The sequence below is a fragment of the Candoia aspera genome, chromosome 1 (genome assembly GCF_035149785.1).
Source record: "Candoia aspera isolate rCanAsp1 chromosome 1, rCanAsp1.hap2, whole genome shotgun sequence".
NCBI classification, from domain to species: Eukaryota; Metazoa; Chordata; class Lepidosauria; order Squamata; family Boidae; genus Candoia; species Candoia aspera.
The window spans coordinates 31,450,824-31,573,966 of NC_086153.1; the positions used below are offsets into that span (position 1 = coordinate 31,450,824).

General features: G+C 38.5%; 2 protein-coding genes across 4 annotated transcripts; one reads left to right on the top strand and one right to left on the bottom strand.

The window, feature by feature from the left end:
• Positions 1-9,625: 9,625 nt before the first annotated feature.
• CCDC88A (coiled-coil domain containing 88A) lies at positions 9,626-109,633 on the top strand. Of its 3 annotated transcripts, XM_063301292.1 has the most exons (33): positions 9,626-10,259; positions 10,357-10,457; positions 27,245-27,353; positions 30,548-30,617; positions 35,348-35,406; positions 36,290-36,373; positions 38,536-38,676; positions 38,825-38,994; positions 46,188-46,269; positions 47,221-47,379; positions 48,222-48,368; positions 50,132-50,276; positions 54,030-54,214; positions 55,179-55,316; positions 56,628-57,698; positions 59,402-59,529; positions 67,395-67,536; positions 69,520-69,696; positions 71,128-71,289; positions 73,541-73,818; positions 73,986-74,129; positions 74,670-74,856; positions 80,162-80,307; positions 81,457-81,549; positions 82,359-82,573; positions 89,532-89,615; positions 91,062-91,265; positions 91,518-91,589; positions 93,995-94,075; positions 95,735-96,003; positions 99,511-99,982; positions 107,761-107,862; positions 108,918-109,633. In XM_063301292.1, the coding sequence occupies exons 1-32, from the start codon at positions 10,197-10,199 to the stop codon at positions 107,823-107,825; spliced, it is 5,643 nt and encodes a 1,880-aa protein (XP_063157362.1). In that variant the 5' UTR covers positions 9,626-10,196; the 3' UTR covers positions 107,826-107,862; positions 108,918-109,633. The 3 variants fall into 3 exon arrangements, with proteins under 3 accessions (XP_063157362.1, XP_063157346.1, XP_063157353.1); XM_063301276.1 differs by lacking the exons at positions 107,761-107,862; positions 108,918-109,633 and having other exon boundaries at positions 9,627-10,259; positions 99,511-101,529; XM_063301283.1 differs by lacking the exons at positions 107,761-107,862; positions 108,918-109,633 and having other exon boundaries at positions 9,627-10,259; positions 95,738-96,003; positions 99,511-101,529.
• A 6,686-nt stretch (positions 109,634-116,319) lies between these two features.
• LOC134487517 (prolyl-tRNA synthetase associated domain-containing protein 1-like) lies at positions 116,320-118,026 on the bottom strand. Its single transcript, XM_063289360.1, has 2 exons — positions 117,864-118,026; positions 116,320-116,766 (listed from the first exon to the last, which is right to left on the bottom strand). Exons 1-2 carry the CDS (start codon positions 117,960-117,962, stop codon positions 116,341-116,343), a joined length of 525 nt encoding a protein of 174 aa, XP_063145430.1. The 5' UTR covers positions 117,963-118,026; the 3' UTR covers positions 116,320-116,340.
• Between the last annotated feature and the right edge of the window lie 5,117 nt (positions 118,027-123,143).

The window sequence follows — 123,143 nt, forward strand, 5'->3', positions numbered from 1 at the left end:
CAGCCAATTCATTGTTTATTCGTTCAGTCGCTTCTGACTCTTCGTGACTTCATGGACCAGCTCACGCCAGAGCTTCCTGTCGGTCGTCAACACCCCCAGCTCCCCAAGGGACGAGTCCGTCACCTCTAGAATATCATCTATCCATTTTGCCCTTGGTTGGCCCCTCTTCCTTTTGCCTTCCTGTCTCCCTAGAATCATCATCTTCGCCAGGGTGTCCTGTCTTCTCATTATGTGGCCAAAGTATTTCAGTTTTGCCTTTAATATCATTCCCTCAAGTGAGCAGTCTGGCTTTATTTCCTGGAGTATGGACTGGTTTGATCTTCTTGCAGTCCAAGGCACTCTCAGGATTTTCCTCCAGCACCACAGTTCCAAAGCATCTATCTTCCTTCTCTCAGCCTTCCTTATGGCCCAGCTCTCGCAGCCATATATTACTACTGGGAATACCATTGCTTTAACTATGCGGACCTTTGTTGTCAGTGTGATGTCTCTGCTCTTAACTATTTTATTGAGATTCATCATTGCTCTTCTCCCAAGGATTAAACATCTTCTGATTTCCTGACTGCAGTCAGCATTTGCAGTCATCTTCGCACCTAGAAAACCTTTCACTGCTTCTACATTTTCTTCCTCTATTTGCCAGTTATCAATCAAGCTGGTTGCCATAATCTTGGTTTTTTTGAGGTTTAGCTGCAAGCCAGCTTTTGCACTTTCTTCTTTCCCCTTCATCATAAGGCTCCTCAGTTCCTCTTCGCTTTCAGCCATCAAAGTGGTATCATCTGCATATCTGAGATTGTTAATGTTTCTTCCAGCAATTTTAACTCCAGCCTTGGATTCCTCAAGCCCAGCACATCGCATGATGTGTTCTGCATACAAGTTGAATAGGTAGGGTGAGAGTATACAACCCTGCTGTACTCCTTTCCCAATCTTAAACCAGTCCGTTGTTCCGTGGTCTGTTCTTACCGTTGCTACTTGGTCGTTATACAGATTCCTCAGGAGGCATACAAGATGACTTGGTATCCCCATACCGCTAAGAATTTGCCACAATTTGTTATGGTTCACACAGTCAAAGGCTTTAGAATAGTCAATAAAACAGAAATAGATGTTATTCTGAAACTCCCTGGCCTTTTCCATTAACCAGCAGATATTGGCAATTTGGTCCCTAGTTCCTCTGCCTTTTCTAAACCCAGCTTGTACATCTGGCAGTTTTCGCTCCATGAATTGCTGGAGTCTACCTTGCAGGATGTTGAGCATTACCTTACTGGCATGTGAAATAAGTGCCACTGTTTGATAGTTTGAACATTCTTTAGTGTTTCCCTTTTTTGGTATGGGGATATAAGTTGATTTTTTCAAGTCTGATGGCCATTCTTGTGTTTTCCAAATTTGCTGGCATATAGCATGCATTACCTTGACAGCATCATCTTGCAAGATTTTGAACAGTTCAGCTGGGATGCCGTCATCTCCTGCTGCCTTGTTATTAGCAATGCTTCTTAAGGCCCATTCAACCTCACTCTTCAGGATGTCTGGCTCTAGCTCACTGACCACACCGTCAAAGCTATCCCCAATGTTGTTATCCTTCCTATACAGGTCTTCTGTATATTCTTGCCACCTTTTCTTGATCTCTTCTTCTTCTGTGAGGTCCTTGCCATCTTTGTTTTTGATCGTACCCATTTTTGCCTGGAATTTACCTCCGATGTTTCTAATTTTCTGGAAGAGGTCTCTTGTCCTTCCTATTCTATTGTCTTCTTCCACTTCTGCGCATTGCTTGTTTAAAAATAATTCCTTATCTCTTCTGGGTAAACTCTGGAATTTTGCATTTAATTGGGCATATCTCCCCCTATCACTGTTGCCTTTTGCTTTCCTTCTTTCTTGGGGTACTTCTAGCGACAGCCATTTTGCCTTCTTGGTTTTCTCTTTCTTTGGGATGTATTTTGTTGCCGCCTCCTGAACAATGTTGCGAACTTCTGTCCATAGTTCTTCCGGGACCCTATCTACTAAGTCCAGTCCCTTAAATCTATTCTTTACCTCCACTGCATATTCCTTAGGAATATTAGTGAGCTCATATCTAGCTGATCTGTGGGTCTTCCCTAATCTCTTTAGTCTGATCCTAAATTGTGCAAGAAGAAGTTCGTGATCTGAACTACAGTCAGTTCCAGGTCTTGTTTTTACCGACTGTATAGATGTCCGCCACCTTTGGCTGCAAAGGATGTAGTCAATCTGATTTCGGTGTTGTCCATCTGGGGAAGTCCATGTATAAAGCCGCCTCTTAGGTTGTTGGAAGAGTGTGTTTGTTATGCAGAGTGAGTTGTCTTGGCAAAATTCTATCAGCCTATGTCCTGCTTCGTTTTGTTCTCCCAGGCCATGCTTACCTGTAATTCCAGGTGTCATTTGACTGACCACCTTAGCATTCCAGTCTCCCGTGATGAAAATAACATCTCTTTTAGGCGTGTTGTCCAGTAGGTGCTGCAGATCCTCATAGAACTGCTCTACTTCAGCTTCTTCAGCATCTGTGGTTGGGGCGTATATTTGGATCACTGTGATGTTAGATGGCTTGCCCTGAATTCAATTTGAGATCATTCTGTCATTTTTTGGATTGTATCCAATCACTGCTTTAGCCACTTTACTATTAATTATGAAGGCTACTCCATTTCTTCTGTGGTCCTCTTGTCCACAGTAGTAGATCTGGTGGTCATTTGTTGTGAAGTGGCCCGTTCCAGTCCATTTCAGTTCACTGACGCCTAAAATGTCTATCTTTAATCTTGACATCTCACCAATAACCACATCCAATTTGCCCTGGCTCATAGATCTTACATTCCAGGTCCCAATGGTGTGTTGATCCTTAGAACATCAGATTCGCCATTCACCACCAGCACTGTCGGCCGCTAGCCATCCTTTCAGCTTTGAGCTAGCTGCGTCATCACATCTGGGGCTAGTTGAACTCATCCTCTGTTCCTTCCCAGTAGCATTTTGACCATCTTCCGACCTGGGAGTCTCATCTTCCAATGGTATATCGACATATCTCTGGTTGTACTGATCCATTTAGTTTTCATGGCAAGAATACTGGGGTGGGTTGCCATTACCTTCCCCAGGGATCGCATTTAGTCTGACCTCTCTGTCATGACCTTCCCGTCTTGGGTGGCCCTTCACAGTTTAGCCCATGGCATCATTGAGGTGCTCAAGCTCCAGCACCACGACATGGTAACGATCCTTTGCTGAAGATTGGCCAATTTAGGTGCATGGATATCAACTCTCTGAAGAGTTTTAATCAGAGTTGATATTTGTTAAAAAGCAATGGTGCTAAACGCATCCTTGTTTCACCCCCTTAACAGTCTGTATAAAATCAGAAAGGTCCCCTCCCCAGTTACATCTTACTCTAAGGCTGGTTTTATCGTATAGCTTATGAATTAGGAGCAAGAGTCTTTTGTCTATAGAGGATCTGCTCAGAATGTCCCAGAGTCTGACCCTTGAGATATTATCAAAAGCTGCCTTGAAATCAATAAAGGCTGCATATAGATCCAGCCCAGAGAAATTAGTATATTTGTCTGCCAGGTGTTGAAGCACCAAACAATGATCTATAGTAGATCGTCCCAGTTGGAACCCTGCTTGCTCAGGGTTGATTATTCCCTCCTCTATTATCCAGGTTTGGAGTTTGGTGAATAGGTACTTGAGTTTTCCTTGAATTTTAAGGATTAAATGTTGCTAATGACAACACTTTTAAATAAAATCTTACTATTCAGATATGTGAACTGCTTATTCTTATTGTGTATTTTACTATATGATTTTAATATTTTTTCTGTTTGCAAGTAAATAGTCTTATAAAGTGAGATTATGTAAATTAGTCCCATGGAAAAATGGCATAGTGTAAAAACAAATTGATGGTAAATTAAGTATTCATTCTGCTAAGCTAGATCTAATTATCATACTCTGGGTTTTTTCCCATTTTAGCTCTACCTTTCGTATTTACAAAGACTTCTGCCCTTTCATGCACAATATATGTATGTTAGGATGATGCTTTATGCACCTGATGAATTCCTCTATAAGTCCATGAAAACTTATGCTGTAATAAATTTGTTGGTATCCGAGGTGTTGTAAAACACATGTTTCTTTTGTCTGTCTTGAATCTAGCAGCAATTAGTTTAATTGGATGATACCTTTGGGAGGGCATATCTGCCCGTAGTGAGCTCTGTTCTTCTGTGTCCTGGACTGCTGTGGGAGCCATTGATTACTCAGCCAACTCTCATCTGACTTGCCTCCTTTCTTCATTTGCAAATTCTTTCTCACTGTGGTGTTAGATAGATAGATAGATAGATAGATAGATAGATAGATATTACACACACACACACACACAATTTACCTTGAATGAGGCATGCCATTTCCCTGAATTGTATTTGGGACATATGAAGCCAAGAAATCTATAACAAATAATAGGAGCTGGGAATGTCAGTTTATACATTTGGACTCCACTGAAATAAATTATTTTTAAATAATATTTCATTTCATTTATTTATTTATTTTTCATATTTCTTTACTGCCCATCTCATAACAACAACTCTGGGCAGTTTACAACAATTAAAAATAAGGAATCAGCATATTATTAGAATAAAACAATATAAATATACATATAAATACATATAAATATATAAGTACAAAAATTCAAGATATAAAATTCAAGACGGTGAGTAAGAATGTTGTTATTGGTCCTGTCATGGTGCCAACCACCCCAAGATTGCCTATCCCCCCTCCCACCCCAAGCAGGGTGGCACAACCAGGTCTTAACCCTCTTCCGGAAGGCCAGGAGAGTGGGGGCCTGCCTTATCTCCGGGCTGGTGCTATGGCAGAGAAGGCCTTCCTCCTGGACCCTGCCAATCAATAGTCTCATAGGCAGGATCTGTAACATGCCCTCTCTGCCTGACCAGGTGGGACTGGTCTATGTGACGGGGGTGAGGCAGTCCCTCAGGTAACCTGGACCAGTACCATGTAGGGCTTTAAAGGTGATAACCAACACCTTGAATTGGACCCAGAATCAAACTGGCACCCAGTGCAGCTTGCACAGCAACAGTGTTATATGTGCCCTCCTTGGGACTCCCAAAACTGCTCGCGTGGCTGCATTCTGGACCTGCTGTAGCTTCTGGATACTCTTCAAGGGTAGCCCCATGTACAGCGTGTTACAGTAATCTATATGGGAGATGACTAGGGTGTGAGTGACTGACTGGAGGGACTTCTGATCCAGGAAAGGGCGTAGCTGGCGCACAACACAAAGCTGAGCAAAGGCTCCCTTGGCCACAGTTGCCACAGTCGTGAGTCCAGGAGAACCCTCAGGTTCCATATCAGATCTGTCTGGGGCAGTGCCACCCCATCCAGAGTCAAAGATGGTAAATTCCTGGGTGCCAGGGAGCCCCTAACCCACAGCCACTCCATCTTACCAGGGTTCAGCTGGTATGGGAAATATTTATTTATTTATTTATTGCTCAAATTAGCCACCGCCCATCTCCCCCAAAAGAGGGACTCTGGGCGGTTTACAGTAAAATCCAGCACAAAATATAAACATTAAAATCACATAAAACAGTGTAATAAAATACAGTAAATAAATAAAATCCAAGAAAGGTATAAAATCCAGGCTGGTGGGAGGGACTCTAGGGTACGAGCCACCCCCAAGAATGGTTATTCACTTTCCCACCCCGGGCGAGATGGCAGAACCAGGTTTTCAGGGCCTTCCGGAAGGTCAGGAGTGAGGGGGCCTGCCTCACCTCCGGGGGCAAGATATTCCAGAGAGCGGGGGACATTACAGAGAAGGCCCATTTCCTGGACCCCGCCAGATGAAATTCTCTTATGAACGGGGTCCACAACATGCCCTCTCTGGATGATCGGGTGGGGCGGGCCGATGTAATGGGGATGAGACGGTCCCTCAGGTAACCTGGTCCCATGCCATGTAGGGCTTTAAAGGTAATAACCAACACCTTGAATTGGACCCGGAAGCAAACTGGCACCCAGTGCAGCTCGCGCAGCAACGGTGTTATATGTGCCGACCTAGGGGCACCAAAAATAGCCCATGCAGCTGCATTCTGGACCAGCTGAAGCTTCCGGATACTCTTCAAGGGTAGCCCCATGTAGAGTGCATTGCAGTAGTCTATATGGGAGATAAACAGGGTGTGAGTGACTGTTCGGAGGGCTTCTCGATCCAGGAACGGGCGTAACTGGTGCACAACCCGAAGTTGCGCAAAGGCCCTCCTGGCCACGACTGCCACCTGCTCTTTGAGCAGGAGTCATGAGTCCAGGAGAACCCCCAGATTACGCATTGAGTCTGTCTGGGGCAGTGCAACCCCATCCAGAACTAAAGATGACAATTTCCTGGAAGATGAAGCACCATCAATCCACAGCCACTCCGTCTTACCAGGGTTCAGTTGAAGCCTGTTGTTCCCCATCCAGACCCCCACAGCCCCCAGGCACTGAGAAAGGGCAGTCACTCTATCACTTACCTCCCCCGGGATAGAGATGCATAATTGGGTATCATCGGCATACTGATGATACCTCAACCCGTGGTGACGGATGATCTCACCCAGTGGTTTCATGTAGATGTTAACAAAAGAGGAGAGAGAACCGAACCCTGCGGCACCCCACAATGGAGGGGTCGAGGGTCGGATCTCTCCTCCCCTCCTAACACCAACCGGGACAGGCCCTGGAGAAAGGAGGTGAACCAGCACAGAACTATGCCGCCCACCCACAACTCCCTGAGCCATCCCAAAAGGATACCATGGTTGATGGTATCGAAAGCCGCTGAGAGGTCAAGGAGAGCAAGGATGGATGCACTGCCTCCATCCCACTCCCTCCAGAGATCATCCATAAGTGCGACCAATGCAGTTTCTGTCCCATATTCTGGCCTGAAACCTGACTGAAAGGGGTCCAGATAATCCGTTTCATCCAGGGCCCTCTGGAGTTGCAACGCCACCACCTTCTCAACCACTTCCCTAAAAAGAGGAGGTGGGAGACTGGACAAAAATTGTCCAGCACAGTTGGGTCCAGCGATGGCTTCTTGAGGAGGGGGTGCACCAGAAATAGGCCAAGGAATGTCCTCAGAAAGATTTGAATGAGGCAAAAGTTTTATATTGTTGATGCCCTTTCATTTTATTATTTTAAAATATAATGTGGTCAGTGTGATAGAAATGTTGCACTTCTTTTATTGCATTAAATGTTAATCTTATTTTCTTTAATATTTTAATGTATGTTCTTCCTGGTTTGGTGACATTCTTCCTATTTTAAATCAGATATTAATTATACAATGGACTCCCCCAATACTGGAGAATTGCATGACACAATAGAATGATGGGCCCAGGAACTAGAATACAGTAATGCTTTATCAGAAAATGACTACTCTGAGATCAGAAAAAACAGCCCTTCTGACCAAAAGAGTCATCATTGGGACTCGAAAGACACCAGTTGGACCATGACAGTACTGGAACTAAAATATTTCACTCTGGAAATAGGGTAAGAAGCTTACGATTGAAATGTCCTCTGATAGAAACCCAGCCAGAGATCTGATACAGTAAACTATGTTTGAGAGCCATTGAGTGGAATGATGACCCTCCAACAGAATGACAGTCATGGGATATATAATCATGCAGGGGCTGGGGAGTGGGGGCATGATGCAAGTATAATTAGTCACTTCCAACAATTTGTCCAATGATATGGATGAAAAAATGTAACATTTAATCCTTCCGCACAGAAGGAATTCTCACACAATTTTTTTCATCTCATAAACGTGTATATATAACCCGCTACTGATCTGCACCTTCAGCATGCTGGGCTTGAGGAATCCAAGGCTGGAGTTAAAATCGCTGGAGGAAACATTAACAGTCTCAGATATGCAGATGATACCACTTTGATGGCTGAAAGCGAAGAGGAACTGAGGAGCCTTATGATGAAGGTCAAAGAAGAAAGTGCAAAAGCTGGCTTGCAGCTAAACCTCAAAAAAACCAAGATTATGGCAACCAGCTTGATTGATAACTGGCAAATAGAGGGAGAAAAAGTAGAGGCAATGAAAGACTTTGTATTCCTAGGTGCGAAGATTACTGCAGATGCTGACTGCAGTCAGGAAATCAGAAGACGCTTAATCCTTGGGAGAAGGGCCATGACAAATCTCGATAAAATAGTTAAGAGCAGAGACATCACGCTGACAACAAAGGTCCGCATAGTTAAAGCAATGGTGTTCCCCGTAGTAACATATGGCTGCGAGAGCTGGGCCATAAGGAAGTCTGAACGAAGGAAGATAGATGCTTTTGAACTGTGGTGTTGGAGGAAAATTCTGAGAGTGCCTTGGACTGCAAGAAGATCAAACCAGTCCATCCTCCAGGAAATAAAGCCAGACTGCTCACTTGAGGGAATGATATTAAAGGCAAAACTGAAATACTTTGGCCACATAATGAGAAGACAGGACAGCCTGGAGAAGATGCTGATGCTAGGGAGAGTGGAGGGCAAAAGGAAGAGGGGCCGACCAAGGGCAAGGTGGATGGATGATATTCTAGAGGTGACAGACTTGTCCCTGGGGGAGCTGGGGGTGTTGACGACCGACAGGAAGCTCTGGCGTGGGCTGGTCCATAAAGTCACGAAGAGTCGGAAGTGACTAAACGAATAAACAACAAAACTGATCTACACGCATCCTTTCCTAACGTGTGAATGAAGCAAAAGCAGGATCCAGAGGGAACATTCATACACTACATAATTACTCAACCTACGCAGTTCCTGGCTAGGTAGCATTGCATATAAAAAAAAATATAGCTACCTCTAATCATGCTACACTCTCCCCAATCATTTGTTTTTCTCTTCCATCTCCATTACATGCTGTTTGGCGCGCACCCTTCGCCGGGTATGCAGCGGCTGCCGGCTCGTGTGCGCCTGTTGGCGCGCGCCCTGCAGCGGTTTCTCTGCCTTCCTCAACTCTCGTCCCTCCCCTTCCCTTAATTCCAACATCAGTCAGTCCAGCGGCGGAGGAATAACGTTGAAACATTGAGATTGCAAAGAAAAAAGTCATCCCCCTCCCCTCTCTGGTCTGTTTTGCGGAGGGATCTCTCTAGTCTACAGAAGCGAAAGGAGGAAGGGTGCGCGCGTGAGCGATGCGAATCTGTTGAAGCTCGGTGGCCGTTACTTCAGGGAGGCGGCAGTGGGTGTGCACCCGCAAAAGGAAAATTAGTCCCTAGAAGGGAAGGGTGGTAGGGCTGGGGGAGTGGCTGGTAGGACTGCTACTGGAACTGAACTACTGGGGGGGGGGGCGGAGGGTACGGAGATGGTAAGGGTGGGGGTAGAGGAGGAGCAAGTAATAAGGGATTAAGGGGGGGGCGAAGAAGTCGGCTGTTGTGTGGGAGTGAGTGAGGGGCTGAGGTTGTGGAAAAAGCAGTGGGAGGGAGAGGCTGGAGCTCCGAGTAGCCTTGGAACCGAGGGGGAGGGATCGATCAATTGCGAGCTCTAAAGACTAGGCAAGGGGGTGGGGTCCTGCTTCATTTTTGATGGGTGTTGCTCAGTTACCCATAAAGTAGAGAAGGTACGGGGTGGGGGATAGAGGTGGCGCGGAAAGCGACTGTGTGAGATTTTTGGGTGGGGTGAGTGGAGGAGCCGGCGGTCGTCCTATCTCCGTAGGGAGGGGGGAGCGGGGGTGGGAATCAGTTTGGATAGGAAAGGACGGTGATTTCTTCTGAGCTTGAATCTAGAGAGACATACCGAGTGGCTGGGAAGGAGAATGCGATTTCTGCCATTCCTGTCACACGTACGTTTTTGCTGGCCGGGGGGTAAAATTAGCTGTCGGGGCGAGTTTCCTTGAAATTTGCTCCGATTCGCATGCCTGCGGCTTGCCTGCTTGTGGTAGTGCAGCTTGGAGAGGGTGGGGGGAAGTTTGCGGCTGATGTAGGATCGTCGTCGGGTTTCTCCTTTCTCCTTCCCCTTCAGCACGGAAAGAGGAGGAAGAAAGAGTCAATCGCAGCCGTAGGGGGAAAAAAACCAAGAACGTCCATGGCCTCCCGACCGCTCCGTTTTTGGACGAGGTGGATAATGAAATCTTTGTTGCCACAGCTCTGACTACTTTTGAATTTTATTTGGGAACCGGCCAGGGTATATTCTTCCTGAAGTCGTTGGGCATTTCACGGAATTACCGCAAAGAAGAAAATCTAACCTTTTATAATTCAGATTTTTTTTTTGTTAAAAACCGCTTTTAAAACATGGAAAATGAGATATTCACACCTCTTTTGGAGGTCTTCATATCCAGCCCACTTGTTACCTGGGTAAGCATTTGTTGATCAGTAATGGAATTTATATAAATGATTTCTTGCCAAGTACAGAGACAGAATTCATGACATAGTGATGGTAATTATGTTCTAGGTTAAGACATTTGGACCATTAGCTGGACAAAATGCAACCAACTTGGAAGAATATGTTGCACTTCTAGATGGAGTTTTCTTGAATGAAGTCATGCTGCAAATGTAAGTTGTTCCTCTGTGTTCGTTGCTTTTAAATATTTTGCTTTTAGTGATTCCTCCAAGGACGTAGCTCGCTCTGTGACCTTATTTTCAGGTTATGTAGAAACATAGTTCAGTGTCTTACCATATTCCCATTTTATACCTTGATATTTGATTTTATGGCGTAGAAGTATGCTGCTTTACTGTACAACTGTCCTTGATGTACATATAAATCTGTGTGATTTCAGCAAAAAAAAAGGGGGGGGGAGAGAAGAAATATCAGGCAGAAATAATAAATAAAAGGTTAAGCACTGCACCTTGCCTGTGCATAATAATAACCTGCCTCTATTATCAGTGGCTCATTGGTGGCTCATCCCTGTCTCCTAACAGAGCATGTGGAATAGCAAAAGCCTGATCTTAATCAATTGTTTATTAAAATGTAGTGTATTATAGCTATATCCTGATTCTAGAAGTATTTATTTGAAAGTAAATTACATTGATTTCAACTGGGCTAACTACAGCTTTAACATATTTATTCTGGGCTGTAGTATATATTGAAATACAGAACAAAAGTATGGAGGATTTAACATGCTCCAATTAAGGACTATACATTTTCATTTGGGTACATGCATTTTACAGTAATCATTACGAAGTTCAATTAGTCTTTAGTTCATGTTAGACTTTATGGGTGAGTGATATTTTTGTTTTTTTTAAACTACATTCACTGATAAAGATAAGTTTCTTTTATTTATTAGTGATAAAATACTTCAGAACACTGCTTTATGAAATAAATGGAAGGTAATGATTCCATTGCATTGTATTTTATTCAGTAATACAATTGAAATACGTTTTTAGTGGATCTACTACTGTATTGAAAAGGCTTAGATTTGTGCCCAAGACCCAGTCTTACATAGAAGCTTTACATTTAGGTTTAGATGAGATTTCCCCAACTTGGCCATGATAGCTGAACTAAGGAGAGTTGATAATTCAATACTTCCTCAGAGTATTAGGTTGAAGAAGACTGATTTAGATATGCTAGCTTCTTGTGCTGCACATTCACCCAAGATCCATTGCTCAGAGACCAATGATCCAACATGTGGGAATCATCATACATGAATCATTATCTGTGGATACATATGACACAAGAATTTGTTAAATCTTTCTGACCTAAGAGTACTCAAAGTCTTCAAAAGTAAGCACAATTGCAGTTAGCAATGGAAAAGTGAGGCATTTGTCAAGTTTTATGGATTCAGTGAATAGTACTAGCAGCCAAGTTGAGGAAGCTAGAGATAACAGGGATTTTTTTTTAAATTGTTAATAAAACTGCATTACTGTAATGTTGCTGACAATACTTTTAGGTTGGGGTCAGGAACTTTTTCTGGCTCCTGGCCACTTTGTGAAATTGTACATGATGATAAGGGGAGCAGAAAAAATATGATAGTATGTAAGAACTTGGATAACATTTCAGCGGTTTCTAATGATTTCATATTATTAAAGGTGCTTGACTATGGTAGTGGAGAAGAGAGAAAAGTCATTTTAGTATTGACTGACTGATGTTTTGATCTGTGATTACCTGGTGCTTATAAAGGAATTTAGTGACATCAGATTCCAATTAAAAAAAGTCAGTGTGAATTAATCAAGTCTGGTTGGGCATCTTCTGAGGGGTGGGGGACAACAACTCAACTTCCCAATCTTCTGGGGAACTATCAGATACCATCCAGTGACATAGTGGCATCAACAGATAGGACATGACTGACATTTGGGGAGGGGGAGGGGTTAAGGGTAGGCATGTGAATGGGAGGTCTCTGAAGGGCAACCACTACAATCTAATCCTTAACTCTCCTTGTCCAGACCCAAAACATGACACAAAATTTTGTTGCTAAAATTCATCTGGGAGGTGCATGCAGGTTGTGGATTGCCCACTATTTTGTAAATAATAATATAAGTGATAATAGAAGCTGGAACTTTGCAGCTTTCCAACTTCCAATTTGTTTTTTTTAATTATTATTATTAAAAGAATATAAAGAAAAAAAACGAAGCCTAGAGAGACAGGGAGATCCTATGAATATCAGATTGCCTACCCTTCTCTAAAGCCAGTTTATTCAGGATCTGTAGTTTGGTCACCTCCACCATGTTAGGGCAAGCTGGCTGGACTGTTAAAGGGCCCTCATTTGATTTTGCAGTGTCAGGCTTCTGAAAGAAAGAAAGGAAATAAGAGTTTTTCCTGTGACTCAGTAGATGAGGCCATGGCTATATCTTATAACTGAGAAGGCACTTCCCCCAGTGAAGTAAACTGAGATTCGTCTGCTGTTTTCTGGACTGAGGGCCATGTGTCATGACAATAAGAGGCCGTCAAGAGGTTGGCAGGGGCTATTTAGGCCATCAAATCCAATTCTAAACTCTGTGCTGGAATCCAGAGTAAAGCATCCGTGGCAGAAATTCTCCATCCTTTGCTTGAACATATCCAATCAAGGAGAGCTCTATTTATCACTTTCTTGGTAATTTGATCAAAAGAAGCATGTTGCTTTTTACATTAGAGATGTAATGAAGGGTTAGCCAGATAATTCAAACAGAATAATGTATAGAAAACATTTCTCATTGTTTTCTCTCTGGTTGTAAAGGGGGTGCAAGTGTTGAACAGCAAAAGAAGGTATAAAGAGCAAAATAAAGTATAAAAATATTTCTGTATATGGCTATCCATTGTGTCTAGTAATGGATATTACTAAAGGCAAATTTTAATTACATTTAATAAAAAAAAGTCTGGGTGATAATCAGTTTGCTGGGTATTTTTTAAATAAAGCAATTAATATCTTCTTGATTTATATCCACAATAAGATATATAAAGTGTTTATTGGCATACTTCCACAAATGGTTTGCTTATAGGAATATAAAATGCTCCTCAATATCATACTAACTTAGGTATTCCACTTTGTTGTTCCTGTTCTACAATTTTTTATATTCCAGTTATGTAATCTCCACTAATCAAGACTGTATAGTGAATTGATATTTCAAATCTAACTACAGTAGTTGATAAACGAGATAACTGCTATGAAGATGTCTGAGCAGGTTTAAAAGGCAGAGAAGCCTGTTCAGCTTGTTCACTATTTGTTTTCTAATGATCTTTTAAAAAAGGAATTGATTGATGATGTGCCATCAAGTTGTGTCAACTCTTAGTGACCACATAGATTTAGATTTTCTCCATGACTCTCTGTCCCTAACCTGTTCCTTCAGGTCTTCCAATGGTATATTAATTGCCACTGTAACTGAGTTCATCCACTTGCTCTGCATGTCCTCTTCTCTTTCCTTCCACCTTTCCCAGCATTAGAGCCTTCTCCAGAGAGCTAGGTCTTTGCATCATATGTCTGAAGTAGGATAATTTGAGCCTAATCATTTGTGCCTTGAGTGAGAACTCTGGGTTGATTTGTCCAGTGATTCGTTTCTTTATTTTCTTGGCTGCCCATGGTATTCCCAGGAGTCTTCTCCAACACCAAAGTTCAAAAGTGTCAATAGTCTTTCTATCTGGCTTCTTCTAAGTCCAACTTTCGCTTCCATGGAATGTCCAAGGGAATACCATTGCTTGCACGATTCTGATCTTTGTAGTTGTAGACACATCATGGCACCTGACTGTTGTGGCTGCTCTACCAAGTGCTAGTCTGTGGCATATTTCTTGGCTGCTTGTTCCTTTACTGTTGATGGTTGATCCTAAAAGACAGCTGCCCGCCACTTCGGTATCTTCATTGTCATTTCTATGGCTGGTTGTTAACCTGTTGTCATTAGTTTGGTCTTCTTTATATTTAATTTTAGTCCCGTTTTTTCACTGTGCTCCTTGGCTTTTAGTACCAGAGCTTGCAGATCCTTTGCATTTTCAGTTATCAGAGTAGTGTCATCAGCATAGTGCAGGTTATTGATGGTTCTACCTCCAGTTTTAAAACCACACCCATCTCTTCCAATCCAGCTTCCTTTAATATATATTTAGCCTAGAGGTGGAATAAATAAGGGAGAGTACACAGCCTTGTCTTACTCCTTTACCAATCTGGAACCAGGCTATATCATGCGTTTGTACTAAAAATAATGTAATGTTGGTTACAAAAAGCAAATATTTAAATTTTTATGGTATTTGCCATAAACTGAAGAATAATGATAATTTTATTTTAAATTTATAGAAAAAATAAGATTCTACTCAAATCTAGAAATTATTAATAAAAATATCAACATTTATTTATTAGATTTATATCCCACCTTTAATCAGGAGCTCATGGCAGCATAACTAGAGCTCCCTCCTCCTATTCCCCCCCCCAAATCTTTGAAGTAGGTTGGGCTGAGAAATTGGCCCAAAATCACCAAAAGTCAAAAACTTAAACTGCAGTTCTATATCTTGCTTGCTTGCCATCAAGTCAGTGCTGACTCTTAGAAAGCACATAGATAGATTTTCTTCTTGATGATCTGTCCCTAATCTGGTCTTTCAGGTCTTCCAGTGGTACACCCATTGCCACTGTAACTGAGCCCATACACCTTGATGCTGGTCATCTTTTTCTCTTTCTTTCCACCTTTCCCAGCATTAGAGCCTTTTCCAGAGCTAGGTCTTTGCATAATGTGTCCAAAGTAGGATAATTTAAACCTGGTCATTTGTGCATCAAGTGAGAACTCTGGGTTGATTTGTTTGAGGATTTGTTTTCTTGGTTGAGTTCTGTAGATACTTACCTGGTAATTAGTCCCATTGGACACAGTAGGGTTTACTGTAAATAAATATGCATCAGAGTATCCTGTGAGTGACCTAAACAACCATTTTGCCTTCCTGTATATAAGACAATCCCATATTAATTATGAAATGTAATAATATCTTGATTAGAATATATCTTCTAGCCTAGTTTTCATAGTTTTATTCCATATTTCAAACTATTAATAGGCTACAACTGTTTCTTATTTAATAAGTCAACTGGCCTGGTATTGTAAGACTTCCTAATATAGAATATAATATAACAGTAATATCTACAGTTGGGACCAGAAATACTGGAACAAGGGTAACTGTTTTGGCATTTGGCCTCTGTACACCACCACATTGAAGTTGAAAGGAAACACACCTAGATGGGAGCGAAGTCAGGACTTTCAGCTGTAATTCAAGGGGTTTGACAAAAGTGGGGCACTAACCATTCAGGAAGTACAGCTAGTGGCATACACACACCCCCATCGTTGGTGGCTCATAAGTAATGGAACAAACCAACATCATTACAAACATAAGGATTGCCTTTAATACCTGGATGAAAATCCTTTGCAGTCAATGACTGCCTGAAGTCTGGAACCTATGGACATGACCAAATGCTGAATTTCCTCCCTCCAGATGCTTTGCCAGGCCTTTACTGCAGCTGCCTTCAGCTGCTGCTTGTTTGTGGGTCTTTCTGCCTTCAGTCTTGTCTTCAGTAAGTGAAAAGCACGCTCTATTGCATTGAGATCAGGTGACTGACTTGGCCATTGAAGAACATCCCACTTCTTTGCCTTGAGAAACTCTTGGGTAGCTTTTGCTGTATGTTTTGGGTCATTATCCATCTGCAATATGAAGTGGCGTCCTTTCAGTTTGGCAGCATTTGGCTGAATCTGAGCAGAAAGTATAGCCCTATACACTTCAGAATTCATCCTGCTGCTTTTATCAGCAGTCAGGTCATCAAGAAACATCAGTGACCCAGTTCCATTGGCAGCCATACATGCCCATGCCATAACACTGCCTCCACCATGTTTGACAGATGATGTATCCTTTGGATCATGAGCTGTTCCTTTCCTTCTCCATACTTTTCTCTTCCCATCATTCTGGTGCAAGTTAATCTTGGTCTCATCAGTTCAAAGAATCTTATTCCAGAACTGGGCAGGCTTTTTAGGTGTTTACTGGCAAAGTCCAATCTGGCCTTTCTGTTCTTGAGCGTTACCAGTGGTTTGCACCTTGTTGTGAAGCCTCTGTATTTACATTCATAAAGCCATCTCTTGACTGTAGATGTTGACAATGACATGCCTACCTCCTCAAGAGTGTTCTTGACCTGGCTAGATGTTGTGAAAGGGTTCCTCTTCACCATAAGCAGAATTCTGAGGTCATCCACTTTAGTTGTCTTCCGTGGTCTTCCAAGCCTTTTGCTGTTGCTGAGCTTCCCAGTTAATTCCTTCTTTTTCAGGATGTTCCAAACTGTTGTATTAGCTACTCCCAATGTTTTTGCTATCTCTCTGATGGGTTTATTTTGTTTTCTCAGCCTAATGATGGCCTCCTTCACTCACATGGACACCTCTTTGGACCTCATGTTGAGAGTTCCAGTGAGCAGCTACCAAATGCAAAAGTAACACTCAGAACCGCCTCTAGGCCTTTTATGTGCTTGATTGGTCATGGGGTACCCAGGAAACAGGCCACACCTGGCCATGCAGCTAATTGCCAGCCATTAATTCCATTACTTATGAGCCACCAACGATGGGTGTGTGTGTATGCCACTGGCTGTACTTCCTGAATGGTTAGTACCCCACTTTTGTCAAACCCCTTGAATTACAGCTGAAAGTCCTGACTTCACTCTCATCTGGGTGTGTTTCCTTTCAACTTCAATGGTGTGTACAGAGGCCAAATGCCAAAATAGTTATCCTTGTTCCAATATTTCTGGTCCTGACTGTATTTTTACCTATTTGCTCGATGCTCTTTATCTTGTCTATTCTAAACAAAGGCCTTTTTAGTAGAAAAATATAGATGTAGAGATAAATGATCAGACTCTTGAAATTACAATTTCTGAATTTCAAAAAACTACATATGTCAGGAATAAGGCAAAGGATTGTACTGTGGAGCAGACCTATAAGATTTAAGGCCCAGATATCTTACCGTATATACTCACGTATAAGCCCATACACAGATAAGCCGACCCTCAGATTTTAAACCAAAATACCATGAAAAATGTGCCACCCACAGATTAGCTAGCCAACCTGCATTTTTCGCAGTATTTTGATTAAAAATATGAGATTCTGCTTATCTGTGGATAGGCTTATATGTAAGTATAGAAAATACTTTTAAAAAGTATTTTTTAAACAGTATTACCGTACTTTTAAAAAATATTACCGTATATACTCACGTATAAGCCCATCCGCAGATAAGCCGAACTTGATTTTTGGATGTATTTAGGGACCTAAAATTCTAAACTTATCCACAAGTATATACAGTATGTGTTTAGTAGCCTAGATGTGACTTAAGCTCTGCCATACACGATATAAATTATTGGATTGTTTAGCAGTGCATTCCTATTAGTGAGGCAAAGTGGCTGACCTACTAATGGCCACAATCATGTGCGTGCACATCAGTTTCTGTCCAATTCAAATTACCAGTGTTGGTGTCAAAAGAGAATTCTCACCTCACTGGAATTTGCAGCAAAGGGAGAAAAGTGTTGTCCCTCTGTTATTTAGATTTATTGACAATTAACCATACAGAAGAATATCTATAGAAACAAAATATGTATTTTATTACATTATCTAGGGACTTGGAATTATGCCTTTATTATTCATAATTGTTGAGTTTAAACCAGGGGGAGTAAAAAACATCTTCTGTATTATCATGATATAGCTGTACTTTTTGTCAAGTTTTCTGTTAAATCAATTTTCCAGCATATTTGCTGCCATACAGAAATATTCAAATCGTTTCCTATTTTCATTATCTTGCTTCTAACTGTCTGGTTGTAACCAAAAGAAAACTACAGGCAGTCTTCACTTATCAACCATTCTTTTAGTGATGGTTCAGACTTACAGTGGTGCTCAAAAAACTGACTTACAACAGGTTCTCATACTTACAACATCCGTTGCAGCATCCCTGCAGTCATGTGATCATGGTTTGGGCACTTGACAACCAGTTTGCATTTATGACCATCGCAGCATCCCATGGTCATGTGATCACCATTTTCTACCTTCCCAGCCAGCTTCTGTCAGCAAAATCAGTGGGGAACCATGTGATTTGCTAACGACTATGTGGTTCACTTAGTGCCTGCGGTGATTCGCTTAACAACCGCCCCAAAAAAAGTCATAAAATTGGGTCAGATTCACTTAATTGCTGCTTTACTTAGCAACTGAAATTCCGGTCCCTGTTGTGGTTGTTAAGTGAGGACTACCTGTATCAACTTTTTATGTTTCAAGGTGTTGTTTGGATTAGCAAAAAAACTTAGTAAGGCCAACTTAGGATCTAATACAGTGACCTAAATTGTGATTTCTCTTATTTTAATTAAACTATCAGTCCAAAAAGACTGAACTTTATAAGACCACCACTTACGATATTATGCACCTATTTTTATCGCGCGCGTGTGCTCTCTCTCTCTCTCCCCAACACATAGACTTGTACTAGAATTTATCTTGTTCAGTTTCCTTGCTGTTAAGTACCATCTATACAATTCTTTCATTGTATTTTCATAATTTTGGCTGAAATAATTTCAATTATTTTCTCTGCCAGCTGGATAACCATAATATAAAAGATAAAGGGGCTTTTATTTCAGATTTCCATATTGCTTTTAACCCATTCAAAACGTTTGTCTTCCTCTTATAATAGAACACTGTACATTTTTAAAATTCCCCCTTTCCCCCTATTAGGTAATGAATTTAGCCAAATTTCAGATTTAGTCATCACTTGCTTGTATTCTAACTGTTGGAACTGCAGTAAAATGCAGAATTTGATGTATTAGAAGCCATGAATGAGCAGAATTTCCTAAAATGATTTAAATTGTTGTCCCATTTTTGGAGTGTCCCCATCATATAAATATTTTAAATAATAAGGTCTTAAAATTTCCAAACCTTGATACTGTTTAATTTTATCTTCAACATAAAAAGCCTGATGACCTACAACAGGTTGAAGAGGTGATGGGTGTGGAATTAATTTAAGGCCCCATCTTTTCCAGTTCTGAACATGTTCAGTAAAGTGAAATACTTGCTTTTCACTGATGCTATATTTATATGCCCCATTTTTAGCCAGATTTCATCAAGCAAAAAATGTAAGAGATACAATGTACATTATATACTGTATATGAATTGTATGGAAAAGATATAAATGAGTAAAGTAGTTATATTTTTACAGCTGCAATTTTACTGAGCCATGATAATTTTAACTTTGATCACTTTTTCTATTTCCCAGTTGAGTGATTAAGTAGTGGTTTGAAGTATAGTAGAAATTATTTATGTATTTATACAGAAAAATTCGGACTTAGAAATATAATACTTAAATGTGCTAATTTGCCAAAAATTGTGAAAGTCTTCATAATTCTGAAGAATGCCTTAAAGGAATTTGATATCGTCATTGCAATGTCATTAGCAGAGCAATTTATTTCAGATAGTTCTTAATAATATTGCACTATTTTGCTTTATATGGGGTTTTATAATAATCTTTAAAACTTTCCATGATTCTTTTGGAATTGTGTATAAATCTCCCATTTGACGATTTAATTTGGGAGATATAGGTCTTAATAATCCTCTTTTGTTAGCTTGTTTGCAAGAAATCTGTTTTATTTAGTTATTGAAATGTATATGGCTGTCCACTTGACACACAACTTTTGATAGCTAACAAACAATAGGATAACAGTAAAAGCAATTTAAATCAATTAAAATAACCCAATACGCTTGGAGCAACTGAGCAAACATATAATCGAAACACTAAGATGGGCTCACCCTACAACCTTGCCCAGTGCCTGGGGGAAGAACTAGGTCTTCAGTTTCTTATGGAAGTTGGGGCCATCCCAATCTTGGGGGGCAGGTACTGCAACAGAAAAGACACTTCCTGGGTCCCCTTAGATGTCAGTGTTTATTGGAGGGGACTCAAAAGCTGCCTCACCATGTCAGACCTCATGGGATGTGCAGAGGTGATTACAGACAGGTGGTCCTGTAGATAACCCAGCCCTATGTAATAAAAGGCTTTATAGGTGATTACCAGCCCTTGAATTATACTTGGAAGCCTGCCAGCAGCCTGTGCAGCTCATAAAGTAGTGGTACTACATGTCCATATTGTGATATGTGCATAACTTACCTGCATGTTCTTTAAGGACAGTCCCAAGTGCAGAACATTGCAATAATGCAGACAGGAAGTGACCAAAGCATGACTAATTTTGAATAGGAATCAGCGTAATTGGTGCACAAGATGGATCTGTGCAAATCTCCTCCTAGGCATGGCTGCCACCTGTTCTTTGAACAAAAGCTAGTAGTCTAGGAAGATGATGATGATGATGATGATATTTTTATTCCTCTTTTTTATTTATATAACTAAAGGCAACAAACGTACCTAATTCTCCTGCCTCCTATCCACAACAATCCTGTGAGGTGGGTTAGACTGAGAGAGAGTGACTGGCCCAAAGTCACCCAGCCGGCTTTCATGCCTAAGGCAGGCCTAGAACTCACATGGTTTCTAGCCCAGCACCTTAACCGCCACATCAAACTGGCTCTGGATCATTTTCCTCAATAAATCAATGAACAAGTATAATGTTTTTGACTCATTTGTTTAATTGGGTTCTCTTTATCTAGTTTTAGGACTTGTGTGGAGAACAGCTCACATTTTAGGTAATATTTATGCAGAAATATTGACAATTCAAAAGGGTTCACAATCTTTTAAGCACCACTTACATTTACCTATACCCAGTTTTGAATATACTTTCCAGCAAGTGGTCTGCTTGTATCAATCAACAAAATGTACAACATGTATTCATTTTTGCTCATTGCACAATTTTAATAGAATAATCTGGATAAATGTTTCATTTTTAATCAGATCTTAACATACAAAAGAGGTCACATGAGCAAATAAGTATAAACACACTGGCAAAATCTGCCATGCTACTGAAAATTATTCATTCACTGTAGAGCATAAATCGAATCAAATCACAGTATTAAATTACTCAAGACTGTTAACGTCTTTGAAAATGTGGCCTTTTGGTGTCTTTAGGCATGTTTGCATTAGTCAAAGACTCCCCTGATGAATATACTGTACAGTTCTTTGTTTCTTCTTCCAAAAATGGAAATGTTATAATTCTTTTAGGTGCATGTGACACTAAAGTATATGAATTTAGATAGTTAATGGAAGGAAGGAAGGAAGGAAGGAAGGAAGGAAGGAAGGAAGGAAGGAAGGAAGGAAGGGAGGGGAGGGGGACGCTGTTAATATCTTCAATGAGATAGTTTAATTGGATTTTAGTATCTCGTATATGTATAAAACAATGAATGCCTGTTTGGACATTCTGTGAAGTGGTGTTGAAATCGATTAAAAAAGCAAAATAGAGACTACTTCAGGATGTATTCTTCCTAGAATGTTTCAGGGAGAGATAATTTATATGTAAGTCTGACAGAGGTATGAATGATAGAACAATTTATTTTGTTTATTCAAAATAGATTTGTATAGCTGTAAAAATAAATTTTCAAAAGTTCATATGGAAAAATAGTATGCTTTGTTACTGAGTATCTTCAGTGAACAGATGGGGAAGAAAAGACACAACTGGTTTGTGGTCTGTTTTAGATTTAGAAATCTGATAGCGTAATGGCTTCATACTTATTTGTGATATTTTGTTGAATGAAAAGATACCTAATCCCTGATTATGTGATGGTTGAATCTGTAACTTATAATACTGATAGATTTTGAGAAATGACAGACTTTCATCTATTTCCTGTGCTTTTTTTTTAACAAACAACATTTTGAGTGTTCTTATCTGTTTTCTCCCCAATTGAAATTAATGTAACTTGTCATATGTAGGTTGCTTTTAAAAATACAGTAGCTTAAGGCTAGCTTTTACACTACTTATGACTTCTAGACAAATTTGCCCTATTTTGCTATGCTTTTCTCTGCATTAAAGAATGAATTACTGAACTATATAGGAATTGTTGCCTTAAAATACATCTATCTATTTTAACTACTGAGTTTGCTATTCAGAAATTGTTTCATCCCTATTGCTTTTTAAGTACAGTGCAGGAAAAAATGGTTTTATGTTGGTATTTAAAATACTTTAAAAGCAATATTTTTATTGTTCATTTTTTAGAATATTTAGGGCTATGTTATTCAATGTTGTTGTGTTTTTTTTTTAACTTCATGTACCAAATATGTTGTAAGTCACCAAAAGCCTTTTTGGATTTGGACGACCTCAAGACAGATAGATAGATAGATAGATCCTGTTTTTATTTTTATTTACATATACAGTATATATATCTAATATATACTGTATATACTATATATATATATATATATATATATATATATATATATATATCCTATTATACATACATACGTACGTACATACATACACACATACATATATATACATATACATATACATATACATATATATATAGTCTAATATATATAAACAAATTCCTTCTCACCCCTATGGGTGGTATGTGTCTTACTCAACTCTGGGTCCTCTACCAGAGACCTGGGAGTTTGAGGGTTCTGTACAGTATCTTAGTTGTTCCTAGCATTGCACTTTTCTGGACAGAGACCTCTGATGTTGTTCCTCAGATCTGTTGGAGCCACTCTCCCAGCTTGGAAGTCACAGCCCCAAGGGCCCCTACCACCACTGGAACCACTTTGGCCTTCACTTTCCACATCCTCTCTAATTCCTCCTTCAGGCCCTGGTACTTCTCCAGCTTCTCATACTCCTTCTTCCTGATGTTGCTATCACTTGGCACTGCTACACGTATCACCACCACTGTCTTCTGGTCCTTGTCTACTGCCACGATGTCTGGTTGATTGGCCAGTACCTGCCTGATATAGATAGGTAGATAGATATATCCTGATATCCAAGTGAATTTCTGTATATTTTAGATACATATTGTTGAAGGATTTTTTACATAAAATCACTGACTTATTTAGTTGTGCACTGTTTAACTTCCATGGAAGCAGTTTTGTATGGTTTCAGATACGAGTTATCTCCTACTTCCGTTACTCTAATCATTTTAAACAGTGATACAGAGGGTGTCTTTACGTATAATAAGTGCTGTGCTATTATGATGGAGGCACAGGTAGTCTTCGCTTAACAACCATTCATTTAGTGATGGCTCTGACTTACAACGGTGCTGAAAAATTGACTTACGGTCAGTCTTCACACTTATGACCGTCACACTGTCCCCGCAGTCACACGATCATGATTTGGGTGCTTGGTAGCCAGTTCACATTTATGACCATTGCAGCATCACATGGTCACGTGATTGCCATTTTTTACCTCGGTTGTTAAACGAGGACTCCTGTAGATCCCTTTCCCCAAATATACATATGTTAGGTACAGTAATGTTCTGCTAAAACTCAGGCAGAAATAGAAGTAAAAATTAAGGGAGGTGTAGTACAACGTTGCATATTAAAAATAGATCTTCTCCCAGTAACACTGTAGAAATTGAATTACTGTCAATTTGTATTTAAATTATAATCTCATATCATCCTTTCCCTGGAAATTCATCTGCTAGAAATGTTGAGTGAAATTAAAATGTTGATGAGTGAAATTCTGCTCATCCAACATCTTTTCCTTCTCTCTGCTCCCCTATTTTAAGGGATGAGGTACAAGGGCTGAGGGAAAAATCAAGCCCTCTTTCTGCTGATGGAAGCCCTTCTATTAATAAGAAGAATGTCATCTTTTAACTGAATTTATATATTTCTTCACTGAATTTTAAGTCTTCTGGATGATTACAAAAATGAGTATGTTTTTCTAATTGATGTACATAAAACTAAACTAAGTTTTAACAAGAAACCAAACATTTAACTTAGATTAAATTATATTTTTATCAGATTGGGTTTTATAACATTAATTGAAAACTCCTTTCTTCATGCCCTTATGAATTATGTTCAGTTATGTTCAACTGAATAGAGATGGCAGTGACTTATAATAAAAAAGATTCCAAGGACTTTGTTAAAATTTCACAATCTGAAGCTTCCAACACACCAGTGAAAGAAAAGCCTGTGACAGTATATGTGTTGTAATGGTCACACCACATTTTTTAAACTATGTTGTTTTTTGAAAAAAACTTCAGAATAACATTTTTAAAAACAATGGTAAATTTTGCTTCTGTTATGAAGGAAGCAATTGTATTTTGATGCAAATTATCTGTAGTCCATTAAAGAATAACGTGTCAAGTATATTCTTGAGCTTACCATCATTTATATGTATATCAAAGCACTTGATATGAAAAAGTTACTATGTAAGGAACCCTCTGTGGACTTAGATGATATGAAGAACAGTCTAGTCCTGGGTGTATTTTACTTGGAGAAAGAGTGGCTGCTCATCTCTACATGCTTTTGGAGATAATGGATCACTGAGAAGGAATATGATCATGCACATTACGCAAAGCAATTTTAAACAAAACCATTTTAAACTAAACAAAAACTCTAATCAAAATCAGAGACACAATTTACAGGGGGGAAAAGCTAATCCTTCCTGTAGTCTTTTTATTCCTGAAAAGAATCCAAGAATTCTAATCTAACTCCATCTAATTTCTTATTGAACTTGCTATTGAACTAGGTTTGACAATTTAGGAAGCCATATCAGACAACTTAGCCAAATAATCTTGGCTATAAAATCTTAGCCATTTTTGTTTGTTTGTTTCATCATATTTATATGGCCGCCCATCTCACAAAATGTGACTCCGGGCGGCGTACAATAAAAAACTAAAAAACAGTAATATAAAAAAAAATCAATTAAAAGTATTAATATTATGATTAAAAGGCGAGAGAACAACATATATTAACAACAGTGGAGCCGCCTCAGCAACTCATGTCTGGAGCAATTCACCAGCAGCTCTCTTGGGACCCCCAGGCCTGATGACATAACCAAGTTTTGAGGGACTTAAGGAAAGTTAACAGGGATGAAGCCAACCTCACCATCAGGGGGGATAATGTTGCATAAGGTAGGCGCCATGACAGAAAAGACCTATCTCCTGGGTCCACCAGATGTAGCTCCTTAGCAGATGGGACCTGCAACACCTTTTCTGCCAGATCTCATGGGATGGGCAGATGTAATCAGAAGAGGTGGTCCCTCAAATAACCCAGCCCCATGCCATGAAGGGCTTTAAAGGTCAAAACCAGAATCTTGAATTAGACCTGGAAGCATACTGGTAACCAATGTTCTCAGTTTGCAAAACTCAAAGTATGTTATAGTGTTCTTCATTAATCTAATCTTTTAATTTATAATATAGTAGATTTTGATACTGTCAGTCATGGTACATTCTTTGGAGGAGGGGGCAAAGGTGTAGTAGTTGAACATCTAAATGCACACAGACACAAAGATGAAGTGACAATTTGAGAAAGTGTCATTAAGGTTTTTACATTGTATTTGTTCAAGGCAAATTATCATTTACCTCAAAGCTATTTTTGTCTCAGGCCTAATTATGTTCTTGGAGGGTCTAGCTGTTGTACCCCTGGTCTATTTGAAGCATAATCCTTTTCTTTAAGCCTAAACTTTATCTGTGTTTGCTGTTGGGTGTTCTTAATAAAGTCCAAATATTCTTTTATACAAATATTTTGGTACTAAATTGTTTCTTGGGGTTTGTAACCTGCTAACATGACTCAGAAGTCCTCTCCAGATGGACAACAAGATAATGGGTTGAAGATTCCCTTTTGTTCTTCAGTTTAACAGAAAGGAGAAGGCATTTTGCTTCTTTGGGCTTTGTTCCTATAACCTTAGATTGGGGGAAGAAAAGAAGGTGACAGCAGCAAGTTCTAACTGAAGGCAGTCACTACTATATCCTTGCAGGTTGACCTAGTTGGATGGGACAGGCCTGATGGTAGAGAGAGCCAATAGACAAATTATTCTCACATCTGGTAACATTACAGTGACCTTATTTTCTTGGAAAGAATAAAGGAGAAACCTGAAAAGGGGGCAAATCTGAAAGAGGTTCATAAGGATAAAAAAAAATCTTTATGTTTGCTTTACAAAGGAAAATTCAAGCACAAAGCCAAGAAAACAAATAATTAAATTAAATAAATCTAAAGGACAGCTTTCTGAAATAAAGGACTGTCCTATTAAATAATAAAGAAAGTAAGGTCACTGTAGGTAACACATATGTGAGAGTTGGAGCTAGCAAGGCAATAATTACCCTTGGATCATTATGTAAAAATGGGCCAGTTGTAAATAGCCAGGTAGTGTGAGAAACAGTCATGTAGTACAAAAATGGCAGGAGAAAAGAAGCTTAGAGTTTAAGCCCTAGAGTAGCACGTATATATATAGAAGCAAATAATCTTGTAAAAACTTCTTTATCTTACTAAGATTGAGAATATTTGCAATAAAGAATCTTTTCTACTTGCCAAATCTCTTTAATTGTCCATATAGCCATTCAGATTTTTTCTGAAATCTTGTTTATTGTATTACAATGCAGTTTGCTAATTATTTTAGATTGAATATTTTAGATTATATTATAGTTTTGGAGTTTCCCCAATTCTGGAAAATTGTCCTAATGTTTGTATGCATATTGTATGTTTGTTCAAAGCAGGAAAAAGCACAATGTAATGTAACGTGGCAATTAAGTGCTCTTAATATCAGGCTTCTTTCTTTTAAATGACTCTCTTAGCCTATGTTTTGTTCCATGTATTCTGGGCATTCAGCTATAGTGGAAATCATGTTAAGCTTCTCCTTCTGTGACTTCTTTAAAAAAAATGGAACTGTGGGCAACAAAACGGTTGATTCATGCATTAACACTTAACATCTGTACTGTAAACAATGCTTAATGCGCATACTGTGTAGTTCCAACATTATGTAAATTATAAATTAAGCCTCAGTTCCCTGTTTTAGTATTTACTGTTTGCTGATCTGTAAATTTTCCTTTTTGAAATTCAAATAAATTGACAGTACTTGTTTATTTCATTTTTTTAATTTCAGAAACCCTAAAGCAGCCAGTCAAAGGATAAATAAGAAGGTCAACAATGATGCATCACTTCGAATTCAAAATTTGTCTATTTTAATAAGGCAAATTAAATCATATTATCAGGTGTGTGATTTATTTCCTTTAAAGTATTTTATAGTTTAAGCACCATCCAATTATCTGTCCTGGAAGACCACAAAAGACAATGCCTTGACAACTAAAACTAGTAGTTATATTATGAACTGTTGATAATCAACTTTATGTTTTCTCTTTGGCAATTCAAAGAAACATTAACACATGGAATAAATTAGAAATGAAACATAATGGACTAGAAAATCTTAATTAGTAGCACTAGTTAAGGTCATTTGCAGCAGACGAATCCATCTTATCAGTTATGTAGCAATGTTGTTTCCTTCTCCTCTTCCCAGATCTGTTATATTTGCCCTCTGCTTTTGGTAGATTCAGTAGGCTGAGGTTTCTATCCTGAAAGGATCATTGAAATCATTTTTGAAAGTTTCAGTGGTAGAGGGCTAATAAAATATGTCATTAAGAACTAGAGTTTGCTTTTTCTTCTTCTCTCTCAATCCCATTTTTTTCTGTTACCTGTTTTAGATTGTAAACCTGAGAGCAAACATTATCTTTTTACTGCTTTTTTGAGGCCATGTTGAGTTCCTTTATGAACTGAAGAGTGGGATAAAATAGTTTAATAACTAAGAGTTTTTTATTCTTTAATCCAGGGGTCCCCAACCCCTGGGCCACAGACCGGTACCGGTCTGTGGCCTGTTAGGAACCGGTCCGCACAGCAGGAGGTGAGCGAATTTACAGCCTGAGTATGTACAGCTGCTCCCCATCGCTCACATTACCGCCTGAGCTCTGCCTCCTGTCAGAGAAAGCAAGCCCATTGGCTGTTATCTCCAAACGGGGCGAAGAAAAAAGAATAAAATGTCAGGAAAAAGAGGAAGCGCTTGAATCATCCCGAAACCATCCCCCCGCTGGTCTGTGGAAAAATTATATCCTCCACGAAACCGGTCCCTGGTGCCAAAAAGTTTGGGAACTGCTGCTTTAATCCATATTACTTTATTTTATTTCTTCAGTTTATATGGTTGCCCAATTCAAAATGGCTCTGGTGGCTTAAAACAAATTTAAAAACCAAGATGGAAACATCAAATTCAAAACAAAACATGTACTATGAATAATCTTCTTCTCTATAAAACATCTTTCAGAGTTGGACTCAGTGTCCTGGCCCAGTACCCTCAGGAACAGCCAGGCCTTCAGTGCTTGTATTACATCATCTGTAGCAATGCCACACATGATTGCGAGTGTATTCAAATCTTAAAATGTAAAGCAGAGTATGTTGCTATAGAGAAGTTATAGTCAGTGTTTATACCACATATGTGTGTACTAAATACTGATCCTCTTCCAGCTCACCTGTAGAGTCAGTCCCCTTATCCCATGATCTGTCCCACGTCAAATCTTTACAAATATTTATATAGATTGTGGATCACATCACCGGTCATGCTTCTGAGGAAACCATATTGTTGCTATATGTACCTGACATTATGTAGCATGTTAGGCTCTTATAAAATGAAAGTGATTACCATAATGACAGGATTTTTTTTCCCCTATACTTTTAAAAGCTTAATACTCTTTTTACACGCCAGTGGTTTCCACAGCAGCAGTGTTATAACAATCAGATATTTCGGGAACTTTTTCTCAAGGATTTGTATTTCCAACTGAACAGTAAAGTGCCACTGTAATTATAACACATTGTATATTTTAAAATTAAGTTTAAATTTACAGAAGGATTTTAAATATTCTGCTTTCTTAAGGTAAGAAATTTCACAATATTGACGAAAGTTAGTATGCTTGCCAGACAACTACCTGAGTTAATGCATGTTAGGAATCTACGTATAGGAGAGAAACTTAAATCAGGTGTACATCCTGAGGTCTCAGGCTGCATACAGCCTTAATTCATTACAATTAATTTATTTAATTTTACTTGAATTTAAATTAAATTAGGTATGGGAATCTAGGGGTTTATCATTCCCACAAAGAATGTTTAATATCAATCTGCTTGAAATAAGTTAAATAATGTCTTGAAATAATTGAAATAATTCACTTGCGTAATTCAATTTGTAGTAACCTCATCAGAAGGAGCAGAGTACCACATGTTGATCCTATTGTCAAAAACTGGAAAAAAAATACTGTTACATAGTCCTCACTGAATGGAAATAATTATTTTAAAAGGCATCATAATTAACAGTGATAATGGAGCAAAAACCATGATGCATCTGGTCAAGGAGCTTTCTTATTTTTGTGGATTTAAGCAGGGGCATCTACAAGTGCTAGCACTGATATCAAAATGGCAGGAACAACTGGGCAATCAAAGCCTTGTCCCTTTTTATGTTTGTGTGATGTATACAATCCATGTTAAAAAGGGCCAAGACTTCAGCTGCCCAGTAGTGCCCACCGTTATGATATTGACAGCCTCTGCAGATACCTCTAGATTTAATGGTATCTATTTCTGAGAGAGATAAAGATGCAACTGATTGGCAGCTTGATTACACATGGTCTTAGAAAAACATCATTATTTCTTCCTCTTACATTTTACATTAATTACATTAATTTCTTCCTCTTAGATTTGACTTCATACCATATAGTTAAAAAATATTTAGCTCCTTTATTGCATCTGAGTTGTACTGTAGGTGTCTCTAATAGCAGGGAAAAAAAATTACAACTACAAATGATGGTAGTTATTGCAGTCCAGAGATTAATAATCTGCTGTTTTCACCTCATTCCTAGTATCTTTGGTTTGTACAATTAAAAAAATATTCTGCTTGAAATACTTAAAGGGAACTAATTTCTAATATTGCTCATTAAAACTTCTGATACAGATTGTTTTGAATATGTACCTAAACATTCCTTAATAAGTTTTCTAGATTTTCTTGTTTAACACTATTTTTCCATGAGGCATAAGAAATAATATGATCATAGAAGTGTCCAAAACAAGCAATAAATTGAAGAATATCTATTTATAAAAAAATATTTGCAGAACTTCTATAAGAAAGAAATGTATAAAAAAATATTCTTAAGTATTTCATCTTTTACAAAAAGTGAAACCTCTAATGTAGATGCATTTAAATACCATGTAGAAAAGATATGGTGACTTTCTTGGAGCTCATACAATATAAATACTTGTAAATAAGGGATAATTTTATTGCTTATTCTAATACAAGCGCTCAAGAACATATGATGTCAGTAACATATGTAAAGTCCAGCCCTTATATAGATTTTATAAAAGTTTAAATTTGTTTCCATAGGAGACACTGCAGCAGTTGATCATGATGCCTTTGCCAAATGTTTTAATAATTGGAAAAAATCCCTTTTCAGGTAAGCATTGCATCCAGTTTAAAACAGGCATGCTGTCATAAATAATTGTTATTTGTTGAAGCTGGCAAGGAAATAAATAGCTGTTCTCAGGCTAGAGAGGAACTTTATGTAAATAGATCTCATTTGTTTCCATCACCTTGAAAACAATAGCCACCTATGCTTTCATTAAGGAAAGTGGAGTGGTGGAAGGAAACTTTGAATATAAACCTTATAGTCTAGACCTATATATAGATTTCTATTAGCGTGCTTTGGAGAAACTATACTTCATTTTTGTTTGTATTGTATTTGGCAATATTGTATGTATGAGATTATGCTGTAAGCAAGTTTCTGAATATGGAATTAAATATCTAGCGAGTCAAGATTTATTTCTGTGCCTGGCCTGAAGTCTGACAATCATAAATATTTATTAACAATTTTGTATAATACTATCAAATGTTTATATGGCTTTACATGCATTGTGTATTTGTAATGTACAAATACATATACTTACAGTTCTTACATTACCTCTGTAAAATAAGTCAGTATTATTCTCCATTTGAAGCTGGGAGAGAAGGTGGCTCACCTAAAATCATCCAAGTGACAAAGACAAGATTTGAGTTAGAAACTTTCTGATTCATAGCTGAGGGTTAGCTACTACATTTCTCTTGTATTTAGTGTGGAATTGAATTTGGGTAAGAATTAACCATTCAGGGAAAGGTGGATAAAAATAGTAGACAGAACATTGGTACAAGTCAGCTTCTAGGTGCAATTCAATGTGCTGGTTGTAAACTTTAAAGCCATATATAGCTCAGGGCTTTTCTGGTAAAATACAAAGAGAAAGCTTGCTTGGAGTTCTCATCACTGGGAGAATGTAATCTTCAGGGACTTAGTGATTGGGCACTCTTGGTGATGCCCCCTTCCTCTGAAATTACCCTCAGACTATGCCCCCCATATTCACAAGGGCCCCCTCATACATGATCTGATAATCGAGGAGGGGGCAGACTTGGCGTGCATTACCGAGACCTGGCTGGGCCCAGAAGGCGGGGTGCCTCTTTCAGAAATGTGCCCAGTTGGGTTTCAGGTATGGCACCAGCCGGGACACCAGGGCAGGGGAGGAGGGGTGGTGGTTGTCACCAGAGAGTTCGTAGTGGCCTTCAGGGGCCCTGCTCCACAAGTGGCCGGCTGTGAGATTCTATTCTTCAAGTTGGGTTCCCGAGAACAGTTGGGAGTTGCTGCTGTACCAGACTCCCTGCTGCGTGGCAACCTCCCTGCCTGAGCTGCTGGAGGCCGTCTCAGGGCTGGCAGTGGAGTTCCCCAGGCTTATGGTTCTGGAGGACTTCAACTTGTCATCTCTGGGGCATGCCTCGGAGGTGGCTTGGGAGCTCATGGCCACCATGGCAGCTATGGGCCTGTCCCAGATTATTCGGGACCCGACTCGAGACAATGGCCTCACCCCGGACTTGGTCTTCTTGTCGGAGCAGTGGCAACGTAATCTGAGGGGAGAGTTAGATCTGTCCCCACTCTCATGATCAGATCACGCCCTGGTGGCCCTGAGGTTCTCTTATGCTGCTCCACTCCGCAGGGAGGCGGGACCCCTTTGACTGGTCTGCCCCCGGTGACTAATGGACCAAGTGGGGTTTCAGAAGGAGCTGGGGGTTATACCTGAGGATCTGCTGCACGGTCCAGTGGAGGTCCTAGCCGCAGCCTGGAATAAGGAAGCGGCCGGGGCCTTGGACTGGATCGCACCTGTGCAACCTCTCTTGCCCCGCCCAACCCAACACTCCCTGTGGTTTACAGAGGAGTTGAGGGTTTTGAAGAGGGTTAAGAGAATCTGAGCGCCGCTGGAGGAAAACTTAAACCAAATCCGACTGAAGACAAGCTAGAGCCACTCTTAAGGCCTACCTTGTGGTGGTAAGAGTGGCGGAACGTCAATATTTCTCCTCTCTTATTGCGTCCGCAGAATGCCGCCTGGCGACCCTGTTTAAGATCACTCGATCCCTTTTGGGAAAGGTGGGCCCAGTGACCTACCTACAGGGCCGTGTGGAGGAGTTTTCTGTGCAACTGCAGGATAAAATCGCTCAGATCCATTCAGAGTTGGACTCCAAGCGTAAGGCACAGTCTGAGGAGATGCCGAGGGAATATACTTACCCAGTTATCTGAGAACAGTTTGATCCTGTTGGACCCGAGGAAGTGGACAAGATCCTCTGGACTGCCAATGCCACCACTTGCCACCTAGATCCATGCCCCTCCTGGCTGGTGAAGGCAGCCCAGGAGGTGACATGTGGTTGGGCCCAGGTGATGGTTAATACATCCTTGGGACAGGGAGTGTTTCTGGCAGCCTTTAAGGAGGTGCTGGTGCACCCCCTCCGCAAGAAACCATCCCTGGACCCTACTGCATTGGACAATTTTCGTCCTGTCTCCCACCTCCCCTTTTTGGGGAAGGTGGTTGAGAAAGTGGTGGCATTGCAGCTCCAGAGGATCCTGGATGAAACAGATTATCTAGACCCCTTTCAGTCAGGTTTCAGGCCTGGATATGGGACAGAAACAGCATGGGTCACACTTATGGATGATCTCTGGCGGGAGCGGGATGGTGGCAGTGCATCCATCCTCACTCTTCTTGACCTCTCAGTGGCTTTCGATACCATCGACCATGGTATCCTTTTGGGGTGGCTCATGGAGTTGGGGGTGGGTGGTGTGGTTTTGCGCTGGTTCTCCTCCTTCCTCCAGGGCCGGTCTCAGTCAATGTTAATAGGGAGTGAGAGGTCCAACCCTCAGCCCCTCCTTTGTGGGGTGCCGCAGGATTCAGTTCTCTCTCCGCTCCTCTTCAACATCTACATCAAACTGCTGGGTGAGATCATACATCACCACGGGGTGAGGTATCATCAGTATGCTGATGATACCTAATTATGCATCTCTGTCCCGGGTGAGGTAAGTGATGCTGTGACTGCCCTCTCTCAGTGCCTGGGGTCTGGATGGGGAACAACAGGCTTCAGCTGAACCCTGGTAAGACGGAGTGGCTGTGGGTTAATGGCTTCTCTATATCAGGGAAATTGCTCTCTTTAGTTCTGGATGGGGTTGCACTGTCCCAGATAGACCCAGTGTGTAACTTGGGGGTCTTTCTGGACTCATGAGTCCTGCTTGAGCAGGTGGCAGTTGTGGCCAGGAGGGCCTTTGCACAACTTCGTGTTGTGCGCCAGTTATACCCTGTCCTGGATTGGGAAGCCCTTCGAACAGTTACTCATGCCCTGGTCATCTCCCATATAGACTATTGCAATGCGCTCTACATGGGGCTACCCTTGAAGAGTATCCGGAAGCTTCAGCTGGTCCAGAATGCAGCCGCGCAGGCCATTCTTGGTACCCCTAGGTCGGCACATATAACACCGTTACTGCGCGAGCTGCACTGGGTGCCAGTTTGCTTCCGGGTCTAATTCAAGGTGTTGGTTATCACCTTTAAAGCTCTACATGGCATGGGGCCAGGTTACCTGAGGGACCGTCTCATCCCCATGACATCAACCCGTCCCACCCGTTCATGCAGAGAGGGCATGTTGTGGACCCCGTCTGTAAGAGAATTCCATCTAGCGGGGTCCAGGAAACAAGCCTTCTCAGCAGTGGCACCCACCCTCTGGAACATCCTGCCACTGAAGGTCAGGCTAGCTCCATCCCTTTTGACCTTCAGGAAGTCCCTGAAGACTTAGTTCTGCCGCCATGCTTGGGAGGGTGGGGGAGTCATTCTTGGAGATGGCTGGCACCTTAGAGTGCTCCCCTAATATTTATGATCTTTTATAGCCATCTAGATTTCTATTTTTTAATCTTGTATTGTATTATATTGCATGTTTTATTATTGTTGTTGTTTTAATGTTTTAATTGATCAATTTATTGTAAGCTGCTCAGAGTCCCTCCTTGGGGGGAGATGGGTGGTAGTACAAATTTGAGACATATATACATACATACATACATATATAATGTTTCCAAAGACCTGTAAAAACATGGCTCTTCATGATGGCATCTGGGACTGAATGTAGTATGCTATCCTTAAATGATGTCATGTGATTTGTATTTTTGTGGGAATGGATCTAATTTTTAACTGGTTATTGCTATATTGTAATCACTCAATGCAGTGTAGAGGAGTATGGAGATGACCTTGAAGAAGGAATTCAGTAGTTGTTGGGTAAACAACAGCTTATCCCTGGAAGGAAGGAGGGAGGGAGAAAGAAACTCAGGTTTCTAGTAGAAGAGAATATGTGTAGCTTATGAATATGTGAGTTGAACTGTTGAACAGGGTTGATCACCAAGGACTCTACAAGTTAAGGATTGCCCTGCCTTGATTTTCATGGGTATAAGTGGGGGAAAGAAGATTTCTGTCATGTTTGGAGCTGTTGACAGTTTTGGATGCTAAGAAGATACTATCCAAAAAGGAATAAAAAATGTGAAAACTGGAACATCTGTTCCTATGGTATTCTGCTCATTGACTGTATATGTAGAGTTAAAAGGAATTTTTTAAGATTAAAGAAAGAGATGCTCAGAGGTTAGTTATATAGCCCTGAGAAACCAGCTCTGTGTTGTACAGTACTGAAGAAGGGGTAGTTTATCTCCTAACTTCTCTCATATCATACTGGCAATCTTGAGTAACAGCCATATGTCTTAACGTGGCACAAACTGTTGCTAGCCCAAAAAGTTAAAGATAGGGATCTTCAATATTACTACAAATATAAACCAGTTTATTGTTTTAAAATATTTAAAATTATTTTCAGAACAAGGCACTGAAGAAATAAAAAAACTCCTACTACTTCTGCTTGGCTGTGCTGTTCAGGTAAGGTCTGCTAATTTATAGAACTAGTTTCAATATTTACTTAAGTGGTATTTACAATGCTTTCCTCACATTCCTAGTCTTATGAATGGAGTTATAATTCAACATGACTAACATGTAACTGTTTATTGTTGTAATGACATATTTCATATTTTTATTTTTTTCTGTTACATTTTTCCTACTTTTTTAAAGACTTGCTATGTATTTTTTACAATGTATGTATCTTTGTGTAATTTTTTTTCTTTTTCTGTCATTATTTTAAAAAGCAAATAATAAAAAATAAAAAATGGCTAACATGTTTTCTGTTAGGATTTTTTTTTACTGAATGTTTATGGTAGAAAAACTCACCAAATAACACTACATGTTTAAATCTCCTGGATTGGGAAGGACCCAAGAACTCTTAATGATAAAGCAAGAAACAGCCCCTTAGGATGTCCTAGTCCATGAGAAGAAGAAATTGGGGATTTGGAATCAAAGCTTAATAAAAATGAGAACGTAACTTAATTCCACTGCACTGCAGTAGAAACTTTTAAAGTAGATTTATTGATCATTGCTTTAATCTAGCAGACAACCATGATGGCTAGTGCTTAATGGGACTAGGAAGGCGATAATTCAAAGTATGTTTTAGTTGTTCTTGCTCTAAGGGGATACACTATGTTCCTAATTGTGGACACTAAACTCACAAAGGAGTTGAAAGACAGTGAAATACAAAGCATGATGAGAAAGAACAAATCACAAATCTTCCTGTAAGTACTTTTTTTTATGCCATAGAGTGTTCCTTAGGTATTTCAGGTGCACTATGTTACTGAGGGAAAAGGTGAAGGGTGTTTCTAATTATTTTGTTTAGCTACCTATAGAGTAAATGCTGATTAATATTTATGTTTAGTGCCAGAAGAAAGAAGAATTCATTGAAAGAATACAGAGTTTAGATTTTGATGTAAGAGCAGCTGTTGCTGCCCATATACAAGAGGTAATACCTTGTTTACTTTTATAAAATCCTAACTTATTAAGAAATACCTTGAAATGTCAAATGTCTTGGTAATATTTTATTCTGCAGAATGTGTATTGCATTTGAAAAAAGATTATGTAGGTACTTTCTGATTAAATATAAAAGAAGAGCAGCCACTTCTTCCCATAGGATTGATGGGTCTATGTAAGCAGCCAAGGATATGACTTTGGAAAAGCCATTGAGAAGCTGTTAAGGCTACAACAGTTGCAGAAACAGGCATTAAACTCAAGTAGTTGGAAAAGTTTTAGAAAGAGACTCAAACTGAGAGAGGAGAATTATTCAATTTTTATTTATTTAAAATTTCTGTGGACAAGAATGTTAGGTGAAACCCTTTCTTAAAAGGTCATAACTTGACCTAGCTGGAAAGTAATAATTTACAAGTTTCAAGTTTGCCTTTCAACACAGTATTTGAGTATTTTATGCTGACTAAACTCCAGATTTTTTTGGCATGAAATTTAGATGTGTTTCAATTGGATTTGGGGATAAAATTGCTTGGTTGCCCTAGAAATTGACTTGCGCTCCAGAAATAGAGGAGCAACACTCTGGAACATGGAGGTTTTTGATCTTACACTGTGCTATTATTCCAGGCCATCTGGCTTGTGTAGGATGTGGGGCACATTTGATATAGTTGCTGCCCTTCCTGATGGATAGTTTCCAGGAGATAATTCAGGAAGACCACTGCTAATTCTGTCCACTTAAGTACCTGATCATCTTTTTTCCAAATAGAATGAATAAGGGAAACAGAAAAAAATAAATAAATAAACAAATGATAGTAGTGATATATGGAAAATGAAAATGCTGATTTCTATACTGTGAAAAACACTACTAGCAACATGTATACTGTTTGTCAGATGTTTCAAGTGTAGACAAAGCATGTCTGCCTTGGCCATTATAAAATCTCGTTCAAAACTAAAGAATCTTAATTCAGTGTCTATGGTAATTCACAAGTGATTTCCAAGAATAAGCACTGAGTTTAAAATCCTATAATTAAGAATAAATCCCATTGAATCCAGTAGGACAGCTGTTCCCTACTTGGTGTCTTCCACATGTATAACCAGAATATCTCAAGTGCATCAGATTGTATAAGGCAGCAAATCAATGTAGGAATTACTCTTTCTGGCCATAAATATGGTCCAGTTTGAAATTCAGCTGTCATCTAGGATTCATCAAAACTGTTCTAAACAAGATACGCCTGTAGAATTCTACTATATAATTTAGAAAATACATCAAGAGAAGAAAGATTGAAAGGATTAGACAAAGTGTCATCCCTTATAATCTCCAAAATCTCCAAAAATCTGAAAAATAGATTAATGAAGTATGTGCTAGTTGGGGCTACAAGGGAGATCAGGAGACTTAGTACAAAGACAACGCTTTTATTTCTTCTCTAGCTGTAGGGTGTGTGTTCATTAGACTAAACAAGAATAATTCTATCCGTTTTTGGGATATGTCCTTTCTGTTTATGCACAGAGGTAAGGAAGATGAGATACCATGAATGAACCCTTTCAAGAAAATATGAAGATAAAAATGGAGATATTTTAGGTAGTATATTAAATTATTCAGCGTATTCCAAATGCATAGGGCAGTCTACAATAATTGAAAAGATGAATTATAAAAAAATAATTAGTTATCCCATGGTCCGTGTTTGCATTTTAATGTCTAAGGATTAAGATAAGACTTGAAATGCATAGGCTATTTTTCCCTGGCAAAGTGAGTTGGAAGAGAAACTAGAAAAATCACTAATAGATGAGAGTTGATTTCTAATTAGAGCAAAGGAGAGGAGAAAATACAGTTTTAGAAAGACAAGAGAAATGTTAAAAAAAATTATAAGGTAATACAGCAGTCAGGAAGGAAAAAGATGAAAAACAGTACAGAATGTGAAAATGGAGGGAAAATGGAAGGCTTTGGACTCAGTGGATAATTGGCCTGAATGATAACCTTCAAAAGTGAATTTTTCTAAGAATATAGTGTATTGCAGAATATTTCTAAAAATAGATTAAATGTACTTAATTTGTTTATTAAAACAAGTGTGAACTCCAAATCTTTTCTTTCACATTCCATTACACCTAATTAGTGCAAATTTTAAATATAATAGTTTTATATCATTGTGATTTTATCCTTTGTAGGTAACTCATAATCAGGAAAATGTGTTTGATCTCCAGTGGATGGATGACAATGCCCTGGCACAAGAATATATTGAACCTCTCCTAAAAAACATGGCATTGCATTTAAAAAGACTTATAGATGAACGAGATGAGCATTCTGAGGTATTGTCATCAATTTTCAATTCTATTATTTAGTGTTTTGTTGATTATTAATAAAATGAAGAGATAAAATTGCTATGTAACCATTTTCAAAACCTGAAATGTTTCTACTCTCATATACCTATCTGAAAAATACTTTTTTATGTCATAGACTATCATAGAGCTTTCTGAAGAACGAGACTCTCTTCATTTTCTACCTCCTGCATCAGCAGCACAATCACCTTGTGGATCTCCAGGAATGAAATGCACTGAAAGCAGACAGCACTTATCAGTGGAATTAGCAGATGCCAAAGCAAAGATTAGAAGGCTTAGACAAGAGCTGTAAGTACATAGTAAAAAAACAATAGGCAAAACTGGTAAACACCAGGAAACTCCAAGGGGAGTTGCCCTCCTGCAAGGAAGCATTTGTTGCTTCCTGGACCTAGCAAGTAGGTTTTGGATTGACGGGGATCTTTATTTATTTATTTATTGGATTTTTTTTAATCCTGCCTTTATTTTGTAATAGGTTAATACTTCTAATATCTTAACAAAACCATCAGGCTGCAGCAGATGAAAAGTTTCCTTTAGGAGTAGAATTAGTGTGCTTGGGTACCTGTATCTTCTACTCTTGTAATAGTTATGGAATATAATTTAGCCTGAAACAAAGTTAAGATTGAAGTTATTAGGAACTGATTAATACAATTGACAGGAAAACATTCATCCCCCCCTAAGCTTTTTTTAAAAGAAACATTGGTGATTATTATCAAATGTTACCAAATTAAAGAAGTCTTAAATGTACTGTATGTTTTGTTAACAATTTGTTCATTATATTATTCAAGTATAATTTTTCCATATATGTGCCAAATTTAATTGGAAGCACCTTTATTTAGCTGAAAGATTTTAAAAAGACTTAAAAATTAAGTCTTCCATAGAGTGAATAGAATTAAGAATAAAAGTGATGAAATGATTTGGAATGAAGCTGAAGGGAGAGACTGCCAAGAGGTCAATTTTAAATATTTGTATGGAAAACATAGTTACCTGTTAGGAGTGGAATTGAACAATTGCTACAAATATTAGAGTCCAGGAAAAGAATTGATGAAAAGGAAGTAATAAATGCTGTGAGAATGTTGAAAAATATAGGTCAGCCTTTCTCACCCTTTTGACCCTGGAGGAACCCTTGAAATACCTTTCAGGCCTTGGGGAACCCCTGCACATTTAGGCTCAAATATAGTCCACAAGTTACAAAATTATTATATGTTTCATGTTTAGGCCTGTATATGCATTAGCAGTATTCTTAAACTAAAAATAAAGAATGAAACTTATCTCTTTAATGTGAAGTTGCCCAAATTTGAAATATTTTTTTAAATAAATTGTGATCTCCCAGGAAACCTCTAGCATCTTCTCTTGGAACCCTAGGGTTCCACAGAACCCTGGTTGAGAAACCCTGCTCTAGGTGTTGAAGGTATAACTGGAGAAATGTTAAAATATGGATGTTGTTTGCATATGGAATAATTCTATGATTTCTTTAACATGTCTTCTGTGCCTAACAAGTAGAAGATACATTATTGTTTATAGAGATAACTTGCAAATTAAGAATATAAAAATATAAAAAATATATAAAAAATGAAAATAGGTGATAAGAATAGAAATACCAGATATAGAAACATAAGGTTTGGACTAAAAGAGCAGCTATACAGAAATAAGGTATAAATATAGGAATAAGTAATAGACATAGAACATAGCTCTAATAATAACTAGAAAAACCATAACTGCACTAGTAGAATAAATCTTTATTTTTATACAATAAATCTTCCCCACGAAGGGAATAAAATTAACTCCTTGTCTGTAGTCTGTAGCATCCCCCTAAAAGCACATATGACAACAAGGATGTGTGATGTCTCTTTGGATATGCCTACGTTAGAGGTGTGTTGGCTGGGAATAGGAATATGTGTGTACTTTTATATGCAGTTGATGCTGTGCTATTGGCTGAGAACCCAGGTTGGTCAGGTTTGATATGGAAAATGAAGTGGACAACTCTAAATTATATATAAATGGCTAAAAACAGAACATATAAATGAATTAGTGTACCTTGTGTGGGCTGTGTTGCTAGTTAGTAACTGTTTTAGATTAAGCAACTGCCTATAAGCAAGAAGAGACCTACCACCCAAGTGTATGTATGTTTTGTTGTAAAATTCGTATGTGCACACTTCCTTTTAGAGATTTTGGATTTCAATAAAGGCATTGCTTGTGGATTAATACTCATTTAATCTCAAAAGGTTAACGTAGCTTTGATATAAATCTGAGGGGGCAGATTTTAGAGCACATATATTATGACAGAAGTGTAAAATAAAAATAGGCTATTGTTTCCCCATTCTTCTAAAAGACAGAAACCTCTACTTACTGTATAACTGCAGCATCTGTGGATTTACACAGCTTTGTGTTTGCCTTCTAGTGGCCTTCTTAATACCTTCCGAGCATCTATTTTGGTACCGTAACAGAATACTTGGTGGTACTCCTGATGTGGGTACAGGCAAAAAATTATGTAGGTCCCCACCAGAAAGCTCAAATTTAGAATATTCCAGAATGCTAAACTTTACAAATAAGATGAGACTACCCTAATTTCAGAGAAATTGTATTGTGATATTTTGCCAATGGAATAAATTACTTGCAAAGCATGTTATTTATTTATCAAATTTTATCACTGCCCATCTCCCCCAAAAAGGGGGACTCTTTAGTTGGTAGGTGGTGCAGCCCATGCTGGGGATACCTGTATTAACTAAGCCTTTCTGCATGACTCTGTATAGATGTTATGGTATATTTGTATTCTATCACAGCACAAAATTAAAATGTGCTTTAATTTTGAAAAAAAAATAGGTATATAGTAAATTGCATATCCTCCAAGTCAGAGTAACTTGATAGAAGGTATTTGTGCTTTCAATCAATTTTAACCTGAGCTGAGCAGCAGCTGGGCTGCAATTATGTAACTTCCTGCTTTATTTTCCCATGAGTTCCATATGCTGCAGACATGTTTGCCATTAAAGAGTGGGAGAGTGTGCCTTTGTGCCAGTGCCTGAAGTTACCCTTATGATGTATCACTCAGTAGGCTATAAATGGTGTTAATGTCCATATCAGTAATACTCCTGAAGATTCTGCAATTCATGAAAATACTTGTTTGTGCAGTAACTTTTTTTTTAATACTCTAGACTATAAGATTCATGATTATCAAATTTCTGTCCTAGCTTTGAATTGATAATGGAATGTATATTGAGGTTTCTAAATCTGTGGCAACCTAATTTATAAAGTGGTGTGAAATAGGAGTCTGACATAGAAGCTTCAGAATCATTGTTAAATTTCAGTCTAGCAATGAAATGGGCCTAAGATTGCCATCTGTTCTCTGCCTGAAGGGCCTATTCCTTAGCTGCAATCGTGCATGTGAAGTGCTTTAAGCATTAGATGAATGCTGCAATGTTTATGGCTAATTAAGCCATTATGGCGCCTGCTGAATAATAATACAGCAGGGGTGATGAGCCTTAACATATGCTAGCCCTCTAATCCTAAAGTCAAATTTTCTATATTTGTTCCGGACACAGAATAGCATAGTAATTCATGGTAATATGTTTTTTCCATGGCAATTCTCTGTCAAAATCTGATGCTAAGAAACATTCCTAGGCACCTGGAAAGTGCAAAGCTCTTACTCAGTTACATGTATACATTTTATTATTTCACTTTGGATACTTGATACGTTTCGTTTTTAGAATTGTATTGAACTGCAGTAGTGATAGGCTGGGCTTCTAATACTGTTCTGAGAAAGGGAGAAGAGCATGGAAGGGGGACATTTATATGTAGAACCAACCCCTTCATCGCTCACCCCCCCTACACATGCACGCACGCACACACAAAGACCAATACAGAACTTACAAGAGAGTTTTAACTGGATCATCTAAAACTGATAGAGTGTATTATTATGTCTATTCAATTACCTTTCTATTTGAACAGAATATAAAGTTTTTAAAAAATATTCATTATGAGCGCAAAAATACAAAAAAGAAAGAGATACCATTTTTTGATGACTCGATTGTTGGATGTCTATTGAAATGAGCCTAGCCAAGATATTCTATAAACAGCTGCACTAGGAAAGTTAATGCAAATTGCTGTTATTAATTTGACTGACAGTTAAAAGCCTAAATAGTGAACATTGGTGTAGAATATATAATTAAAAACAATCCCACTACACTTAACAGAATAGCTCATTGGAAGTGTATACATTTCTGAGAACATTTTTTTTACATTTTAGCAATACGTTTTATTTATTTACAAATAACATTTTTTGCTGTCTATGAGATACTAATATCTTTTAGTAATTGTCACTACAATCCAATGTGCTGATATTCTAAAGTAATTCCCATTAGTTCTGTACACTTAAAATAATGTTACTCTTAAATTGGATACAAGACATGGAAATTGAGTAAATGTGCATGAGAAGCTGTTGTTTGACATAAGAAACTTCATAATTTAAAATGGGCCCTATATTAGAAAGTTCATTAACTTAGGCTTTGATATTATGTATAATATACATGTTTTGCAACAGTTGTATGCATATAAAATATTTTTATATTTGGAACTAATATTTTTGTAATTTGAAAATGAAACAAACATTTTTCATTGAACATTTTTATAATTTCTGATTTAAATAGGATTAAAATTGTCTTGCAGATAAACATGTGACTTCAGTTGTTATGAACATATTTCAGTTAATTTGATGAAAACCAACAGCTATGAATTTAGAACAATAAATCTTGAAAGCCAGTGGGTGGTAGGATTTTTTCTTTGTCATATTCTTTTTTATTTATAAAATGCATATTCTTCATGCTCTTTTTTAATGATAAATGTTATAGCAGAGAAAACTTCATTTCCTTCAAATTGCCTTTTGTAACACATATTAACCTATTGGAACTAGTGTTAATAATCTGACTCTTTTGTGAGTGACAGTGCAGAATAATCACTCTGTCCAGTTTAAACTTCTCAGAAAGGATAATCTGAGTGATAAAAAAAATGATTCCCTTGGGGAAAAAAGTGTTTCCCTTGGCCTGAAGGTTGTATCCAAATATGTTTCTGCTTTAGAGAAATAACACAAATCTGGGTCCAGTTTTTGTCTGTTCCCCCTGTACATACACATAGACACTACTGCTGTTTGTGCCATATTACATTCTATCTGGAAAAATTCTCAGACCTCAAGATTTTGTGGGAAGAAGGACTAAAGTGGGTTACTTGATAACAATCAGATGTCTTGGTTTATATGAGAGAAATGTTTTCCAATATAATCCAAAGAGATTATACAACATTTATCTGTTGTATTCAGTAATATTCAGTAGATACTATGCCCATTTAATCTCTGTGTTGACAGATTGAACTCAGTCAGTGGAAATAAAAAGAGGTGATTTCCTCTGCCTTTTCAGTCACCTACCTACTTTACTCTTATGCACTAGGAAGAAAGAAGTGTTTCACAAGTGGAAGTTCACTGGCTTGATTTTGGATTTCACCTGAAGATTGCAATGTCAAATTACTCTAAAAGTGTTTAGATAACATTTGTCTTCCACATGATAAGCTATAATAAGACATTAACAGAAAACTGTAATAACAAAAAGTACAATGGGGCTTCTGAACTCCTCTCCACTACTGTTCCTTCATAGTTTGTTTCTCTCTCTTCAAGCTAATAATACACTCTGTGGTCCTAGATGCAAAAGTAATAGCCAGTACTAAGCTTGTCTGCTCTTCTCTCCTCCTATCTTGGGGTTTATTGGAAATCTAATCCAGGAGTTGTTGTGCAAGTCAGTCTATTAGTGGACTGATGACTAATCCTCCATCTCAGAACTGCTGATTCACTCCAGGCCTTCTGAGGGAAAATGGGGAGCTTAAGAGGATAGGGAATGGAGGAAAATCCATTGTATGAGCAGCTTTTTTCAAGGTACTACCTAGTGTCCTCTGTTTTATCTAGTTTATAACTGCAGATTCTTCTAATGCTTCACTGATAATGAATAATGATAATAAGCAATGCTTATTATCAAATATTTTCTATTTAGATGTTAATGTTCTGAAACTGAAAACTATATGTATATTGTTTTAAATCCTGCGTGTCATATTCACTTTAGAATATATGACCTTTCTGGTGTTGAATTGTAGAATTAGGAATACACAAAAGTTGTCCATTGTCAAACTGCTTCCAGTTCAGGAGACTTGTTTCTGGAAACTGCAAAATCCCAGTATAGCATGATCCGGGAGGAAGTTCAGTATAGTCCAGAGGGAAATGGAATGTCCCAGAGTTCTTCAGAGCATTCCATTCCACATCAATTAATTTTGCACATCCCTTGTTGAATATTTAATCTAACTTTTATTAAATACAGGTGTTAATATGAAACTGGATCCAACGATAATACTAAATGGCCATGAGATTTGTAAGCTAATAATTTGCTATTATAATTGGAGGAGGAATGAGAATGTCTTAACATGGAGAAAATACTGCTTTTGAAGGAGTCGAAATCAATATTTCTCTGCTCCCAAAAGTAATCAAAGCCAGAATCTATAATGAAATTCTATATAGTTGGTTGTACATCTGCAGGGAAGATAGACCAAAGAGTTATTCTTAGAGAATAGTGAAGTATGTGAATAAATGTATATAAATCTTCTCAACCAGTTCTATTAATTAGGGACTCAACTATCATTAATGGGCCAGTGCACAAGCTCCACTACTATTTAAAATAAGTAAATAAATAAAAACAGCAGCTTTGGTAGAAAACAATCAGGAACAGAGATTTGAGGAATCTAGAGTTTATACCCTTTCTTCCTCTTGTGTGTTTGCTCTCATGCTCTTTTTCAGGCCTGAAGTACTTTTGAGGTACCAGCCTGAGCCAGAGTTACTTCATCTTGCCCTGCCAAGGATCTTCCCCTCATTGTCAGAAAGAATAAATTGAAAAACAACATATGTCCAGGGAGGGAACATCTTTGCTGAACTAGCAACTGGGGGTTTCTGTAAGATAGCAGAGGAATGTTACCAAGGGAGGTATATCTTGTACTGAAACTTGAAGTTTATTGACATATGAATGATTGTAACTTCTGCAATCTTGTGATTATTGTTGAAACTGTTTGTTGAAACTATAAGCAAGATCGTATATAAGCCCACCCATCCCATTGAGGTGTGTGCTTGTTTTGGGAGATTATCCCCTTGTACCTTTCTTCTGCGCAGAATAAACTTTTGCAATCTCTACTTTCTGTGTTTGTTGATTGGCTATTTGCACGCCAGGCCAACGAGCCCATTTCAGGGACAGCACTTTGACTTAACAGGAGGGAATCAAGAGAGCAAAACCGCTAGAGAGAAAGAATTAAGCAATATTTCAGCCCATTCTTGATCACTGCTTTATTTTTATTATTTTAGTGAATCTATTATGGCTTACTGGTGCAGCTCCCTTTCTTCACTTATTAACTGGAATTTAAAATAAAGCTTTCTTATATTTTTTTAAAAAATCTGTTTTGTTTTTTAGCGAGGAAAAAACTGAACAGTTGCTGGATTGTAAACAAGAACTTGAACAGATTGAAACTGAATTAAAACGACTGCAGCAAGAGGTTTGTGAATGCAAGATCATGGTTCAGACTATTACGCTGAGATGAAGTATAGTTGCTTGGGTTTATCAGTTCAATTAGTGATACATATTTCAAGCAGTGGGTTTAAATTAAGCAGATTTCAACTAAATAATGGCCATAGAATCTTAAAATCATAACATTACTGGGATTGGCCAGTGTATTTGTTGCTTTCTGATTTTTGTTTTTGTTTTAGGAATCTTTAATGTATTTAAAACTTGGCCAACCAATTTTCATTCAGGAAAGGAGGCATTTCTGTTGGATGCAGTTTCCATCAACTTTTATTTATACTTTTTGGAGAATTTCAGGAAAGAGTCAGTTGACAGTATTCTATACACATTCTTTTTCTCTACAAGCAGATCATTTCCTATATTATATTTTTCCCCATTATCAGAACTAATATAATGTATATGAACACTAAAAGAAAACATTCTAACTTATTAGATATTAGAACTGCAAAATTCAAGAAGCGGGTAAAATATAGCTAAATGAAAAATAGGTTTAGGAAAGCATATAATTTTGAATATTATATAGATTGCTTAAATTTTAATATTACCTGTCTTTTTTTTCATCATAAATATGAATTAGGGTTCTTAGTTACAGTGTTTCTATAAAATTTGATCCATAAGAATAAAATCAATGCTGAGCATGTCAATATGAATGTTGACATGCTCTTGAAGTTTTTATTTGAAAAGATGTTACAAAATAGAATGCACCAATGTTATGGTTGCCAAGAAACACTTCTTACAGGAATCCATTTACAAATTGTGTTACTTATTGTATTTTGTATTCTGAATAAATGCAAATGTTATACTATTTCCTTACTAATTTCCTCTCTTCCATGCACACTGACTTCTGTGTCACTGCACATACTCTTATCTTCTGCAAAATCACTTTTTTCATAAACACTAAAATATATTTTGTCTTATTTGCTAGAATATGAATTTACATTTGGATGCCCGATCTGCCAGAGTGTATCGGGATGAACTTGATGCTTTCAGAGAAAAGGCAATCCGGGTTGACAAGCTTGAAAGTGAACTTAGCCGATATAAAGAAAGGCTACACAATATTGAGTTCTACAAGGCTAGAGTAGAGGTGATTAGAAATTATAAATTGACGTTAAATGTATATCCATTTTTTACTGATTATATTTCTTACATGAGTTGAGGTGTTGTTTGATTAGAGTTCTATGTTTATGCTGATCTTGTTTTAGGTCATAGGTCTGAAAATATGCATTCTCCTATTAGTAAATAATGTTTTCCTTCAGCTGTAAGTAAATGCAAATTTAAATGCAAATTGGAAAGAGCTGATTATAATCAACAATGGTATCTAGACCTGTGTGGCTGTTGTTCATTTCTAAAACATCTTTTAATATGCTCCAGAGAAGGCAAATTTTAATATGCTCCAGAGAAGGCAAATTTTTCTGATACTTGTGAATAGTTATAATTGACGTTTTGAGTGCAGAATTGGAGGGCTTAATCTGGACTTAGCATTTTTTAAGTTTTTCATGAATGACTATATTTGGAACAAGCTGGAAGTTAACAAAACTATAAATCAGATTTCAGAGAATGCTGTTAACACATCAGACATCTGCAGCAAGGGGCATTTTGCACCATTATTCAATAGTTATCAATTCCTTTCCTCATTCATTCATTCATTCATTTAACCAACCTGTGGGAATTTTGGAGTTCAATTTTGAAATATGGTTCTCTAAATCCAAAGAGTATTTATTGGATTAGTTTTGGCTCTAGATTTACAATTATGTGCTTAGTATTTTACTTCGTCAAACATACTTTTTCTTACATAGTCATGTACATTTATGTAAAATATAACCAGTAGTTACTTCATTTTGTTGTGTGTGCCATTTTAATGGGGAGGGGGTGCTACTTTGTTTCATATTTGATTGTGAGCTTCATATTTCTCACTGATTATTGTAGGAGCTAAAAGAAGATAATCAAGTATTGCTGGAAACAAAGACAATGTTGGAAGATCAGTTAGAGGGAACCCGAGCCCGTTCTGATAAATTGCATGAACTGGAAAAGGAGAATCTGCAGTTAAAGGCTAAACTCCATGATATGGAGATGGTGAGCATACAGGATGGGATCACAGATAGTCACTTTTTAAAACAAAATTACAGGTAGTCCTGACTTACTGATGGTAATTGGGAAGGGGAACTCCATTGCTAAGCAGTGCAGTGACCATGCCAACTTAATAACAGCAGTTCCTGCATTCCTAGTTGTCATTGTTAGGCAAATCCTGTGCAATCGCAGTGTTCCACGGTCATGTGATTGCCATTTGTGATCTCCTGCTGGCTTCCCCATTAACTTTGCTTGTTGGAAGCAATCATGTGACTGTGGGGATGCTGCAATAGCCACAGGCAAGGGCTGTGGACTGGTCATAAGTTCCCCTCGTTGTAACTTCGAACAGTCTCTGAATGAGTGGACATTAACTGAGAACCATCTGAGATAGTCCTTGGGTTATGACCATTCATTCAGCGACCAATCATAATTACAACGGTGCTGAACAAGGGGGACTTGGACTTGTGACTGGTCCTTGGAGTTCCGGCCGTTGCATCATCCACTCAGTCATGTGATTGTGATCTGAGCACTTAGTGCCTGGCTTGCGATTACAACATTACAGCAAGCTGTGGTCACATAATCGCAATTTCTCATGTTCCCTGCTGGCTTCCTACAAGCAGAGTCAATGGGGAAGCTGGCAGGAAGTTGGAAGTTGCTCCTTGCCCTGTTGCTTTTTTGTCCTCCTGCACTCCGGAGAGCCTGCACCCAGCACCCCCACATAGCACTTGCACCCCCACCTGCACTCTGGAGTGCCTGTCTGCAATACTACCCTGCCCACCTGTAGCTCTCACCTGCAGCTCTCACCCTCCAGCCTGCTTGCCTGGAACTCCCACCTCTTCCCACTTAGTGTCCTAACAGTCAGAAATCACGCTGAGACGAGGAGTAGGTCTCTAGTGTTTATTACTGCTACATTAAACAGAATCCTAACAAACTGAAGAAGCGTGGGAAAAACCCAGACAGATAAACCCCGAAAGTTAAGGCAGGTCTGATCTGTGTCTCTTTGAATGGCTGCTTAATTCCTCAGTACTACGCATGCGTTTTCCCCCCTGGATAGAGGCCCCCTCCTGCTCGCCATCAGTACTCATGACACTTAGTGACCTACATGGTCCTGGGGCTACAAAGGCAACCGGGACTGCTGGATTGTCGTTAAGTGATGCAGTCACGTGATGTCATGCTTTAGACCACATTGCTTAGCAATGGAAATTCTGGTTCCAATTGCTGTCATGACCCGAGGGCTACCTGCAGAAAAATATAAAATGGCATTAAGTGACTTGAAGACTGAAAGAAGAATTGATGGGGAAAATAACTTTTCTGTAGCTTTTTATGGCTTCTTTCAAAATAATGTTTCTTTTAAAATAGCAAATAGAAAGTTTAAAAACTGCCCTTTTACTGTTGTGTATTATGAGTGGCTGAAGCTCACCTCTACTTCAGATTAAGGTTTTTCCAAGCTCTTCCAAATGATAAATATAACGGATGCCTTTTTTGACTGAATTATGTAACTTCTAAATTCTTCCTTTCTGAAAAAATTTAAATAGTTTTGTGATATTAGGGTGTTCTCATAGTGTCCTAGTTCCTTATATTTTATGAGCATTGTATGTATGCATTTGATTTAACTATGTTGTTTTGTGCTGCTGATAACTTACTCCAGTTTCACTAACAAATTAGAAGATTCAGACAGTAGAATTTGGCTAAAATTTGGTTACTGAAATATATGTGGTTGCCTTTTGAGAGGACATTTTAAAGAAAGTTTATGTGAAACTACGTTTAAGGAACGTGATATGGATCGGAAGAAAATTGAGGAACTTATGGAGGAAAATATGTCACTAGAAATGGCTCAGAAGCAAAGTATGGATGAATCACTGCATTTGGGCTGGGAACTTGAACAGATAAACAGATCATCAGAAGTTTCTGAAGGTAGCTAAAGCTATACTTATTTGTTGTTCAGATGGGAAATGAGCAGTTTTAACATTCCAGATTCTTTAAAGACTGGTCCAAATATTTGTCAATTATTCTTAGAGGGGACTCAAATATATAGTCATTTGAAAATAGCAATACCAGACTGGTTCATTCAGAGGTATGCTGCTTCCTAGTTTTAATTTATATTAGCATATTTTATTTATTGCTTATTTACTTAATCAATTTGTATGGCCGCCCATCTCAACAAGTGACTCCAGGCAGCATTTTTCAAATATGGACTTGACCTGAGAAAGTGGATGCAGCCAGTCTCACAGCAAGTTAAATGAAGCATCCAGTTATACATTATTGATCTTGTTTAGGTTGAAAAGTCATTTTTCAAAATAATTTGTGGAGGCTTACTAAGTGGAAATAGTGCCAAAAAAATGAGAAATGCCCCAGTCAGTTTATTTCTTGCAGTATATGTTTTGACATCCATATTGTCCTGTCCAAAGGGTAATTGGTATATCTTACTCAACAAATAAATCTTAGATTTAAGCCAAAATCTGCACATACTAGATTCTGTATGAACTTGCAGCTTCAGAACCAGAGTATAAAACAGCCTGGTCTCCGGCTGCTGCTGCTTAACTCCAGGTCAGTTAACAACAAAGCCCCACTCATATGCGATTTGATCACAGAGGAGGGGGCAGACCTGGTGTGTATCACTGAGACCTGGCTGGGCCCAGAAGGGGGGGTAACCCTTTCAGAAATGTGCCCAGCTGGGTTCCAGGTGTGGCACCAGACGAGATACCAGGGTCGGGGAGGAGGGGTGGCTGTTGTCATCTGAGAGTCTCTGGTGGCCTTTAGGGGCCCTGCCCCACAAGTGGCCGGATGTAAGACCCTGTTTTTCAAGTTGGGTTCCCAAGAACAGTTGGGAGTGTTGCTGCTGTACCAGCCTCCCTGCTGCGTAGCAACCTCCCTGCTTGAGCTGCTGGAGGTCGTCTCGGCGCTGGCGGTGGAGGTCCCCAGACTTATGGTTCTGGGGGACTTCAATCTTCCTTCCCTGGGGCGTGCCTCGGAGGCAGCTCGGGAGTTCATGGCTACCATAGCAGCCATGGGCCTGTCCCATATTATTCGGGACCCGACTCGAGACAGTGGTCTCACTCCGGACTTGGTCTTCTTGTCGGAGCAGTGGCAACATAATCTGAGGGGAGAGCCGCATATATCCCCATTGTCATGGTCAGATCACGCCCTGGTGGCCCAGAGATTCTCCTATGCTGCCCCCCTCCGCAGGGAGGCAGGACCCATTCGGTTTGTCTGCCCCCGGCAACTGATGGACCCAGTGAGGTTTCAAAGGGAGCTGGGGGTTGTACCCGAGGATCTGCTGCACGGTCCAGTGGAGGCCTTGGCTGCTGCCTGGAATAGGCAGGCGGCCAGGGCCTTGGACAGGATCGTGCCTGTGCAGCCTCTCTTGCCTCATCTGACCCGACACTCCCTGTGGTTCATGGAGGATTCATTCCAAGTTGGACTCTATGCGTGAAGCAGGGTCTGAGGAGATGCCGAGGGAACGTTTTAACCTTGTTATCTGGGAGCAGTTTGATGCTGTTGGATCCGAGGAAGTGGACAGGATCCTCTGGATTGTGAATGCCACCATCTGTCATTTAGATCCATGCCCCTCCTGGCTGGTGAAGGCAGCTCTGGAGGTGACGTGTGGTTGGGTCCAGTCGATGGTAAATACATCCTTGCAGGAGGGGGTGTTCCTGGTCGCCTTTAAGGAGGCACTGGTGCACCCCCTCCTCAAGCCATCGCTGGACTCAACTGTGCTGGACAATTTTCGTCCTGTCTCCCACCTCCCCTTTATGGGGAAGGTGGTTGAGAAGGTGGTGGCGTTGCAACTCCAAAGGATCCTGGGTGAAACAGATTATCTGGACCCCTTTCAGTCAGGTTTCAGGCCAGGATATGGGACAGAAACTGCATTGGTTGCACTTATGGATGATCTCTGGCGGGAGCGGGATAGAGGCAGTTCATCCATCCTTGCTTTCCTTGACCTCTCAGCAGCTTTCGATACCATCGACCATGGTATCCTTTTGAGACGGCTCAGGGAGTTGGGGGTGGGCGGCGTAGTTCTGCGCTGGTTCACCTCCTTCCTCCAGGGCTGATACCAATCGATGGTGATAGGGGAGGAGAGATCTGACCCTCGACTCCTCCATTGTGGGGTGCCGCAGGGTTTGGTCCTCTCTCCTCTCCTATTCAACATCTACATGAAACCACTGGGTGAGATTATCTGTCACTACGGGATGAGGTATCATCAGTATGCCGATGATACCCAATTACACATCTCCATCCCGGGTGAAGTAAGTGATGCAGTGACTGCCCTTTCCAGGTGCCTGGGGGCTGTAGGGGTCTGGATGGGGAACAACAGGCTTCAACTGAACCCTGGTAAGACGGAGTGGCTGTGGATTGATGGTGCCTCGCTTTCCAGGAAATTTTTAGTTCTGGATGGGGTTGCACTGCCCCAGACAGACTCAATGCGTAATCTGGGGGTTCTCCTGGACTCACGACTCCTGCTCAAAGAGCAGGTGGCAGTCGTGGCCAGGAGGGCCTTTGTGCAAGTTTGGGTTGTGCGCCAGTTACGCCTGTTCCTGGAACGAGAAACCCTCCGAACAGTCACTCACACCCTGGTCATCTCCCATATAGACTACTGCAATGCTCTCTACATGGGGCTACCCTTGAAGAATATCTGGAAACTTCAGCTGGTCCAGAATGCAGCTGCGCAGACCATTCTTGGTACCCCTAGGTTGGCACATATAACACCGTTGCTGCGCGAGCTGCACTGGGTGCCAGTTTGCTTCCGGGTCCAATTCAAGGTGTTGGTTATCACCTTTAAAGCCCTACATGGCATGGGGCCAGGTTACCTGAGGGACCGTCTCATCCCCATTACATCAGCCTGCCCCACCTGATCATCCGGAGAGGGCATGTTGTGGACCCCGTCTGTAAGAGAATTTCATCTGGCGGGGTCCAGGAAACGGGCCTTCTCTGCAGTGGCCCCTACCCTTTGGAACATCTTGCCCCCGGAGGTGAGGCAGGCTCCTTCACTCCTGACCTTCCAGAAGGCCCTGAACACTTGGTTCTGCCATCTTGCTTGGGGCGGGAAAGTGAGCAACCATTCTTGGGGGTGGCTCGCACCCTAGAGCCCCTCCCACCAGCTTGGATTTTATACCCTCTTGGATTTTATATTTATTATTGTATTTTGTAATAATTGTAATGTGTCTGGTTTTATGAGATTTTAATGTTTATGATTGGAGTTTGATTTTATTGTTTATTTATTAATTTTATTATTAATTATTGCCCATTGGAGATGGGCAGTAATTAAATCTGAATAATCAATAAATAAGTAAATAAATAAATAATAGATTGTCTTATATTAATATGTGTGATTCAGGATAACCTTCATAGATATAGTTGTTACTGATTAATAAAAAAATGGTGGTCCTTGGTCAATACTCAGTGCTAATTAGGTTTAATTTTCAGGTTGGGAAAATTTTTTACTAAAGTTATTATTTAGGTTTGGTATTTATATTTGTTTCTGAAAAAAAAAAGAAACAATTGCTGAAGCTCTGTCCTTTTCTTTATACAGTAGCAAGTGATAGGAATATATAAAGTAGGTACTGTTGCTGTGACCCCTTGGAATGGTTATGACTAATTATATATAAGTAATAGTATAGATAACAAATGGGCAATCTACCATTTTTACATTCTATTTTAACTCAACAGTGCCACAGAAGTCACTTGGTCATGAAGTGAATGAACTAACATCAAGTAGATTATTAAAACTAGAAATGGAAAACCAAACTTTATTAAAAACAGTAGAAGACTTACAAAATGCAATGGGTTCCATAGAAGGCAGTAACTCAAAACTAATGAAAATAGAAAAGGAAAATCAAAGGCTAAGTAAAAAGGTATGTTATTTTATGATTCTAAGTTAGGAAGATCTTATATCCAAGTGCATATTTTATAAATTTAGCTTTTCTAAATATACTAAAAGTAACAGTATCTCAGTGCTGCTACCATAAACTTTATTGTGTCTGCCCAGTCCTGTTTATCCCATTGCAGATAACAATATTCAAATCAGTAGAAATTCTGTCCATTTTGCTGTCTGTGTTAGTGGAGTAGTATTTCATTTTTTTTTCTGGGATATTAATACAGATTTTTTTTAAAAAATGGCATCTCTATTCATTAGGACTTGCCCATAGTATACAGTTTTGGGGAGAATATAGAGAAGAGAAGGAAGAGAATACATTGGGTGGGAGTGAATGAATGTTAGCAAAGTGATGGTAAGTAACAGAATCTGTGAATATTTATTGTGATGGAGGATTATAAGGACTGAATAAAAAGAAGAGTGCAAAGTGGATGATAGAGGAATTGAAATTGGGATATGGAGAATTAGAGCCCCAGTCAGTTTTTTCTCCTTGTGGCCATCTTACCCGTGGCCTGTTCTCTCAGTGGCTCTCTTTAAAATTCTTTTTTTGATCTAATCTTTTTGCTATGTCTCATCGAAAGAGGTAGATTTTTGTGTAATTTTTAAGCAGAAAAATATAAGTGTCTGCTCTGTTCTCATATAACATAAGTGACAATAAAAATACAAAAATATTTCATGTAAAGCAACCCTTTATCTTTTTATATTTTTTCTTAAGTATTGTATATTAAAATATTTGGTAGTTTTTGTTGATAGGCTCCTTTAGGCACCTTTCTTTCTTAATGAGGAAACAGCATATGGCACGTCATCTTAGTTGCAATTTTTCTTGTATTAATATTTCATTTCTGATAGACTTTTGATATAGATACACATTATTTAATCAGTTCCTTCAAAAAGCATATAGACTTAAATTTTATTAAATCAAATTTTAATTTTTTTTCCTGCAGCTGGAAGGACTTAAGAATGAATTTACTGAAGAGAAACAAAGTCATCAGAGTAGTCAGAATCTTTGCAAAGACCTTATGAAAGAGAAAGCACAGCTTGAAAAAACAATTGAAACTTTGAGAGAAAATTCAGAGAGACAGGTAATATATACAGATATTTGTTTTATTGAGGTTTGTACATTTAAATAATAAGGGTTGTATTCTCTGGTGTTTTTCAATTGATAAAAGGCTCTTAATCTATCATAAGTGGAAGATTTTTGTACAACCTCTTTTCTGTATAATACCAGCAATCAGCAGCCTTTTATATTTTCAGAATTTAAGAACAAAAACAAATGTTGTGTCCAAAATCTCACAGTATTGCAAAATCTTCTAAGATTGTGGTAAACTCATCCTGAAATGTCATGAAAGATTAGAATTCTCTCATGAGATTTCTTTCATGTTTAAAAAAATTAAATTAACGTTCAAAATAATTTGAATGGTTATGGGATTATAGATACCACCAGATGTTGTATTACCACTCTATGTGCTATTATAGTTTCAGGAAAACAACAAAGGTTGCATTGGTCTTTGCACCTCAGAAAAAAATTCTGCTGGAATGAAAAGATTTCCATCAGCAGTATTAATCAGATATTTTAGAATATTATATAAATTAATCTTAGTCTAGTTTTCCTACTGTGGTTTTCATATGAATGGTTTTAATTTCTTTTTATTATTATATGTCTCTGTATTTAAATCTCAAATTCTTAGTTTCCTGAGAACTAGCAGTTTCCGCACAGTACACAAAGAGGCAGGAGACAGAAACCATATGCATTAATGATTAGCCTTTCTGTGAGCAGGCAGCCCTTCCCTTTGGGATCTGATTAACTAGAACACAAGTGTATTCCTTGAAGAAACAAATGACTCAATTTGTTCTAAAGTGGGGGACAATCTGTCCAGAAAATTTGCTGCCGGACCTACCTCACTACCTCTACAGTGTGTGACCATTGGCTTTTCCTTCAAACAGAATAGTTCAAGCATTTTTCTTGACTAACTATTAGGCATATTCTTTGTCCAGACGTTCTCTTCTCTCTCTCTCTCTCTTTTACTTTTTGCTTAAGTTTATCAGAGTAATCCAAACACTTATAATCTTTGGCCAAAGAAGTCTTTCTTCCAGTGTTTTAGTTCTCTGACTTCAGTTCTTAATCAAAGGGAAACCTTCCTGGTGATTAAACTGATAAAATGCTGAAGGAAGAACTCCCCTTGTTTCTTGAAGTGTCTACCATGTACAAATTTGAAAATGAGCTATTTGGATTGAAGTGGGTAATATAACTGCCTCACTGCAGTCTGAAAGCTTAGCTTTATAATTTAGACTGTAAAATACATCTTTTCAAATCTTAAGTCTTAGAAGCCATGTATATTATCTAAATATGAAGTAGCTGATTTAAACTTTCATTTTTCATTTCAATTAATTAGATTAAAATCCTGGAACAGGAAAATGAACACTTGAATCAAACTGTAACTTCACTTAGACAGCGTTCACAAATCAGTGCTGAAGCAAGAGTAAAAGATATTGAGAAGGAAAATAAAATTCTCCATGAATCTATCAAGGAGACAAGCAGTAAATTAAGTAAAATAGAATTTGAAAAGAAGCAAATGAAAAAAGAGTTAGAACATTATAAAGAAAAGGGAGAAAGAATGGATGAGCTGGAGAAAGAAGTTCATCATCTTGAAAAAGAAAATGAACTTTTACAGAAAAGGATTACTAATTTAAAAATTACATGTGAAAAAATAGATTCATTAGAACAAGAGAATTCCAGTCTAGATGTTGAAAACAGAAAGCTGAAAAAGACTTTAGATAGTCTGAAAAATCTCAGCTTTCAGTTAGAGTCCTTGGAGAAAGAGAATGCACAACTTGATGAAGAAAACCTAGAACTCAGAAGAACCGTTGAATCTTTGAAGAGTACCACTATCAAGATGGCTCAGTTAGAACTAGAAAATAAAGAACTGGAAAGTGAGAAAGGCCAGCTACAGAAGAGCCTGGAGCTTATGAAAACATCTTTTAAAAAGACAGAACGTTTAGAAGTGAGTTACCAAGGCTTGGATATAGAAAATCAAAGATTGCAGAAAACCTTAGAAAACAACAGTAAAAAGATTCAGCATCTAGAAAGTGAATTACAAGAACTGGAGTCAGAAAATCAAACCCTGCAAAAAAATCTGGAAGAACTCAAAATCTCCAGTAAACGCCTAGAAAAATTAGAAAAAGAGAATAAACTTTTGGAGCAAGAGACCACCCAGCTGGAAAAAGATAAGAAACAGCTAGAGAAAGAGAATAAAAGGCTCCGGCAACAAGCAGATATTATGGATAGCACATTAGAAGAAAATAATGTGAAAATAGGTCACCTGGAAAAAGAGAACAAGTCACTGTTTAAAGAAATTGGTGTATGTAAAGAAGCATCTATTCGCCTAAAGGAAATGGAAAAGGAAAATAAAGAGCTTGTAAAAAGAGCTACCATTGACAAAAAAACACTTGTCACATTACGTGAGGTAATGTTCACTATTGCATGATATGCTCTGATTATGAAGGGGAATGTAGCTGTAATGTGTTAGTAATATATCAATGTCATTTTAACAATTTACTAATCACAAATTAATTGTATTTTTATTTATTTAGTCTTAATATTAAAATCTCTTTATAAACTCAGATTCAGAAAAATTGTTTAGCTGTTTTAAAGAAGACATTAACTTATGTGCTTCCTATATAAGGTGTATATCAGATTAATTTTGCTCTTTTTTCTTCTTTATTGAGACGTGTGAGTTCTGTGAGCACTTGTACTTTGGTTCTGTCTACACTGTGGCTGCTTACAGCTATTGAGGCATTGCTTGGAAGGAATTTTTTTAAAAAATTGAATAAATTGGCACTTAACTATATTTCTGTTATACAGCAATTGCTTTCCCCATATGACATATACAAGTTGGTCCCCTGCAAAATTAAGTAATAGCTTCCTCCTTGCTTTTTCAATTCTTTTGTTGCTTTCTTACATCTTGCTCTTAGTTAATTGACAAAGAGGGTGTACCGCTTTACTTCATTGTTTTTGTTTTATCCTGAAGTTACAGCTATTTTGCTATAAAACAACAGTAGAAACAATGAAAACAATACTGTAATCAACATTACACAGAAGCTACTTAATTGTGAGACCTAGTAATCAAACAACTTCCTGCTGTGCTTAATAGTGAGAAATAATGGAGTCGAATTTTTAAAAAGAACATATTAAATTAAAAGCACAGTGGTTTTTGGAAATTTGTCCACAATGAACAAGATAGTGCTGGAATATCCTTGACTCCATTTGGAATAAGTGATTTTTAAGTTAGTTATGTCTAATATAAGCTTATTTCATTTGGCTTTCTCTGTATATGAAGAAGTTTGGATCATTCCGAAAACATGAAGTAGGTTTTTATTTTAAAAGACATACTGGAATACAGTACAGAGAAAACTAGAAAACAACCCTTTGGCATCTTTGTAGCTTAGATACTGTGAGCAAACAGGATAGCAATTTCATTGAAAAGGGCTACTATGGAAGCAATCTTTGTAAACCACAGAATTGTTTCAGGACATTCTGTAGATTATTATTACTACTTTTCTGGATTTTTAAGTTTAGTTAAATACCTGTCATTTCTGTCTAATGGTAACTTTCTCATAGCAGAAAGCAGGGAATTTAATTTCTGTCTTTCAGTCCTATCCACGTAGGTCCATGTGTAAGCTTGCATAATTTTCACAAGGGTTCTAAATCCCAAACCAGAAGTTTGGGAGAATCAGCATAGGTAGAATAAAGAAGGTATGGAGGCATTGGTGTTAGGGAGGATTACAAAACTTCAAGTATTGCAACTTAGAGAAGTAAAAAAAAATTTCACTAAAGCAAAGCCATTATTGGATATAAAATTATATATCATAGATTTTAGTTTGTTCTCAACTGCTGTTCTACTAGATCTGAATGCAGTATAGTAGAGAGAGAGTTGAAAGTGGTTTGAAAGACAGTTACCACTTTTTCTATGTATCCATCTTGTTTCTTTTATACCAAACAAATTTGACAGATGTACTGTTGAAAAAGTGATCAGATTAAAACAAGTATAAGTAATACAGGAATACTAATCTTTCTAGGAATCACTTTCTGAAAATCTATGTCTTTTTTGTTATAGCTGTAATAGATAGTAAATAGTGTCATTTGTTCAATCCATTGTTCTGTTTTAAGGATTTGGTGAGTGAAAAACTGAAGACACAGCAGATGAATAATGACTTAGAAAAGCTTACACATGAACTTGAAAAGATAGGTTTAAACAAGGAACGCCTCTTACACGATGAGCAAAGTACTGATGACAGGTATGAGTATGTAAAAGACTCTCTGGATTAGATTGGGGGATAACTCTCCATGATGTTTTTACCCAGTTGTTTTTCAAGGGTTTATTGTTCACATAGCGTGCTGAGAAAATACGCACTTCTTTAAGTCACCTTGTCAGATGTTATCATAAGAAATGCTGCAAATTAATGAAGTTGCTCTAAGGTGTTTGTACAAAGGTAGCAGAGAATATATCTCTTGTTTTTTTTAGTGGTGATGGTTTTATGGATTTAGATTCTGGAGCCTAGTAATAGGAAAATAAATGGTTTTCATATAATATACAGATAAAAGAAGCGCAACCATTCTCTCTGAAAACAATTTTGGCTGTCCGTAGCTTGCTATATCTGCAAATGTAATACCAATAGCATACAAACATCTGTTTCCTTTACTTGATGGTATATCCTGTGGAAATAAGGAGAAGATTGTTAAGAAAGGCAGAATTTCAGGTTCTGACTAGTTCTTCTGTCAATGTACTACTCAACTGAGAATAATAGTTGGTACTGCAGTCTGTTATTAGCAGTGATTAACATAATGATCATGGCAGATTTAGTATCTTTTATCTCTAAAGTTAATGAGCCTCATTATTTTATATCTTGCAACAAGCTTTCAGTATGTAGCCTCAAGGAAAATATCAGTGCTTTCCCTATTTTAAAATATATCTTCTATTATTTGTTCCATAATTAGCTTTTAATATCTAGGGAATTAGGTCAGAGTGAAGTGTGGGGAAAGCAAATTCAGTATTTGGATGGGGGGGGTATAGAGAGTATGTGGGGGAGTAAAGTGGAGTGAGGAAATATTATGTAATATTTTAGTTTTGTTAGGTTAAATAGTTTTCCATGAAAGTATGAAGTTTCAGATGCTTTTCCCCCCAGAATGTAATTACACTACAGTATATTGTTTACTAGGAAAGGAAACAGTTTCTTAATGTTTAAATAGTTTTATGGTGGATAAGACATTTGCGGCATGGTTGCATTTTTTAGAATGTATCTATTCTGTATTTGTGGCATATACATCAACAAATGTATATTGTTCTATTATTTGTATTTATATATGCAACGCTCCCTGCAAAGCCACTCGCTACAGTTTACAACTGTCAAATACGTAACAATCAAATCAAGCAAATAAAATGTTAAAAATCATAAAACAATTATTGCCTTTAAAACAAAAATTAATACAAAATACAACACAAAATCAAAAAGCCAACAGTATTAAAACCAGAACAAATTAAAAACAGCACCACTATGGAGGAAATGTTGAAATATGAAAATAAATTTTCATATTTCTATAATACTGGGACCATCACTAAAAACGTCCTTGGCTCTAATAGATTCAAGTCTAGCTTTGAACACATGCAAGCTCCGGGGCCATTTCTCCATATAAGTGGGGCCTAGCCATTTAAAGGTTTGTGTGTGTGTGTATTTATTTATTTATCTATCTATCTATCTATCAAATTTTTATCACTGCCCATCTCCCCCACATGGGGGACCCCGGGCAGTTCACAATAAAAACAATTAAAATTTCAATAAAATCATAAATACAGCCATTAATCAGTCAGCATAAAATGCAATAAAATCCAACCCATGGCGGATCTAATTCAAACCATAAGGGCATAAAACTGGTCCTTGCAGAACTAGGGAATCAACCAGCCCCAAGAATGGCTCTTCCCCTCTCTATTCCAGGCAAGGCGACAAAACCAGGTCTTCAGCTGTTTTCTGAAGTCCAGGAGGGAGGGGGCTAACCTCACTTCTGGGGGAAGGATGTTCCAAAGGGTGGGAGCTGTTGCAGAGAAGGCCCTCCTCCTGGACCCCGCCAGATGGAATTCTCTTACAGATGGGGTCCGCCACATGCCCTCTCTGCACGATCGAGTGGGACGGGCTGATGTAATGGGGGTGAGACGGTCCCGTAGGTAACCTGGACTCATGCCATGTAGGGCTTTAAAGGTGATAACCAACACCTTGAATTGGACCCGGAAGCAAACTGGAACCCATTGCAGCTCGCACAGTAAGGGTGTTACGTGTGCTGATCTCGGAGCACTCATCACTGTTTGTGCGGATGCATTTTGAACCAACTGAAGCTTCCGGATACTCTTCAAGGGTAGCCCCATGTAGAGCGTGTTGCAGTAGTCTATATGGGAGATGACCAGGGTGTGAGTGACCGAAGGGCCTCTTGCTCCAGGAAGGGGCATAACTGGTGCACAACATGAAGTTGTGCAAAGGCCCTCCTGGCCACGACTGCCACCTGCTCTTCGAGCAGGAGTCGTGAGTCCAAGAGGACCCCCAAGTTATGCACCAAGTCTGTCTGGGGCAGTGCAACCCCATCCAGAACTAAAGATGGCAAATTCCTAGGAGCTATGGGGCCGTTAACCCACTGCCACTCCATCTTACCAGGGTTCAGCTGAAGCCTGTTGTTCCCCATCCAGACCCCAACAGCCCCCAGGCACCTGGATAGGGCAGCCACAGCATCACTTACTTCCCCTGGGATGGAGATGTAACTGAGTATCATCGGCATACTGATGATACCTCACCCCATGGGGACGGATGATCTCACCCAGCAGTTTTATGTAGATGTTAAGTAGGAGGGGAGAGAGTACTGAACCCTGCAGCACCCCACAGAGGAGGGGATGTGGGCCCGACCTCTCCTCCCCTACTAACACCAACTGGGACTGGCCCTGGAGAAAGGAGGTGAACCAGCATAAAACTAAGCCGCCCACCCCCAACTCTCTGAGCCGACCCAACAGGATACCATGGTCGATGGTATCGAAAGCCGCTGAGAGGTCAAGGAGAGCAAGGATGGATGCACTGCCACCATCCCACTCCCACCAGAGATCATTCATAAGTGCGACCAGTGCAGTTTCTGTCCCACATCTGGGCCTGAAACCTGACTGAAAGGGGTCTAGATAATCTGCTTCCTCCAGGATCCTCTGGAGCTGCAATGCCACCACCTTCTCAACCACCTTCCCCATAAAGGGGAGGTGGGAGACTGGATGAAAATTATCCAGTATAGTAGGGTCCAGTGATGGTTTCTTGAGGAGGGGGCGCACCAGCGCCTCCTTAAAGGCCGCCGGAAACACCCCCTCCTGCAAGGATGTATTTACCATCGACTGGACCCAACCGCACGTCACCTCCTGAGCTGCCTTCACCAGCCAGGAGGGACATGGATCTAATTGAGAGGTGGTGGCATTTTCAGTCCGGAGAATCTTGTCCACTTTGTCAGGTCCAACAGGATCAAACTGTTCCCAGATAACTGGGTAAGTACATTTCCCAGGCATCTCCACAGACTCTTTCTCACACTTGGAGTCCAACTGAGAGCGAATATGAGCGATTTTATCCTGCACATGCTCTGAAAATTCCTCCGCACGGCCCTGTAGATGATTTTCCGGACCCCCTTTCCCCAACAGGGATCGGGTGATCCTAAACAGGGCTGCCAGGCAGCATTTTGCGGATGCAGTAAGAGCGGAGAAATACAGTATAATATGAAGCCCCTTGAATTTGATTTAGAAGTTTACTCAATGCAGTTTAGCCAGAAGTGGTGTAATATCCTCTTCCCATGATGCCTGACAAGAGCTTGGCTGGTGCATTTTATACCTGCTAAAATTTCCAGATCTCCTTCAAGGGAACCCCATCTAAAGTGCCATGCAATTATCTAATCAGGAGTTAACCAGAATGTAAACGATAAGATCTCTCAAGGAAAGGACACAGCTAGTAAATCATGTGGAAATGGGAGTAGGTACATCTCTCCAACATGCTGAACTGAGCAGTCTGGGACAACACGGAGTCAAGGATCATCTCCTAATTGCACACCTGATTCTTAAGGGGAAATATGCCACCACCTAAAAAAGAGAATGTCCTTTTCAATTGTTTGAGATCTGTTCTGACTACAGGACTGATAAACTTGTCTGGATTCAGTTTCAACTTGTACCTAATCCTGTCTGCAGTTCAGCCCAAGTAGGAGGCAACCATGAAGCCCAACCCACCTCATAAGGATGGAAAGGTGATAATAGACTTGGTGGTAAATATGGGTAACAGAATCAAACTCAGAGCAACCCTACAACATAAAAGCTTTGGAGTGGAACACTAATTCTCTAGTAGTGGTACTGTCTGGAACCTACCCATTGACAACGCTGTGCCCCTAGCTCTGTAAGGCAATGCTAAGGATACCATAGTTGATGGTATCAAAAGCTCTAGAATTCTCTAGGAGCACCAACAAGGAACATTGCTCCTGTTCTCTCTCAATAGATTGTCCATCATGAAGACCAAAGTTGTCTCAGTTCTAACCAGATAATCAATTCCAACCAGGAGCACTTGGAGTTGTCATACCATCACTCTTAGCCTCCTTGGCCAGGAATGGTGATTTGATACTGGTCTGTAGTTGTTGAAAAGGAAGGTATCTAACAATGATGCCTTCCAGAGAGGACTTCAGGGCAGATAGCACTTGTCCTCTGTTGGGGAAGATACCGTTAATCAAAAAGAACACCTTCCTCAACTGATCCCTTCCAGCACTGTGAGTCAAGAAGGGAAGTGAGTCTGACAGATATGTGGCAGTCTAAACTCATCCAAACATCCTGTCCACATCCCCAAGAAGTACATGTTGAAAATGATCCAAAAACATAGGACAAGCATGCGAGGTCTCCTAGTTTATTGATAAAGGTGTCATATAAGCAGAACTAGTTCAGCATGGTTGTTGACGTCCCTGAGAACAAAAAACTTCAGGACTCTCAACCCTTCCTTCAAGACCAGGTCTGCCAACTCAGGCAGGTAGACTGTCAGACAGTGGGGTACATGATACACCAATAGATTCTCCAGGCTGTCTTGTTCATCTTATTCCTGATAAACATACTATGCACTCCTGATCTCTCACACCCTGGGCCTGGAATGGTAACTAGAATTTCTTGCAATTATGACAATTTTCCTGGTTTTTGTTCTCCTTCTCATCTCTGATCATGTATAGAGAAACCTGACAGGAGACATTAAATCCTCATGACATCACCCATCTCTGGATGCCTTCTCTGTAATGGCACCTGCCTTATGGGACAGTCTTTCCCTGACAATGGAGAAAGGGGCAGCCCTGACACTGCAGGCCTTCAAGAAGGCAGTGAAAATTTGGGTTTTTCCTCAAAACGTTAGAGCCAGGACATTAATGGGGCTCTGGCATGGTTGTATGTGATATATGGGTTTGAGACTTTTTATAAGGGCCTCAGGTTATTCTTTTTAATTTAGTTTTAAAATTATATTGTGTTTTCAACTTTGTTTACCACCCAGAGTTTCTCTGGTTAGATGGGCATCCATATAAATTTCTTTAAATTTCCTCCCTCCCTCCCTCCCTTCCTTAACAGATTTATAAGGCTGCCCAACTCTCACACGGTGACTCCGGGTGGCTTACAGAATTAAAAACCATAAAAACACAATAGACACCCCCTGACAGCAGCAAACACATTCATACCAGCCACTTGATTGGCTCCAAAGCAGCTTGGGGTCCCCAGGCCTGCTGACAGAACCACGTCTTCACGGCCTTCCGGAACAGGAGCAAGGAGGGGGCCAATTTTATATCTGGGGGAATGATATTCCAAAGGGAGGGAGCCACTATGGAGAAGGCCCTTTTCCTTGTTCCCACTGGATGTACCTCTCTAACTGAAGGGACCTGCAATATGCCCTGCCTCCCCTCTCTGGTGGGCCGGGTAGATGTGACTGGGGAATGGCGGTCCTGCAATAAATTTCCCCCAACCATGTCTCTACCAACCATTCCAAGTTTGTTTTTTGTTCAATTTGTGTGGCCACCCATCTCAGCAAGTGACTTGGGGTAGCGAACAATCTTGACATAAATTAAAAACAAAGTTCCATCATAAATACAAATATTAAAATACACAGCAGCCGAGGAGGATGTCACAATCAGCGGTTGTTAGTATAACCAGGAGACCAAATCTTTCACGCACTTGGAGCCCCAGGCCTGGGCACAGTACCAGGCCTTTAGGACTTTACAAAAGGCCAGCAGGGTCAGGGCAATCCTAATCTCTGAAGGGAGATGTTCCATAGTGTGGGTGATACAGCAGAAAAGGCACTCCTCCTGGGCCCTGCCAACTAGCATTTCCTGGCCAACAGGACCTGGAGCATGCTCATCTTGCTGGACCAGATTGGATGGGTAGAAACAACTGGGAAAAGATGGTCCCTTGGGTTGGCCTTACCAACCCAGATTAAATCAACCAGGAGCCTTATTAAATCACCCAGTGTGTCTTATTCACCACTGATGTGGCATTTACCAGAAAAAAGGGGTTGCTAATATCCCTCCTCCTCACCTCTGATTGCAGGCAATAACTGCCAGTACTCCATATTCTGTAATAATTGGTACAGGTCCCACTTCCCTTCCCCTATTCCAGGAGCTTCTAATCGGCCATCCCTCCCAAATCCCCCAAAACAACTCCACCTCCTGAAGTGATCTGTTCCCCCTATCAATAATAACTGCAACAAGGACAAAGAGACCTGTTCTTTATTTATCACACAACCAATTTTAACAGAACAGAGACCCCCACAAAACAAAAATAGTAACTTATATAAGCACCCAGAAGGCAAAAATTCTCTGCCATCAACTCTGTCTTATGTTTTATTTCTCTTAGCCACAACCACAATAGTTTCTTTCACTGCATTTACAATCAACCTTGGCGTATCTTCTTCAGAACTTCAAAACCTTCCTACTCTCTGCATATAGTTCACTTTGTCTGCCAAAAGCAGCAACTGTTTTCTGCCAAGAGCAGCAACCAGTAATCTTTTTCTGTCATTCTTTTTTTCATGACACTTCCTTGTCCCCACATCCAAACATCCATCTGCAGTTCACACCATCCAAAACGTACTCTCATATTGTGTGCCTTATTTTATACACACATTGTTGTGTACAATTAAATCATTGTGTTCTTATATAATAAGAGAGAATAGCTTTGTTATGTGTTGACAAACAGGGTGTTTAGAGGTGCAGCACCTTTTTTACCATTTATGACAGCAGACAAGCCAGAAATAGAAATTTTTACACAATGCCCAAAATAAAATGTGGGTTCCTGTTTTGTTCTACTCCTAGTTTGAGTAGGAGTAAATCCTAGTTTATCAGAAAGAAAGCATACTCCTGGCTTATACTATCCTGGCTTGCTCAAAAGCAACAAACCAGGAGCTTCATTTTCAAGTTTCATGTGTCATATGAATCAGTCATTTTCTGGTTGTTTTATTTGCTTGGCTGAAAGAAAGAGAAAAATAATATATAGACAATAAATCAGGACTTCTAAGTTACTGTTTGTCTACCACTCCATGCATCTGATGAAGTGAGGTACAACTCACATGAAAACCTATGCCTTTTAATAAAATCAGCGACTAGAGTGTTGTGGGGAAGAGTAGAGGGCAACATTTCTATAGGTACGTTGCAAAGTTTTTTCATACTCCTTTGGTATGCATTATACAATTACAAAAATTTCTTGTTCAGGAGGGTATAGTGTAGTAGTACAGCATAGTTGGAATATGTAGTTGCAGATATGGCTAGTTCGAAAATTAGGAGTTCTCTAGAAACCATCTCCATTATATCTCAAAACAAACTTTGAAGTACCATATTTGTACATGTGTGCAGAACACCAGGTCAGTTTTTATTAACGTTGTGAAGTAGCAAGTATATTGGATACTGGATTCACATATTTTGTATAATCTTTCACAAAATAGTTTCATGTAGGAACTGTGCTTTTTTTCCTTACATAGATGAATAAATTAATTCCAAAACTGTCAGTCTGGCATTTTCAAATTTATTAAGCTGACATATTTATGATTTATTTAAAATGAATTATTGGTAATGACAACTTCATTAAAATTGTTTCATTAAACAGTAAGTACAAACTTTTGGAGTCAAGGTTAGAATCCACACTGAAGAAATCACTTGAAATAAAAGAAGAAAAAATTGCTGCTTTGGAAGCACGATTAGAAGAATCAACAAATCTAAACCAACAGCTGCGCCAGGAGCTTAAGACAGTAAGTTAAAAAAATATTCCCACCTGTCTTGTGATGTAATACCTGAAACTTATTTTTAAGTTTATAAAAAGTTTACAACATTTATTAAATTGCAAGTCCATAAAATAAAATATGCCTACTATTTACAAGCACTGGTAATTTTAAAGCAAAGGAGTTGTTAAAGTACAGTTTTCCACAAACCGTACTTTTCCACTCTTAAACCAACACTTTTTTTTTCAGGAAGGATACAAGTTCAAAGTAAACCTGGTTTAAAGCAGGTAGGGAAAAGCAGTTGGGGAAGAAGAGAAATGTGGGAATGAGATGTTCACTACATCAGTAGTTAGGCTTTCTAGGAATTCAGCAAGAATAGGGGTAAATGCTACATTTCCTTACCCTTTGGAAAACTTCCAGCTCTTACCTACATGTAGCAACATAAGCAACTCTCATCCATTTAGACCAAAGAATTTTGTTCTTGCACACTCTCAGCTTTTTGGAATGATTTCCTCAAAGGGGCTTCCACCTCTCATCTATCTATCCTAATGCAATTCAGCAAGAGAAAACAGGCAATGAGTTGGTAGCAAGCAGTCAGGCTTGCAAGGTAGGCCATGCCAGGAAACTGACTCCAAGTTGACTGGAACTATACTTTATTGATATAGGCTACATTGACAGAATCTTGAAAGCCTGACTGTGTCTTCCTTCCCTTTCTCTTATACCCCCGTGAATTAGGGTGAAGTTGGTCTGATCTTTCTCACTCTCTCTTTCCCAGGCTTAATGCATGTTTTGTTTTCTTAACTGTTTTCCCCCCTAAGATCAGTGTATGGTTATGTAGATCTGTAAACAGACCTCAAGCAGTTGAGAGACAGAAAACAGTTTCCTTCCTGTTTGCTGTCTCTGAGCTGCTGGAGAAGCAAAATAGAATAGGGAAGAGGGGGAATAGCTGTTAAGTCTTAGCTTACCAGAATGCCTTTTACTATCCTCTTTCTTCCTCTCTTGCAAGTGCTTCACTCTACTGGATTGAGTCTGCCTGGTTGACTCCCAATTACCCAAAAGATGATGGTAGCATTAATTTTTGCATCATACTATTTCTATTAGTGTGAATGTTGATTCTTGAATTTTAGAGGAAAAAATAAATATCATTTAAAAATATACTAAATATTATTGAATCATAAGAATATTTAGAATTTGTATAGTTCTTTTGAGTGCTTGGAAGCTTAATTCTATCTGTGTTCAGTAGGGCTTACTCCAGATGAATGGGTATAGGATTATAGTCTGAAGTGTGTATTGGCCTGTATAGTTTTTTTGATAAATCAAAAATTTATTGAGAGCTAGTTTGGTCTAGCGGTTAAGGCACCAGGCTAGAAACCAGGAGAGAGTGAGTTCTAGTCCCGCCTTAGGCATGAAAGCCAGCTGGGTGATTTTGGGCCAGTCACTCTCTCAGCCCAACTCACTTCACAGGGTGGTTGTTGTGGGGAAAATAGGAGGAGGAAGGAGTATTAGGTATGAAAGGCAGGATAAAAAAATCTAAAAAATATATCATAAATTAAATACTGAATTAATGAATTAACAATGCAGTCATTAGATGTAAATCTTGCTATGGGCTAAACAAACCCTAAATATTTGCCATGAAGTATTGCTGCAACTGTAAGTGATAACAAGTGGTGTTAAATCTTATTCTCAGCATTTCTATAATAATGTGTCAAATCTTGAGATCAGGTTGTTATTTGCAGTTACATTCTTATCCTGTTTATTTTTGCAGTTCACAACAAAGGGACTGTTAGAGAAATGAATAATTGTCATGTTGCCTTAATAGTGTTCAGATTATTGGGCTAGAACTGGGGAGACTTAAAGTAGGTACAGGTCCCCATTGAATCATTTAATTTACTAGTGACTTACAACCTAATCTTCACTTGGTTTTTATGGGGTTAAAATGTATGCTACCTTGAGTTCTTAAAGAGAAGATAAATTAATATTTGTATATTAAAAATTGAATTAATTTATCTTTAGGTGAAAAAGAATTATGAAGCCCTCAAGCAAAGACAAGAGGAGGAGAAAATGGTACAGAGCTGTTCTTCAAAACTTGATGAGGAAAGTCAGTCTGTCAATAAATGGGAAAGAGAGAATCAAGAAACTACTAGAGAACTTTTGAAGGTTAAAGACAGATTAATTGAAGTTGAAAGGAATGTAAGTATTTCATTTGTTTTACTAGGAGCTGTTAAACACTTTATGGTTTTTGTAGGCCTTACACAGGTGATATGCTTGTACAGACTATATGTTCTAGAGCTGTGCGGGCTTTGTTTAGTTCATTTTTAGTAAGAAGCAGGCCTGTAGTGTGCATGCCCCAAAGCATGGTTCCCTTCTTCCCCTTCACTTTCGACTGCTGCATAAGCAGCAACATCTGAATTCTTAGTGGGTTTTAAAATAATTTCTATCTTCACAGAATACTTACTTTTCTGTTTTTTCTCCAGTATTCTTATTTTCTTTGCCTTCAAAAAGAAGAGTTCTGAGGTTCATTGTTACATGCAGTGCTAAATTATCATCTATGTGGGATGGACACACTTTTTGCCTCATTTACTTGGAATAAAATCAGTAGATAGTTGTCCACATTTCCAGTGCTTCACTGAGTGACTTCTCGACTCTGTGTCGAGTGACTCTATGATCAGTCCCACCCATGCCTCTTGCATACTCCCTCCTGACCTGCGCTGCGCCCTTGCACACGCTAAATATATATTATAAATTATAAATAAACAACAGTATTTATTGACTCTCTAAGCTGACTCTCTAAGCTGAACGTCGCAGATGAATGCTACACCTTTTCAGTAGTTCAATTTCTATTTGTGGTTTCTCACCACTCAGTCTTCTGTGGAGGATGATCATTGCCATCATTGTACAGCAGAGCAGGAGATGACTTGAGGGATGTTTTTCGCCTACCTTGGACAGAGCGTTTACTGTTCATTTTTCCTCTGACTCCTCTTCTCACCAGGTTTCTTAAATTGCCAATAGCAAATGCTGTCACTGTGATCTCCCTTGCCCCCTGTTTGCTAAAGGAGTTTGGTGATAGATAATCAGTATATTGATCTTCCACTGCAGTTGGACACACCTTTTGAGGATCAAGAATGAATATTTCATCATGACCTACCATCCTTACACTTGACCTTTGGTTGTTACCTAAGATCTTTCACAAAAAGTGATAGAGATCTTGATATTTGCTTTGCACTCTAAATGATATCTTGGCATCTTTTAAATATACGTTTATGAAAGTTGTAGCAGTACATATACTTTTATGTAATCAATATAATGTACATGGGGGAGACATCTTTTATTTATTGTCGTATTAATATATTTGGATGTGCCCTGCCAATCATAGCAACGTCAACATTTACATTTCTTAAATCATATATTGTGTTGTGTAAATATATCTCTCTAGTTACAGAATGAAATACGGGATTTTAGCGTTAATATTGTCTGTTTTTAAGTTATGCTTATATTTTGTGATTTCATCTTACCGATTTTGCAAGTTAAGACATTTTGGAATGTTTTATATAGAATTCTAAAAATGATGATTTTTTTACTGAACGGTACATGCATTTAATATGTTTTGTTTCATTCCTAAAGAATGCAACTCTGCAGGCAGAGAAGCAAGCCCTGAAAACGCAACTAAAGCAACTTGAGACACAGAATAATAATTTGCAAGCTCAGATTTTAGCACTTCAAAGACAGACTGTCTCCTTACAGGAGCAAAATACAACTCTGCAAACTCAAAATGCCAATCTTCAGGTTCTGTTTTCATATATGTATATTTTCTCCATTCACGACATACAGGTAGTCCTTGCTTACTGATCATTCATTCAGCAACCATTCAAAATTAGGACGGTGCCAAAAAAATTTTTTTACAGCTGATTTATGGCCATTGCAGCATCCCTCAATCATGTGATTGCCATTAAAGTCACTATGCATTGTCCTTTGTCTGACCTGTGATTTCCTCTGATTTCCCCCCCCCCTTGCAGAGCAGATTGGTTGGAGAGAAAGGGATTGCAAGAAAGTAAGCTGTTTGCTCTTCTACACATTGAAAGCAATGCAATCAGGTTGGCAACCCGGGGCTGGGAGCCGAAGACATGCTACACAAACAGCTTACAGTACTTGAAATCTCTTTATCTCCAGTCTCTCTGCTCTGCAGGGGGGAAGGGTCAGACAAAGGAGAGATTGCCTACAAGAAATTGCTTGCGTTTTTTTTCTCTCCCCCCTTGCAGAGCACAGAGATTGGAGAGAAAGATTTCAAGAGAATAAGCTGTTTGCTCTTCTACACATCAAGAACATGCACTGGCAGCAGGAAAGGGTCAGGCAAAGGAGAGACTGCCTACAGAAATTGCTTGCTTTTTCTCCCCCCATCCCCCACCCCCCGCAGATCAGAGAGATTGGAGAGCTTGAAAAGGAAGATTTTAAGAAAGTACTGTAAGCTGTAAGCTCTTTGCATACTGTAGCTCCCAGCCCCAGGCTGCAGCACAATCACATTGCTACGTACAAGACAGTAAGCAGGCACTCCAGAGGGTGGGGGAGTGATTAGGAGGCAAACAAAAGCTGAAGGTGTAAAACTGACCAGTTTTGTCTCTTTCCAGCTGAAAAGCACAGTTGCAATCATGTGATTTCCCACTTAGTGACCACTTTGCTTAGCAGCGGAGTTGCTGGTTCCAATTAGGGTCGTTAAGTAAGGACTACCTGTAGAATTATTAGTTAAAACCTTGCTTTTAACCACACAGTGCAAGTGATTTCATTAATGTGATGTTATGTGAAGAACATAAGACATTTGATTGCAAGTCTTTTCTGTAGTTTCCAAACAATACCAATTCATTCTTTCTGTTTACTAATGATCCTACCTGACCACAGAGTGGTCCTGCTCTTTGGAATCTGGCTTTGGACTTTATACTTCCATTCCACAGAAGATCATATGATTGTGCTGTTTTCAGTCCCTGTGTCTCACTGTTCTTGTAATGGTCTAATGGGGAATTAATCTATATGGAGTGTAGGATTCCAGGTGCTGTTAGATAACTGTTTTCACGTAGCTTCCTAATTCTCTGCAATAAATCCACTTACCTAACTTTTTTGTGTCTGCTTGAGACTGTGGAGCAGGGAAGCAATTTAACCACCATACATGGTATGAAATCCTAATGGTGTAAGTCCAGTTAAGCAGACATTTTCAGTGGGTCTTTTCTGCCTTTCTCTCTCTCCAAAGATCCTTCCTATATAACAGCGGTCCCCAACCCCCGCCCATGGACCGGTACCGGTCTGTAGTCTGTTAGGAACTGGGCTGCACAGCAGGAGGTGAGCTGGGGGGGTGAATGAGCGAAGCTTCATCTGCGCTGCTGCTGAAGCCTCCAGCGGTTACCAGGCTGGAGCTCCTTGCCTGAACCTGCTGGTTTTTGTGCCGGTCCTAGTGTCTGATGTGTGTCTTGTGAATCCAAGGAAAACCACCACCACCCCACCACCCGATCCGTAGAAAAATTGTCTTCCACAAAACCGGTCCCTGGTGCCAAAAAGGTTGGGGACCGCTGCTATAGAAGGAACACATTTGGTCAGAATGGCCCTGTGAACAGTGGGAAGTGGAATCCAGCAGTTCTGCAAATTGTCTTCATATGCAGTCCTCCGTCTATCTTTAAGAACTCATCCCACAGGGCAATTGGTGGAAATAAGCCTGAGGGGATGAGGAAGGAGGAGATCAGCTGAGCAGGCTGCTGCTGTGGTGTCGGCTGCTTCTCTCCCCCTCTTAAAATTGTTTCTGTAATGCAAACTAGATGCAAAATAATTCTATTAGCTAAATTCAGTCTTCTACAATTTGGATCCCTCAGACATTTTGGCTTCAATTCTAATTATTCTTAACTATTGGCCATACTGGCTGGGTCTAGTAAGATCTGTGGCCAAAATAGCTGAAGGTACCCAGATTGAGGGAAGCTGGCAATGAAAAACAAATATTTTTCATTCATTAAAAAGGAGTCTGTTATTCATTAGCTAATTACACTTTTTATCATTATAGGTGGAGAATTCAGCAATTAATTCACAAAGTACATCACTTATGAACCAGAATGCACAGCTTTTGATTCAACAATCTACCTTAGAAAATGAAAATGAATCCATAATAAAGGAACGAGAAGACTTGAGATCATTTTATGATTCTCTAATCAAAGATCATGAAAAATTGGAACAACTACATGAGCGGCAAGCAGCTGAATATGAATCTCTCATTTCTAAACATGGAAACCTTAAATCTGTACATAAGAATCTTGAGGTAGAACATAAAGATTTAGAAGACAGGTAATGACATTGTGCTAAATCAAGCTAAGTTAGGAAAGCCATACAATAGTTTTACATTGATTTAGGAAATAAAACAATTTAGTAAGAAAAGCAAAATCTACTTTCTTAATTATTTTTACAACTTATACTTGAGAGTAGTTTTTAATAATTTTATATTCACTTGATAGATACAATCAATTACTTCAACAAAAAGTACAGCTAGAAGAATTGGAAAAAGTTCTCAAAGTGGAGCAAGAGAAGATGCTTCAGCAGAACAAGAAACATGAAACAGTAGCAGTGGAATACAAAAAGCTTTGTGAAGAAAATGATAGGTAAGAAAGCAGTACTAATGAATTATGCTCTGTGAATATATTGTATTATGAAGATTGAAACTGACCGTGATCAGAACAGCTGAAATGCAGTGAAGTTTTTCAGCTGATGGGATTGCTTCCATTGGCAGAACTAGTAGAAAGATAACTTTCCCTTGCCTTGAAATCATGTATATACCTCAAAATATGTTCTGAAGTTTTTGAAATAATTGAAGCAGATTTTGGGGAATACAGGGGAAATGGAGGAGGAATAAAAAGCGTACATTTCCATTAATCCACTATTGGATTTTACTCAACATAATGCAAAAGCATTGTTAAAACCTGAGCTACTTTAAGAACATTGCAACCAATCTACAATATATTCAAAGAAATTCATCTTAGAATAACGTGAGAAAAATATTATATATATACAAAAAAGGCTGTAAACGTTGGCATTCATGCATTGTTTCTGTTCACAACAATACTACATGAATACCAAGGTTTATAGCCTTATTGTGAAAGCAACTTTTATTGTAATTTCATTTTTACCATTATTAATTATAGATTAAATCATACATATATACAACTTTTGAAAGAGAATGAAGTTCTTCAGGTTGATCATAAGAATTTGAAAACTTTACTAAACAGTTCTAAACTAGAGCAAACGCGACTGGAGGCTGAATTTTCTAAACTTAAAGAACAATATCAACAACTGGACATTACCCATACAAAATTAAACAATCAGTGTGAGGTAATCAGTTTATATTATTATTATAATGTTTTATTATAGTGTAATTAAATGTCTGTATGGTATATTTGTATAGATTTATCAGTAACATTAGAATTACAATTTCATAATTTAACGTATTTTTTAATATGGTCTCTACATTCTCTGGCCTCAACTTATTCTGTCCTAGAACTTCATGAGGACATCTGTGGGAGTAGTTTGAAACATCATTAGGGGCTGGATTTAGGCTTTCATTCTGTTGGTAGAAGCCTTTAGCAGAATTTCACTCAGCAAATATTTTTTGATGACTGTTTTTTCATATAATTATTTTATCTAAAACTCTGCTCTGAAGGATTGGGAACAAGCCAGAACAGAGTGTGATGGTGGTCTGTTTTCCATGGAATAGTGAATCTTGTTCTCTCACCCCCCCCCCCAAGCCCCAGCAGGATCCTTCATCAAAGAGCAGAACTATAAAATAGAGTCTTCCATTGACAGAATGTGATGCCTGAATCTAGCTCATGGTGTCATCATAATTAATTTTTTAAAAACGCTTAATCTTTTTGTTTTTGTACTTTTTGACAAAATATTAGAAACCATGAAGAAATTTAATACTTTCTCCTTTATTGAATCAAATATTGGGTTTTACATAAAGAGCTAAGAAAATTTCTTAAATTGAGAAGGCATCTAACAATTGATTATTCATCCATTCATCCCAGAACAGTTGGGGATCATTTGATATTAAATGTTTCACTAGGTATAGTGGTCTCTGGCCATTTCCACATTCTTTTCTGTCTTTTATCTTTCTCCTCAGCTCGATACCTTTCTTCCCCTCTTCCTGTGTTTAGGAGCATAAAATGGATGTCATGATAGGTATAGCCAGAAAGCAATGTTTCATAAACAAAAACAAAGGACATCTGTCCTATGATTCTTCTCTCATCTCCTGTTCCTAAGAAGAAAAGGAACAAGATAGTTCCAATAGAAGTTTACATAGTTATACCAGTCCTCTGTTTCTCTGACAGGAGCATCGGTCTGCCAGGAGATTGTTAGTCGTGATGGAAGAAACACTCAGTAAATAATTAAAATTAAGGCTAAAAAAATAAAATAAAAATGAAAGTTTGATTCCACAACTGTTAAAACAAGGCTAAGAGCAGAACAGAAGTAGAGAGTGCTAAACAGGGAAGTTTTGGTGGAAATTGGTTATAAAAATAATAATAACACATGAAGAAATAGAAGAAATAGAACTAATCTCCAAAATACATTTAAACCATCATGCTAAGTATAGATGACATTTAAATAACTATATACTGTATTTTCTGAAACAGGTAAGATGTAGACAGCAAGCAGGTGTTCAGGACATATGTAGTATACCACACTGTCACATGAATGACTCTCTGACCACTGGACAGAGATCATGGGTGTATGCTCAGTGCAAGGAGCTCCTGAGGCCAAGGTAATTCTACTGGAACAGCTGGGAGAGGGAGAGATGCAGGTGAATGGGGCCCTAAGGGATGTGACAGCAGAGTCCCACTCAGAGGGTGACAGCTCCTTGGCTGTTTCAGAGAATGAGGGACCTGGGGAAGGAGGACCTCCGTTTAAGGAAGAGGGAAGTTCTCACTTAGAAGAAACCCATTCCTTAGGGTCCGAACAGGTTTCCTCTTGCACTGAGGATTCTTCTTCTGAGAGAATGGGGTTTCTGGTAGTAAATGATTTGATTATTAGGAATTCAGATAGCTGGGTGTCTGGTGGATGTGCTGACTGCAGGTGACTTGCTTGCCTGGTGTGAAGGTTGCAGATGTTACACACTATCTAGCTGTTTTGGGCACCAATGGCATTCTTAAATGTAATTGAGAGGTCCTGGAAACCAAATTCAGGTTGCTAGGCTGGAAGCTGGAATCCAGCACCTCCAGAGTAGCTCTCTCTGAAATGCTACATGTTCCATGCACAGGACCAGTTAGACAGGCAGAGTTGGAATGTCTCAACATACAGATGAGATGTTGGTGCTGGAAGGAGGACTTCCTGTTTATTAAGCACTCCATTTCAACAAAATGGAACCAAAATGGCAGAGCACCTGTTAAACTGAGGGCTGGGAGAAAGCCAACAGAAGCTGACGAGTGTCTGGTTCAGAAACTTAGGGAAGGAGTTGAAAAGAATTATATCTGCCCTAAAGGGGAAATGACAGAAATAGGAGAGGATAATATAGTCATATGTGATGAATATTCAACAAGGCTCAGTGAAACAAGGAATTATGGCACAAACAAAAAGACTCAGAGTAATACAATGAAAGGTGTTGTGTATGTACACAAATGCTAGGAGCCTTCAGGTCAAAATGGGTGAATTGGAATACCTGGTCTTAGAAGAGAGTATAGATGGAATGTCTGGTCTTAGAAAAGGGTATAGATATAGTAGGTGTAAGATAGTGGAAACTGCTGTTAAAGACAAAATTACCGAACGTTTGGAGACACAGGCCTTGCTCAGGGATACCCTACATGGCTTCTCTAAGGGAAGATCTTGTCTAATTTAGTAGAGAATTTGAGGGTGTTAATAAACATATGGATAAGGGCAAGTCAGTAGACATCATCTACTTAGATTTTCAAAAAACTTTTGATAAAGTCCCTCATCAAAGACTTCTCACTAAGCTTAACAGCCATGGAATAAAAGGGCAGGTCCTTTTGTGAATAAGCATGGCTAAAGAAATAGTAAACAAAAAGGAGTAAATGGACATCTCTCACATGGAGGGGTATAACTAGTGGAGTCTCCCAAGGTTCAGTCCTAGGACTGGTGCTTTTTAACATATTTATAAATGATCTGGAACTGGATGTGGCTATTGGAATAGCCAAGTTTGCTGATCACACTAAATTATTTAGAGTGGTAATAACAATAAGACAGGGGTCCCCAACCCCCAGGCCGTGGACTGGTACTGGTCCGTGGCCTGTTAGGAACCGGGCCTCACAGCAGGAGGTGAGCGGTGGGTGAGTGAGTGAAGCTTCATCTGTATTTACAGCCACTCCCCATTGCTCGCATTACTGCCTGAGTGCCGCCTCCTGTCAGATCAGCGGCGGCAGTAGATTCTCTGTTAGAATGCAGTCTTCCATCACCCCCTGATGGGATTGTCTAGTTGCAGGAAAACAAGCTCAGGGCTCCCACTGATTCTGCATTATGGTGAGTTGTATAATTATTTCATTATATATTACAATGTAATAATAATAGAAATAAAGTGCACAATAAATGTAATGCGCTTGAATCATCCTGAAACCATCTCCCTCCTCTGGTCCATGGAAGAATTGTCTTCCACGAAACCAGTCCCTGGTGCCAAAAAGGTTGGGGACCACTGCAATAAGGGACTGAGAAGAGCTCCAAAGGGACTAGGGCAGTAGGTGTAACAATGGCAAATGTCATTCAACATGAGCAAGTGTAAAGTGATGGAGACTGCTGGATAAGATGGGCCAGGGTCCTGGCCCAGCAGGGCACTGCTTATGTTCTTATGAACCTCATCACATATTCAAGGGAGCAGTTGGTGGTTTTTCTCACTGGTTGGAAAAGGATGGCAGGGAACCCACCAGTCATTGCCCTGAAATTAACCCACATTAAATCCTGTGAAGGCAGCAGTATAGGCAGGCTGTTGAGATGCAGTGAAAGTGGGCTGTGGGGGCAACACAATTTATGCCAATATACTTTTCTCCCAACTCAGTGGTAGGAAGGAAATACATTGATGTGACTGTGAGGAAGAGCCCTTCATCTATCTAATAAGTTATCCATTTCTGACATATATAAAGGACTTAATACCACTCTCTTTGAAGAAGAGTAAAGAAATGTTGCTAAAAAAATCATATCTGAATTTGGTGTTAGGGCTGTGAACTCCTTTGGATTCAATTCCTAAAAGATGCTTTGGAGTGTGTAGGGATGGCAACATAGCACCTGCAAGTCCTCAAAACAACCTTTCTATATAGGTCTTTTAATTACTTTTTGTCTCATGGTATGATCTGAGGGTCTTTCCATAGAGTTACCATTGTTTTTGCCTTATACAGTTGCTTGTCTTTCTTCATTGGACCAGTAGATTCCCTTTATCTGAAAGGTCAATGCCTCTATGCTTTTGGTGAAGGAAACCTAGAGCATTGAATCTATTGACAGTTCACCAAGTCATAAAATACAAGTCTCTCCAGTTGGGTGGGAACACATACAGGGGACATAGTCCAGTTCAGAAGCCATACATAACATAAAATTTGCAGATTCCAAATGGTAAGCCCAGTGTATAAGCATTTCAGCTCTTGGATTTGCCCTGCCTATATCCTACTAAGGTAACTCTCCCATTGGTGTAGAAACAAATGTTTTGATTGGAAGGCAATGGGCATTAAGGAACTCAGGTTCTTCTGGAAAATTTAATTATAGATTTAAGTCCAAACATGTCATGTAGAGAAATATCAGCCATCTCCTCCATGCTTTCTATGCCTGTCAGTCTATCCTAGGCTAAATGTTTTTTACAGAGAATTACTGATTGGTTTTCTTCCAATATACCTTTTACAGAGCGACCCACTTGGTCTATTCCTTTTATTCCTTATTTGTAAAATTCCTTTATGAAGCATTATCAGTTAGATCTCTTTGCTTTTGTACAAGAGACCTGCAGGCAGAAAGTATAACACCTTACTCCTTTCTCTTAAGCTCATCCATTCCAGATCGTGGAGGTTAGTTATGACAGCAGATAAACTTGTATACAAGAGAATGCCACCTCTTAACAAATTTAGAAGGAACACTGATTATTTACCATGATTCCTGGTGTGATCCAGATGGATGAGTCATAGAACTTTTCTCTCATGGTGTTTCGCTACATCATTTTCCCAGTTTTCCTTACTCTGTTATTAAACAGATCTCTGTTGACTACTAGATGGATGGAATTAAATGTAAATACAGATCTGATATCTCAGAATCCCTACTCTTTCTAGGATAACAGAATGTTTTGTCATTGCTGGATTCTTCTGTTACTCCTAAACATTAGAAACCTTAATGATGAGTACTTATTGTTCCATTCTGTCTGTAAGAGAGCTGAAAACTCTGGAGAAATGCCCTGAGATATCTCCCCCCACCCCAAAAAAAGATTTGCCATATCCCATTCCCATTGGCTATAATTCTAGATATATTTATTGATAGCCAAAAATATAGTAAAACGTAAACAGAACCAGCAGAGTGTTTCAGTTAAAAGAAAAGCAACTGAAAATAATTTATTTCCCTGGGCAAGCTTGTGTTACTTGATTTGTTGTCTTAATTCTTCTTTGTGCTGTATAAATAAAATTGGCTCACTATCTGTACTAAATACTGTGTTTGCACATTTTGACAGTTGCTTAGCCAACTAAAAGGGAATTTAGAAGAAGAAAACAGACATCTACTGGACCAAATACAGACTTTAATGCTACAAAACAGAACACTTTTGGAACAGAATATGGAAAGCAAAGATCTCTTCCATGTTGAGCAAAGGCAATATATGTGGGTATCAACATAGGAAAGCCAACTACATAACCATAGTTGCAATTGAACTGTCAAATAAAAATCATGAAAATGTTAATGGGACTTTTTGTTAAGAACTGAAGAAAAATGTCTGATACCTAATCAGATTTTAATCACTCATATTCACTATGAAAGCATATTCAGTGTTGAATTAACTTGAATGAGTCTTACTCATATTCTGGCAATTAATGAGAGTGACAGATTTCTTATGACAAGTTATAAGCAATCTGTTTCTTCTCTTGATGTTTGTATTTTTATAAGGAACGATCAGATTCTTTAAAATACACCTTTTGAGTTGAATTGAATTGGCTGAAGGCATAAAAGACATAAAATGACTGTTTTAAAAGAACACATATTTAATGTATGCACACACCATTAAAATACAGTCTGAATCTTGCTGTGAATACTTAAGGACTATTCCAGGTAATTGTATAATAACGTACTTTTGGATTCAGGAGAATTTTTATGCAAACCCACTCACTATTAGCACGATTTCATCTACCATCCATGACTGGAGATGCAGCTTTTCTGCAAAAAGGAATTGTAGTCAGGGCTGTCTGCTTAATCAAAATAAGATATGCCCTTTGATTTTGAAGAGAGAGGTAGTGCACAACCTAAAACAAAGACCAGGGGAATTGTGTAGGATTATGAGATAAACAGATGTTTGGTTTGAAAAAGAGGAATCCCAATTTTTGATATTTACAATATTATTGTCAAAGGGAAATATTCAGTCAATGTAAGACATGGTAATCTCAAATTTTGAACAATATATGTTTCATTTCAGAAAGTGATTTAATTGTGAGGGCTGAATTACTGCTTTTTAAAAACACAAACACAGAGACAATTGTAATAGAGAAAATCAGTAGTGCTCCCTGACCCTCATCCATGTTCTATACTGGAGATGTTTTCACAGAACATATTGTGGGTTTAGTATTGGAAAATACCATATTTCCATGATGCAAAATCTATATAGAGGTAGTCTGGGCCAATCCTGTATTGTGCAAAAAACAATTTCACAATTATTTATAAAATGAGACCTACAGTGAAAAGGTACTAAGATATTTAGATATAAAGCTCAAAAGGAAAAGCAATTTTGTAGAAATTTGTCCTTCTGAAATTTTTTTATAGTGACAAGCTGAATGAATTGAGAAGACAAAAAGAAAAATTAGAAGAAAAGATTATGGATCAGTATAAATTCTATGAACCATCTCCCCCTAGAAGGTAAGATATGATCACTAAATTAAAGGATATTATTATCTTTCTGTTGGGAATTGTTTCAGATGCCTTGACACCACCAGAAAAAAAGCCGTATTTATTTTCTAATACTAAAGAATTCTAAATTTAGCATTCTTTTTCATCAGTCAGTCAGTCAATCAACTTTATTTTGGTTATTTACCAATTCAAAAAGAAGGCAACAAATTGTGAGACAGTAAATAAAAATTGTAATAAAAATAAACAATTACAAAACTGATGTAGTCAAAGTACAATGTATTTTACAAATTATAAAGAAAACATAGCCTCATTCAGAATCAGAAATTCACATTAATTGGACAACGATATCCAGGTGATTGATAATCTGACTAGATGTGGAGATATTAGCTGTAACAGTAATCATTGTAATAAGGGCAATATAACAAAACATGGCTTAATGCTTCTATAGCTCTCTCACCATGGTGGCAAAAGTCTTTGTTCAAATGGAATACCTTGAAATTTCTCTTCAAGAACAGTTGTTGGAAGGACTTTAATCTTTCCAAAATTAGGTCTCTTCTGAATTTGGGAACATTATGGCTTAAATACCTTGCCAGCTTCAAAAAAGGGAAGTGACTGCCCAGGAACATATCTTTAAATAGGGCAGCCAGATCTAATTGGCTTTCCAGATCCATGGCACACTGTTTAAAGGCTGTTGCTGCATGCTCATGTCCCATCTTCAGAATTTCATTAGATGAAAAATTGTAGCATTTCAATTTCAGTTGACTGGTTTCTCTTCAGATTGTATAAACCATTCACATTCTTTTTCATTTTTTCAAAAGGAGAGGCAACTGGATTACTCTGAAAATGAGGAAATTGATAAAATCAAAGAAAGATGTCAACCGAGAACGCCTCAGATCTCTGACTGTGACACCAACCCGCTCAGAATCTAGTGAAGGATTTCTTCAGCTGCCACATCAAGATAGTCAAGATAGTTCCTCTGTGGGCTCAAATTCACTTGAAGATGGCCAGACGGTGGGGACTAAAAAAAGCAGCAGTGAGTAAATTGTCTAATTTAAATAGGGAGTAGTATCTGCTGTAATGTTTCCAGTTCAAAATGTATGGGGGGAAAAGCTGGGTTTAAAGTATTTTAATCATCTTATTATGTGGTTGACAATGGAGAAGCAATCTCTACAGCAAAGAATACTAAATGTTTGTCAGGGCTTCACTATTTAAAATAAAATTTAAAAATGGGTTAGAGCTGGCTAATGAAATTTGTACCTCCTTTACCTGTATCCTTTTTTCTATATTGTTTTTCTCATGACATTTTTCTCATGTGATCTTCCCTTAAAATGCTTCCTTATGAACGACTTTTATATAGTTATAGAGCTGATCCTATTTGTCTGCATCTCCATGATGAACCCCATCATCTGATGGAGTTAATAAAGTGCAACCCTGCCTCCCATATTGCATGGAAGAGGCAGTGTCTTGGTTCATATACATTATACATAGAGCTCAGTTGTATATTGATAAGGAACTTATTTATATATCTATTACATATATATCCCACCTTTCAGGAGCTCAAGGCAGCATACATAATGGTCCTTCCTTCTGTTTTTCCACACAACAATCACCTTGTGAGTTAGCTTGGACTGAGAAAGAGTAACTGGCCCAAAGGTTTTCATGGCTGTGGGTGGACTAGAACTTGGGTCTCCCAATTCGTAGTCCAGTATCTTAACCACTACACCATTCTAGCTTTTAATTTAATTTCTAGCTTCTGTAATACACACACACACAAACACACACTCACACTGTATATATAATGTCCAATCCTTGGCAACTGCCTGGACTAGTCCCTGCAGTTTTCCTGACAAGATTTCAGAAGTGGTTTGCCATTGCCTCCTTCCTAGGGCTGAGAGTGACTGGCCCAAAGTCACCCAGCCAGCTTTCATGCCTAAGGTGGGACTAGAACTCACAATCGCCTGGTTTCTAACCCATTACCTTAACCACTAGACCAAACAGGCTCTCTCACTTATTATATAAACTTAGGGAAACAAGCAATTGGCATAGAAATATCCATTCTGCTTATATATTTTAATTGTGCTCTGCCATCAAGACAAAAATATGCTAAGATACTCAGCAACATCTGACCAATTTTGATTGATCTTGGAAGTTAAATAAGGTTTATCATGGTTAGTATTTAGATATCTATATGAAGAGATAGAGAGATAGATGGATAGCAAAAGGGATCTGTTTAGTACAGAAAGGCCAGAGGAAGGAAATTTAGACTGCAATGCTAAGGTCTTTCTGTAGAGTAATATTCGTTGAACACAGTAGGAATTTACTGTAAAAAGCATGTATAGAATTGCAGAATGAGGCACATTGTTTGAGTATCATTTATTTTCACAGCCAATCTATGACCACTATACCTTTGTGGTTGCTTTACAGAATTGTGCTCTCAAGCTATTTGAACTGTACCTAAACAAATCATGTACAGGTAGTCCTTGACTTATGACCACAATTGGGACCGGAATTTCCATCAGAAGTGGTTGGGGCCGTTGAGTCACCATGTGACAGGATATTATGAGTACGGATGGTGAGCAGGAGGGGGCCCCTATCCAGGGGGGAAAACTCATGCGTAGTTTAGAGGCTTTGAACTGTCCTTCAAAGAAACTCAGAGCAGACCCACCTTGAGTTTTCGGGTTTATCTGTCTGGGTTTCCCACACTCCAGTTTGGTAGGATTTTCTGTCTACTATAGCTGTTAATAAACGCTAGAGACAATCTCGTCTCAGTGTGGTTTTTTGCTTACCTCAGGACACAGGACCTGATTTTACAACCATTTTTATGTGGTCTTTAAGTGAATCCTGCTTCCCCAATAGGTGTTTTTTGCTGGAAAATGGCAAAATAGTTGCAGAACAGGATCACGTGACCATGGGATGCTGCAGCAGGTCATAAATGTGAGCCAGTTGCCAAGCACCCGAATTGTGATCGTTTGACTGTAGGGAGGTGTAACCTTTCGAGATGCTTTGACTTGCTTTACAGGCTGTAAAGCACCCATTCTGAGGCTGTCGTAACTTTGGACCATCGTTAAATGAATGGTTGTAAGTCGAGGACTACCTGTATATCCATTATTGGAATGTATGAGTTTTTAATGTTCTTTTGTTGATTTTGTTATTTCATTAATAAAGTAGGAAAAATACATAATATATTTCATAAGACAAGTTTCTTAAAGTTTTTACATTGTACTAAAAGGTGTAAATGTAGTATCTAAAACTGCCCAGAGTCCCTCTCTTGGGGGGAGATGGGTGGTGGCGAAATTTGATAAATAAATAAATATCTGCTTTTTAAATTTTTATATTTATTATAACTATAGATTTCTATACAAACAGTTTAAATACTGTTTTGTTTTAAAATGAACAGAAAATGTTCTTCAGTTTTGTAGTTTTATATTTATGACAGATTAGATATATTTTATGTCATGTAAAAAGCACTGAAGCTTCTATTCACTGTATGTTCATCTCAGAGAAACTGAAATAATACTTGTTATCCTTATATTAGGCTTATAATAGATAGCTTGCAATTTATAGTTACATTCTGACCTGCATTTTTGTGTATTGCTTGACTGAATATACTCTCTATGAAGTACAGTGCATCTATAATGTAGATTTGAGTGACTTTTTTCACTTTTTACCTCTCCTTCCTGGATAAAATTTATTAAGTGGATGGGATAGTCTCCTTGTCAGCTTCACTGTTTCAGATTATTAGCTTTTTCTGCTGTATAGCAGCCAAATTGTGACATCTAGTTCCTAGAATCAATACAAATTCCATCTTGTCTGTACTGAATCACACTTTGTTTCCCCCCATCCTGTCTCTTACACCTTGGAGAACTGCAACCCAAGCTTGCAGGAAAAAAGTTTGCTGAGTGTCATCAGCACATTAATGACATCTAGCTCCAAACTCTGAATGTTCCTTCTCAGTGCTTCATATAGATATTTAAATAACATGGGAGACAAGGTAGAACTTTGTGGGACCCTAAAGGATAATTCCAAAAAAGTCAAGCAAAAGTCTCACAGTATCACTTTCTGGTAGCATGGAGCCACTACTAACTGGTATGTCCAATTCCAGCTCCCTCAAGTATTTCAACAAGAGTCTGCACTTAATGTTATCAAAAGCTTCCAAGAAATCCAGGACTATCAACAAGGTAGCTCTTCCCCACCTATTTCCAGAATAGATGATTCACCAGAATAATCAAGATGGTCTCCTTGTCAAATCCAGGTGTAAATCCAGCCTAAAAAGGATCAAAATAATCTAAGAGCTCCTCAAGATGCACTACTACCACTTCCTCCACCAAATTGGCTAAGTAGTTGACACAGACTGATGCACAATGCATTTATTTGATGTTTACTCCTACAAACATACATTCAGAATTGAAGTGTTAGGATGGAGTTGTACATTAAGATGATAACTGGAAATACTCAATCCTGGGTTTCCTTTAGATAAGAGAGGTAATTAGAGTTGGAATCAATAGGCAGAAAAGATTTTAAATTACATCCTGGCAAATTTTTCTATTCTTCACTCCAGCAAAATCCTTCAGTGAAAAATGCAGTGCATATGGTAGATGGATAAGGGGCCAGGTCATATGCAGAGATTAACATATTTTAAGGTTGTAGTGTCATATATAACTTCTTGGAAGTTAATGTTATTAAACATACTTTGTTTTGATTTTTCTTATTATTTTTCTGAGATTAATAATTTATGTATATACTTTCTGCTTAGACTGGAATAATCCCACACTGAAAAACAAATATTTTCTACTTACCAGATCCTCTTGCATAGGACTTCAAGTCTGGAATAAGAGATCCATGTAAAATCCTTCTGTAACTGTGAATTAAAAATTGTTTTTGTATATACATACTATACTGTATGCTTGACTTTAATGTCACTTCATTGTCATATTTTTCTGTTTTATTTTGTTTTGCTATCATTTTTCTGACTGATAAGATCCCTGCCCCCATACCCAAGTGTTATTATTTAAGATGATAATCTCTCAGATCGTCACAATTTACTGCACTTCCTTTCTTGACTGGATAGTGTATGGTTGGTCATGCTTAGCCATGGTTTGTTTTAACCATGACTAGTAGAAAAAGATGGACATATAACTTGGAGTCTGTTTTGCAGGTTAACATCTTGGCTCATTTGGCCAATTCCTGATTTGTTTTCCCTCTTAATTTTAATGGTCCTTGTCTTGTGTCTATGTGGAATGGATACTTGATAGGACATAAAAACAAATTGGGACTAAGCCAGGAAACTACACAGTATGTATTCCCATTTGTTCATCACTGTGAGATGCAGTTGTTGAGTTTACACAACATGCTAAGTCAAAGTTTGTTAACCATGATTTATGGAAGAAACCACATTAGGCTGATAAATATAGGCTATTTTTTTTACTTGTGAGCCACCCAGAGTCATTGGGAATCAGTAGCATACACATTTAATTATCCATACATTCATTCATACATACATACATACATACATACATACATACTGTATGTACATACATATGTAAGAGGTAAACAAACTGCAGTGGCTTAATTCAGATATCACACTAAGCCATAATGAAACCATATTATCACTTAACATAATTTATAATTTACCACAAACAGTTTCAAACTGAGTTGCTGTCCAGGAACAAAACATCTTTTATTCTTCGACCCTGTTTCATGCATTACATTAAGACAAAAACAAAGAGGATTATGGCTTAGTGCAGTGTGTCAACCTTGACATATTAAAAAGGTAAACCTTGCTGCTAGTTCTCACAACAATTTAATGGAATAAAATAGGTTCAAGTCAGAAGAACTACAGCAACAGTGTGGTTGGGTCCAGTCGATGGTAAATACATCCTTGCGGGAGGGGGTGTTTCCGGTGGCCTTTAAGGAAGCGTTGGTACGACCCCTCCTCAAGAAACCATCACTGGCCCCTACCGTGCTGGATAACTTTCGTCCGGTCTCCCACCTCCCCTTTATGGGGAAGGTGGTTGAGAAGGTGGTGGCATTGCAACTCCAGAGGATCCTGGAGGAAGCGGATTATCTAGACCCCTTTCAGTCAGGTTTCAGGCCCTGATATGGGACAGAAACTGCATTGGTCGCACTTATGGATGATCTCTGGCGGGAGTGGGATGGAGGTAGTGCATCCATCCTTGCTCTCCTTGACCTCTCAGTGGCCTTCGATACCATCAACCATGGTATCCTTTTGGGTCGGCTCAGGGAGTTGGGGATGGGTGGCGTAGTCTTTCGCTGGTTCACCTCCTTCCTCCAGGGCCGGTCCCAGTTGGTGTTAATAGGGGAGGAGAGATCGGGCTCATGGCCCCTCCTTTGTGGGGTGCTGCAGGGGTCGGTACTCTATCCTCTCCTTTTTAATATCTACATGAAACCGCTGGGTGAGATCATCCGTCTCCATGAGACGAGGTATCATCAATATGCTGATGATACTCAATTATATATCTCCATCCCGGGGTAAGTGATGCTGTGACTGTCCTATCCAGATGCCTGGGGGCTGTGGGGGCCTGGATGGGGAACAACAGGCTTCAGCTGAACCCTGGTAAGACGGAGTGGCTGTGGGTTAATGGCCCCTCTGCTCCAAGGAACTTGCCATCTTCAGTCTTGGATGGGGTGGCACTGCCCCAGACAGACTCAGTGCGTAACTTGGGGGTCCTCTTGGACTCACGACTCCTGCTTGAAGAGCAGGTGGCAATCGTGGCCAGGAGGGCCTTTGCGCAACTTTGTGTTGTGCGCCAGTTATGCCCCTTCCTGGAGCCAGAGGTCCTTCGAACAGTCACTCATGCCCTGGTCATTTCCCATATAGACTACTGTAATGCGCTCTACATGGGGCTACTCTTGAAGAGTATCCAGAAACTACAGCTGGTCCAAAATGCAGCTGCACAGGCGATTTTGGGTGCGCCAAGATCACATATTACCCCGTTGCTGCGCGAGCTGCACTGGGTTCCAGTTTGCTTCCAGGTCCAATTCAAGGTGTTGGTTATCACCTTTAAAGCCCTACATGGCATGGGTCCAGGTTCCCTAAGGGACCGTCTCATCCCCGTTACATCAACCCGTCCCACCCGGTCATGCAGAGAGGGCATGTTGCGGACCCCGTCTGCGCGAGAATTCCATCTGGCGGGGTCCAGGAGGCGGGCCTTCTCTGCAGCAGCTCCTGCCCTTTGGAACACTCTTCCCCCAGAAGTGAGGCTAGCCTCTCCTCTTTTGGACTTCAGGAAAAGATTGAAGACCTGGCTTTGTCACCATGCCTGGAGTGGGGAAAGCAAAAGCCACTCTTGGGGTTGGTTGGCTCCTTAGTCCTGCCGAGGCCGATCTTGCTCCCCTCTGGGTGGTATTAGATCTCCCATTACTTGGATCTCATTACATTTTATATTTATTTATTGATATAGATATTTGTAGATTAATGATGATATTATGATTTTATTAATTTTAAACTGTTTTATTGTAAACCGCCCAGAGTCCCCCGTATGAGGGAGATGGGCAGTGATAAAAATATGATAAATAAATAAAAAATAAACAAGTTGGTAGCAATTATGGACAAAGCTCAAATATGTTTAATAAACCAAATTAGCTTTTTAAAGACACTTTTCCATCTCCAAAAACTTGCCTGGTGGTTTCTAATTCTCTTTCCCTCTCCCCAGTCCACAGTCAGCGGTTTGTTTAGGTTTTGTTGTTAGATTGTTTTTTCAGACATTTAACAATCCTGAATGGTGGAAATTCCTTATGTTCCTCACACAGGATTTCCAGGATTTCTGGGTGTTTTAGAAGCTTCACTATAGAGGCTTCATATTTCATTGTCATTCAGCAACATTAAATTAATAGCTTATAGTAAATTGCACCTAGTGGAAACTCAAGCATTCATTTCTGTCCTTAGTTTCAACATTTAACTTCCATCTGTTCTTCTCCCCTTTTTCTTTCATCTTACCGTTTCTGTTTTTCCTTATGCTATGACATAAAAGTGGTTGCACTGAAAAGACTGCCCTTTTTGAGGAACAGACCGAAGGAAAAAGACAAAATGAAGGCCTTCTACCGTCGCTCCATGTGTAAGACTTTATGAAAGTTCAGCTTCTTTTTAAATGGCTATACTGGCATCTATTATTAATTTACCTAACCCTTTCCTGGACTGCACTATTTTTCCTATTCTGCACAGTGCAAGTCCTACTGTATACAAGGAGCTGAAGCAATGTTTCTAAACACTTTGACAGTGAATATACATAACTATTGGTTTCTACAAATAACAAGAAATGAAGATTCATTTATATGCTCAAGTTACAGGTTACAAAGTTACAGGTTACTCAAGTTACAGGTTACAAGTAGTCCTCAGTTAACTATGTAATTGGGACTGGAATTTCCATTGCTAAGTAATGTGGTCATAAAACAAGATGTCACGTGACCATGCTGCTTAGTGGAGGCAGTTCCAGCACTTCCAGTGGTGGTTGTTAAGGGAATCTTGCGCTTTTGGTAAGGGCAACATCACATGCTTGCCACTTGCAGCCTTCTGCCAGCTTCTCCATTGACTTTGCTTGTTGGAAGCTGGCAGTGAAGATCGCAAATGGCAATCATGTGACTGCGGGATGCTGCGACGTCGTAATTTAAAGTTGGTTGCCAGATGCCCAGATCACAATCATGGAACTGCAGGGACGCTGTGACGGCTGGAACTTCAAGAACCTGTCATAAGTACCACTCATTCAGTGTCATCATAACTTCAAATAGTTGCTGAACAAGTGGCTGTTAAGCAAGGACCACCTGTATACATATACATTTGAGCATATGTGCATTAAGACATATGGATAACTAGGTCCCGGGCACACATTTTCAAAGTGAATGTCATTTTTAATTTTATTTACAGGTTTTATAAGATGGGTACCATTTTCTTTTCTTTCTTTCTTTTTTTAAGTAAAACCTGTCCAAACATAAGCAGTAGCCTGCTTGTCTTTTACAAGTGTCTTAAACTGGGGAACGGGGAGGCAAGTTTAATATACTATTTTTAAGTTTAGGGTGCAATAGAATCATAGAATCAAAGGGCTGGAAGGGACCTTGGAGGTCTTCTAGTCCAACCCTCAATATGTAGAGAGCTGTTATAGAGTACATTTAATTTAGAACCTTATCTCTAGTGTAATGCACAATTGTCTGGACAGAAGCTTGCACAGTAAAGGGCTCCTTATCATTGCCAGCACTGACTATATAAGTACTTCTGCTCATCTTACCCTGTTCATTCCATTTACCATTACAAAACATATCAGAGCTTCTAACATATATTTATGTAGCATTCCAGCACGAGCATGGTAGTTAAAACTTTTAAAATCATCTCTACAAGAAAGCCTTGCTTTTTAACATTTTTCATTCATTCAGCCAAATGCATGTTGTAACATATATAAACGTGGATTGTAGCTTGTAGTATGATGGTTAGAGATAAATGTGAAGCATTTTACAATGCAAAAAAAAATCATTGAATCATGCTGATTCATTTGCTTTCATTTGCATCCCAGCAATGAATGATCTGATGCAGTCCATGGTCTTAGCAGGAGGACAATGGATAGGTAGTTCTGAGCATCTGGAAGGTCCTGATGATATATCTACGGGTAAAAGGAGAAAAGAATTGGGATCTATGGCCTTCTCTACTACATCCATCAACTTTGCCACTGTCAACTCTGCTGCAGGCTTGAGATCCAAGCAGTTGCTTAATAATAAAGGTATAGGTAGAATCTTTTCAGTGTGGTGTGGCTGTGTTAGCAACACTAGTGGTATTGGAATCTATTTGTGCTTAATATTTCATATGATTTTCCAGCAAATATTTGTATTGCAGATTTATGTATTGGGGAAAAGTTCTGTATTTCTGACTTATTCTTTGTGAGAACATGAATTTATTAGCAGGAAAAACTATTTCATAGCATTTTCTAGATGATAAACTAATACTAAGCTTTTGATGCTTGTTTTCCACCTAGATATAGCATCTTTTGAAGATGTAAGTCCACAAGGAATTAGTGATGATTCTAGTACAGGTTCAAGAATTCAAGGTAAGATTTGTACTTTAAATGAGTGCTGGTTATGGGAATATTGATGAAGTTTAACCAGAAACAGTTAACAAGGATGGCAAGTTAGCATGTTGTCAGTTTCTGACTGTCTTTTTCTCTTCTTTCTGCCTTGCATCTCATCTCATCCTTTTTTCCATTTAATCTAATAGGATTCTTCCCAATTTCCTTTATGCTGATAATATTGTTTAAATAAAGCGAACAATTGAGTGCAAGGTGCATGTAAACAGGATCATTTTTTTTCAGTTCTCCTTCAATTCTAAGTATCAGAGTTTAGTGTTGAGAATTATTTAGGCAATCTGTTTCTCAAAATGTGTTCACTTATACATTAATTTATTTTCTTTATCAAATTTCAGCTTAGATATAACCAGAGAGTGCTGAAGTAGAAGTTACAGCTAAATGAAATTTAACTGATGATTCAAAGTCAGTTTAAATCAAAGCAATACATTATTTTAAAGCATATTAATACTGCCCCTATACTTACATTGTTTAGGAGTACATGATGTTAAGTAAAGGAGTGTTTTTGTTCCTTCTATTGGTGGCATTTCTGCATAGGTCATATCCGTGTGAAATCTATTGTAAATGCCTTAAACAAAATTAATTTTCTAAAAGTTGACATGCTATTTTTTAAACCCAGTTTTTCAATTCTAAACATGCATTCTATTTTTCCTGTTTCATATCTTTTTTTTTTTTTTTTTGCTATACTGTACTTTTTGCCTGGAAACATCTCTTCCTGTTTTAGGAGTATTGCTTTAGGAGTATTAGTGCCAAAATCATGTTTCTACAGTAAATGGTAAATTGATGCAGTTTTTTAGTGTTTGTGCAATGCTAGGGATTTTAATACCAACACACATCTGCCACCAATTTGTCAAAAATTGGGGGAGGGTTTTGCTGGGAGATGATTATTCAAGGTGGTGTTATATTCCCAGGCAATGGATATAAATGCTTACACTTTTGACAGAGGAACTTCTTTGATTACAAAACTATTTACAATATAATCTTTGTACCTTATTTTTGCGATAGTTGTGAGTGTGCAGTGCTTTTTTACATGAGTTCCTGAAATGCAACCTCCTATATAAACTTCTTAATGAGTATTGTGAATGCTAAAGTGATTACATTCAGTGCTGAAATTAACAATACTTTCTCACTGTCTAGCATTGGCTTGTGTCTCCCCTATCTTCTTCTGTAATAAGAAGTTTTGTTTATTTTGCACCTACTGATTCCTGTCCTCTCTTTATCCTCCTCCCAATGGCCTCTGTGGGAACTCTCTTCTGGGTGAATGCAGAAATCTCTCTTGCTGTTCTTTTTTTTACCATGTCATGGCCCATTGTGGACTCCACACAAATGCTTTCCAGCTCCTTCTTTCTCTGGCCCCAGTAGCCATCACCACTCTTAATGAACACTTCATAACAAAGGGGAAATGACAAGACTTCTCCCCATTCCAATCTTCTGTCACAGGTCAGCTTTTGCCTGGAATTTTTGAGGCACTTGGCCCTGTGGATTGTTAATTATAGATTCTCATGTCTTGCCTATACACCTCCAACATTGCTCTCTCCACTCCTGTTTAACTTCTATGTGAGATCACTAGGTGAGGTCATCCATTGCCACAGCATTAGATATCATCAGTGTGCCGATGATACCCAATTGTACATCTCAACTCTGGGCCCTCCAAGGGATTCTGTTGAAGTTCTGCCTCAGTGTCTGGAGAATGTAGTGGTCTGGATGATGGAAAACAGGCTTAGATTTAACCTCATAAGATGAAGTGGCTATGGATTGCAGGACCCCCTGGGTCCACGGATTTTCCATCTTTGTTTCTGGATGAGGTTGCACTACCATAAACAGACCTGGTACACAATTTGGAGGTCCTCCTAGATATATGGCAGCTGTAACTCAGAGGGCCTTTGCAAACTTCCATTTTGTGTGTCAGTTGCACCCACTCCTAGATTGGGAAGCCTTGTTCACAGTCACCTACATATTAGCCACCTTCTATTTGGATTACTGCAATGCAGTCTAAATGAGGTTGTCCTTGGTAACCACTTGGAAGCATCAGCTCATCCAGAATGCAGCAGTGTGGGTAGTTATAGGTATACCCCAATATGCCTACATAATACCTCTGCTTTGTGAGTTGCACTGGTTACTAGTGCTCTCTTGGGTGTAATTCAAGCTGCTGGTTCGTAGCCCTTCATGGACAGGGCCAGATTACTTGTAGGATCATTCATTCATTTCTGTGAATGAAATTTATTTATTTATTTATTTTTATTTATTCGATTTCTATAGACGCCCTTCTCAGCAAGTGACTCAGAGTGGCTTTACATGAGAAATATCTCATGTATAGTATAATCTGCTTTGATAGGTGCTTTATGCTATCTAGTGATTTTTTTTTCATTTAGCTTCCAGACCAGCCAGCCTTGATAGTGGCAGAACATCAACTAGCAATAGCAACAATAATGCTTCACTCCATGAAGTCAAAGGTATGCTTCTAGGCAAAATAAACATATAGCTTCATTCTTTATATTATAGAGTAGGAATGGGTGATATTCATAGTATGAGGGGATTTTTACTGTGGTAATTTTAACCATTTCATTCTTTTTAAAATAAAGCTTTCAAATAGCTGGCTTTGCTGGGAGTGTGTGGTAAACAAATATAATAGATGCTTGCAATTCTGCTGTCTCTACTCACTAATCTACTCCCTTTTATATAGGTAGAATTCAAGTACATTATAATATACTGAACACGTTATTAAGGGGAAGAATCTTCCAAATACTCTCTAACCTCCAGCTAAATGTCAGGGGTGGAAAGTAAAATGTGCAGTCTGAAAATTACAGGTACAAATACACCGATGGCATCAGACACTACTCCAACCATTATTACCAATATAGTATCATTAATCATAATAATGCTGAAAATATTGACCATCTAGGTGTATTGCTGTTAATAGTGGGCAAACAAGAGAAAAAAGAAAAGGAAGTAATGAGAATTCATAGGAATGAAGCAAAGAAAAATGCAGAAGTAAGTGGATAGAGAAGACTGAGAAAGAAAGGAGGAGAGAGATCTCATAAGGAGAATAAAGGTTCAGAAAAGGAGATACCTCTAGGGTTGGGTCTGTGCAAATAAGGGTAACAAAAAGACAAGTGATGAGTCCACTGTCTCCTAATCCAAGCCCCAGAAGCACACCAGGCTGGCTATTTAACTTGTTCTTTCGTTGTAAAAAAAAGATCAGTGTTAAAAGCAAAATCAAACACAATCAATAATCACTGCCTCATAGTGAATTCATTTCATTAATTTCAATGGCTTTTTGGGTTTTGTAACTTTTTGAGCATTTGTGTTTTTCCAATATAAATGATTCCCTCCAGAAATATCCTATCAGTTATGTACTGCTTGTGTTCTAAAAGTATATATTGCTTAGGGTTTTTTAAAATTATTATTCAAAATAGTACAAAGAATAGTTTCCAGTTAACTGCTTTGGATTGAAGACTCTAAAAAAGAGAGATTGGCATTTCTTCAGTTATCATTTTGTGCACAATGTGATATTTCTTCTTCAAATCATATTCACAGGAATTGAGACTTTATAAAGAGCAATGCATTTTTAAATAAATCTTTTCAGCAAAATATTTTTGATTAGCTTAAAAATATACTTTTTGTGCTTCAATTTTTTCATTACTTTTCTAACATAAAAGATAGTAGCCGATGGTAATATTTATCTCTGTGATTCTATGATCTGGGTTGCTGAAAAGTGTATGGGTGGGTGTGGCTGTGGCTGTGGCTGTGGCTGTGGCTGTGGCTGTGGGTGTGGGTGTGGGTGTATATGTATATGTATATGTATATGTATATGTATATGTATATAAAACAGGAAACTGATACTTTTAAGAAAGAGCTGAAGTTGAAACTTTTTAAATGAAACATTAGATGTCATATTGAAGAGCCATAAAGGGTAAAATTAAGGGAATAAGTTTTATTTATTTTTAAGTTTCTCGTATAATTTCTTGATATTTAAGTACCTTACAGCAATTGATGTTCCAGTGTTTTTTAAAACATCTAGCAATGTTTTTAATCTCATTACAAATTTACTTGTTAAAGAGTTTATAATTTATTTGACCTAAGAAAAATATCAATGCTGTTTACCATAAAAGCAGGTGCAAGTAACAACCAAAGCAGGCCTCAAAGCCACAGTAGTGGAGAATTTAGCTTACTTCATGAACATGAAGCATGGTCCAGCAGTAGCAGCAGCCCTATACAGTATTTGAAAAGCCACACTAAGTTTAGTCCCCTGCTTCATCATACAATGTCAGAAAAAATGGATAAACAAGGAATGCGGAAAATTAAAACGGAATCCCCTGGAAGTGAAATGGTTACTCTGCAGCAATTTCTGGAAGAAAGTAATAAAGTTACTTCAGCTGAGGTATGTTAAAAAATATTTAATTTTAAGAGACATAACTTAAGCCTGAATAAACATAAATATGGGTTCAAGTAGATCATGACAGTGTGATCTGAAATCCAGGTAAAGAAAAACAACTAATTTTAAATCTCAGAACCAGCATTCATTATTTATTAGGAATTTGAGAACCAGCAGTTATTATTTATTAGGAATTTGAAGAAAATAACTGACACACTGAGTAGGAAAGTAATAGCTGAGATGCTTAGTTCAAAAAAGGCATTCCATTAATGATCATATCTGTAAAAAAGATACGTCATTACACATAGTAAAGTTGAAGAAGCCTACAAAAAATTAACCTCAGATCTTCTGCAGCTGGATGGTTGTTCTCAAGCCCTAAATAATTTTTTCAGCAACTTTGTCACATTTCAGCCCAAATAAAATAGGCTTGTCACAATCATTCATCCCATGTGCACTCTGCTTTTTAGGAATGAGCTGTTAAAGTAGCAAATTCTGAAGGTACCATATACTTTAAACTTCCTCCAAAATTCCTCCCAAGTCCTAGAACTTGTCTGGGAATTTTTTCATTTCTTCTTCAGCAAGTTCACCTTTGTCCATTCAATCTCCTTCGAATTCCCCTGAGGTTCAGGACTCAATTCTGGAGACAAATACTCCTGACAGATCTTCTCTGAAATCTCATTCTCCAAGCCATCTTGCTGCATAGAGAGAAGGCCCAGACTGGGACTCTCTACCACTTCCATCAATTGTGAGATTGAAACTGGTCATCTTGGGACAAACCTACTGCTTTGGAGAAATTCTCCAGTTACTATAATTTCTGTAACTTCTCACTAGTTTTCAGTTTTTTCTATAACTTCTCACTAATGTTCAGTTTCTTTGGGCCTGATGGCATGCAGTATAATCTGATCACCTGGCATATAGTCTTAAGGTAGCTATAATATTGTGATGCAGATCACTGTACGTAGTGGCCCTCCATTCCGCATCTTCCTGTTTTGTTCTGTCTAAACCTCATGGTTTTTCACCTAATTTTGTTGAGGGGTATGTTAGTGTTGGACACATACATACAGTAGATGTCAACTGCCACATTTTTTCACACCCTGATAACGCTTCTGGGTTTTTTTATGCCCCTTCAAGGCGTATCTTGCATCCAAACACCAGCCCTGGATGGCTTCTTACTCAATGATTCATCACCATTCTAATGCTTTTCAACCTAGAATATTGCAATTTGCCATCCATCCTATTTTAGACCTCATATTTTCCACAATGTCTTGAATGCCTTGCATAAAAACTTGGTAGGAATCAGAAAGAATCTGTTTAAAATCTTGGTGGAAGTCAGAGAAAGTCTGTTTAAAATCCTCCATGTGTCACACAGTAGATTATGGCACCTCGTAAGAGCTTAACCAGCGAAAATCAATATGAAAGAATTCTGGAATGTGTTTACACAAGTGAAAGTAAGATATGCAGACAGTTCCCCAAGGAAAGTAGAAGCAGAAGACTGAAAGTTCAAAACAGCCAATTCAACGTGTAGGAAAATGTTAATATCTTCAAATTTAGCACAAGAATAACAACAGGGAGACAATTATTTACTCTTAATCCTCAATATTTGGAGGGAAAACAAAGTCCAAAACTTAAAAAGATTTTTTAAAAAAAATTAATCCCCAAAATAACAATAAGCACCAAGAGAACCCACTTCTCCTTGCTCTAAAAAGCCTCTCTTAGGGTACACGTACTTAAAATAAATATAAATTGGGTGATTTAGAAATGGGTTGGCTGGTCTTGGTGTCCTCTTAAAGCTATAGTGTGGCTTGGAAAATGGTGATGTCCCAGCCTCCCGGCTAGCCCTTACCAGTCAAGCGTGAACACTGCAATCTTCTGGCTGCAAGCAACTGTCCAGAGGACAGATGGGGTGATTCCAGGTGTTTTCCTTTTTCCAGAAGGACACTCCTGGGCTTCAGGAAAAACCTGCCTGAGCCCAAAAAAACTGCTGCATTGTCAGTTCTGCCCACTGAGCCCACGGGAACAGCTGTTCAGTCCACCATGTCCCCACCAGAAGTCCGCAATTTGCCATCCATCCTAGAGCTGAACTCTATTCACCATTTCATATGGTTCACCATTTCAGAAGATAATTGTGTCTAGTTGACTTTTCCCTCTATTTCCTCACCTTCAGATTGGCCACCAGGTGCTTAGCTCTTCTTCTGAAGGATTCTATTACTGAAGCAAGCTAATTTATCAAATGACATAATCTCTTGACATAGAGGTTCAACATCCATCTCATGTTATCAAGGATCTGGTTTGCCAACTACTATAAATTCTTGAGTCCTAGTTTTCCTGTTCCCAGTCTTGCAGAAAACTTTGAGAGATTCCTAGGATAAACAAGCCACTATGCTGTCAATTATTTGTCACTTGGATAATGTCTTTAGGAAGGCTAGGTAAAGGTAAAGGTTTTCCTTGACATGAAGTCCAGTCATGTCCGACACTAGGAGGCGGTGCTCATCTCCGTTTCAAAGCCGAAGACCCAGTGTTTGTCCATAGACATTTCCGTGGTCATGTGGCCGGCATGACTAAACGGAATGCCGTTACCTGCCCGCTGAAGCGGTGCCTATTGATCTACTCACATTTGCATGTTTTCGAACTGCTAGTTTGGCAGGAGATGGGACAACTGCTAGGTTGGCAGGAGCTCACCCCATCACGCGGATTCAAACTGCTGACCTTCGGATCGGCAAGCTCAGCAGCTCAGCGGTTTAACCCACAGCGCCACCGCGTCCCTTTAGGAAGGCTACCTATTCTTATTTCAATATTCACCTCGAACTCCATTCTAGTGGAGGTGTCTGTCATGTGCCCATTGTTGGCAACACTCTACACCCATGGATAAGTTGGGTAGGAAGTTTGACAGTCTTGGTCATATGCTGTATTGTTTGGGAGTGCTTTCTATCTCTGTATTGCCAATGACCAGGCATCCATGTCATAGTACTATCACTTGTTATGGGGTATTTCTGTACTTCCCCTATTTGCCAGTAGAGAAATATCAGATCTCTTAGTTTTTTTTAGGCAGAAGCAACATGATTTGCTAAACAGGAGTTTAAGTCACCTGTCATACAGCTGATTCCAAAGTTCTTTGAGTAATCATCTGTCAGTTTCCACTGCTTTTCTATCACACTTGGCATTGGGTGACTTCAGTCTTCCTTATTGGTTCTGTTTCTTGATCTCAAGAATTAAGGGTCTCCAGATGGAGCCTTGCATGGCCATGCATGGTATACAAGCTTGGCAGAACACCAACCAAGAATTATGTAAGTTCTAGAAGATTCTGAGTGCGTTCTGCATAGGCATATAATACGGATTTTTGTGATCTTTGTGAAGAAGTACTTTAATTAATTTTGAAGCAAGTGGAAATGTTGAGAGAAATCAGAATGTGAAAATAGGATTGTTTATTTTTCAGTCTGTCTGTGGATCAGTATAAATTTGATGGGGAAACTGTGTGTGTTTTTATATTCATTCTCTTTTTCTATATTTTTGCAGCTGAAGTCTTCAAGCAAAGATAATCTTTTGGATGAAGTAATGAAATTTTTTTCTGAAAATGCTGAATTAACAGGAAGAGAGAAACAGGCATCAGGCATTAGTGGTATTGTCAGATCGCAGAGTGTAAAAAATACAACAGAATTATCTGATGGAAAGTTAGGTAAGCAAGAACCTCTTGCAAGGCTCAGTTTAAATAGAACAGAAGATTCTAAAGATTTGAACTCTTTGAAGACATATGCTGCAAGCACTAAGGGAAGGGCCAGGTCTGTTAAAGAAAATGTCCTGTCACAGCGACAATCAAGAGACTGCAATCCCTATGCTACTTTACCTCGTGCAAGCAGTGTGATTTCAACAGCAGAAGGAACTACTCGGAGGACAAGTATCCATGATTTTTTATCTAAGGACACTAGGCAGCCGATATTTGTTGATCCAACTCCAGCTACAGCTGACCAAAGTGTTATATCATCTTCGAGTGAGTACAATCCTCAACAACAATCTTCTAATTTTTATTATACTCCTGATAATGCAGTTACTTTATCAGAAAATGACTTAGCTAATAGTACTACACCTGATAATTTGAATATATTTGAAAGGCCTAGCAATTCCAGGAGAAAGACTAAATTTGTTGCTAAAACATTTTCTCTTAGTAATGTGTATAGTGATAAAGTAGACATATCACCAGATATTATCAACAAATTATCTTCAGGTCATTTTTCCAGGCCATTTTTGGCACTTAATACTGAATTAGTCTGTAATGTTAGTGGATTGCCCCAAACATCTATCTCCAGAACAGCTAAATCATTTGATTCATTGGTGAAATTGCCACAGAAGGATCATAAACTACCTTTTGAAAATCAGAAATCTGGTAATAAAAAGGTAGATGTCCCACAGAATAGCAGTAAACTTAATATCCTTGTGCATACAGACCCTAATGATAGTGAATCCCCATTACTAGTTGATGAAGATACCCAAACTATTTGGTATGAATATGGTTGTGTATGATAAATTATACAATAAAGTAACTTCTATACGGTGTGAATGGGCTTGAAATTTAGGGCCTACCTTATTCATTGGACAGAAAAGAAACTAGGTTTAGATGTTTTTTTCTCTTGAGTAGGGATGAATAACTCACCTTTTTTTCTTAGCACATGAAGGAAAGTTACAGCCATGCTAAAGTTTGCATGAAGTATTAACTGCACTGTGTTTGCTGCATGTCTTGTCAAAAACCTTAATGCAACCTAACTGAATTTTTATTTTCTATTTGTTAAAAATATGTCATGTACATTACTGGATGCATGCTAGCCAGTTGCATGGTGCCGTGCCAGAAACAGTTTTTTTTTTAGGTACTTTTAGCAATTGCAGCAATTTACAGCAATTATTAATTTTTGATCAGTTTCTCTTCCATTCAGATGGTGCAATTTTTTTGTGGATTAGATTTTAGACCCAATCCAACTACATTAAATTTTGACTGGTTTAAAATAAGTAGAATTGTTTGGTTGTGCAGAATTTGTTTTATTGCTACATAATTTACAAATCAGTTTTATGTGTGTTCACCCAGAAGTAAGTCCCAGAAAGTTTGTTTGGATTTTTTCCCAAATTAAATGTGCTTCATGTTGCTTTTTACTCATGTCACTTGACCTGAACTGAGGCCTTCATGTTCTTTCCCTTTCAAGCTAGTCAAAAATGCAGAATGAAGTACATTCTAGCTTTTAATTTTAACATTTCCTAAAGAAATGTCATAGTCAGCATAACTGTCTTTTTAATACTCAATATGAACTCTTAGTATAAAATATATGGCATGAAGCCTAAATGGTGGCTGTTTTTGTTTAAAGATATATAACTAAATGGTCATAGTTGCACTGAAAGGACAAACCTGCTTCATTTCTTTGCCTTTTCTGTTCTTTCCATGCTTGAAGCACTTATGTACTCCTATGTTGTCTTGTCTATAGACTTACATCAGAATTTTTATTATATCATTATTAATTTTTACAGTATGTTAAAATAAAAAATAAAATGGAATAGCAGTATCTTTTTTTCTTTTTATGAAATACAATAGCTGATTAGGAAGTTTTATGAAAACCTTTTAAATTGGCCCAAGATTCAGCAGATTATTTAAGTTATGCCAAGATTCTTGGTTCACTTCTTTTTCGTTGTACAGATGAATCCCATGTTGTGTTACAAGCTGTGTTCAATAACATTTACATATTTTAATATGGTATACAGTACAATAAGGATTCAGGAGATGTGTGTTTATAGCTAATGTTGTCTCTTAATAGGTCTGGAAATAATTCCTGCCTAAAATACTGTAGAGTTGCTGCTTAGTAATATAAACTGAAAATACAGTATATGAGCTGGATAGACTAATGGTCTTCCTTAGTGCAAGGTAGCCTGTGTTGTTATGCTATTCAACAAACACAGCGTTAGAAAGTCTTGCAGAATTACTTGAAAGCTGTAAGATTAAGGAGTGTAAAAATCTCTGCACAACCTTAATAATTGTACAGCTTATCTTTCTTCTGTTATGCAGATGTCACTATAACTGGCTCACATTCCTACTTCTTTATAGGTGCTTAGTTTGAAACTGAACAGGAAGGTCAGTGCTATTTCTCTTAAGCATGCACCATGTTTTGTCAATTCTTTGTCACCACATGGTGGCAATACATCCTGAAGCTGATTATCTAGACCTCCTTTCAGTCAGGATTCAGGCTGGGGTATGGCATGGAGATGGCATTGGTCACACCTAATGACCTCTAGCAGGAGCGGGATTGGGGTAGTGTGTCCACCCTTGGTCTTCTTGATCTCTCAGCAGCTTTCAATACCATCAGTCATGGTATCCTTCTGGACCAGCTCTGGGAGTTGGAATGGGCAGCACAGTGTTGTGCTGTTTCTCCTCCTTTCTCCGGGGTTGGTTCCAGTTGGTGTTGATAAGGGGGAGAGAGCCAGTCCATGGCCCCTACTTTGTGGGGTGCCACAGGACTCGGTCCTTTCTCCCCTCCTGTTTATCATCTACATGAGGCCGCTGGGTGAGGTCATCTGACAGTTTGGGTTGAGGTATCACCAATATGTAGATGATTCCCAGCTTTATATCTCTACCCGTGGCCACCTGAATGATGCTGTGGACGTCCTGTCCCAGTTTCTGGAGGCTGTGGGGGCCTGGATGGGGCACAACAGGCTTCAGCTTAATCCAAGCAAGACTGAGTGGCTTTGGGTGTTTGGACTTTCTGGTGCTGGGAACTTTCCGTTGTTGATCTTGGATGGGTGTCACTGCCTCAGATAGACGTGGTGCATAATCTGGAGCTCCTCCTGGACTCACGTCTCCTGCTCAAAGAACAGGTGGCAGCTGTGGCTAGGAGGGCCTTTGTACAACTTTGGGTTGTGCACCAGCTGCGCCTGTTCCTGGACTGGGGAAGCCTGCACACTCACTTATGCCCTTGTGACCTCTTGTCTGGACTACTGCAATGCGCTCTACGTGGGGCTGCCCTTGAAGAGCACTCAGAAGCTTCAACTGGTGCAGAATGCAGCAGTATGAGTACTAAATGGTGCCAGTTATATGGCACGTGTAACACCACTACTCTGTGAGTTGCATTGGTTGCCATTGTGCTTCCGGGTGCAATTCAAGGTGCTGGTTGTTACCCTTAAAAGAAAGGGTTATTTGAGGGATTGTGTCTCCCCAGTTGGTTCTACCCAACCAATCTGGTCAGGCAGGATGGGCATGCTTCAGGTCCTGTTGGCCAAAGAATGTTGGTTGGAGGGGTTCTAGAAGACATGCCTTTTCTGCCATACCGCCCAGCTTGTTCTATTTCTGGAGATCAGGATGGCCCCAACCGTGTTGGCCTTTTGTAAGGCCCTGAAGTCCTGCTTCTGGGCCTGGGCTTGGGGCCCCAAGGGTGTGCAAGGACCTGCTTCTTGGTTATGCTAGTGATTTGGATTGATGTTGCTCGGCGGCTGTGTATTTTAACTTTTATTTATTTATATTTATACTTCAAATTTAGTCACCGCCCATCTCACTCAAGGAGCGACTCTGGGCGGTTTACAATAAAAACAAGAATAAAAAATTGTTAAAATACAATAAAAGTCATATATAAAAGGTAATCCAAGACAGTGGTGTTAAAAAGATCTTAATTTACAAGAGCATCTTCAGGATGCTAACCACCCCCAGGGTTGGTTGCTCCTCCTCACACCCCATGCAAGCTGGTAGAGCCAGGTCTTCACTCCTTTTCAGAAGGCTGGGAGAGTGAGGATTGCCTCACCTCTAGGGGAAGAATGTCCCATAGGGCGGGAGCAATAGCAGCAACTTTTGTAATGTTTATAATTGTTTTTATTTTATTTTAACTCTGTTTGCCACACAGAGTCATTTGTTGAAGTGGGCAGCCATATGAATTGGATAAATAAATAAATAATAAATAAAACATCATGAGGATATGGCAGAAAAAAAGGTTGCCAGGCAAGTTCATCCTGCGATTAGGTACAAAGGGAGAAAATACTTTTGAAAGGCTAGCTAATTTATAAGAGAAATTCTCATGCAAAAATGCCTGCACTGCAACAACCCACACTTCAAACAAGAATATGTGATTAGCTTTTCACAGATCCATCTTGTTATTTATTTATTTATTTGAGCACTTACATTGTTGTTGTTTATTCGTTCAGTCGCTTCCAACTCTTCGTGACTTCATGGACCAGCCCACGCCAGAGCATACAAGTACTAATTTCATGATTTGGGGCAGCTTACAAAGATGTTATCAAAATAACATTAAAAGATACACAAAAACAATAATATTAAAATGTTTAAAAGCCTGAGAAAATATGTTTTAATCTCCATTCTAAATTGTAACCAGATAGGATATTATTTTTAACTCTACTAGTGTTCAGTGGAGTTGGTGGGGCAGAGTGCAGGGTGACAAATGCTGTATGGAACCAGTGAGACAGAAGGCAAAGATAAATAATTTTGGATGTATCCCAATCTTCCTCCAAAACACCAATAGTTAAGGTAGGGGTTTTTTTGTGCGCATGTGTGCCTTTGAGACAGTCTTGACTCCTGATGACTGCTTGGACTAGTCCCTGCAGTTTTCTTTGCAACACATTTTGAAAGTGGCTTGCCATTACCTTCTTCCTAGAGCTGGGAAAGTGTAACTGGCCCAAAGTCACCCAGCTTGATTTGTGCCTAAGGTTGGACTAGAACTCACATTTTCCAGGTTTCTAGCCCAGTGTCTTAACCACTACACCAAATTGGCTCTCTAAGGTATGCATCATAGTTACTTATTTTCTAATCCCTTTCTCTTTTGTGGGCACAGAAGAAACATTTAGTTTCTATAAGTCAAGTCAAAAAAATTTACAGTCCAAGACCAAATACATTAAAAACCAGCATACAATACAATACAGTACAGTACAGTACAGTACAGTAACTATAAAAAGAAATTTTAAAATTGCAAGAAAATCCTAAAGGAATTTGCAGCTAACAATTAATAGCTTTAGGGAAGAATCAGCCACCTAGAGTAACATAAAAGATGGGCAGCTATATAAGTTGAATAAATAAATAAAGCTATAGCTATTGAGAAGTATTTTGCAAACTTCTTAGAGGTTTCTGAAGAGTAGTCACCCAGGAGAAGGGTAAACAGCCTCCTAGTCACAATGGCAATTAGAGTTATTAATAATCGAAAGTATTAAACTTGATCACCATTGGGTGTACAATGGACATTTTAATAGCACATATGAGACAGATTCTACCTCCAAGTCTGAACAGAAACAAATTCAGCTTTCATATGGGAAGGTTATATATATACCTAACATTGTTGCCCTAATAGGTAGCACCCCAATTCGGGCCAAAGCACATAGTCTCCTATGTGAAGCATATAAGATGTTACAGAAATATCTAGGGACAGATCAGGGAGGAGGAGTGTTTCCACTATAAAAGAGATGGGAGACTTTGGCTCTGTCATTTTGGATATCTAGATCCCAAATCCTCTGCTTTAGTTCAGCCAGGGTTTTATCAAGTCCCAAAGCAGGTAGTGCTGACAAGGTAAGACCACAATAGGCCAAATCATCATTAATTTGTCTTCTTAGGTTGAAACAGAATCTATCCAGCAAGGTGAGATGAACTAAGAAAGTTCCCTAGTAGACTTGCTTCAGCCAGAATCTACAACAGTGAAGTCTTAATCAGGCCCCAGAGGAAATGCAACCTAATTCTAGTTAGAGCATTGGAAGTTGAATAAGGAACTCACAGTAAGATGTTCAAGAATTTTTATTGGATTGCTTCTAAACTAGGAGACTCCTTATAAATACACAACTGAGCACCATAAAGCATCAAACCCAAAATTTTGGCTTTAAATAGTTTAATAGCTCCTGCAACATAATTTTTACCGAACTGACCTGCAAATTTATAATTGCAAAGGATATTTTTTGGGCTTTTACTAGAAACTCTCTTGTTTGAGTAGGCCAGCAGGTAGAAGAATGAAAATAGAGACCTAGATATTTAAAGGATTTTACCTGTTTGATGAGTTTGCTGTTAATTTTCCATCTAATTGGGGCCTTAAAGCATTTCCTAGAGAATACCAGTATTTTCGTTTTGGAATAATTTATTTCGAGGTGTTCTCTAGAGTAGTAAAGTAAGACATCTTCAGAGGCCTACTTGAGTTACAGACAGTATGGCTGCATCATCAGCATAAAGCTAGGGACGGTAAACAAGGGAGGGAGGCTTAGCAAACATCTCAACAATATTGTTAGTGTACAAGCTGAATAATAGTGGGGTGAGAATACAGCCTTGCTTTATACCTTTGCTAGTAGAAATAGGTTCGGTTAAACCACCAAGGATATTACCCTTTACTTGAATAGTTGTGCCTTGGTGTAATAGCATAAGTAGCCTAAGAAGACAATAGTCTATCATTGTAGTGGCTAATTTCCTTCAGAGTTGTTCTTACAGAAGAGAATCAAAGATCTATTCTTCTCCTACTAGCAATGAAAAAACTTTCTAAGTATATGTCCCTGGAGACTGCAGCTGCTTCTCATATATTTATTTTATTTCTAGTGCACTTAATATTTCTACTGTCCCAAATCATGTGAACTAACATTCTACATCTTCTGCCACTTTTACTGCATTAGCTACTAGCTCCAGAACATTTTCATGGGCTTGCCTGTAATTCCTTGGATAAAAATATATCCTTGTACACGGTATTTTTTGTTCAGACTTGGTCCTCAGAATCACTAAGACCATCCCTGCCTATAATCTGCCTCCAGGAAAGATCAGGAAGAGAAAAAAAAAATAGGGGGCAAATGAGCAGAATGATTGAGGCACTCATACTCAAAGAGTATTAAATTAACCTCCCATCTTTTTGCTTATTCCTCGTCAGTCACTAAGCAAAGAAATAATTTTCTTACTGCATATGTACAATTCTTACACCCCAATTGGAGACAGCAGGTGCTCTTTTAACTCATCAGCCAAGGGCAGCAGAGTGGGATAAAGATGACCTAGGAATTGGTCTAAGGGAGATCCAATCAGAGACAGACAAAAGTTAGCAAAAATAAAGTTCTTCAGAGATAGTGATTAAGTCTCTCTGTTTGGGTGAAAAAAACAGCCACAGACCACATCTGCCTTAATACCAGCTGGAGTTTACTCTATATTAAAAGCATCCACTTCTTGCTTTGAAAAGCGGTTACTAAATATGCAATAAATCTTAGTTATGAATTTGAGGAATGGTAGATCAATCACACATTTGTTTCTCCAAACTGATGTCTTCCGTGCACTTCCAATTTTACTGTTTGACACCTATTAGAATTAAATATGAAACCACAGTGGCAAAAGAAGCATGAGGTAGATTTGCTGAGAATGAGGATAATTCTCTTTGCTTACAGTGAAATACTTGCTTGAAGTGTTGCTTATCTAAGTAAAGAGCTACTTTCAGATAACTGGGTTTTGCATGTACCATTATCACTGCATGCAAGGATGATTTTCAGAATGAATAAATCCTGGCATATTCTTTGCTGATGTAACTGGACATTATTCCATAAATGTTCTTGTTATTTCACTGAACAATTACATTAAGAACTGTTCTTTCCCGAGTGAAACATTCTCAGTTCTAATTGCAAAGAAAAAGTATTAACAGAATAAATGTATAAAAATATCAGTTGTATTCTTATTTTCTTTTACTTCTCTTAATTTTTGTAAACCTTGTACAAATGATACCTGCCACTGCTGTTGCAATGTGAGAACATTTTATTTTGACTCCTAAACAAGTAACATGAAATGCTTTTCTTCTGCAGATGTGGAAGCAAAACCAGAAAACAGAAATTCAAAAAGCAGTTGTAGGGAGCAAGAAAGCTCCTAAATCAATTGCCCCTACAACATGAGATGTGGGCCAAGTGGTGAGTTTTTTGCCCAATATGTAAATGAGATCATTTTCATTTACAGAGGAGGGGAAGAAATTAATATTAGTAAATAAGAACACACACACACTGCATTAACAATTGTCAGTAGTGCTTGGATTAAGTGGCTCGCTATCTTGCCTATTGCTCAAGCCAAATGAGAGTGGCATATTTAATTTTATCTGCCAGGCAAGGAATGTCCACTCTTAAGTTTATCTTCTTTTCCCTGTTAAAAAGTAAAATGTTTCTCCAAAATTCTATCATTGTATATGTAGTACCAAATCATTATCTGAATATTGATTTATTGCTGTTTGTGTTTTCTATATTGTATTGATACAGTCTTTTTGGAGCAGAGCTTGTGTTTATTGTTGTGTCTGAGGAACAAGCTATTCTGAGGGTCCCTTCGATGATACTGTATTTTGTCTAAATACTGGGGTACCCATTACATTTCAGTGAGATAGCAATGTGTGGCCAGGGCAACTCCGGGTCTGCACCAAGAACAGCAGGATTCTGTAGTTTGTATTATGTAAGCAGAATGACTCTTACTTGAAGTGCCTGCTATTTTTATTATTTTGCATAATTCTGTTCTTACTATGTAGAAGAAGATAGGAATACACAGACCATTTCCTGTTACAGTTCTTAAAAAACATATTTTCAGGATATCTCTGCTATTCTAAGGACTAGAAACTTCCTTTGAGTATTGCTACTTACTGCCTTTTTTCACTTTTAGACAGAGTTGTAGCTTATGTCCAGCTCTGCATATGATGCATGTATAGGCAATTGATTTTCTTTTCTTTGCAATCCTATATAGAGAAAGTCAGATTCAACACGGTAGGAATCACTTCTATAATTTAACCCAATATAATCCTTGTAGTTTCTTACAACCAGAAGATGGTGCTATATAGTATTTGCTATATACATTTTTCCTTTTCTTCTTGTTGCTGCTTCTATTGCATTTTGCTAGTTCTTCTAATAACTACTTTTTAGATCTCTTCTAGAACTAAGCCTTTCTTACATTTTATCTTCTTCTCTTTCTGCTTTTCAATTGAACACAGAGAGAAAAGTGTCCTTCAGTATCTCAGTGTGAAGCCTTTATTTCTGAAGTAACAAGGTGTCCGGCTATAGGAGTCATGTTTAAAAAAAACATTCAAAGTTTTTACAGTCCTTCATGAATAGAGCAGTCAAGAAATGCACATCTTTTTTCCTTGAATCAAGGAACTGTACCAGCAGCTGCTGCTGACTTTTTAAAAAAGACAGACTATATTGCACATTGCACTGTTACGATCTCTGAGTAAAGGAGAATTTTCATCTCTCTGAGGACCAAGGGTTGTGCAGTCTCAAGAATTACTTCAGGAACACAATTACTTTGTTCTTGTTCCTTTATGAACATAGTAACCAGTTGCTTACTACTACTGCTCTGCTAGCATTTAGTTCTGTAAATTTTAAATGAGAAAATTGTAAATTGTGGAATTTGTTGTAAATACAGGTAGGAAAAAGTCCTCCACAAGCATCTTGTCACTTCAGTCTTATTGGTGTGCATGATGTTACTTGTAGGAAAACAAGACTGCTGATTATTTTGATGTATATGGGAAGAAGAATTCAGTTAGGTACTTCAAAACATAATTGAATACTTTAATCTACCCTCAGATTAATTAATCTTTTCCATGTACTTTCTGTGCCACAAATATATGCCCATTTTGAGGGGACAAAAAGATGCTAAAAAACTATTTCTGAAATGTTGTTAAATAAAATCAATTTTGTTTTCAACAGATACCATTCAGAATAATGTCTATTCTTAATTTGATATTTTGAGATAAATAATGGCTTAGAAAGTGTTTATAGAGAAGGATCATCATAAACATTTTTCAAGCTGTTTTTAATGACTTACTAATGTTGTCCTATTTTTGTTTCTTATAATATGCATTAAGGCTGATTAAAATAGTTGATACTTTCTTAATATTTATATGCGAACAATACAGGAAATTAGATTTGGTTAATCTTTGCAGATGTACAAGGGTTTCTGGTTTCTATTAAATTTCAAAGTTTATTTTCTTACAAGCCACTAAATTATTAATATTTCCATGATACGTATCATATTTAACCTTATATGATTTATTTAATCTTGTTAATATATGTGTATCTTTAATCTCATTAGTTGTATCTCAGCCAAATTAGTCACAAGTAGAGTTGTTATATCTTGTTTGAATCGGGTCCACTGCCTATACATTGTATATTTTTTTAAAAAGGGAAATGTTGTTATATCCACCAGGATTTTGCTGACAATCAGTTATTTCTATTAGGTAAAAATAGATTCTGCCCTTTTCTGTGCCATATGAAAAGCAACCTACAGAGCCACAGGGGTCAGATAAGCAAAACAACTAGAAATCCTGGTTGGAAGCAATACACTGTATAATCCTGTAACAGCTGTGCCTACGTAGGTTTATTCCTGACCAATAAAACAAATCAAGCCATTATCCACCTCTAATCTGGCTTTGACAGGAAAAAAAAAAAGATTGGGTTCACACAACCCAAAAAGGTAAAGTATAGATATGTAATAGGTGATTCTGTCTTGTGCACATCCAGCCAACATAGTTCATTACACTGTGCACACCCAGACAGTTGGATTAATTCAATAAAATGGGTTAGTATGTTGCACAATTGCTGCCATAAAATTTATGGTGTGTGATAGACTCTTCCTGATTTTAATGTGGGAAAAAATTTACCTTAGACATATGGACATTCCAGAATAATCTATATCGTACATTTTAACCTATGGCACCATCTTGTTATCCAAATTAGCTAATATCTATCAATACACCACTTTTCATGTTTTAGTATTAAATGTGAATCCAGCTTAGGTGTATGGAGGGAAGGATCTATATAAATATCCCTATACAACATCTTCAATGAGAAGAAAACAAAATCACTGAAATTGATCGCATATGTATAAAATATTGGGTCCACTGAAGGACCTGAAAATTGATAAACAATCATAGAAGGATGAACATAATGGCCAGAGTAGTGAGCTTGTGACCACCTTCATTCCTCAGAAGATTTCTTTGGAAATATAGGACAGGAAGTCTTTCATACAGTTCCAACCTACTGAATTAGAAAAAATAATTTGAACAAATAAATCCTAAAGTTTAAGCTTCCTGGACAGCATTGTTCATTTAGATAAGAATACACTTAACTTGGATGGTTTCTATTCTGCCATGATGAAGAATTGAAAACTGAGATGGTCAAGAGCCAAATCACATGACCATGTGTAGTGGCTATTTTACACTGTGCACAACATCATGAGATACTTTCATTTTTATTTATTGGTGAAATATCTATCCAGAGGTCCTCAAATGGAGTCTCATCATTACTATTTATTATATATTTGATTTATACTCTGCCTTCTCAAGTAAGTTAAGATAGCTAACATTTTTTTTGAAAAACACAAAACATAAAAGATAAATTCATATTAATACTAAAATTAATTAACAAGACCCTAGTGAAAGAGATGCATCTAATGAGCATTTGACAATTTGCAGTACCAGTACCATGAAAATACCAAAGCAGTTGTACTAAATCAGGTTAAATCTAGCTTGGATGAATTAAAAACTATCTGGCACAGAAAAGATTTGTGTGCAACCCTCTTCGTAAAGAGCAGTCTAATGTTGGGGCCTCTTCAGTTGTGCTATTCCTTCTTGGGTCACCGCTGTTGTTACCTGCAGATATGGAGATGTGGGAACCTGAGAACTCTAATCTCAACATTGGGCAGGTTTATGGTTTTAATCTTAGCAGTACATCTGAATAGTTGCCAAGCAGCCCTACAAATATGTTTTGTAAGAATTACCTTCAAAGTATGTGCAGCTTTGGGGACAATTATCTGCTTTTATTTCTGATTGCATCTAATTTCCTATTGTATGAAAATACAAATTTCAAATTTGTATTAATCAATATTCATACAAATACTGATTCATATTTGGATTTAAGTACAGACACACAGTTTTTCTACAGACAATTTTAGGTAGTACAAGTGATACTTCTCTGGCATAATGAAAACTATCAAGAGCATAATATTCTTCATGCGTGGCTTGCCTAGGAAAAATTAATAGATTATGCCTTTTCTAATGTAGATTATGCCTTTTCTAATGATTACAAGGTTATATATGAATATTTTAGCATAATCCACTGCTAAAACTGATAGTACCATCTTCTTTTAATGAAGCCTAACTCTGATATTTCTGGATAGGGAATATGAGACTTGTAAGCTATGTGTAATTTGTTTCTATAGCTTTCCTTAACAAATATATGTTGTGAAAAGGCAGATGAGTTTCTGCTGATAACTTAAGAGATAAGAGCCTTGATACAGGTATACTACAGGAAAACCAAAGCCTTGTTTGTTTTTAGCTTTCCTTTCCAGAGCACATTTAAAGAATGAAACTGGCTTTCCTGATCTCTCTAGATTTAACAAGTTTTTAATCTAAAGAAAGTTTCATTAACATGGTTAATTAAAATAATTTAAAAAATATATAAATCTGTAACAGTGTCAGAAATAATGTGTCACTTTGAAATCCCATCACCTTTAGGACTAAATGCAAGGGCTTTTTCTTTGTACATGACAATGTTCAGCAGCTGCAAAGTAAAAGTTGCAAATCTGCTATAATACAATGAAAATATTCCCACTCTGTTGCTGCTGATTGCTAAGGCTACAATCATTCTTTCCAGAATGCATTATTTTTTAAAATGTTTTGTATTTTGAGAGGTGGCACAGCTCCAACATGGGGCCAATGTAAGTTCTCCGTAAACTCTCTTGTATTGCGCATAGCTCAAATGTTGTTCAGAATGGAACTGCCTTAAAAGGAGAAACAGCACGTGGCTGTGACACAAACTAAACACTGTTATACAGAGGTTATTTAAAGTTGTAACTTCCTTTTCTTATACCTATTAAGGAGTTTTGTAATGTTTGCCATTGTACACTACTCAATTATGTTATTAAAATTTGAAACAAAATAACCTATCTACTTTCTTATTTTGAAGGAACCTTGTTTAGTCTTCCAGAAGAAAAATCACTCTGCATATATACACTTTTAGGGGGGTTTCTAAAACTATATATTGGAAAAAAGATCTATTATAATTTTTGGTGTGTTTTTATAGAATCTTTTGAGGACCACACTGGACCCTTTTGAAGAGGTGAGAGCCACAATGGGGTGATGACACAAAGTAGGTGGGGCCACATCACACATGATCAGGGCTGGGTCTTTTTTGTTCAGATTTTGGGGAGGAGTGTTAGGTTTAAGTTTAGGATTCGGATTTATTTATTTATTTATTTATTTATTTCATTTGTATAGCCACCCATCTCACATAGTGACTCTGGGTGGCATACATAATAAAACAAAGTACATACAAACCATTTTTAAAAACCATAATTTTTTTTAAAAAACAAGAAAAAAGAATGGCATCAAAGCATACAGAGTGCATCTGGTTAACTACCATACAGCCATCTAACACTCTATCGTGGGATCCCCAAGCTCACTGGCAAAACCAGGTTGGGGCTTGCCTTTGTGTGCCTGCTTGCTTTCCTGCCTAACTTTTGTATTGTCCAGAGCTTAAGCAAGACTTTTTTAATAGACATTGTGCCTCTAAATGGCAGGCAACTACATGACACTTAGCAACAGTCATAAGTAGAGGGTACTAAAATGATATTCAAGACTGCTACAGCCCTAAAGCAGCAGATTACTCACTCTGGTATATAAACTCTACCATAATTGACTATATTATATTTGTTAAATACAAACAAATAAAAAAGGATTTTAAAAAAAAAATAGTGCACAGTTTGGCAGGTACCAAGAAATATGTTAGCTGATACATGTCATTCAGTTTCACACAGGCAGGCACTAAACCAAAAGCAAAAAAAAAAATCACTTTATGGCTTAATGTATGTGAACCTCTGCCTTGATACTTGATTTTAGGTTTCAGAATCAGTTCTTTAGACAGTATAGATAATCCACACTTTTCTCAGTCAATATTTATATAAAATATTTCCTATTGATATATTAATTTAAATGTTAACACTTAATGTTCAGTGTCAATTTATATTTCGCACAGCTACTACTTTGCCTCTTTAAAGAAGTGAAAAATATTTTTACAGGTCATTGAAAAACACATAAGATAGTTATGGATTTTTAAGCAAGGTAAGAGCTGAAAGATTATTCTTGATCTGCAAGCATCTTAGCTTTTTGTTTAATGTACTGTTGCAGCCCTCAACTATACCTCTTGGTTGATATTAATATGACCAAGTTCTCTTTCCTCACAATATTACAGCCAGATGCAAGATCTGAAGTTACAACTCTTATTGCAAGCAACAAGAATTCTAACAGAAAAAAAGATGTTCAATTATCTATTGAGAATCAGAAACCAAAGATGAGTGAACCATAGTTGATGCCTTTCTCAGAGCTGCTTAGTTACACTTTACTAATCTTATAAAGATGTGTATAAGAATCATGGGTCTTGGTACTAAATCTACTAAAAAAGAGTAGAGATCTACCACTGTGATTTTCCAGTGGTGTCTATTCTAGAAACATTAATGCAAGGAACAAAGTTCTTTTCCAGAGAAGGACTGACATTTTTTAAAAAGGCATTTAGCGCTGGTATGTTTATTTAGTTAATTTATTCATCTTTTCCCCTTTAGTGTAAATATTATTTTCAGAATGGTTTATATAAATATTTCTTTTTAGGTTATGGTAACTGGGGGCCAAGGGGACGTGGTGGCGCTGCGGGTTAAACCACTGAGCTTGCTGATTGGAAGGTCGGTGGTTTGAATCCGCGTGACGGGGTGAGCTCCCGTTGCTAGTCCCAGCTCCTGCCAACCTAGCAGTTTGAAAACATGCAAATGTGAGTAGATTAATAGGTACCGCTTCGGCGGGCAGGTAACAGCGTTCCGTGTAGTCATGCCGGCCACATGACCACGGAAGTGTCTACGGACAAACGCCAGCTCTTCGGCTTTGAAACGGAGATGAGCACCGCCCCCTAGAGTCGGACACGACTGGACTTAATGTCAAGGGAAACCTTTACCTTTACTAACTGGGGGCCATTAATTAGCCCCCATATATTAGATTAATATATAAGCAGTATTTCATATCAGTTTTCTTGGCATTTTTCGGAAGTGGTTTGCCATTGCCTTCTTCCTAGGGCTGAGAGTGACTGACCCAAAGTCACCCAGCTGGCTTTCTGCCTGAGGTAGGACTAGAAGTCACAGTCTCCCAGTTTCTAGCTTTAACCACTACACCAAACTGGCTCTCTTAATGTTTATATAAAATTTGAAAAACATTAAAGCCTATCTCCAGTTATATAGCATAACATGTTTTAGGTAACTCAGAGAGTACTTGTTCCTCTACTGATTGGTCCCCGTAAGAGTTACACAGAAAGTTGATCTTAATTCGATTATCTAAATATCTCACTTTGGTAACTGAAAATTAACCTGCACCAAAACAACTCAAAGGATTGTTAGCTGCTAATGCCACTTGATTTGGATACATTATGCAAAGATCTAGCTCTCTAGAGAAATCTATAATTCTGGGAAAGATGGAAAGAATGATAAGAGGACAATCAGCAAAGTGGATGGACTTGATTACAGCAGCAACGGGCATATTGTTGAAAGCCCTGAAGGGCCATGTTGGGGGCTGATCATCCTGAACAAGGTCTATCTATGATGTCACATAGGAATTGGTATCAACCTGATGGTGCCTAATTTAAAAATAAAAAACACCTGAATATAGAGGACAGCTTTGTAATAGAAATGAACCTGGCCACATGACCCGGAAGTGTCTATGACAACGCCGGCTCCAAGGCTTAGAAACGGAGATGAGCACCGCCCCCTAGAGTCGGATTCGACTGGACTTTACGTCAAGGGAAACCTTTACCTTTACCTAAGGTCCTAATGAGGGTTAAAACAGTGGCATTCCTGACACCCATGTATCAGACGTAATCAGATTTATTTAATGAATTGACTTATTAACACAGTACGTCCCTGCAACCAGTTCCAATAAAGATAAAATGTAATTGATCTTGCTCCTAACCTGGGTTAGGCAACATGCAATTCTCAAGTTAACATTTTGTGGCCATGAAGACTGAAAACTGATGAAGCAGTTTCCTGCCATTTTAAAATGAGAAACGGATCAAAAGTAAAATCCAATTCTCCTCCAAAATCTTTTCTTGCCAACATATATGTTGGGCAACACCCTCCTTGTAGCCCATAGTTTTCCCCCAGTGATCAGCATGGCTCTTGGCCACCAAAAGATTGTTCACTCCTGCCCTTATCAATAACTTAGGGACTTTTTCTTCATTACTTGCTTTTTATAATCTTTCTATTCACTTGAAAGGTGAACTGTATAGCAGATGTTTGCAACCTTTCTGAATGCAGGATATCATCATGTGTGTTAATGCAAATTCCAAAAGGTACTCTATTGGGTTACAAAGCTATTTGCTGTTTTAATCAAAATGCACAATTATAGGCTCATGTCCTGTGAACTTCAGAAATTTTAGAAAGTCATCTGGGTGCAGTCCCATAGTTGCTGCATTGGTCATTGGGTGAAAATAAAGCCTATCATGACCTCCTTCCAGAAAGCCAGCATCCAAAACAAAGTTCACATTTCCCTGGTCACAGAAAAGAGCTAAGGGGGTTGCACATCCCTGGCCAACTTTCAGCTTGTCTAACATGGCTGCTTCATCAGCAAAGCGCAGGTTCCCACTTCCAACACCCAGCTTCTTTGCCAAATCGTTTAAATTGATTTGTCGATCATGCAGAACTGTCACCAGCCAAAAGCCTTTTTTCTTCTTATCTTTAAGGAAAAGATTTTTGCTGTGAGCTCCTTTTAAGTGTTGTACATAAGGCATCATTTCTTCAACTGTGAATACCTAGAAGAGATAATTGAAAAAGTGTGACTCTTCCTTGAATGTATCAGCTGCCACATGTTTTTGAATTGCCCTTAAATTGCAGTTTGCAGAATTTCCCCTGTATAAGGCCTGCTGAAATGGACAGGAACAATGCAACAATCTTGCACATTTCAATTTGGTACTACTTGAGAAATCCACATAAATTCTAACCATGTAGACCACAATAAGCAAATAAGCAATTCTTGAACCTTGTTTTCAGTCCCAGTGATTATGTTGCTGAAATTTGGCAGCAAACTGATGAACAACAAAGGGATGATTTTCAGCATAAATTGTTAAGTTTTTTAAAAGTTAAAAGTCCTTTACCCTGCTCTTGTTAATATCCCCAAATCCTTGGCATAGTTTAACTTTATACAAATGAGTTGCAGCCATTCAAAGGAAAGCAGGAAGCCTCTGAGCATATCCAAAATAATATTTTTCTTGTAACACTGTGGTTTGTTAAATTAGACTATTCGTTTTTAATACTGTAATGTTAACAGGTATTTAAACTGAAGAACGTCAGAAATGAATACATTTCTAAATGGGCAATCAGCTGACGACGGCCAAAGTCCCTCAGAATGGCCATATTACACATAGACCATGGTTTACAAACCACAAGCAAGCCATATTAGTGTGTAGATTGGATCAGATCACCATCTTAAGCCACATTTATTGTGCTCTGGGGCAGCATGATTAGTATCACAGCCATGGCGGCCTGTTAACCACGGTTTATAACTTAACATGTTGTGCAGGTCTTCCATACCTGGGCTTAAAACTCCGGATGATTTCTGAATCACTTTGCTGCCGTCTAGCAGCTGTCTCTATGCCTAGTTTTGGGGGGAGACAACTACCGAGACTGCAACTTTATACGAGCTTATTTTGGAGGAGTAAGTTCCATGAACTCAACGACTTACTTCGCATACTTCGACTTCGCAGTAAATTAACCCCATCTTTTAGAAAAAGGGAGTGTTACAAAAGGATTTATTAGCCACGTCCTACATGCAGCTGCCTTTCCTCGCACACCGGCTTCTCTATTGCTCGCAGTTCCCACCAATGCCCCGTTCCGCGGCTTCTACACTCACTTCGGGGTGTTCCACGCTGAGCGCTTGGATGCCCAGGCCCTGCAAGTGAACCTCCAGCGCCTGTCGAAGCGCCCCCACCGCCGGCGGCTGCCTAGCCATCGCGGCCTCCCCCCAATTGCCGCGGACAGAGCAGGAGGCGCGGACGCCGCTCCTCTTCTCGAGTACTGACAACTTCCTTCCTATCTGGCACGGCCACCAGCACCAGAGAGGCAGGAAGCGGAACGCACGTCAAGACTTCGTTCTGATTTTACGGCTCGGCCAGTTTGCCTTGTCCAGCTGGATGGCAACGCCTGGGCCGACCTTACCTACTTTTCAAAAGCTGAACCTATGGAAGACCACCAGGCGATCCCAGGGATGTAAGTTAGGCAACGAAGTTGAAAAACATCCTGGAAAAAAGTATTCCATGTTTTGCCAAAATCACTATGCGGATTGTTTCTATGACGTTACTAGCAGTTTGACCTGGGCTGGAGTGGGACTACTTGTACTCTGGGAATGGATTGTATCGTGGGCAACAGTGGAATTTACTCAAAAATAAATCCCCAGTAACTTTACTAGAACTCCACAATTTCCCAGGAAGCATGCAGGGATTGGAACCCTGGGGTAGCTTTATCTTGTGCTGTAGCTTCCCTTTTTGGGGGGGCGGTATTTAAATTGGCCTTCCTGGATTAGTGTACTTGATATCTGTAAGACTCCAACTTCTATAATTCCCAGCTAACCCTACCATTGCTCATGCTGGCTAGGCATTTTGAAGTTGTAACCGTGTAGTTACGGGAAGTCTAACTGGTCTTAAGGGAAGCTACTTCTTTTTAAACACGTCTCAAGGGAAGATTGGGGAAGGCTGATTTAAACTACTGTGATCATATGCTGCATGAAAAGCCAGAGTTTGTTTAACCTTGAATGCTGAACAATCTTTAGACCAAAGCTAGCCCATGACAGTTTGATTTAGACTGGGTCTCTCAAACGGATGGCTTGTGGATTGTATACAGTCCTCCCAAGTATTCTTCTGCATCTGCAACGTTTTGTAGGCACTGCGGACTCCACCCAGTATCATCCTAAATGTATCTTGAAAAAAATATTATATATCCAGTAATAAAACCAAATATTGGTGTTCCAGTAAATCTAAAACTAGCAATTAAGCGGCCAAAGTAAAATGACTGCTTTGCGGTAATGTTTCACTGGGAAGTTTATTTAATGCATTTGTTTAATGGCATATCATGATACTCAGATTCTTCATTTTTGACTCACAAGTAACTTTTGTGTCAATGTATGAAAAAAGCTTCATTTCTGAGGCCCTCAGGTTAATGAACTTATCCCCATGCAGTTCTCATTATGACTTTAGTCTGAGAGCTCTGGTTCAGAGTATGAATTCAGTCAATCATTTGCAAGGAAATTTCTATTCAACTGATGCCTCACGCTCTTTTTTCCTCCAGAGTAAAATGCCACTGGTAATGTTGGATGGGCTTGATGAGAATTGTAGTCCAACATGTAAGGAATACAGTACACAATGCCACACCGCTCCTTTCAAAATGACCTTTCTATTAACTTTCATTATTACCTGAATATGTATAACCATCCCAAAGGAAAGGGCTCAAGTCACACCAAACCACCATCTTAACAATTACATTTTTAACCAATTGAGCTATTCAAACAGTCCCTCTGTTTAGTTCCTGATTTTATGTATATGGTTCACCACACATTAAAAGTGTTGTGAAAATATAAAACAGGGATCTTCTCTTACTCTAAATGGGCAGTCTAATTTTAATTTTAAAACAGAATAAGTAACTCAAACTCCAGTTTTCATTTGGAGTTTCCTTTGCTGCTGCTTTGTACTACGGTATTCCAGTATAAGCATATATTTGAATAATATTTAAAATTGCATCTATCTTGTGTTCAGGCTTCAGATGAAAACAATTTATGATGTAATCTTAGTAATATCTACTCAAACCTAAGCTACACTGATTTTAATATTTTTTATTCCCAGGTGAGTGAGCTTAGGAGTTTACCCTTTTTTCATAATTTAGTTTTCACATTAGTATTTATTGCCAAAGTAGCACAATTGCAGATTTTAAGTTATAGCATGCTTTAATTAATAAAATATTATTCTATTTTCATAGATTCAATCACTGTTTTCAAGCCCCTTTGGAAGCCATGTGCAGAAATGTATACAGCATCTTTTAAAAAAATAACCAATACCTTGGAAGCTTAATCACCATCAAGTCTGATAGCATTGCTTAGCAATATTATGAATTCAGGAGCAACACTTTAAATATACATGTATTTCCTGTAAAATAATTTCCAGTGGGTTCAATGAGACTTACTTCTAGGCAAGTATAAATAGGGTTGTAGCCTGAATTAATTTTATTATAAACCAGCCAAACAGCAAACCAAGTATATGGAAGTGATTTTAACCATCTAAAAAATTTCTGAAGCTGAAATACAAGACATGTTTACTAGGAAGCCCACAGAACACAGTGAGATTCATTTCTGAATAAACATGGTTAAGATTGCATTTTAGATTGAAATAGATATGATTGAATGCTTGGTTTTTATTTTGTTTGTCACTATAAAATAAGATACAATAGGTTCGTTTGTGTAAGTACTGTTAAAATGAATTATTTTATACAGCTCCCATTCTTTAAATGGAGTTTGCATAAGATCTTTTGAGACCCTCTTAGAATGCTACTTTTTTTCTGTGTGTGGAGTAGGAAGGGTTTGTTAAGAGCAACAAAATGTTCTAATCTTGGGCATTTAACTGTAAACAGAACAAATTAGCATTCATTCTGAAGAAAGATATTAAACTGAATGGTCTTAATTGTGCATTCACCCTTACTTGGCACTGATTGACTATAAAATGAATTGCATTTGAACTGGATAATGACAACAGCTGCTTGTAGTGTATTTTATTAAATAAACTATTTAAATTGTTATAGCAAGTGAAGTAAGATATAATAGGAACCCTATCAAACAGGAAATTTGAAAGAAAAATTAATCCTGCAAAGTCCTTTTTGACCTAATAAATTATTTCAGAATATTGCCCAAATAAATGAACCAATAGCCATGTTGGTTAGAGATTATGAAGGTTGTAGTCTGACAAATGAAGAACACTAGTTGTAAGAAAATTTATTTACATCTACATTCTGTTTAGACAGAAAAAGTAAATTAATGACTGGGATCACATAAGCCATAACATAGTTTGATTTGTTTTGGCTTAGCACATTCTGTAAACCCAACCATTGTGGTGAACCAGACCATCATGAGTTGTTCAGAAACTCTGAGACTGATCTAGTACACCATTTGGGGATCCTTCCAGACCCCTGGCTTCTGCTTGAGAAGGACTTTGCACAAATACATCCTGTGCACCAATTGTGCGCACTCCTGGATAATGAGGCCCTGCTATTCATGCCTTGATAACTTCCTGTTTGGACTATTGCAACATGTTCCATATGGGGCTGTCCTTAAAGACCACTCAGAAGCTACTAGTCCAGAATGCAGGTAGTTATGGGCATACTGTGATATGTCCTTATAATGCCACTGCTTTGCAAGCTGTACTGTCTTCCAGTCAATTTCTAGATGCAATTCAAGGTTACCACCTCTAAAGCCATACATGGCACAGGAACAGATTGCAGGACCACCTATTTCTGATTATTTCTGCTCATTCCATAAGATCTAATCGAGTGTGCATGCTTTGGGTCTGTTCTATTAAATAGTATCTTTTGAGATCTGGAAGATGTACCATCTCTGTCACAACACCTGCCCTGTGGTTGGCTACTTTGTCATTTAGTCGGCCATACAAATACTGTCATAGGATTAATACTAGCTTATACTTTTATACTGACAGGTCTGTAGAGACAAACAACCTTAAATATTCCCAGTAAAATCAGCAAATGCAGCTCTTCTCCCAAAACATCCATCTTCCCAATTTTTGTCACTGGATGATTTTGGGTACACAGTATTCCACCAGTTTGCTTCAGTTGGTATTCCACCATCAGATGTGCCTTGCTCTTGTGATAAATTTTATTGTGGTTGCATTGCATTTGTTTTTATAATTTTATACATAATGCCCTGTGATCCCTTGTGAATGATGATCTTAGATATTTTTTTAAATAAAATGAAATAAGAGTTGTATTCAATGTTGTATCCTCAGAAATAATCTTGATGGTGGTATCAGTGATTCCATACCATTAGAGTTTCCTCTCAAATGCTCTTTTTTTGAGCTAATACTATCAGTGGTAGATCTTTTATTCCCATTAGTTCCATTGCAGATCTGAGTCAGTTTCAAATGCTACACTGTATGGACCTTCTATCCTTCTGACGACAGTATCATCTACCCATAAATCTCATATTATGACTGAAATTTGCTAACACTGCCCAGTTACCAACATGATCCACATAATGGCAAAGCAAACAGGGCTGAAATATTTTATTTACTTGGAAGCATATCTCATTGACTAAACTGGGGATTATCTCCAACTAGATATAAATAGGATGAGACGTTATTTTAACTTTGTATTACAGTGAAACTTCCTTTTGAATAAATATACATTATTGCATCAACAATTTAGAGGAATATAAGACCTACTTATCTCATTTGGAACTACTTCTAACCAAACATTGGACAGGTTGAAATAAAGAATTGGTGGCAAGCCTATATTTGTCTCTTTTTGATGGCAAGTAAAATCCAGATTTTTCACACTTAAACATATAGAAGTTGGATCTACAAGAAAATATATCAGCATCAAGCATATTTATTCTGTGTTTCAGCCAAACAACCATTCATGCCCTTTTCCTGAATACTCCATTTCATTCCTCTTCCCCCCCCCTTATTTCTTATTTTTTTAAAAAATATTTTCTATCCCGCCTTTATAATTTCTATAAATAACTCAAGGTGGGGAACATACCTATTACTCCTTCCTCCTGTTTTCCCCACAACAACCCTGTGAGGTGAGTTGGGCTGAGAGTGACTGGCCCAAGGTCACCCAGCTGGCTTTCTTGCCTAAGGCAGGACTAGAACTCACTGACTCCTGGTTTTGATAAACATTCCCCTGCTGATCCCTTTATCTCATTGCCACTTCATGGGAAGACAGTGCGGTTCAGAAAAGAATGTGGAGCTGGGTCTCTTCTCTGCCCTATTTCTCTTCAGTGGCAGAAGTTAGAGACAACTCAGGTGCAAAAGGTTTATCAGCAGAAAACCCACTTCCCTTCTTCTCACTCTGCTTCACCTGACACCCATAACAAGAGAAGTGGGGGTTCAGAAATGGCAGAGTGTAGCTCTTTTAGTAT

Coding starts and splice junctions, on each gene's coding strand:
- LOC134487517 (XM_063289360.1), bottom strand. CDS start 117,962: ATGGCTAGGCAGCCGCCGGCGGTGGGGGCGCTTCGACAGGCGCTGGAG. Junction 116,767..117,863: donor TCAGCGTGGAACACCCCGAA/GTGAGTGTAGAA, acceptor TATCTCTTCTAG/GTATTCACAGTTGAAGAAAT.
- CCDC88A (XM_063301276.1), top strand. CDS start 10,197: ATGGAAAATGAGATATTCACACCTCTTTTGGAGGTCTTCATATCCAGC. Junction 46,270..47,220: donor TAAAACGACTGCAGCAAGAG/GTTTGTGAATGC, acceptor CTTATTTGCTAG/AATATGAATTTACATTTGGA. Junction 47,380..48,221: donor TCTACAAGGCTAGAGTAGAG/GTGATTAGAAAT, acceptor TGATTATTGTAG/GAGCTAAAAGAAGATAATCA.